The sequence below is a fragment of the Arachis stenosperma genome, chromosome 3 (assembly GCF_014773155.1).
Source record: "Arachis stenosperma cultivar V10309 chromosome 3, arast.V10309.gnm1.PFL2, whole genome shotgun sequence".
NCBI lineage: Eukaryota > Viridiplantae > Streptophyta > Magnoliopsida > Fabales > Fabaceae > Arachis > Arachis stenosperma.
In genome coordinates, this window is record NC_080379.1 from 1,017,055 (window position 1) to 1,160,884 (window position 143,830).

Here is a 143,830-nt window from a genome sequence, read left to right on the forward strand (position 1 = left end):
TCTTCTTGCATTTTTTCGAATTTATGCATGTGTCTTCATTAATCTTCAAGTTGATTCTTGATGATTTCCTTGTTTTGATCTTTGAATTCTATTGACTTGAGTGTTTTGTTAGTGTCAGTAGTATACAAACTGCTAAGTTTGGTGTCTTGCGTGCATTATCTATTTGATTTTAGTTGCATTTTGATTATTCCTCATTATTAAAAATCCAAAAATATTTTTAATTTGTGTCTTTTCAAGTCAATAATACAGAGAATTGAAGATACAGAACATACAGCAGAGGAATTACACAGAAAAAGCTGGGCGTTCAAAATGCCCAGTGAAGAAGGACAGACTGGCGTTTAAACGCCAGCCAGGGTACCTGGTTGGGCGTTTAACGCCCAAAAAGGTAGCATTTTGGGCGTTAAACGCCAGAATGGATACCATTCTGGGCGTTTAACGCCAGGATGGCACAAGGGGGAAGATTTTGTTTTTCAAATCAATTTTTTTCAAGTTTTCAAAGTTTTTCAAAATCAAATCTTTTTCAAATCATATCTTTTCAATCAAATGTTTTCAAAATCAATTTCTTTCCTTTTTCAAAGATACTTACTAACAATTAATGATTTGATTGAACATCTCAAGTTTGTTACCTTTTCTGTTGAGAAAGGTTTAATGTTTGAATCATATCTTTTCTTGTTAGGCAAGTCATTAATTTTTAAAATCAAATATTTTCAAAATTGTTTTTCAAATCATATCTTCTCAATCACATCTTTTTAAAACCAATCATATCTTTTTTTAATCACATCTTTTTCAAAATAGTTTTCAATCAAATCTTTTTGATTTCTAATTTCAAAATCTTTTTCAAAAATCACTTGATTTCTTCCCCACTTTTATTTTCGAAAATCAATTAGTGTTTTTCAAAATGTTTTTAAAATCTTTTACTTAATTTTCGAAAATTACTTCCCTTCTTCTCACATCCTTCTATTTATGGACTAACACTATCCCTTAATGCAGAATTCGAACTCCATCTTCTTTGATAAGTTCGAATTTTCTACCTCTGTCTTCCATTTTTCTTTTCTTCTGACACCTCAAGGAATCTCTATACTGTGACATAGAGGATTCCATATTTTCTTGTTCTCTTCTCTTTCATATGAGCAGGAACAAAGACAAAGGCATTCTTGTTGAAGCTGACCCTGAACCTGAGAGGACCTTGAAGCAAAAGCTAAGAGAAGCTAAGGCACAACTCTCTGTAGAGGACCTAACCGAATTCTTCAAAGGAGAAGAAGATATGGCAGCCGAAAACAACAACAATGCCAACAATGCAAGGAAGGTGCTGGGTGACTTTACTGCACCTACTCCCGACTTCTATGGGAGAAGCATCTCTATCCCTGCCATTGGAGCAAACAACTTTGAGCTTAAGCCTCAGTTAGTTTCTCTAATGCAACAGAATTGCAAGTTCCATGGACTTCCACTGGAAGATCCTCATCAGTTTTTAGCTGAGTTCTTGCAAATCTGTGACACAGTCAAGACTAATGGGGTTGACCCTGAGGTCTACAGACTGATGCTATTCCCTTTTGCTGTAAGAGACAGAGCTAGAATATGGTTGGACTCTCAACCTAAAGAAAGCCTGGACTCTTGGGAAAAGCTAGTCAATGCCTTCTTGGCAAAGTTCTTTCCACCTCAAAAATTGAGTAAGCTTAGAGTGGAAGTCCAAACCTTCAGACAGAAGGATGGTGAATCCCTCTATGAAGCTTGGGAAAGATACAAACAATTGATCAGAAAATGTCCTTCAGACATGCTTTCTAAATGGAGCATCATAGGTATTTTCTATGATGGTCTGTCTGAACTATCCAAGATGTCCTTGGATAGCTCTGCTGGAGGATCTCTTCATCTGAAGAAGACGCCTACAGAAGCTCAAGAGCTCATTGAAATGGTTGCAAATAACCAATTCATGTACACTTCTGAAAGGAATCCTGTGAACAATGGGACAAGTCAGAAGAAAGGAGTTCTTGAGATTGATACTCTGAATGCCATACTGGCTCAGAACAAGATATTGACTCAACAAGTCAATTTGATTTCTCAAAGTCTGTCTGGAATGCAAAATGCACCTGGCAGTACTAAGGAAGCTTCATCTGAAGAAGAAGCTTATGATCCTGAGAACCCTTCAATGGAAGAGGTGAATTACCTAGGAGAACCCTATGGAAACACCTATAATTCTTCATGGAGAAATCACCCAAATTTCTCATGGAAGAATCAAGAGAGACCTCAACAAGGTTTCAACAATAATGGTGGAAGAAACAGGTTTAGCAATGGCAAGCCTTTTCCATCATCTTCTCAGCAACAGACAGAGAATTCTAAGCAGAACCCCTCTGACTTAGCAACCATGGTCTCTGATCTAATCAAAACCACTCAAAGTTTCATGACTGAAACAAGGTCCTCCATAAGAAATTTGGAGGCACAAGTGGGACAGCTGAGTAAGAAAATTACTGAACTCCCTCCTAGTACTCTCCCAAGCAATACAGAAGAAAATCCAAAAGGAGAGTGCAAGGCCATCAACATGGCCGAATTTGGAGAGGAAGGAGAGGAAGTGAACGCCACTGAGGAAGACCTCAGTGGGCGTGCACTGACCTCCAACGAGTTCCCTAATGAGGAACCATGGGAATCTGAGGCTCAAAATGAGACCATAGAGATTCCATTGGACTTACTTCTGCCTTTCATGAGCTCTGATGAGTATTCTTCCTCTGAAGAGGATGAATATGTCACTGAAGAGCAAGTTGCTAAATACCTTGGAGCAATCATGAAGCTAAATGACAAGTTATTTGGAAATGAGACTTGGGAGGATGAACCTCCTTTGCTCACCAAAGAACTGGATGACTTGTCTAGGCAGAAATTACCTCAAAAGAGACAAGATCCTGGGAAGTTTTCCATACCTTGTACCATAGGCACCATGACCTTCAAGAAGGCTCTGTGTGACTTAGGGTCAAGTGTAAACCTCATGCCTCTCTCTGTAATGGAGAAGCTAGGGATCTTTGAGGTACAAGCTGCAAGAATCTCATTAGAGATGGCAGACAATTCAAGAAAACAAGTTCATGGACTTGTAGAGAATGTTCTGGTAAAGATTGAAGACCATTACATCCCTGCTGATTTCATAGCCCTAGAGACTGGGAAATGCATGGATGAATCTATCATCCTTGGCAGACCCTTCCTAGCCACAGCAAAGGCTGTGATTGATGTTGATGGAGGTGAACTGATCATTCAAGTGAATGAAAAATCCTATGTGTTTAAGGCTCAAGGATATCCCTCTGTCATCATGGAGAGGAAGCATGAAGAGCTTCTCTCAAATCAGAGACAAACAGAGCCCCCACAGTCAAACTCTAAGTTTGGTGTTGGGAGGCCACAACCAAACTCTAAGTTTGGTGTTGAACCCCCACATTCAAACTCTAAGTTTGGTGTTGGGAGGTTCCAACATTGCTCTGAGTATCTGTGAGGCTCCATGAGAGCCCTCTGTCAAGCTACTGACATTAAAGAAGCGCTTGTTGGGAGGCAACCCAATGTTATATTTAATCTATTTTCCTTTGTTATTTTATGTTTTTTGTAGGTTGATGATCATAAGAAGTCACAAAATCAATTGAAAAAGCAAAAACAGAATGAAAAACAGGAAGAAAAATAGCACACCCTGGAGGAAGAACTCACTGGCGTTTAAACGCCAGTGAGGCTAGCAGTTGGGCGTTTAACGCCCAGTCTGGCACCATTCTGGGCGTTTAACGCCAGAAAGGGGCACCAGACTGGCGTTAAACGCCAGGAAAGGGCAAGAACCTGGCGTTAAACGCCAGAAATGGGCACCAGCCCGGCGTTTAACGCCAGAATTGGCTCAAAACGTGTTTTTGAATGCCATTTGGTGCAGGAATGACTTTTCCTTGACACCTAAGGATCTGTGGACCCCACAGGATCCCCACCAACCCCACCACCCTCTCTCTTCTTCACCCATTCACCAATCACCCCAACACAATGCTTTGCTAGTTCAAACATAAAACTTGATTGGAAAAAATTAAAGAAACCATTAAGAGTTAGAATAGCTGACAAATCAATACATAAAATTGACCAAAAAACAGAGATGACTGAAATTTTTATTCAAAATTATCGGTTCATTGTTCCATCTATATATATGTTAGATTCTGGAATGGATTTTATCATAGGAAATAACTTTTTAAAACTATATCATCCATTCATTCAAGAATTAACATATATAGTTTTAAAAGCTCCACATGATTCTTCAATAAATCAAAAATCAAAACGTATAAAAATACCAACTACTACTATAGATAAGATCTTAAAATTTAAAATATTTTCTATATTAGAAACATGTTATTTAAATTTATACTTTCAGATAAACATTCCAAAAAATAATCTTGAAATAAAGATAGAGGAACTTTTGGATGAAATTTGTGCTGAAAATCCTTTAGATATTAAAAATACAAATAACGAATTAGTAAGCATTAAATTAAAAGATCCTACAAAAGAGATAAATGTTCCAAATAAAATTCCTTATTCCGCAAGAGATAGAGAAGAGTTCTCTTTAGAATGTAGAGATCTTTTGGAGAAAGGAATTATAAGATTAAGTAAAAGTCCTCATGCGGCTCCAGCCTTTTATGTCGAAAACAATAATGAAATTAAAAGGAGAAAACGAAGAATGGTTATTAACTATAAGAAAATGAATGAAGCAACTATTGGTGATGCTCATAAACTTCCAAGAAAAGATTCTATGTTAGAAAAAATAAAAGGAGCGACTTGGTTTTCATCTCTTGATGCAAAATCAGGATATTGGCAACTTCGTTTAGACGAAGAAACAAAGAAATTAACTGCTTTTACTTGCCCAACAAAAGAATCAACAAGTGTGTTACTCTATGAATGGAATGTATTACCATTTGGATTAAAACAAGCTCCAGGTATTTATCAAAGATTTATGGAAGAAAATCTAAAAGACTTAAATGAATTTGTTTTAGTGTACATTGATGATATACTAATTTTTACAAAACAGAATAAAGAAGATCATCTTCAAAAATTATTAATAGTTTTAGAAAGATGTAAAGAAAAAGGACTAATTCTTAGCAAAAAGAAAGTAAGAATAGCAAAACAAGAAATAGAGTTTCTTGGATTAATTCTATCCACTCAAGGAAAGCTAAAACTTCAGCCAAATGTCCTAGAAAAGGTAAATTTATTTCCTAATAAAATAGAAGATAGAAAATAATTACAAAGATTTTTAGGATGTATAAATTATATTTCTGATCAAGGATTTTTAAAGAATATAACAGAACACACTAAAAGCTTATTTCCAAAAATAAGTACTAAAAAAGAATGGAAATGGGATGAAAAAGACAGTATGCAAATTCAAATGATTAAACAATTATGTGAAAAATTTTCAGAACTTTATATTCCATAAGAAAATGACTACTTAATAGTAGAAACAGATGCTTCAGACATAACCTGGTCAGGATGTCTAAAAGCTAAGAAAGCTATAAAAAGTTTGGAACAAGAAAAAGAATCACTAGATTCTAAATATTCCCCAAAGGAATTACTTTGCAGGTATATTTCAGGGACTTTTACTCCAACAGAACGGAGATATACCACTCATGAAAAGGAAACTCTAGCAGCAATTAAATCTCTTAAGAAATGGAAAATTGATTTACTACCCAGAGAATTTACATTAAGGACAGACTCAAGTTATCTAACAGGTTTCATACGATATAATTTAAAAGTTGATTATAATCATGGACGATTGGTAAGATGGCAATTATTTTTGTTACAATATCCAATAAAAATTGAATATATTAAGGGTGACAAAAATGTTATTGCAGATACATTAACAAGAGAATGGAGTTCGTCTACAACGCATTAGATCAAGAAATTCAGAAATACGAACAAGAACTTGAAAAATGCAAGCATTGTCAGCAAATAAGAACACAGATCCAATCCCTCAAAAAGGCCATCGAAGCAATCAAATCAACACAACAACCAAAACCATCAGAGTTCAGCCAGCTAAGCGTGGTGGACAAATCAGGTGAAGAAAAAATTCCAGAAAATAAAACAATTGCTGAAATTATCAAAAAATCCACCCAAGATAAAAAATATTATGTAATTTATAATGGCCCCATGAAAGGAGTATATGATGCCTGGGAAAAAGCAGCACCATTTACACATCAATCAAGGATAATTCATAAAGGAGGGTTTTTAACACTGGAAGAAGCAAATGAATCTTTCAGGGAATATGAAGCTCTTCATCCAGAGCAAACCCTAAAAAGAGCAGATAAAGCTCCAATTCAAACCCAGAGAATAGGAATAATAAGAAACATTCCTACAAGGGCCGAAATCAAGGAAAAGAAAAGGGTCTGTAGATCAAATCTCAGAGAAACCCTTAACATAGTCCTAAATTGGACTGAAGAAAAAAGGGCAATCTTGGGATATTATCCTATTGCCAAAGAACAGCTAACAAAGCTGGTTATTGATGAGCGGATAATTTGTATGCTTTTTGGCACTGTTTTTAGTATGTTTTTAGTATCTTTTAGTTAGTTTTTAATATATTTTTATTAGTTTTTAATTAAAATTCACTTTTCTGGACTTTACTATGAGTTTGTGTGTTTTTCTGTGATTTCAGGTATTTTCTGACTGAAATTGAGGGTCCTGAGCAAAAATCTGATCCAGAGACTGAAAAGGACTGCAGATGCTGTTGGATTCTGACCTCCCTGCACTCAAAGTGGATTTTCTGGAGCTACAGAAGCCCAATTGGCGCGCTCTCAACGGCATTGGAAAGTAGACATCCAGGGCTTTCCAGCAATATATAATAGTCCATACTTTGTCCAAGATTTGATGGCCCAAACCCGCGTAGCAATCCGGCCTCAGAAATTCCAGCGTTAAACGCCGGAACTGGAATAAAAGTTGGAGTTAAACGCCCAAACTGGCACCAAAGCTGGCGTTTAACTCCAGAAAAGGTCTCTACACGAATTTCCTTGATTGCTCAGCCCAAGCACACACCAAGTGGGCCCAGAAGTGGATTTTTCTGTCATTTACTCATTTCTGTAAACCTTAGGATACTAGTTTTACTACATATAGGACCTTTTGACATTGTAATCAGTACCGGATGATCTCATAACATTTTGTACACGTTTCTTTCCACAGTATGAGTCTCTAAACCCCATGGTTGGGGTGAGGAGCTCTGCTGTATCTTGATGGATTAATGCAATTACTACTGTTTCTTATTCAATCATGCTTGCTTCCATTCTAAGATAACACTTGTTCTTAATCCGGATGAATGTGATGATCCGTGACAATCATCATCATTCTCAACCATGAACATGTGCCTGACAAGCACCTCTGTTCTATCTCAGATTGAGTAGTTATCTCTTGGATTCTTCGGAGTCTTCGTGGTATAGGCAGGACCTGATGGCAGCATTCAAGAGAATCCGGAAGGTCTAAACCTTGTCTGTGGTATTCTAAGTAGGATTCAATGATTGAATGACTGTGACGTGCTTCAAACCTGTAACCTACTGGGCGTTAGTGACAGACGCAAAAGAGTGATTCTATTCCGGTAGGGGAGGGAACCAAACCGGTGATTGGCGGCGCTGTGACAGAGTGCTTTGCATTAGCTTTCACTGCGCGGATGGGAGGTAGCTGCTGACAACAGTGAGACCTTACACGAGCTTGCCATGGAAGGAGACATGCGTGTTTGATGAAGAAGACAGTAGGAAAGCAGAGATTCGGAAGATGGAGCATCTCCAAACCTCAACCCATTCTCCATTACTGCAATACAAGTAACCATTACATGTTCTTTTGCTTTTCACAATCAATCCTGATAATTTCTGATATCCTGACTAAGATTTACAAGATAACCATAGCTTGCTTCAAGCCGACAACCTCCGTGGGATCGACCCTTGCTCACGCAAGGTATTACTTGGACGACCCAGTGCACTTGCTGGTTAGTTGTGCGGAGTTGCAAAAGTGTGATTGCAATTTCGTGCACCAAGTTTTTGGCGCCGTTGCCGGGGATTGTTCGAGTTTGGACAACTGACGGCTTGTCTTGTTGCTTAGATTAGGACTGTTTTATTTTTGTTGGTTTAGAGTCTTTTTAGTTGAGTCTAGTTCATATTCTAAGTTTGGTGTCAATTGCATGCTTTCTGTTTTTCTTCTTTTAATTTTCGAATTTTTCTTGCATGTTCTCAGTCCCTTTTTGATTCATAAAAGTTCTAAGTTTGGTGTCCTCTTTGTGTTTTTCCTCTAAAATTTTCGAAAAAAATTAGTGTTTGATTTTCTAAAATTTTAAGTTTGGTGTCTTTTTGTGTTTTTCTCTTTCCTCTTTTTAAAAAATCAAATCTTTTTCATAAAAATTTTTCAATCATATCTTCTTAATTGCTGTTTTCAAAATCTTTTTCTTTACTAATTGATTTAGTTCTCAATTTGCTTTGATCTTATTTTATTTTTAAATTTTCGAATTTTATTATATTTTTCCTTTATCTTGTTTTATTTTATTTTCAATTTTCTTTTTTTTCGGTTATTTCAAAAAATTTTTAAAAAAAAAAAAAAAAAAACAAACAACATTTATCTCCTTGCAATTATCATCATTTCCCTTTTGTCCATGATGGACTTAAGTGGAATTAACCAGTCCAGAAGGACTCTGGGGTCCTATGCCAACCCCAGTACAGCTGCATATGGGAGTAGCATCTGTGTACCCCCCATCAAAGCAAGCAGCTTTGAGCTAAACCCTCAACTCATTATCATAGTGCAGCAAAATTGCCAGTATTCCGGTCTTCCAGAGGAAGAACCTACTGAGTTTCTGGCACAATTTTTACAAATTGCTGACACAATACGTGATAAAGAGGTAGATCAGGATGTCTACAGACTGTTACTGTTTCCATTTGCTGTAAAAGATCAAGCAAAAAGGTGGTTGAATAACCAACCTACAGCAAGCATAAAGACATGGAAACAGTTATCAGAAAAATTCCTGAATCATTTTTACCCTCCAAAAAGGATGACCCAGCTAAGGCTGGACATCCAAGGCTTTAAACAAGAGGATAATGAATCCCTTTATGATGCCTGGGAGAGGTATAGAGGTATGCTAAGAAAATGTCCCTCTGAAATGTTCTCAGAGTGGGTACAGTTAGACATTTTCTACTATGGGCTCACAGAAAAAGCTCAGATGTCTTTAGACCACTCAGCTGGTGGATCTATACACATGAGAAAGACAATTGAAGAAGCTCAAGAGCTTATAGACACTGTTGCTAGAAACCAATACTTGTATTCTAGCAATGAGTGCTCTCCAAAAGAGGAAGTCATTGACCCTAGTCCTCAAGAACAGATAACAGAGCTTAATCAACAATTGCTCCTGATGACAGAACAGTTAGCAGAATTTAAAGAAATGCTCCATGATACTAAGGTTGCTAACAAGAGCATAGAACTACAGTTGAATCAAGCAAAACAGCAAATATCTAAACAAATAACAGAAGAATGTCAAGCAGTTCAACTGAGGAGTGGGAAAACACTGAATGCCACTGCTAGAAAGAGCAAGAAGTCAATTAAGGAACAGTTGACAGAGGATGACCAAGTCACTTTTCAAAATCCCTCTGAGGACAGTAAGAGCCCAGAGAGGAATATTATTGGCGTTCAAACGCCAGAAAGGGAAGGAAAGTTGGCGTTAAACGCCCATTCCTTGCCCAAAACTGGCGTTCAAACGCCAGAACAGGGAGGAAAGCTGGCGTTAAACGCCCAATCCCTGCCCAGTTCTGGCGTTCAAACGCCAGAAAAGGGGGAGAAGTTGGCGTTTAACGCCCAAACTTCATCCACTCCTGGCGTTCAAACGCCCAAGGAGAATCAGGAACCTGAGAGTTCTGATAATTATCCCCCTAACAAGGCTTCTTCAACCATTTCTGTAAGGAATAAACCTGCAGCATCTAAGGTCGAAGAATATCAAGCCAAGATGCCTTATCCTCAGAAACTCCGCAAAGCGGAACAGGATAAGCAATTTGCCCGCTTTGCAGACTATTTAAGGACTCTTGAAATAAAGATTCCTTTTGCAGAGGCACTTGAGCAAATACCTTCTTATGCTAAGTTCATGAAAGAGATCTTAAGTCATAAGAAGGATTGGAGAGAAACTGAAAAAGTGTTTCTCACTGAAGAATGCAGTGCAGTCATTCTAAAAAGCTTACCAGAAAAGCTTCAAGATCCTGGAAGCTTTCTGATACCATGCACACTGGAAGGCACTCACACCAGGGTGGCCTTATGTGATCTTGGAGCAAGTATCAATTTAATACCTGCATCCACTATCAGAAAGCTTGGGTTGATTGGAGAAGTCAAACCAACCAGGATATGCCTCCAACTTGCTGATGGCTCCATTAAACACCCATCAGGCATAATAGAGGACATGATTGTCAAGGTTGGGCCATTTGCCTTTCCAACAGACTTTGTGGTGCTGGAAATGGAGGAGCATAAAAATGCAACTCTCATTCTAGGAAGACCCTTCCTAGCAACTGGACGAACTCTCATTGATGTACAAAAGGGAGAAGTAACCTTGAGAGTCAATGAGGATGAGTTCAAGTTGAATGCTGTAAAAGCTATGCAGCATCCAGACACACCAGAGGACTGCATGGGCGCTGACATTATTGACTCTCTGGTAGAAGAGATCAATATGGCTGAAAGCCTAGAATCAGAACTTGAGAACATCCTCAAGGATGCTCAAACTGATCAGGAAGCGCCAGAGGAGGCAATGGAATTTTCGAAAATTCCTCAGGAGGAGGATAAGCCTCCTAAGCCTGAACTCAAACCATTACCACCATCCCTGAAATATGCATTTCTGGGAGAGGGTGACACTTTTCCAGTGATTATAAGCTCTGCCTTAAATTCACAGGAAGAGGAAGCACTGATTAAAGTGCTAAGGACACACAAGACAGCTCTTGGGTGGTCCATAAGTGATCTCAAGGGCATTAGCCCAGCCAGATGCATGCACAAGATCCTATTGGAGGATAATGCCAAACCAGTGGTTCAACCACAGAGGAGGCTAAATCCTGCCATGAAGGAGGTGGTGCAGAAAGAGGTCACTAAATTACTGGAGGCTGGGATTATTTATCCTATTTCTGATAGCCCCTGGGTGAGCCCTGTCCAAGTTGTTCCCAAAAAGGGAGGCATGACAGTGGTTCATAATGAAAAAAATGAACTGGTTCCTACAAGGACAGTCACAGGGTGGCGCATGTGTATTGACTACAGAAGACTCAATACAGCCACCAGAAAGGATCATTTTCCTTTACCATTCATAGACCAAATGCTAGAAAGACTAGCTGGCCATGATTACTACTGCTTTTTGGATGGCTATTCAGGCTACAACCAAATTGCAGTAGACCCTCAGGACCAAGAGAAAACAGCATTCACCTGCCCTTCAGGCGTGTTTGCCTATAGGAGAATGCCTTTTGGTCTGTGCAATGCACCTGCAACCTTTCAGAGGTGCATGCTCTCTATCTTCTCAGATATGGTAGAGAAATTTCTGGAAGTCTTCATGGATGACTTTTCAGTATATGGAGACTCATTTAGCTCCTGTCTTAACCACCTATCACTTGTCCTGAAAAGATGCCAAGAGACTAACCTGGTTTTAAACTGGGAGAAATGTCACTTTATGGTGACTGAAGGAATTGTCCTTGGGCACAAAATTTCAAGCAGGGGAATAGAGGTGGATAAGGCAAAGGTAGAGGTAATTGAAAAATTACCACCACCTGCCAATGTTAAGGCAATCAGAAGCTTTCTGGGGCATGCAGGATTCTACAGAAGGTTTATCAAGGATTTTTCGAAAATTGCTAAACCTCTGAGTAACCTGCTAGCTGCTGACACGCCATTTGTGTTTGACACACAGTGTCTGCAGGCATTTGAGACCCTGAAAGCTAAACTGGTCACAGCACCAGTCATCTCTGCACCAGATTGGGCATTACCATTTGAATTAATGTGTGATGCCAGTGATCATGCCATTGGTGCAGTGTTGGGACAGAGGCATAACAAACTTCTGCATGTCATTTATTATGCTAGCCGTGTTCTAAGTGATGCACAGAAGAATTACACAACCACAGAAAAAGAGTTACTTGCAGTGGTCTATGCCATTGACAAGTTTAGATCCTACTTAGTGGGATCAAAGGTGATTGTGTACACTGACCATGCTGCTCTTAAATACTTACTCACAAAGCAGGATTCAAAACCCAGGCTTATCAGATGGGTATTGCTTCTGCAAGAGTTTGATATAGAAATAAAAGACAGAAAAGGGACAGAGAACCAAGTAGCTGATCATCTGTCCAGAATAGAGCCAGTAGTTGGGGCGTCCCTCCCTTCTACTGAGATCTCTGAGACCTTCCCAGATGAGCAACTATTTGCCATTCAGGAAGCTCCGTGGTTTGCAGACATTGCAAATTATAAAGCTGTGAGGTTCATACCCAAGGAGTACAGTCATGTGCAGAGAAAGAAACTAATTTCAGATGCCAAGTACTACCTTTGGGATGAACCATATCTCTTTAAGAGATGTGCTGACGGAGTGATCCGCAGGTGTATACCCAGAGAAGAAGCACGAAGGATCCTATGGCACTGTCATGGATCACAGTATGGAGGACACTTTGGAAGTGAGCGAACAGCCACTAAAGTTCTCCAGTGCGGCTTCTACTGGCCTACTCTCTATAAAGATTCCCGAGAGTTTGTGCGTAACTGTGACAGTTGCCAAAGAGCTGGTAACCTGCCTCACGGATATGCCATGCCTCAACAAGGGATATTAGAGATAGAGCTGTTTGATGTATGGGGAATTGACTTCATGGGGCCATTCCCACAATCATACTCAAACACATACATTCTGGTGGCAGTGGACTATGTATCCAAGTGGGTAGAAGCAATTGCTACACCCAACAATGATACCAAGACTGTGCTGAAATTCCTCCAGAAAAACATTTTCAGCAGGTTTGGCGTCCCCAGAGTGCTAATCAGTGATGGGGGCACTCATTTCTGCAATAAACAGCTATACTCTGCTATGGTTAGATATGGAATCAGCCATAAAGTGGCAACTCCGTATCATCCACAGACAAATGGGCAAGCTGAAGTCTCTAACAGAGAGCTGAAAAGAATCCTAGAACGGACTGTAATGTCCCGAAGAAAGGATTGGGCAAAGAGCTTGGATGATGCTCTGTGGGCATACAGAACAGCATTCAAGACTCCTATAGGCACCTCTCCATACCAATTGGTGTATGGGAAGGCCTGCCATTTGCCTGTGGAACTGGAACATAAAGCCTACTGGGCAACCAGATTCCTAAACATGGATGCACAGTTAGCTGGTGAGAAAAGATTGCTCCAGCTAAATGAGCTAGAGGAGTTCAGACTCAATGCCTTTGAAAATGCTAAGATCTATAAGGAAAAGGCAAAGAAATGGCATGACAAGAGATTGTCAACCAGAGTCTTTGAGCCAGGACAAAAAGTTCTGCTCTTCAACTCTAGGCTCAGACTGTTTCCAGGAAAACTCAAATCCCGGTGGAGGGGTCCATATGTGATTACAAAAGTGTCACCATATGGGTATGTTGAGCTTCAGGATACTGATTCTGACAGTAAGTTCATTGTTAATGGACAGAGGATCAAACACTAATTTGAAGGAAATTTTGAGCAGGAATGCTCAGAACTGAGACTTGAGTGATTCTCAGTGAAAGTCCAGCTAAAGACAGTAAAGAAGCGCTTGCTGGGAGGCAACCCAGTCATTAGGAAGGTGTAAGATTAGTTCTTACAGAGGCAAGTATCAAAAATGAAGGAATTCACAGAGTTACAGAAGGATTCAGCTCAAAAAGCAGAGAAAATGAGCTTACTGGCGAAAAAACGCCAGTAAGGGGCATTTTGGGCGTTAAACGCCAGAATGGGCACCATTCTGGGCGTTTAACGCCAGTAATGGTACCATTCTGGGCGTTAAACGCCAGAATGGGCACCATTCTGGGTGTTTAACGCCAGGTGTGCAGCATCACTGGGCGTTCAGAAAAACGCCCAGTGAGGAAGGTTTTCTGGCGTTTAACGCCAGCCAGGGTACCTGGCTGGGCGTTAAACGCCCAAAAGGGGTGCCAAGTGGGCGTTAAACGCCAGAATGGGTACCATTCTGGGCGTTTAACGCCAGAAAGGTGGGGGGACCACAATTTTGTTTTCAAATCAGATTTTTTCAAACTTTCCTTTTCTCACCCATACTTTTCTACAAAATCACACTTCAATCATTCATCACTCACTTTCAAATCTTAAAAAATCAAAACCATTTTTTTTTTCTAAATATTTTTCAAAATAATCTTAAATCTCTTTCAAAAACTCACCCTTTTCTCAAATATTTTTCATATCTTTTCAAATTTCCTTTCAAATCTCCCTTTTGTTTTCGAAAATCTCCTTCCCCCCACTCTATAAATGAATGTTCCTCACCCCTCCTTCCTCACACCATTCGAATTTCCCCTCTTATCTTCTTTCTTTTCTTTTTGCTTGAGGACAAGCAAAACCTCTAAGTTTGGTGTGCTTTTCCGTGATCACTAAGCCAAGGTTCATCAATATCATGGCTCCCAAGGGAAAACAAACCAACTCAAGAGGAAAGAGAGAGACTAATCCAAAGAATCTTTGGAATGAAGAGAAGTTCTTAACCAAAGAACATGAAGACCATTATCACAAAATAATGGGTCTGAGGTCAGTGATCCCGGAAGTCAAATTTGATCTGAAAGAAGATGAATATCCGGAGATCCAAGAGCAAATTCGAAACAGAGGTTGGGAAGTTCTGACCAATCCTGAGACAAAGGTTGGAAGGAACATGGTTCAGGAATTCTATTCAAATCTGTGGCTCACAGATAAGCAAAGAATGACTGGAACTGCATACCATACCCACAGAACCATGGTCAGAGGGAAAGTTATATACTTCCATCTGGACCAAATAAGAGAAATCTTCCAGTTGCCTCAACTGAGAGATGATCCTGATTCCTTTAAAAGGAGGATGGTGAGAGAAGATAAGGGGTTGGATCAAGTTCTAGAGGACATATGCCTCCCTGGAACTAAGTGGATAACCAATTCTAAGGGTGTCCCAAACCAACTCAAGAGGGGAGACCTCAAACCAATTGCAAGAGGTTGGCTAGACTTTATTGGGCGTTCCATATTGCCCACTAGCAACCGTTCTGAGGTCACCATCAAGAGAGCAGTGATGATTCACTGCATTATGCTTGGAAAGGAGGTGGAGGTCCATCACTTGATTGCTTGTGAGATTTACACAATTGCAAACAAGAACTCCACTGAAGCCAAATTGGCTTATCCAAGTTTGATTTCCTTGCTCTGCAAAGAGGCTGGGGTGAAGATGGGAGTAGATGAGTTCATACCCATTGAACACCCAATCACCAAGAAGTCAATGGAAGGACAAGTGCAAGACAACTCTATCAAGAGGAGGGCGCATGAGTTCCTCCCTGAACTCCCTGAAGTTGGCTACTGGGCCAGCCTAGAAGCATCTATCAACAAGCTGCAAGAGACTATGGAACAACTGAAGGAAGAACAGCAGAATCAGAACTGCATGATCTGCAAATTGCTGAAGGAACAAGAGAAGCAGGGGCGTGAAATCAAAGAACTGAAGCGCCAAAAGCTCTCCTCTCAAGCTGGGGGAGCATCCACTTCTCAAAATCAAGGTTGTTGAGTCCTAACTCTGTGAAAACCTCTACCATTAGGAGCCTCTGTTTTTCGTTTTTTTTACTATTCTTTTCCCTTATTTTTAGTTTCATCTTATATCTATATTTGAGTCTTTTTCTTAATTAATAAAATTAATAAAGACCATGCCTTAAAGCTATGAATGTCCTATGAATCCATCACCTCTCTTAAAAGAAAAATGCTTTAATCACAAAAGAACAAGAAGTACAGGATTTCAAAATTTATCTCTGAAACTAGTTGAATTAGTTTGATGTGGTGACAATACTTTTTGTTTTCTGAATGAATGCTTGAACAGTGCATATGTCTTTTGAATTTGTTGTTTTAAGAATGTTAAAATTGTTGGCTCTTGAAAGAATGAGGAGAAAGAGAACTGTTATTGAGGATCTGAAAAATCATCAAATTGATTCTTGAAGCAAGAAAAGCAGTGAAAAAAAAAAAAGAGAAAAAAAAAATTTCGAAAAAAAAAAAAAAGAAAAAGAAAAAGAAAAGAAAAAAAAGAAGGAAATAAAGTTGTGATCCAAAGCAACAAGAGTGTGCTTAAGAACCCTGGACACCTCTAATTGGGGACTTTAGCAAAGCTGAGTCACAATCCAAAAGGGTTCACCCAATTATGTGTCTGTGGCATGTATGTATCCGGTGGTAATACTGGAAGACAGAGTGCTTTGGGCCACAGCCAAGACTCATACACTGGCTATGTTCAAGAATCAATGTACTTCACTAAGATAATCAATAACACTATCTGAGTTCTGAGTTCTTATAGATGCCAATCATTCTGAACTTCAAAGGATAGAGTGAGATGCCAAAACTGTTCGGAGGCAAAAAGCTACTAGTCCCGCTCATCTGATTGGAACTATGTTTCTTTGATATTTTGGAGTCTATAGTATATTCTCTTCTTTTTATCCTATTCTGATTTTCCGTTGCTTGGGGACAAGCAACAATTTAAGTTTGGTGTTGTGATGAGCGGATAATTTGTATGCTTTTTGGCACTGTTTTTAGTATGTTTTTAGTATCTTTTAGTTAGTTTTTAATATATTTTTATTAGTTTTTAATTAAAATTCACTTTTCTGGACTTTACTATGAGTTTGTGTGTTTTTCTGTGATTTCAGGTATTTTCTGACTGAAATTGAGGGTCCTGAGCAAAAATCTGATCCAGAGACTGAAAAGGACTGCAGATGCTGTTGGATTCTGACCTCCCTGCACTCAAAGTGGATTTTCTGGAGCTACAGAAGCCCAATTGGCGCGCTCTCAACGGCATTGGAAAGTAGACATCCAGGGCTTTCTAGCAATATATAATAGTCCATACTTTGTCCAAGATTTGATGGCCCAAACCCGCGTAGCAATCCGGCCTCAGAAATTCCAGCGTTAAACGCCGGAACTGGAATAAAAGTTGGAGTTAAACGCCCAAACTGGCACCAAAGTTGGCGTTTAACTCCAGAAAAGGTCTCTACACGAATTTCCTTGATTGCTCAGCCCAAGCACACACCAAGTGGGCCCAGAAGTGGATTTTTCTGTCATTTACTCATTTCTGTAAACCTTAGGATACTAGTTTTACTACATATAGGACCTTTTGACATTGTAATCAGTACCGGATGATCTCATAACATTTTGTACACGTTTCTTTCCACAGTATGAGTCTCTAAACCCCATGGTTGGGGGTGAGGAGCTCTGCTGTGTCTTGATGGATTAATGCAATTACTACTGTTTCTTATTCAATCATGCTTGCTTCCATTCTAAGATAACACTTGTTCTTAATCCGGATGAATGTGATGATCCGTGACAATCATCATCATTCTCAACCATGAACATGTGCCTGACAAGCACCTCTGTTCTATCTCAGATTGAGTAGTTATCTCTTGGATTCTTCGGAGTCTTCGTGGTATAGGCAGGACCTGATGGCAGCATTCAAGAGAATCCGGAAGGTCTAAACCTTGTCTGTGGTATTCTAAGTAGGATTCAATGATTGAATGACTGTGACGTGCTTCAAACCTGTAACCTACTGGGCGTTAGTGACAGACGCAAAAGAGTGATTCTATTCCGGTAGGGGAGGGAACCAAACCGGTGATTGGCGGCGCTGTGACAGAGTGCTTTGCATTAGCTTTCACTGCGCGGATGGGAGGTAGCTGCTGACAACAGTGAGACCTTACACGAGCTTGCCATGGAAGGAGACATGCGTGTTTGATGAAGAAGACAGTAGGAAAGCAGAGATTCGGAAGATGGAGCATCTCCAAACCTCAACCCATTCTCCATTACTGCAATACAAGTAACCATTACATGTTCTTTTGCTTTTCACAATCAATCCTGATAATTTCTGATATCCTGACTAAGATTTACAAGATAACCATAGCTTGCTTCAAGCCGACAACCTCCGTGGGATCGACCCTTGCTCACGCAAGGTATTACTTGGACGACCCAGTGCACTTGCTGGTTAGTTGTGCGGAGTTGCAAAAGTGTGATTGCAATTTCGTGCACCAGTTATATTTCCAGAGGCTTCCCCATCTGACACCTATTAGTTTTTCCAGTATGGATTAATTGATACAATTTTAATTTTTAATGATTTGAAAATTATTAGTGAGTTTCCTGCAGGATTTATTGATGCAGTAAAGAGATTTAAAAATATAATTGACAACGTAAATCCAAAGGATATATCCCTAAAATTTACGAATAGTCAACCTATTTTTAATGAAGAAGAAGAATGCTTGGTTCCAGCACATCAAGTAATCTTCATGTCCGTCTTCCCAGGAAATTTTCAACCAATTGATCAAGTTCAAGATTTAACAATCTACAGTCATGAAGGAAGACTAGCCAGCACACTAGCAAGGGTCTTCGAAAGAACTCAAAAGATAACAAGGGAATCTCACACAAGAATCAATTATAAAAGCAGAAATACTTTGCTTGTGTCCAGTAAAAGGAATGAAATTGAAGAAAGAGAGATGAGACTCTTAGTGGAATTTGAATCAGCATTCTACAACTTATCTGGACTCTTAGAAAAGCTCCCCGAAGGGATAAATAGGAATCTCTGCTATTTGATAAAAGACAGAGAAGACCACAAGTGCCAGCTATGTGTCTCAGAGTTATCTGAAGAAAGCAATAATAAAACAGAATCAACCCACATGATAAAGGAAGAAGACAACGCATCTGAAGGTCACATGATGAAAAAGGAGGACAGCACATCTGAAGCATCTCTCAACATTATTGCATAGTGACGTAAGCGCTTAGGTCATAGAGCACCAACAATGTAGCTGGTGCAAGATAATAAACAATGACGTAAGCAATGACGTCATAAGAAGGGTAAGGATGGGAATTGTCCATCAGACCCAACCATTATAAATAGGTTGCTTAGGCAATTGTAGAAGGCATCAAACAATAGAAAGCAGAGGCTAAGAGTACTCATATGCTAGGAGAGCAAGGAGGAAGCGGCCGAGGCGATTCTATAGTTTGAAGAAGAATTCCCTTAGGAAAAACCAATTCTAAACTCCCCTCTGGAGTTAGTATCTACAATCTCCCCTCTAGAGATAAAAACATCTTATGTAAAATATTCTAAATAAAGGAAGTTTTTCTCCAGAAAGGTACGCCTTTATCTTAATCTCATAATTATGAATTATTTAGAAAGTTTAGAATTAATGGAAGAATCTGATTATTATAGATTATCTGCCTTATTAGATAATGAAAAACAGGCTGTTCTAAAAACAGAATTAAACCTTAAATCAAATGAAAATTTTAATAAACAAAATCTTTTAAAAGAAGTTTTTAATAGAAAAAATATAATATACTATGGAAAAATTCAACTTGAAGCCCCTATAAAGATAAAATATGCTAATGGAGAACTTGAAATAGCCTTGATAAATGATGAAGAATTGAGTAAACAGATTGAGAAAATTAAGGATCAACAAAAAAGATCTAAAATTGGATGGATTCATATTAGTACTATACAAGTCTTAATCAAATCTACATATATGAAAGGAATTAATTCACCAATAAGCTTAGCAATCTGTGACAAAAGAATTACTGATGACCCAATTGATCAAATAATTGGAATTATTCATGGAAACTTGGCAAACGTAAATGTTAAATTCAATGCCCATCTTGGATATGCTATACCTTTATCAACTGAAAATCTTGGAAGATCTATAAGTTTGGCTTATAAATTTCACAGAAAGAATCTAATGGAACAAGACGATGAACCATTTTCAATTACATATGCAATAAATTATGCTTTAACAAATAGCCATCATAGTATAATATTTAAAAACAGAGAAAGAATTTATGTCGATGAATTATTTCAGAAAATTGTAAAAACAGAAATACCAAAATATAAAGATATTGAAAACTCAGTTCTTTTACTAAAAGAACCATTAGGAAAATTAGTTTCATCGAATTTTCAAATAAGAGAATCCAAAATTAATAGCCCTTTAAGTTTATCTAAGTTAAAGATTAAAGAAGAAAATTCTGAAATAAAAGAATTAACAAAAAAGGTCGAAAAATTAAATGAAACCCTAAACACTAAGTTATGACAATAAATAAAGAGAAAATATATGTAACCTATCAAGACAAGAAACAAGAGCTCTTTGAAAGAGAAAATCGGTTGAATTATTTACAATTTTCTGAAATAAATCAAAGAGCATTTGAAGCTCTAAAAATAATCTATGACAAATTGAAAGAAGAAGTTGAAGAGTTAGAAAAATTAATAGAATCTCTAGAAAATAGTGATGAATCGATGATAGAATTTGCAGAAATTCTAAGATAAATAATGAAGTATACAAAGATTGAAAGACCGGAAAACAAAATAAAAAGAAAAAGGGCGAAAAAATTAAAAAGTAAAATAAAGGAGTATAAAAGGGAATTAAATAATCTTCGTTTCGAAATTAATGACCTTATAATAAAAAGGATAGAAATAAGAACAAATATAAACAAGTTGGAGCTAAACTTAAAAAATTTATAAATGCCTAGAACACCATATTATGACTTAAAAGAATTAAAGCTGTTGAAAGAAAAAATGGAGAATGAAGTTGAAAAATTAAAAAGATATTTAGAAACAACAGAAAGTGTAGAAATAAAAGAAGTTTTGGAAGATTTGAAAAATTATATTAAAGAAAAAGACAAACAAATAAAAGATTTTATATACAATAATCAATATTATAAACTAAAACAAGATTGAAAAACTATAAAAATGAAATTAGAATTAGTAATAGTAGAAATGCTCAATACTTTTGATTATGAAATTACAAATTATAAAGTACCACCAACCAAATCTATAAAGCAAAATATGAAGAGTTAATAATTTTGAAAAAGAAATTACATTTTAAAAATTGGTATCAGAGCCAAGTTAACGATTAAGGGTAACACTTTCTCTTTAAATAACACTTTTAATGATACGCTTTTTCAGCCACAAAAAGACAAAAATCTGTACAGGCACATCTGTACACTAGATGGCCCTTTCATGAAATATATTGTGTATCTCTCGATGATGAACTATATATTATTATTGAATTTTGAATAAATATTAATTATTCATGGTGAAAGAAAAAAAAAAGTTATCAAACAAATTACGTAAGAGACAAGTAGCTAAAATAATACGCCGGTATGTACGGACAATAAAGTCAAAATTTAGAATCGTTCTTTATTTAGATGAAGTGGTACGTTTAGATTAATATTAATTACTAATTAGTAATTACTAATAAAACCAATTAGATTTTTCTAAAGTTTTGGGTAATGGGATGAAAGCCTTGCACGTTTAATTTCATTGTTCAAACAATTGATTTATTTAAAAGAAATATTATTTGTACTATTTTTTGTGAATATTTAATTCACTTGTACACTTATTTTTTTACTTTTAATAAGTTATTTTAAATATTAACAATAAAAATATATAAAAAGTGTACACAAAAATAACACATATAATATTCTTCTTCTCATATATTTAATTCTTATCTCACACTATGCTTTTTGGGTAACACCATCAAACGGACTAGTCCGATCTATTTAGGTCCGACTCATTAAATTTGTGGATTAAATGAGTTGACCTGTTTAAACTCGTTTTATTTGTGGGCTAAAATCTTTTAGTCTAGACCATTTATGGTCAACTTGATGAGTTAAACAGGCAAGTTCGTTTATCATTTTATTTTATTTTTTAAAAAATATTTTGACAAAAAATATTACTTTTAGATAAAAAATAAATTTTTTTTTAGTTGATTAGTTGAATTTTTGGATTAGATCGGGAGAAATATCAACTAAAAATGTTAATTTTTCAAAAAAAAATGTAAAAAAATAAACGGACCAGCCGTTTAGCCTGCGGGCTAACCTATTTAACCCGTCATTTTTTTCCGAGTTAATCGGGTTCAACCCATTTAACCTGCAATTTAAACGGACTTAATTTTAGAGACAAAATCCGCCCATTTAAAGGAATGACTGGCCAATAGATTTAACCAATTTTGACGGCCTACAAAGGCTTTGATAATATCTTGAAGGATCCCGCTAGGGAGACTGGACTATTGAGTTACAAAATGAACATTTTTCATACTATATAGAATAACCATTCGAGTACTAGGGATAATAAACATCTTCCAAAAAGATTAAATTGATTTTGTGATTCACTAAATATCGAACTCTTGACCTTTTAAATCTAACACTCTAATACCATGTCATGATACCACTCATCCCAAAAAATTCAACCGATGAAAAAAAGTAACACTAATGGTTATATCTCTAATACTTTATAAACTTCCATTGTACACATTGTATAAATATTCTATTGGCTCTTCATACTTTTCCTATCTTGATGTTCTTCTAAGAAATTAAAATTCACATTTGGTTGGATAATTCAAAGGTTAGTTACCTTGTATTTCAACTAATAATGAAAAACACCATTGTCAAGTTGGTTTAGAATTTTGAGTACCGCTGGATTTCTTCGTGATTTTTAGACATTAGAGAAAATGTAACAAAAAAAGACGAAAAATATTCTGTTTTTATTTGGACAAAAAAGTAAAAAAAAAAATACAAATTGAAAAATGTTTTTGTAAATTTCGTTGATTTCCAATTTAAATTTTTTTCTACTGTAATTGTCTTGAAAAACGTGGAATAGGAATAGGATTACGATGAATTAAATTAATATATCTTATTTTATTTCAGTTTCTTCGCTGGTCAAATAATTAAATTAAGAAGTTATATGTCGTAGTTATTAATAATTATTTGAAATTCAAAGGTTTACTACATATGGTGCGTATTAATTATCAAACCTTTATTTGATTTTCTTTGAGTTATTTTTTAATAGTGATCAGAGTGTATGTCTCAATTTTGTTCTAAACGGGAATCATATATAAATTAAATAATTATCCTAATTAAATCAAACATATTAACAAATAAAATGTAACAAGTATTATATTGGTTCATAAACAATTCTAGAAAATTGAAAATTGTGATGAACAAAAGTTTCTTCCATTTAGCCAAAACAAACGCTTATCTCATGTTTGAAAAATGAGAGCCTCCTTATTATTAATTAATTAATCCAACTTTCTTACTTAATTTTCACAACTTGTAGCACCCTATAAATATGAGATAGCTATCTTGATCATTGCCACATAACAACATCATCAAAAGGAGAAAAAAAAAATTGTTGTTCAAATGGAAAAGTTTTCAGCGAAGGTTTTCATTTGCAGTTTATTTGCAGCATATGTTTTGCTATCTTCCCCAGCAAGGTCCCAAGAAGTTGGTAAGTACTTAATTATTATATTAATTAACATGCATGCATATATTAATTGATTAATTGTGAGTTAAAGATTTATATATACATATATATGTTCAGTTTTTTTAATGATTTTTTCTTCTCTTAATTAAAGTGTGTTTGGTTTACGATTTTATCCTTTCTATTATTTTCAATATTTTTGTTTTCATAATTTTATAAAAAAAACAAAAATAATCTTTTTTTACAATGTTTTCCTTTATACAAAATATTAAAAAATAAAAATATAAACCAAACGTATGCTTATTTTTCATGACTTATAGGACTAGGATATGATATATATTTGATATTTTGATGTGTTTAAATAGTGCTAATTTGTTTTTATTTATTTAACTAATTAATTACAGAGGATGAGAGCGAGTTTAATTACGATGAAGATAGTGATAAAGGACCATCTCATTGGGGAGACATAAAATCAGAATGGAGGATGTGCAAAACTGGAAAAATGCAATCACCAATTGATTTGAATTATAGGAGCCTTCAACTGGCTAGAATAGGACCCCTTAATTTGAATTACAATTCCTCCAATGCTATCCTTAAGAATAGGGGTCATGATATTGAGGTAAGCTAATTAATTATGTTAATTAATTATCTTTTTTCTTAATATTTGGTTCTGAAGATACATCTTGAAATAAACAACTTTAGTCCAGTTTATTTACTTATCCATTTAAATAAGTATTAAAATTTTAAATAATATATTTTATATTTGTAATAATTTATTGACTAATAATAAATTTTTAATAGAATTTAAATTTAAACAAATTAGTAGTCATTGATTTTTTGATAGTTAAACTAAAAAATATCGTAAAAAATATAAAAAAAAATTAAGTTTGAACAGAACTAAATAACCAAATATTTAAGTATGATAAATAATCTAATTAACAATATATAAAAATGGACTCTCTTAATAAATTTTTGTTTTTTCAACTAATTGGTTGTTTTATTTGTTTGACTAGTTGGAGATTGTTGATCCAACAAGCTCTCTACAAATCAATGGAAGTCGTTATATCCTTAAACAATTACATTGGCACAGTCCATCTGAACACACTATTGATGGACGAAGGTACATACATACATACATACATACATACATACATACATGAGTTCATCAATCGTCTGAATTGCAATATATATATATATATTATTTCAGACAGGATCTAGAGGTACACCTGGTGCATCAAACTCCCACAACTAATCAAATAGCAGTGATTGGAATGCTTTACAGGATTGGATTAAGATCAGACCCATTACTCTCATTGGTACAAAAATTTATTAATCTTTCCATTCATTAAATTTATCTATCTATTTTTCGTATTACATAGAATTTAATTTTAATGCACATAACACGGTCAAATTAATTAAATTTATTTAATTAGTTATTTTTATTAATATAACATTACACGATTTATTGTCTTGGGTAAAACCCTTTTAATTAATCAAGTTCTTTTTATATATTATACCTTGAAATTCTAATAAATTATTGTAATTAATAATTTTGTAGCTAGAGGGGGATTTGAAGGCACTTTCTGGGTCAAGTGTTGGAGCCAATAGATCAGTGGGTGTATTTGATCCAAAAGAGGTTGACATGGACACAAACTTGTATTACAGATACATGGGTTCGTTGACTACTCCTCCTTGTACCGAGAATGTTACTTGGACCGTCCTTACCCAGGTAATTCCAATTTCCAACTTATTATTACAAGTTTGTTTTATGGTGAAAATTCAAGTGTAGTCGATTTTAAGTAAAATTGATAATCGATAACTGTTAAATGATTTGATTGATTTGACTAAATTTTCATCTTATAATTTTTAACTATCAACTTCACGTGAAGTTGACTGCACTTGAATTTTCACATTGTTTTATATGGGATCATTTCATGCGAGGATATTCTAAAATTATTTTAATTTTAATGGACCTTGTTTAAATAGTGTTCATAATTATTCATCTGAAAATATCTTTTATGTTAAGATATATAATAGTATGTTAAGTAATTTAGTAAAATATATATATCAAGTTTTCGAACAATTTTTAAATCTGATTTTTATATAAATATTTTTACGTCACTAGTCACTTTTGTGTATATAATAGAAAATTAACTAATGAATGTCTAATATTGTTCAGATTAAAAGCGTTAGAAGAGAACAAATCAATTTGTTTCGAGATGCTGTTCATGATGTAAGTTTTCAGCTCTTAAAATAATAATATAATAATTAATATTAAAAATATTATATATATATATATATATATATATATATATATATATATATATATAACTACGCTATGTTACCAACAGTATTGTTGTCAACTTTTGCCAACTTTTATTTATAACTGTATTTAATGGAAATGTCTTTGTGAATGTGTCTAATAAAAATGTCTTTTTCATGACTGTGTTTAATAGAAATGTCTTTATAGATATATTTTTTAAATGTGTCTTTTTATATATGTGTTTAAAATATAATAATTAATCATTGTTGACAAGAAGTTGGCAGATAATATGTTGGTAGCCTATATTTTTCCATATATATATATATATATATATATATATATATATATATATATTACAACTAAATCAATATATGCTCATCATAAATTCAATCCAAAAATTCTTTTAAGAAATAGAATAATAATTGGAATAATGTTTGAAATTTGGACATATATGATGCAGGATTCAGATGGCAATGCGAGACCAGTACAACCAAGCTCAATGGCAGTGCAGTTCAATGTAGACTTTAGTGATTAATTAAACTCGGATTAATTAAATATCGTGACAGTCTTTTCCATTTTTTTAAAGTATTATTATTATTGTTATCAGTGTATTCTATATTCTAAATTTGACAGGAAATTAAGTTTGTATGTATGTCAAACTTCATCAGATATTTATAAGTGTTTTATAAGGATTGCTTAGAGATGAAGAAATCCACAAATTGCAAAAACTGCCAGAGTTAGTTAAGAGCTTCTAACTACTTTTTAACAGAATCTTGATTTGCCAAGTTATCATCTGCCTTAATAATATCAATATTACAGTTAATCTATAAATTACTATTATAACTATAGCTAGGAAATTAAATGTGATTAAATAATTGTTCAACTTTTGGATCACCTACCACAATGCAATTTAACAATATATATGATTGCGACATGTTTGCTATATATGTATATATTTATATAATTATTTTGTTCACGTAACTATCTTAAAAAAAATCCAATATAATTTGAGAGGATTTACGTATACATTATGAATTCAATTATGTGCAATGTAAAAAAAAAAAAAAAAAACCGTACATTATCACATTAATATAAATAAATATTTTTAAATTATTATAAAAAATTTAAATATATAAAATTGATTAAATAATCATAAAAAAATATTTATTATTTATAGATAATATATGACCACATAAAAATAATTTTGCATATTTTGGAATAGATTGACGCGACGACAGATTAGGACAAAAGCAATTTAGGAGCTTAACGCCGTCCTCATAAAGACAAAATGAAATTAAAGAAATATTTAACTTTTCCATGAGTTCGCTAATTAATAACTTTGGAACTAAGGCATGGAGTTGAAGGTTTCATCACAACAAGAAGAGATTCAACATCATGAGGAGGAACATCACGTGCCAAGCGCGTGACAATTGGAAAACCTTTATATTCTCGCACTGGACAATGATTTGCTTAATTGATAAAGAAATTAAAGGGTAATGTAGATACTAATTTTTTTGATGTTATTGTAAGATATAATTAGTGATGTGTTTTTTTTATTAATTTAAGTTTTTAAAATAAATAATTTATGTATTCTGAGGGTTACCTAAAACGCTGATTTGGGTCTGAATGTGAGGTTTAGACTCTTTTAGTGGCAGCGACCGATTTGTTGGTGCCGAAATGCTGCATGTCCGAGTTTTTCGTGAGGAGGTGGGGGTGGTACCTGCAAAAGACTCCGATACTTAAGTTAACAAGGATTTTAAGAAGGTTTTTAGTGGAACAGAACATGAGTTATACCTGAGGGTGCCAGTATATTTATAGTAAAGTTTGATGACCTCCCTGGTGGTGATAATTCTATCTTATCTTATATTTTAGGAGTTTGTTGAGATCTTATCTTCTAAATGAGATAGAAATAGTAGGAGAGATTTGGAGAGGTAGTTACTTATTTAGATAACTACAAGCTAGTCCCTTTCGTCGTATCCAACCTCTCAAAGAGGTCAGGTATCCGGTAGAGGCCATCTATCCTTTGAGGTGGGTCTTGTGTCTTTATTGGACATGACTTTATAATTTGGGTCAATGTATGAATAGTTCTCCTACTTAAGTCCTGATCTTTATATAGGTTGGGTTCGAGCATTCTATGGCTTCTGCTTAAACGTCGGGTGCTTCTTTTTATGGAGTTCGAGTTTTTGACCCATTTGAAAATTTAAACGTTTGTTCTTTACAACTCTTATAAATAGTGCTCGAATCGCTCTTTTGTTTTTTCGAAAAACCTTTTTGTCTTTAAAATAGAGCTAGGTCTTTTGAGATGTTGAGTTTCCTTTCATAGATCCGACTTTGAGTAATCGGCTTTTGTCAAGTTATTTTTACGACTCGTTTTTTATCCGATCTCATTGAGATCACTTCATACGAGTTGTTTATATAACTTCTTACATTAACTTGTACCTCGACGCTCATTTTGCCGACCGAGTTTAGGTTGGGCAATGATTTTTTATGCTTTGTTGAGCTTAAGTTAATGCGTCTTAAGTAGGAAACTTTTGGAAAAATATGAATGAAAGAAATAGAAATTTTTATTAGTAAAATAAAAAACTCCTTTACAAAAATCTACCTGCAAGAGGATTGAGTGTCCCTAATTTTCGTGCTGGTGCCTCATTAAAAACCTTGAGATCAGGGAAAAAGAGTACACCTCTGCATGAGGTTCGCTGCTTAGCTGTAGTACCTTCTTAGGTTACATGTGTGCCAGGACCTCGGGAGCTCTCGTTCTTGGAGGTCGGACACTTTGTAGTAACTTTTGTCTAAGACCTCTACTATTTTGTAGGGTCCTTTCCAATTAGCAACCAGCTTCCTTTCTCCTTTTTTTTTGACGATGGTGATGAATATGCGGCTCTCCATCTACCATGGTTGGTGTCTACGAGTGCATTATCCTCGTCTCTGCCGTTTCGTATATTTAATCCAATTTAACTATAGAAGCAGAATCATCATTCCTATTTGATATCCTCTATCTATTGGGAGAAGTTTTTACGGAGTTTCTGGTATCCATAGAAACTGTATTCCAGCCTCTTTTTAATATGTTTGCATCCTATTCATGTCGGGTGGTTGTCTGACCATTTTGTTGATCATCTGTCATTATCAAGAGTTGAGCTCCAGGTCCCCGGCAACGGTGCCAATGTTCCGAGGGTTACCTGAAACGCTGATTTGGACCTGAACGTGAGGTCCAGACTCCTTTAATGGTAGCAACCGACTTGTTGGTGCCGAGGTGCCGTCTGTCCGTGTTTCTCAAGAGGAGGTGGGGGGTGGTACTTGCAAGAGACTCCGATGTTTAAGTTAGCAAGGGTTTTAAGTAGGTTTTTAGTGGAATAGAACGTGAGTTATACTTGGGGGGTGCCAGTGTATTTATAGTAGAGTTTGATTACCTCTTTGGTGGCGGTAGTTCTATCTTATCTTATATCTTAGAAGTTTGTTGAGATCTTATCTTCTAGATGAGATAGAGATAGTAGGATAGATTTGGAGAGATAGTTACCTTCCTCGCGCTTTCCAGGATTATTATGGGTGGACAGTTTGGCTATCCTTCAAACTTCTGCCTAGAGTTCGGCGATTTGAGATAGAAGCTCGGCTTGAGTGGGCTGATGAGCTCCGTTGTCGGTCATGCTGGAAGTTCGGAGATCCTACAAAGGAAATGAACAAAAAGCTAGGTAGAAGAAATATACGGAATGAGAACCTCCGACTCATGGGTTTTCAGTACGGTTAAAAATGCCAAATAGATATTGCATAAGGTAATAGGAACTCACTAAGCAATCTTATACTCCATGCATCATCATATCCATCCTAAGATCTCTCTAATCCATAATTTGGAAACTATCACAAGGGAATTCTAAATCTGATTCAACATTTCCCGTTTTTTAACAACTCTCCAAACAGAATAGAACCAGAATCAGTCCTTAGCGTCAACCAACACCAGCACGAGGAACTTTTCAGGTGAGCAAACACAAATAATGCAAACAAGTAATACACAAGTTGATTCAAGTAAAGCAATTAGCATATAATCATATGGCCTATACAATTAGGCAAACCAGTTACAATTAATCAAACCCAAACAAATCAAACATATGCAAATGATGTATGCCTGCCCTATGACTGATGAGTCTCATTTGTCGGTTATATAGCCAAACCTGACATGTCTGGTAGCGAACCCTGGATAGTTCCTAAGCGTGCATTCCCAAGAGTATATGCATATATTCATAATCATTCATCAATCAATTTTCATCTCATTGGGAGAATCTGGGGAGTTAAAGTGTCCGGTCACAACTTGCGACAAAGGGTCAACAGAATCTATATCTCAACCTGGAGCAAGTGGAGCTGACCCACTGCATCTACCTAGAGAAATTCGTGACTCAGATAAATTTTTATATCACATATCATTCTCAACTAGGAGCAAGTGGGGGCGAACCACTGCATTACCTCAAGAGACTCAAACCAAAACTCGGAACAAGTAGAACAACACTACTGCATCTACCCAGACAGATATATCTCAATCAGAATCAATTTCTATATCAATCTCATTATCCATTTCATTATCAATCTCATTAACAATCTCTCTTCCAATCTCATTTCAATTCATATTCAATAGTAATTAACTCATTCAACATCATCATTCGTCATCATAATCAATTATCACTCATCATCACATTCGTCCTCATCATGCATGCATCAGTTCACATCTTGTTTATTTCCCCCAATTCACTAACTCAACTCTTTATATCTCGTCTCTAACTCCTCTATCTTTAATTACAGTGACTCTAGACTCTTATCGGGGTTTATAGAAGTTTAGAAGGCTAATAGAATAGTTAAAAACTAAAAAATTCAAGTTTTTGCAAAACTGGGTGGACATGCATACGCATGAGGGTAAAAATTGGCATAATCGCGTACGTGGACCACCATTGCGTACGCGAGAAATTTGGACAGTGGAGCTCGCTCACGTACGTATGAGCGTAAACGTGACAAAGTCGCGTACGCAGACCATGTTAGCATATGCATGGGTGTGAGTAGTGACCAACTCTCGCATACGCACAATAGGTTCCGCGTACGCATGACATATCAAAACTTCAAAAATGCTGATATGCTGCAGAAATCAGTTTTTCAACCCAAATTTCAAATATTCATAACTTTTTTCACAAAATTCATTTTTCAATCACTCTTGAACCGTTGGAAATAAGATCGATAAATAAATTTTCATAAAACTCCAATTTTATAAAATTTCCAACTTCAAGGACTGAATTATAACCCACCGAAGTTGGCCAAAAATCAATTTTAACCAAAAACAGAATTTATCAACTTTCCCAAAAATTCACAAGCCAAAATAGTTTTTAACTCAACAAAATGACCCCAAACCACTCCAATTCACACATTAACAATCAACCAAATTCAAACTTATTCAATTTATACATTTCAACTCAAAATCATCTACTTCACATCTCAAATTCTTAAATTCCACTATTCTAAGAAATTCCTAGCGAATTCCACATATTCTACCAAAATTTCCATTCAAACTCATGCATCAACACATAATACATTCGCCAACTCATAGCAATTTAGAAATGTTCAGAAAGTGATAAGTCAATGTCACATTCCCTTCTCAAAGTCTAACTTACCTTATTAAGTTTGTGAATTTTGCAGTGCGACAACAATGCATCAATTATCCTTTAGAATTTGTTTACATAGATATTTGCAGGTTAGCCCCATTTACATCAAAATCTAATTTCAAATACTATATATGCTTTCTAGTTACATTCATAAAAACAAATTAAGGTATGAACATTATAATATAATAATATTAGATATTTTATTATTATGAGATTTATAGTTCAATTTTTGTTGATTTTTTAAGAGAAATAAATAATAAAATTTAAAATTTATTCAAATTTATAAAAATATAATTATTTAAATGTATTTTTTATTAATTTAAATTCTTATATTAAGTGATTTCACGATGCTCATTTATAATCTTACAAGATCATTATTGATCATGTGAAAATTTTAAGAATAAAAAATTGTGCGGTTAACACTTGAAGGCAAATAAGTAGTTCGAATGTGGGTAAGGTTAACTACTTTGGATGAAAGCAAGAGGGTAATGCTTAACTTAACTTTTGGATTTAGCCGTGTTTTTCTGTAATCACTTTTATCTTAACCTAATGTGATCACTAGCTGTGGGGAAAAACCATAGAAAAGGAGAAAAAATTTATCATGTTAACTTAGAAGAAATTATGATGAAACATTTTCTTTTTTTCTATATCTTCAAAAAGGAAATTCAAAGGCAGATTCTACGTCACTTATTAGGGTGGTCGAAATGAGCAAAATTTATCTAGTTAGTCTATTTATTTATTTAATAGATAAAACTTTATCTTTAAAATTATATCGGTTAAAATTTTGAGTTAAACGAATCTGTTTATGAGTTAAACGGGTAGTCTTTTTTTTTGTATTTCTCAAAATAAATAATCATTTTTTTAAAAATATTATTTTTGATCCGATTTAAAAATCCGACTCACCAATTTATAAAAATTCAGTTTGTTAAAGATTTTTAACCGAAAAATGATTTTTTTATGAAAATATTTTTTAAGAAAAATAAAAAGTTAATAGGTTAACCTGTTTAATTTGTCGAATTGATCTAAATAGTTCAAACTAAAAAATTATAGTCTATAAATAAAATAAATTTAAATGAACTAATTCGTATAAATTACGAGTTTAAGCTGGTCGAGTCTAAACAGTCGAACTGACTTGTTTAACAATCCAACTATTTGCTGATGAGTTTTAATGTCACGTGTCACAGATTAATATGAGATTACTTATGAGTTTTAGCATTTCTAATGATTCAAGTACAAAATTAATGGTTTACTCAAGCTAAAATATACCATGAGATTACGAAGTACCATCTACCTACCATAAATAGTATTAGAAGGCTAGAAGTAAACAACGGTGTTGTTGATGGAGTTGGTTGCTTTTAAATTTTAATTGAGAACGACACAACAGAGTACAGAGACGATGGTATGGTCGATGGATGAAAATGTTATAACTATCTCAAATTGCAACTAAAAATGTTATAACTATCTCAAATTGCAACTAAAAGAAGCACGACAATTGGGTGCAAATAGTAAATTTTCAGCTATGCATGGAGGCGCGTCAAAAAGTAAATGATGGTATTTTTTAGCTCGTTAGAATAAAAAATATTAAAAAAAATAGACTAATCGATGAGGTGAAAAAATATAAAAAATAATAGATAAAAAATGTATAAATAAAAAATAATTTTTTAAAAAATACAATAATTTTAGTTATAAGAAAAATCTAATCTGTCCTTTAAAAAAAATAACATGAGTCTAATATTATGTTAAAATTTAAGAAAAACACTAAAAAAATAATTATAATGCATTGAATTGTATAATGATAAATACAATATACGAAATTTTTTTTTTGTTTCTCTAGCATTACCCTATAATATATATATATATATATATATATATATATATATATATATATATATATATATTACCATCATAAATGTTATTATAACATAATGGACTAAATCAATAATAGCGGTGAATTAGGAGTGATGTTGCCAAACTCAACTAACATTGATAATGAATTAAGTTGGTTGATCAAGTAGACAGTTTATTAGTTCGTTTAATTAAGTGTTAGGAATTTGAATCTCATTTTATATATGGAAAAGTATATGGAACTAACTCCAAATAAATCAGTCAAGAATAGAACAATTTGATTAATTATAAATATAGTAATTAGTTTTATTTATTTATGATTTAAAATATTGGTTATTAAATATTTCACCACATTCAAATTAGGAGGAGATACGTTCAGTATCATTGTAACGTAAATCACGAAAATTGATTCAATTAGTTTTTGTCTCTTCATCCTCTTTCTCTCTCCAAATGCCTAAAATATGATAATTCAGAAAATAGATTCATAACCATTCAATTTATAAAGAAAAGAAACATCCTAATGCCTAGCATAAGCACCATTTACATAGATATTTTGGATTCATCCAGATTTATTTGACTGATTTTTGGCTGAAACCATCTTAGTTTTTTAGCATTATTATTTATATATAAAGTAATTTATTGATCAATAACAAATAAATTTTTAAATAAAACTTCGACTTATGATAAATTAATCTTTAGTCTACTATGTTGGACGATACTGTAAAAAAAAAACATTGATAATGATTTTACATTTTTGCGAAGTTAACTGCAGCTTGATGATTCATTGATTTGTGCGATCAAAATAAGCAAGATAATGATGATATATCATATTCATATTTATTGGCTTATTTTAAAGCGTTCTTTCTTATGTGAGAAGTACTTTAATTAAATTAATTTTAATTCTGGTTATTTAGTCATATTCATATTTTAATTGCCACCATCAATAATAATAATAGTAGTGTTGCAATCACCGCAGGCCTCATTATTATTCTAGTTATTTAGACACAAAATCAAAGCTTATAAGATAAAATAAAATTTAATAACATAATTATAATTATAATTATAATTTAATTTCTATATATTATCGGTATAAAAATTTTTTATACAAATATTTAATTATTATATTAATAAAAATAATTAATTTATTCTTAAATTTATTATTTAAAAAGTTATATAAATATGAGTTTAATTAGGTGATCATGTATGTAAAAATCTTTATATTAAACTCTTATAACTAAACAAAAATAATTATATGTTAAAATTATACTATTATATATAGATTTTATCTATTTTTAGGTATATGTTAGTATCATATTTGGATACAATATACACAGTGCAAAAATAACCCTGAAAACATGGATGACATAAATATTATTGAAAGGCAAATGAAGCAAATTAAACGACAAAACACATTTCTAAATTATTGTAGACACAAAAAAAAGAAGTGAGGAGTATAAGGAAGAACGAAGACAATGACAAAACAAATAGTGTAGGGAATCAATTTTAATTTTTTATTTAATATATATATATATATATATATATATTATATTAATAATTTAAATTCAAGATTTATAATTAAAATTTAACATTTTATTTTTTATTTTTAATAATAAATTAGTTTTCAAGAAATAATGTTATATATATTCTTTATTTTATCTCAAACATATTTATATTCGTTCATATTTTTAGGTAATTTTAAAACAAGTTCAATTAGCTAGAGAGTCAATATCTTTTCACTAATATTATATTTTTCAATTATTTTTTATTTTAAATTCCAAATTTTAAAATTTTAAATTTTAAATTATTTCAAAAATAAAATTAACAATATAATTTTATAATATAACGTAACTCATATTAATTAATTAAAATAATTTTTTTATACTTCTTCTTTCATAATTAAATAGGCCATTGACATGTGTGGAAGCCACCAAGCAAATACTGAAATGGTATACATGCACCTTTCTCTTCGTATCATAGTTATTTGACAGGCAAAATATTAAAAATATTTTTTCATAAAAATATTTATTTAATCATATTTTAAAAGTATATAATCTATGAAAGAAAATAACGATTTTAAAAAAATAATAATATTTTTTGTAACACATAAAATTAAGCCAATCAACTATTCAATAATAAAAAAAAGAACATTTTCACATAAAAAATGCTTAATAGAGTTTTTATTAGAGTATTTAGTTTCTCACCATGCCTTAATATTTAGGTAGAGACTACTACAAAGTACTTAGATTTTACTATTTTAGTGATTATTAGGGTTACAAATTATTAATTAGCAGCCGCTATTTTATAGGGAGGGGAAATATGATTATAAGTCATTAATGCAAGGCAAATATCAATGTACAGTCTTCAATATTGATAAGAGAATATTCTATGGAACTTGTTTTTTTTTCTTCCTTCATTTTTATTGTGCTTGTTAATGTTTTTTTAATTAATCAATAATATTTTAGCTAGGAATACCAAAGTTATTAAAATTGAGATCGAGTGAGTTTAAATTAATCTAAAAAATTATTAGTTCATGGAATAAAAAATATCTCATTTTATAAATTTTTTATAAATTTTATTTTCGAAAGATGTGAGACTTATATATAATACACCTCGTTCATGTTCAAAAATAATCAATTAGAACATAAATATTTGTACGTGAGTGGTTCAACAATATTAAATTAAAGAATTATATTATGATATTATATTATAATTGATACTAAGTGATTGGATCTAATTTAATTTTAAAAACTAACCTATTGGATAATAAAAAGAAAAATATTTTTTTATTTGGACAAAAAAAAAATACTCATCATACTTAAAGAAAAATAATACAAACTGAAAAAGTTTATGTAAATTTTGTTAAATTAATTAATTAGGTAATAATAGATTTGAGATTTTTAATTAAAAAAACTGAGCTTTAATTTAATTATGAATGGTGATCGGAGTGTCTCAATTTTGTTCTAAAAGGGATTCATACATAAATTAAATGCTTATCCTAATTAAACCAAACATATTAACAAAATGTATTGGTTGATATAATTTTAGAGTCTAGGGTTTAGAAAATTATGATGAACAAAAGTATCTTCATTTTAGTCAAAACAAAGGCTTATTATCTCCTGTTTGAAAACTTAGCATGCACCTCCTTAATTAATTAATAATCCAATTTTCTTACTTAATTTTCACAACTTGTAGCAGCCTATAAATATGAGAAAGTTACATCTTTATCATTGCCACATACAACTTTTCAACAGAGGAGGAAAAAGAAATTAAATTGTACTTCAAATGGAAAAGTTTTCATCCAAGTTTTTCATTTGCATTTTATTTGCAGCACTTCTTTTGCTATATTCCCCAGCTAGATCCCAAGAATTATTTGGTAAGTACTAATAACTATATATACTTTATTTTTTTATATGATTATTAATTTCTTTTATTAATTAGGGTGTGTTTGTTTTGTGTTTTTTTTTCGATATTTTGATAAAAAAAAAAGAAAAAGTTGAAAATAAAAAAAAAACTGAATTTTATTGTTTTTACCATTTTTATTTTTTTCACAAAATTTTAAAAGTAAAAACTAAAATATAAAATAAAAATTGAAAATAAAAATACAAATCAAATGTACCTTTATCTAGAATACAATATATATTCGATGAGATGAATTTATTATTTTTTATTTATTTAATTTTGTTTTTGTCTTTGTGTAAAACAAATTGTTTCATAGACTTTTTATTTCATTTACAACATCACATACACTATTTAAATTTTATAATTTTATACATATATATGTTTAGTTTATTTTTTATGATTTTTAATTTCCTCCTTTAATTAAGATGTGTGTGTTTAGTTTACAGTTTTATTTTTTGTATTATTTTTATTGTTTTTTATTTTTATTATTTTTTTATAAAATTCTAAAAAAATGGATATGTAAACCAAATGTAGGCTTATTTTTCATGAACTAGTGTTAGGAGGATATGATATACATTTGATGTGTATAATTATTGCTAATATGTTTTTTTCTATTTAACTAATTAATTACAGAGGATGAGGACGAGTATAATTATGATGAAAATAGTAACAGAGGACCATCTCATTGGGGAAACATAAAACCAGAATGGAGAACATGCAAAACTGGAAGAATGCAATCACCAATTGATTTGAATAAGAAGAGGCTTCAACTGGCTAGACTAGGACCCCTTAAATTGAACTACAACCCCTCCAATGCTACCCTTAAGAAAAATATTTATGAAATTGAGGTAAATATGATTTTGATATGAGTATTTAATTTTCTTAATAATTAACAATATAATACACACATGTCACTGAAGATTATGGCGGTAATTTAGTGACGGTTATATCAACAGTTGTTAAAAACTATCGTAAATCTTAATTTCTGCGTTTTAAAAGACGATGATGGTTCTTAAATTGTTGATAGTCTATTTTGTAATGATTTTAAACCGTCGCAAAACTAAAAAAAAATATTCGTCACTAATTTTCGCTTCTTTTATAGTGCAACAAATAATTTTCTATTAATTAAAAATAATTTAAATATAAATAATTAATAATAGTTGTATTTTTATATGAAGAAAAAATATTTGGTGTACAAATAGTATTATTTATTATTTTTTAGGCAAGTTATTCAATTAAATCACTTGACAACATATATTACATATATACCCCAATATAATGCCTTAATATTTAGTTTCTAAAGGTGCATCTTGGAATTTGAATTCAAAACTATAAAAAATAAAATAAATTTATTTATTATTTGACTAATTCAAATTTTTAGTAGTTCAATAATCAAATAGCGACGGTTATATCAACGGTTTTTAAAAATTGGTGCAATAATTAACTCCCGTGTGCTAAAGGATGCCAGCTGGAAAACCATTGAAAATCGATTTTGTGACAGTTTATAATTGTCGTAAAATACAAAAAAAAAAAACTGTCGTTATTATTCATGTCTGTTATAGCGAGTTAAGTATGATAAATAATTTAGTTACCAATGTATACATACATCGTTAAGCAAATAAAAATTGACTCCCTTAAATTTTTGTTTTTCGACTAATTGGTTGTTTTATTTGTTTGACTAGTTGCTGTTTCTTGATCCAACAAGCTCTCTAACAATCAATGGAACTCGTTATATACTTCAAAATTTACATTGGCACATTCCATCTGAGCACACCATTAATGGACGAAGGTACGTATATACATACATGCCATACATACATACATACATGTATGCATGCATATATAGGTTGCCAATACTCTTATATTTAATTATTACTTTCTAACTTCCATGCTTGATAAATTAGTTATATGTTCATATACTTCGATTATTATTTCATATACTTAATTATCTCTTATTTAGTTCATAAATCATCTGAAAAAAAATTATCCCATATGTTTCGTTAAAGTAAACATTACCCATAAATTACTTATTAATTATTAGTAACATATATATATATATATATATATATATATATATATATATATATATATATATATATATATATATATATATTATTGCAGACTGGATCTAGAGGTGCACCTGGTGCATGTGCATCAAACTCCAACAACTAATCTAACAGCAGTGATTGGAATATTTTTCAAGATTGGATCAAGAACAGACCCACTATTGGTATTGGTACAATAATTTTTTGATTGATTAAATTTAGGATAACTATCAAAATGATATCTGAAAGCTTATATCACTAACAAAAATAATTTTTAAAAATACGAACAATAAATAAATCTTTAAATAATTCAAAACGTAACAAAAATAATTAATAATACTATATTTTTTATAAATGATAAGAAAAACTCTTACATTAAGTAAATAATTTATTCATTTTATCCAAATTTTTGCGTGACATTTGAATAATATTTAAAAGATGCACACAAAAATCTATAGCAAATTTGATCTCTAAATTTTTTTTCCCAAACCAAGTTGGTAGTTCACATTATTTTTTTTAATTTATTTGATATAAAATTATTAAATTTTAAGAATAAAAATATTTTATTTTTCTAAGAATTTGCAAAAATTGCATCGAAATTTGATCGCTATTTTTTATAATATATATTTAATATTTAGTTATTTTTGTCGTATTTTTTAATTTTTCGTAAATTTATTTGTCATTTATATCTGTTGACATTATTTTTGTCACTAATGTGAATTTTTGGATATTATAATATTGTATTGTTATATAGCGTTTAATTTCGATCCATATATATAACGTGGCCATTCAATTTATGTTTAGATAATTTTTTAAATTAGTTATTTTTATTGATGTTATAGTACACAATTTATTCTTGGTATATATTATATTTTGAAATTCTAATAAATGATTTTGTAGCTAGAGGAAGATTTGAAGGCACTTTCTGGGTTAAGTGTTGGAGCGAATAGATCAGTGGGTGTATTTGATCCAAGTGTGATTAACATAGAAAGAGACTTATACTACAGATACATGGGTTCCTTGACTACTCCTCCTTGTACCGAGAATGTTACTTGGACCATCCTTAAACGGGTAATTCAATTTTCCAACTTATTATTAACAAAAATATTATTCGTGTACTAAAATTAACTACTAAAATCAATCACTAATATATTTGTATATAAATATACATATAATTTAATTTATTTTCAATGTGTATTTATATTCCAGTATACATATAATTTATACTAATAACTAATTTTAGTGACTAAATTTAGTATACACATAACATAATTGTGTTATTAATTACTATAAATTCTTTTATATAGGATAATTTCAGGTGAGGACATTTTAAAATCATATTAATTTTAATGGGATCTTATATATATGACATCAGTAATTACTCATCTTAAAATATTTTTATGTAAAAATAATAGTATGTTTAATAATTTAATAGAATATATCAAATTATTTAATAATATCTATTATTTTCAATTGATGAGAATATTTTAATTTTATGTAATCAGTCACTTATATATGTATACATAATAGAAAAAGTTAACTAATAGAGATCTAAAATTGTTCAGGTTAGAATCGTTAAAAAGGATCAAATCAAGCTGCTTCAGAATGCTGTTGCTGATGTAAGTTTTCGGCTCTTAATTAAAACGATGACATAATATATATATTTTACACAAATAGTTGATTTAATATACATCTAATTTTTGGTATATACATAATACAATTTAATTCAATCCAAAATTTGTTGAAAAAGATAGAATAATAATTGGAATAATGTGTGAAATTGGGACATATGTTGCAGGATTCGAATGGCAATGCGAGACCAATACAACCAACAAACAATCGCAAAGTGCAGCTCAATAAAGAGTATAATTAATTAATTAGACTCCAATAGAGGCACTCGCAATTCATCATCATTATATGCTTATATTATATAAGACTACATGGAAAAATATAGGAAAATAAATGTCTCCATTAACTATATACAAAATATGTACACTCCAATAAAGAATTGCGAAACTCTTCTTCAAATTATTATTATTATTATTATTATTATTCATGGATTAAGGAATCAGAAGCCCTTATACCACAAAAAGTTCTATAGGGTTGCTCAGAGATGAAGAAAGTCAGCAAAAATGAACATAGATGAACTTAAAAAATCAGAAAGAGAATAAAGTATAATCTCCCACTTTTAATTCTACAAGTGGGACTAGAAATAAATGAGAGAGAAAATGCAATGAAGAGTGAGATTTTCCACTAGATACCATCCAGTTTTTTTTCCACTGGAGAGGATCCACTCCCATGACAGAGAGAACAAAAAATCCTAATCAATTAACACTAGAATACAGAAGAGAACTTAATCACAATACACACTATACTAAGACGCATTATATACGCAACTAGAGAAAGTAACCACAATACTACATAAGTTGCCAGAATTAGTTAAGAACTTCTAACTACTTTTTGACACAATTTTGATTTGCACAGTTATCATCTGCCATTATAATTTCAATACTACCGTTAATCTGAATTATATTGTTATAACTATAGCTAGGAATTATAATAGACAACTAACACCTTCAATAATGTGCAGATATTCTTTCATTTTTTAAAAAGAAAATCTGGTAAATTGAAATAAATATTACCTATATTGTTGTACTAGTTCAAAATTGAAACTGAACAGGGAAACTAGTTGTATGAATCATTGATCTCATACTACTAGTAGTTGTGGTAACATCATGTACTTGTGCCATGTGGCTCAAGTTTGAAAATTGAGTGCATTTATTATTAGTTACTGTCTTTCATCCTCATGCATCTGCTTCTTAAGAAATGCAAACTCCACATAGCCACTTTTGGTTGGACTTTGATCATCTTAAACCGTGATCAACAAGGCATCTAGATCAGAAACTTTCTCAAGACTTGACCTAAAATTCCAAAACCATATTGGTCAATGGAAATATTTGACTCCTTAATTACGAATACAAATATATGATATATGATGAACATAATATTATTCCAAAGCTTTTTTTGTTTTAAAATAACACATCGGTTAAATGAATTGATGGTTCAAGGCCAAAAGAAAAAAGAAAGAACGAACTTACAGTCAATTTAATATGCTAAATTGTAGTGGGCGAAAGTTGTCAAAAGTAGAAAGACTTAAGCTTATGCATAGTTCTATGTGAGTGCTCTAGAAACGGTAGCATTAGTTTCACTGCCATTGATGCTGAGACAGTTTTCTTCATCCACTCCCTGCTCTTATTTCAAGGTGCCAACATGAATCCCAGTGTTATGAGCATCCTGACCCTGCTGTAAATTAAAAAATTAGACCGATCATTTAATTACCAACCAATCAGAATAAATTTTAAAGATATTAGTTACTTAATTGGAGATAGATGTGAGTAATTTCTGTCATTAGTTACCACAATGTGTTAGTTTCTTGATAGTTAGTATCCTTTACATAGTGTGTATCTCTAATGTAAATCTAAATCTCACCGTTAGTAAAATTCAATTCTATCTTTCTGTCAATTTTTCTCTCGTTTATCTGTTACCGTGGTCCATGGATTATAACAGTAAATGAATAGCATAATATTTTTTAAGTTGAAAATCAAAATCAGCTTATATACTAATGCTTACATTCGTGAGGAAAAAACACTTTGAAGGGAGCATGCAATAGAAAAACAAAGTTTATATGGCAGAAAATTTTTTAAGGCAACACATTATGTGAGAAGGGACAAAAAGAAAAAAAAAATAGAATGAAAAGATTCACCATATGAGCTGATGCATCGTAAGAAGTCTCGGAACAAATATGAGCAAATGAACTACTCTTGATTCATGGATCAAAGAGAAAAGTACAACCAATAAGTAGTTTCAATTGAAGGAGATACGTAACTCTTGTAATGCAAAGCCAAAAGTTTCAATATAAATCAGACATACCGTTCCTGATCATATACATGCATATTTGTGCCATTATAAAATTTTAAGCATCAATAATATTTTTAAAACAAACAAATAGAAAAACAAAAATAACGAACAGAAAAAGGAAACATATTAATTAGATGGCATCCTAAACAAAATGATGTAACTATAGCAGCATTTCTCAAGAAAAAAAAAATCATATATAAACTCCATATGTCCACAGCAAGGAATGATTTAAAATTGAAGCCATGATAATACAATCACTTCCATTTAGAGATGGAAACAAATAGCATATTTCTCATGGATATTAAAAAATTACATTAATTTCTACATAATATAGTACATGCATCTGGCATTATAAATACTCTCAAGACAATTTATATGCAAGTTCAGATTATCTCGGGCTTGGAGTAGAACTGAAAACTTCAAAAAAATTCCAGACAACATAGACCAATATCCAAGTGAACCTCTCTAGACTTGATTATATTGAAGGTTCACAATTTAATTTAGTAGAGAAAGAAAGATATTTAGTTCTAGTTGAGAAAGAATGAGGTTTATCTACTAAAGCAGCAAAATGAAGATCATTATGGTCACCCCCAAAATCTTCGAGGGCACTAGCAAATGCCACGTCCCTTTCATATGCCTCTCCTAATCTTTACTGAACAAGTTTAAAAAATATCGATATTTATTTACAGAATAAACTTAAAAAATATCAATAAATTTTCAGGACCATACTAGTGTTCTTAAATTTCATATTAATTAAGATGTGATATCACCCCTTCTACATGCAACCATGGCAAGATAAATTATAAATGATGACAAAATGCAATGTGATTTAGAGTGTTACTGCACAATCAACCAATATATCATGCAAACATGCACCAGTAGCAATTATTGTTTATTAATTGGATTTAAAAGTAAAAAAAGAAAGATATAAACAACGACCAAATTATAAGATAATTTTCATTTAACAAATACCAACAGGAAAAACTATTCTCACTAAGAGGGAAATAGAAGCTTACTAGATCTATCACATAGCCACTTAGGAGAGAAAGAGGCTGATGCAAAACTATTCTGACTCTTTACAGTTTACACTCAATGAAGTCCTGAAGAGCAATCATTTTGATAGAATTGGACTTCAAACTCTTTATTGCTTCAGCAGTTGCTATAGCTCCGTTAACCGTTGTGACAATAGGAACCTTGTAATCCAAAGCCATTCTTCTCAGAGCTAAACCATCTATCCGATCAAGTGCATCACCAGAACTTGTTATCACCATTAGCTGAATGTCTCCATTGGCAATCATGTCACCAGCATGAGGCCTACCTTCATGCATCTTCAGCACTCTCTCAGCTTGGATATTAGCTGATTTGAGAGCATGAGCCGTTCCAGAAGTAGCAACAATCTTAAAACCAGCCTCGACGAAGGTCTTTGCAATCTTCTCAAGGTGACGCTTCGTTAGATCATTTAAGCTAAGAAACACAATTCCAGAAGTTGGTAACTTCTGGCCGGCAGCAATTTGAGCTTTAGCAAATGCAGTATTATACAGAGAGTCAATACCCATGACCTCACCAGTACTTCGCATCTCAGGACTTAGAAGCACATCACAGCCTGCAAATTTCGAAAAGGGAAGAACAGCTTCCTTAACGGACACATACTTAGGAATGACCTCTTTTGTAAACTGTATATCATAGAGAGACTTTCCAGACATGACAAGGGAAGCATATTTAGCCAACGGATGGCCTATTGCTTTTGATACAAATGGAACAGTGCGAGAAGCTCGAGGGTTGGCCTCAAGCAAAAATACCTCCTCTGAATTATTAATTGCATACTGACAATTCATGAGCCCACAGACCTCCAATCGTTTCGCCAATTTTTCAGTCCATGACCTGATTGTCTCCAAGCAAGAAGACGGAACAGTTCTTGTGGGAATAGAGCAGGCAGAGTCACCAGAATGTACCCCAGCCTGTTCAATGTGCTCCATTATCCCACCAATGACCACATTGCCATGTGAGTCAGCCAGTGCATCAACGTCAATCTCAATGGCATCAGATAAATACTTGTCAATTAATACAGGGCGCTCTGGATCCACCTCAACAGCAGTTTCAAGATAAGTCACAAGTTTATCATCACTATAAACAATCTCCATTGCTCGACCTCCCAGAACATAGGAAGGGCGAACAACAACTGGGTATCCAATCTCTGCCGCAATGGCGAGTGCATCTTTTTCACTCCTGGCAATTCCTCCTTTTGGCTGTTCAATCTTTAATTCATTGAGCATCACATTAAACCTTTCTCTGTCCTCAGCAGCATCTATGGAATCAGGGGATGTTCCCCATATACGTACATGACCAAGTCCACTAGCACATGCTGGCTTGTGTTCATCCAGGTACTGTTGTATGGGGAGAGACAATTTCAATGGTGTTTGACCTCCAAATTGCACAATGATACCATCAGGTCTTTCCAAATCAATAATGTTCAAAACATCTTCAACAGTCAAGGGTTCAAAATATAGACGATCACTAGTGTCATAATCTGTAGAGACTGTCTCAGGATTTGAATTCACCATGATTGTCTCATATCCTGCATCCTGCAAATATAGAGAGAGACAGCATACGGGAAGATTAATCATTTTAAAAGCATATGCCAAACCGAAAGTCAGGACACATACCAAGACAAGACAAGACAAGTCATGTAATGTAACATTTGAATTCAATGTGCCATCAAGATCAAAGGCTTAACTCGTGCAATTCATCAATTTTACTCTCACCTTAAGTTTACAGTTTCACTTTTAGAGAGAAAAAATAAAGCAAGCAGAGAGATAAAAAGTTATGTATTTTCTCTTTACTTGGTTTCTGAGACGCAAATTTGCAACCACCAGTAAAGTAAGAATATTCAAATGTGGAATCTAATCAACATAAAATAGAAGAAAACACACCTGAAGAGCAAAGGATGCATGACAGCAACAATAGTCAAACTCAATCCCTTGGCCAATTCTATTTGGTCCGCCACCCAAAATTAAAACCTTCTTTCTTTTAGTGGGAGCTGACTCACACTCAAAATCATAAGAGGAATACATATAAGGAGTATTAGCTTCAAATTCTGCAGCACAGGTATCAACTCGCTTATATGCTGGAGTAACACCCAGGGACAGTCGCCTGCACCGAACTTCCTTTTCGGCAGATTTAGTTGCAAATGCTATCTGTTTATCACTAAACCCTCTTTTCTTAACCTCATATAAATCGACATTCGTCAAATCAAACAAATAGCAGGACATCAAGAAATTTTCCACATCAACTAGCTCCTTGAGCTGAGTAAGAAACCATTTGTCAATATAACTCAACTCGAAAATTTCATCAATGCTCATGCCTTTTTTCATTGCAGCATATATGGCATGGATGCGCTCAGGGTTAGGAACTCGAAGACTATACTTCAATTGTTCCCAGTCGTAGTCTAACTCTTTCACTTTCGAACAACCCCATCCAGGGTATCCGTGTTCCAGTGAGCGGACAGCTTTTTGAAAGGACTCTTGGAAGGTTCTCCCGGTAGCCATTGCCTCACCAACAGACTTCATCTGTGTTGTCAATATTGGCTTTGAACCAGGGAACTTGTCAAAAGCAAACCGAGGAATCTAAAATATAAATAGCCATGGGAGAAAAGTACATATGGGATTAAAAAACAAGTTTGAATAAAAATTATCAAACATATAACAAAATAGATATTCTCAATGATTCATCAAGATAATACTAATATTTGATAACCTAGCATAAATGTTGGTTTATCAGATTTCAGTGCTGATGCAAACAAAACTTTAAGATAAACTACAAGGCAAGAAGATTCAAAACTTCAAATATAATATCAACAACCAAGACTTTTCTACAAGCATATAAGGGGTGTAATAATGCTGCTAAAGAAACTAATAAAATAGAAGTCCTCAACAACAATATAATTTAATTAGTTCTGCTGTAAATGTTCAACAACCAAACTACATTCAAAAGTGAAAATGCACGATGAAATTATCGAGTCACTAACCTTTGTAACCACATAATCTATCGAGGGCTCAAAACTAGCCGGTGTCTTTTTTGTTATATCATTTGGAATTTGATCCAGTGAATAGCCTATAGACAACTTCGCTGCCATTTTTGCTATTGGAAATCCGGTAGCCTTCGACGCCAGGGCCGAGGACCTTGAGACTCTCGGATTCATCTCGATCACCATCACCTCACCATTCACAGGGTTGACAGCAAACTGCACATTGGATCCCCCACATTCCACTCCAATCTCTCTAATTATAGCAATGGAGTAATCTCGAAGGCGCTGATACTCCTTATCGGTAAGAGTCTGTGCAGGTGCAACAGTAATTGAGTCACCGGTATGAACTCCCATGGGATCAATATTCTCAATGGAACATATAATAACCACATTGTCAGCCAAATCCCTCATAACCTCAAGCTCATACTCCTTCCACCCCAACAAGGACTTCTCAATCAAAACCTGACTGGTCAAACTAGCAGCAACCCCAGCCTTGCAAATCTCCTCAAACTCTTCCCTATTGTAAGCAATCCCACCACCCGTTCCACCTAACGTAAAAGCAGGCCTAACGATCAGCGGAAACTCGCCAATCTCATCGGCAATTTCCATGCACTCCCTAATGGTGGTTCCTATCCCGGAAGGCGGGGTCTTAATCCCTATCTTCTTCATAGCCTGCTTAAACAAATCCCTATCCTCGGCCTTCTTAATAGCCTCCAGCTTCGCCCCAATCAATTCCACACCGTATTTCTCCAAGGCGCCGCTCTCAGAGAGAGCCACAGCCAGGTTGAGGGCGGTTTGGCCGCCCATGGTGGGAAGCAGAGCGTCGGGGCGCTCCGCTTCGAGAACCTGCTCAACTAATTCAGGGGTCATAGGGGTAATATAGGTCCTATCAGCCATATCAGGATCAGTCATTATAGTAGCAGGATTTGAGTTTATTAGAATAACTTCATACCCTTCTTCTTTGAGAGCCTTGCATGCTTGCGTTCCACTGTAATCGAACTCGCATGCTTGACCAATGACGATTGGTCCAGCTCCAAGGATCAGAATCTTTTTTATGTCCGTCCGTTTCCCGACCTTGGTCGCAGTGTCAGCCGCGAGAACAGGAGCAGCAACAGCCGCTGCAGCGGCGGTGGAAGACACGTGGCGGTGTTCGTTGGAACAGAAAATTGATTTTCTTTTGCCATAGGTTGTGGGAAGGGGGAAGAAGCTGGTCCGGAATGTTGCTTTTGGTGCGAAAGGTTTAAAGCGAGAAGGGGAGGAGTAGAAGGAAGGGGAACGGGAGAGGAAGGGGAGAGGGAGTTTGTCGAGGTGAGTAATGCAACGTCCGATTCCCATTAGGTTCCGAGTGACAGAGGAAGGAGGCGCACTTTAGCAGAGAGTAAGAGGGTTTAGGTTTAAGTTAGGCGTGTGCATGGGTAGGGTGAAACCGGGTTTGGTGTGATTTAGACCCGATCCGAAATATATATCGGACTTATTTATTAGACCCGAACTCAACCTAGATCCAATGAAATTTATACACTTTCGGGCTGGGTAAAAATTGGGTGAAAACCGGACCGTTAATATTACATTACTTTAATACCTTCTTATAAGTTAGCATGTGAAAATATCTAAATTTCTAAAACTCCAACCATTATTTGACTTGGTAAAATTTACTTAAAAAAATATAACAAGAACCAACTCTTCTCTAAAATTAAAGCATAACCATAATCAATACTAATATTGTCTAATATCACCAAATATTTAAATCAATACAAATAACACAATATTATGCATTAACTAGTCTAAAATCTTATGCATTTTAAACAGAAAACATTAATTTATTGTCGTGTAATAACTAATAACACAAAATATTAAGGTTTATAATACTTAAAATTTACATAAGAATAGCCATCATCCATCACTAATACACAAAATATTAATTGTGTATAATGACCGGGCCGATTTCGGGTGACCCGAGTCATAGCCCGAACCCAACCCGAAATAATGACCGGATCTATTTTTAAGACCCTTACTCGATCCTAGACCCGGTGAAATCGTACCAAATTAGCCTCTAAAGTATCCGGGACCAGACCGAATCTTCGGACCGGGCCATGCACACTCCTAGTTTAAGTTATTTAAATATATAAATTAAATTGAATTACCGTATAACACTCTTTCTTATTTATTCATAATATATAATCATATTTTTTTTTTGGTGACTATAATATATAATCATATAAAAATAATTTTCCATATTTCGGAAAAGATTGACATACGATGACAAAAGCAATTTAGGAGCTTAATGCCGTCTCAGTGAAGACAAAATTAAGTTAAAGGAATATTTAACTTATCCATGATGAGTTCACTAATAAATACAAGACAGACATATGGCCACAAAAAGAAAAAATAAATTAATAAGTTAAAATTAAAAAAAAAAGATTAATCAACAAGAGAGAGTAACTCATCATCAAAGTTAATGTGTGTGACAGAGAATAATTCAAAAACTAACGAGGTTAATGTCTTGTTGTGATACAAATACAATTGGAGATTGCACTTCTCTACTACCTCCAATGACTAAGTGTTAAACATGAGTCATTTGTGTTTCAAAGACAAAGATTGGTGACAAAACTGAAGGCCAGTTGTTGTATAAGAAATAGAAAAACTTTTCTTTAATTGTTTGGTTTATGCTTAATCTTGCATTGAGATGCTCTTCTACAGAATTAAGTAATGATTATTAGCTGATAAAGCTGTATCAATGTTAATAATGAAGAAGAATAGAAAAAAGCCTAAGAAGATGTGAAAACTTATACTCATTATGAACAATATATTTTACATTTTACAATAAAGTTTCATCATTATTACAAAGCTTAACCGCGGATTTTTCTTGTTATGCTCTAGCTCCTTGATTAAACCATTTTTGAAAGGACTTTCATGATATCATCCATGGTTGGTCTATACATTGGATCATCTGCAACACAATCCTTTGCCAAGAAAGACAAACACAAAGCTTCTGGGAGATCATAATCCTTCAGATTAGGATCCATGAAACTCCTCAACCCTTCAAAACACCCACCTTCACTTGCTTCCCCCAACAAAAATCCAAGTGAATCTTTCGCTGTTTTCTCATCAAAATTGTCCCTTCCTGAGATCAACTCAAGCAACACAACCCCAAATGCAAAAATGTCAACTTTCTCAGAAACTGTCCTATTCAAGAGGTATTCTGGTGCCACCCATCCTTTAACAAGTTCTATACTATCATTATTTCTCTTTTGGGGTGTGGATTTTATAGCCAATGCTCTACCAACATCTGCTAGTTTCCCCCTCCATTTTGAAGTTATGAATATGTTTCTACTATTGACATTCATGTGAGCATATGAAGGGAAAGCACAGCAATGTAAATAGTAAAGACATGTTGCAATATCAAAAGCAATTTGTATCCTTTTGTACCAATTTAGATTATTGCATGGATCAGATAAACACTCCCTTAAGGAACCATTTTTCGGCAATTCAAAAACCAGATAAGACCATGATGGTGATGATGAAACTTTGGTCTCACTACCATAACAAACACCAAGCAATTCCACAATGTTAAAGTGGTTGATCTTAGAATGCAAATCAATTACCTGTCCTGTGTCTTCAAACCTCATCCTCTTTACCATCACCTCCTCAAGATTATTGAGTAATCCCTTATAGGCCAAATCACCAATCTTGTTTTCTTCACTGAAATTCTTGGTGGCCTTCTCAATCTCCTCTATGGTGTAGTTAACCAAGCAGTACTTAATTTCTGCAAGAAGATCCGGCGTCAGCCATGAAGCTGTGGAGCATCTTCTGCTGTATTCCATATACATAGGAGAGCTTCCGGTTGTTGAGCATATGAAGTTGGTGGAGTTTGAATCACTGGAGGGGACAACAGCATCATTTTTCCATTTCTTCAAGCTCTTAACATATAATCCACTTGCAAGTAATGCTATGAGCAAACCAAATCCTATAAGAGGCCCTGCAATATATAAATCTGAACCTTGTGTGGTTTCTCCTGCCTCCACTGGTGTTGTTGGAAGAAAACCAGGAGGTGGAGAAGGAGAATCTTGAACATCAACGATTTTGATTGGAACGTCCCTTATTGGAATCAAAACAGATGTTTTGGGGAAAATGGTTGCCCAATCTTTCAAGCCATTAGCTGCATAGAAATCATCACCTGAGACACCAAATTTCTTGGTCAATTTTCCCGGATCATCACCTAAAACTACAGGGTATGTGACAAGGTACTTAACTTTCATCATGCTACTGATGACATCATCAACACATGCACATCTGAGAGGGATCTTAATTTCAAAACCAGAATCTGGTTTATTCCCAAGTGGAACATTTTCCTCAGAAAGTGTTACTGGACTCAGCAATCCTTCAAACACTTGGCATGCAACATCATAGAATGTGGTGTTATGAGTGACTCTATAGGTGAAACTATTAAATTGGTAAAATTGACCAATGCATGAGCAGTTAATAGGAACAAGAACCTCTTTACCTTCTTCTAATACATCAGAAGAAGATGTGAGGTTGTTTAGTTCAAGAACATCACGAGTTCGCATGTGGAACAATGCTGAGATATTTGAAATAGTTTGAAAGTTTTTGTTGGCTTTGTAAACCAAGAATGTTTTGCATGAATGGTTTGTTGAATTGCAAGTGTATCTTGATCCTGAGATTGTTTCATTTAAATTACAACTATTAGGATCATAATATTGTTGAGCATAACATACACTAATGCTAATTAAGGAAACAAAACAAAGGTGAATCATGATTATTTTGGTGTCAACTAATGCAAATTAAAGGGAGGAATGAAAAGGAGGCAAGAACAAAAGAAAGAGAATTATGAGTCCAACATCAAAGTGATTATTTTGCTATGTCTTGTGCATAACAATGCATATAAACTAAGTAGGAGTAGATTCTATAGCAAAATTCCAAAAAAGGTGACATTATTAGAGATCAGCATTTTTAATTATACACCTTTGACATTCTAAATTTTGTTCAATGTAAATTATATTTTCAAATAAAAAATGCTAAATATATCCTAAAAATTAGTTACTAAATCAGTTATTATATATTTATATATTTTAAATATATATTCTATATATTTAATTAATTTTGTAATTAGTTTTTCAGTATACATATTACATGACTATTTTTTAACAGTCAATAAAAAAATAATTTATAAATAAGATTAATTTGTAAATTTATTTTAAGTGTTAAAAAAATAATTTATATATCACTAAGGAGAAAAAGGACAAATAACCATAAAAAAAATGTATTCTAAGTTTGTCAACATGGATTCATATATAGTCAAATGCACTATTTGGTTACTCTTAAGAAGCCGGCAGAAAACCAGAGACACATCAGAAGACAGAGATTGATGCACGTATTACATATATTAAATAAATAATAAATAGAGTAATGTACTAATGTTGGTTAGTACTTTATTCCTTTCTATTTGTTTCATACCAATGAGATACAATAAGCTCCAAAGAATGGACACGTTGAGGATTGTGATCAAGCCAATCAATAATGAATGATCAATGATTTGATTAAAATATGGGAAAGCAAAAACACCCAAATTTTACTACTTTGTTTAAGGTTTTCTATGATATTGTATTGCATCTGTTACATTTATATTATATTTTATAATATTCTATACAAATCAAGGTTCTGAAAACCGGACCGGTCATTGAACTATTCTAGTTACTGGTTTATTGGTTCAACCAAAAAAATCGTTTTATAATACACTTAGATTCTATACAAATTCAATGAATAAAGTAACTGGTTCTAAACACTCTTCTACTGCATTTTTTTACTTCAAAAGGGGATCATAAACAACTAGTTCTATGAATAAACAAACTACAATGATATGCAATGCCAAAAATAGGCCAATGATGAAATAAGAAAGGGTTTCTCTCTTCAATTCTACGTTCAAGCTTGTAGCAGACCAGAATCAACAGAGTAATACCGTTGAAATAGTCTTCCTTCTTAATTCTTATATACCTCAAAGAATTTCCTATAAAATGAAAATTGAACACAACACACAGCCTTAAAACAAAAACAAAACAACACTCAGAAATCAATCACCTCTTCCAAACATAGCCTTAAAACAAAACAGAACAACATTCAGAGTACGAGCATTGATCATAAAAATTGATTTCTGAAACAAAACAAAAACAGCAGAACAACATTCAAAGTTTGAGCATTTGATCACAAATTTTTTTTCTGAAACAAAACAAACACAGCAAAACCAGCAGAACAGCATTCAGAGTTTGAGCATTAAAAAGGGCAACCCGGTGCACAAGCGTCCCGCGTTTAACGCAGGGTCCGGGAAAGGGCCGCAACCAAGGTTGTACTTGTAATGTACGCAGCCTAACCTGATAATTATATCAGTGGCTGTTTCCACGGCTTGAACCCGTGACCTTGAGGTCACGTGGAGACAACTCATCCGCTGCTCCGAGGCTCCCCTTCAGAGTTTGAGCATTGATCACAAAAAAATGATTTCTGAAACAAAACAAACAATCAACAGAACAATGAAAACAGAATTTTTTCCCCTTCAGAAGAAGAAAACAATGAAAACATGAAGCATATAATAAATCAATGATCACCAATATCCAGCAATAATCTCAAAGACAACAATAAATACACAACAACAATTTAGCAAATAAACAAGAACAAGACCTAAATAGAAAATCCAACAAATTAAATCGCAGCAACCTAACAATTTAGCAAATTAAAACAACAGCAGCCCAACAATTTAGCAAATTATCAACTTAACAAATTCAAGAACAGAAAATCACAACAAAAACAAAAAAAAATTAAAAATAACAGAAGAACAACAGAACAACAACACAAGAGCAATTAGCAAATTAACAAGTTCACAATAACAGTTAAAACTTACCAGAAGAACACTAATGAAAGTGGAATCATCATGCTAATATGTTTTCTGCAAAGATGCTATTTGTGCAGCTAAAATTTCCTAATTACTAAGATCCAATTATTCTAATTTCACATGCAATCGACTTACTAAGTTTCTAAAAGCTAGAAAAATTATAAAACCAACCAGAAATATGGTTAAAGCATTTCATCAAACATGTTGAGTGCAGTAAAATTAAAACGAAATAAGACAATTCAAAGCTTAATATCAATGTGACAGAGAAGAGAACATAACTATTGTATACTCTTTAATTCAGTCTATGAAAAAAAAAAATCCAAACCACTACCAAATCAAATAGTTACTTATTGTAATAGAAATCAGAAGTTGCAGAGTTTGAAGCAGAGTATTGGTGTTGTATTGAGTGTATTGTCTGGTGGCGGGTTTAGGGAACTCACGACGGCGACAAAAGAGAGCAGTTCGACGGCTAGGTGGAGCGCGCGGGTTGGTCGCAGAGCTTGGCGAACTCGAACGGAGAACGGCGAGCGAACGGGAACGGTGAACGCCGAGAGAACGGAAGGGCGAAATATAAAATATTAAATACCACCTTTTGAATGAGAATAAAATTGTTAAAAATAAATTATATATCTTTGTGGATCTTTTTTAAAATACAATAAAATTAAAAAAATATATATTTTTTACTTTAAAATTTTATTTTTAACAATATTAAAAATTATTAGATAATTTAATATATTTAGTTAAATTATTTGATATAATATATACCAATATTTTAAGCATCATTTTGAGATAAAAATAAATAAATTTGTTCATGTGATTTATGTGAGCAACCACCCTTTGTCCATCTTTGAAGAGAAAGTGAATGACCATTGACGATGTAAGACTTTTACACCTATCAAAAATTCAAAATTAATCTAAACTCTCAAAAAGTCAAAAAGTCAAAAAGTAAAATTACAAGTAATCGTTTTTCGGCGAATTTTCTTCTTAGCGTTGTCTCCGGCACCAACACCCCTTAACACCGCCATTTCCGTCAGAAGCGAAAAAAGAGAGAAAAGCTAGAAAATTTGAAGAACTAGTACTACTCTTTCTACTTTTTCCTCTTTGATTCTCTATCTTCTGCAAAATTCAACAACTATTACTCTTTTTTTTTGCCCACAGAATTATTTTCTGCATTCCCTAATTTTGTTCCTAAAAACAATATTAGGTTTAAGTTTTTGTTGCTCAATGTGGAGGTCGTGGTGATCGTGGTTCCATTTCCGAGGTCAACTAGGGATACATTGTCCATGAAAACCGTTCCGACAACTCCAATCGCCAGGAACCGGAGGTCCGAGCGTCTCGAGAAGAAGACGCCGCCGCCGTCTTCAGCTGCTCCGGCGCCAGCGAGAGGGAGTTCCGATCTGAAGAAGGTCGAGAAGTCTGCCTCGGTAGTGCCGACTCCTTTGAGGAGATCTGGGAGGCTTTCCTCTTCTGGTTCTCCTTCCAAAGGCTCCAATTCGAAGAGCTTCGGGTCTTGTTCTACAGAGGAGAAACGGAAGTGTGTGAAGCGGTTGAGAGCTCAAGAAGAAGAAGAAGAAGAGATGGAGGAAGGTAGTGAGAAAGAGGAACGTGCAGGAAGCGATTCTAAGGTTAACAGGAAGAGATTGCATGCGCGTGTATATCGGGCTTCGTTAAAATCTAAAGGAGGTAAATGCAACGTAACTTCCTGTGTAGTGTTAATTCTTAATTAATCATCTAATTTTGAGCTATTAATTAAGGAAATTTTGCTATAATTTCTGGAATGGGTTATGAGTGTCACATTTAATAACGTTTTGGATGATTTAGGGAATAAATTGATGCTAATTTGCATATGTTAGACGAGTGAAATTGTTGCCAGAAAATCATTATAGGATTAAAGTGATGAGTGATGGTTGCTTTCTGTTACTAAAAGAATAAATTTATCACAGGACTCTTTGTAGCGCAATGCCATGACGGTTGTAACTTAGTAGCCCTTTGCTTAGATTTGGGTTTGTTTTTGTCTTCCTTCCTGAGTTTACAAAAGCAATGTTATTTTGTAAATGTAGTAGTTATGAATTATTTCAGATCAGTTCCTCCTTTATGCAAGCCATCGGAATTCTGTTGTGCATCATCACGGCCTTATATGGTATGATTGAAATAAGCCATCTATGTTATTACAGTGATTTAGGGATACCTTAACGGATAAATAATGGCCTCTCTTGTACTGTATTGTATTGTATTTTATTTACTGTTTAAGTGCTTCAATTTTTTGTTTGCTTATCATTTTCTTAATCAAAATTCAGATGATTAAGAATGCTGCTGACTGCTAAGTGAGCATGCCTGTTTTTAATATATTGTTATAGCATATATATTCAATTAATTTTTTATCTTGATGTCAGATTTTTGTGGGGAATCAAATAAGATGGATAAGTCAACTCAGGAAGGTGATAAGGATAGTGGTAACAAGATGGAAAATGATAGTGTAGTGCCATCTGGAGATGACAAAGCAAAAGAGATGATAGCCGAGTCTAGGTTTAGTGATCCTGTGGGAGACTTATTATTGGAAAATAATGTGGCTCCATCTGGTGCTACAACTGATGAGGCTAGGTTGGCATCTGAATCGAATCAGTCTGGTTGCCGTGGAGAGGAGACATCAGAGACAGTAGTGTCAAGGAATACGAAGAGATCCCAATCTAGGTTGAGTGGGCCTCCAGAAGGACTATCAGAAAAAAATGCATCTAGTGCAGCGCCTCAAAGTGCGCCTCAAAGTGATCACTCTGATTGCGATGGGAACGGGACATCACCAATAAGGAATTCTGTTTTCAATGAAAGTTTGATTCAGAAACGTGTTAGCCATGATAGGGGTGAAAATTTGATACCCTCAAAGAGAAAGGGGACCATGGTGGACATGCATTCAGATGTTTCTGCTACATCGGTTGATGATGAAAACTGCAACTTGGCTGTGGCTGCTGACCCTTCAAAGCTGTGTGGTAGTACTGGAGGGACCAATGGGCCATGCTCTAAAAGGATAAGGTAATTTTCTACTGCTATTCCTGAATTATTCTCACATTAGAATTTTGATTCTTTATTTGGGACTTTTGATAAACTTTGTGGTGCTGTTGTTATTAGCTTCGAGTCTCCTTCTTTCTTGTAGAAAAGCTTTGCTTGTATATTATCAGAAGGCTTTGGCTAGCTTTTGTTATTCCCCTACTCCGAAATGCCTTTTCTATCTCAGTTCGAAATTCATGATTACGTGATGGAATTATATCAACAGCTCAGTTTTGTTCCTCCTAGTGTGGCCAGCCACATGGATCATGGATGTATGCTGTAAGACATTTGACATAATTCATAAATCGGGGAACCAAATTGAACCCGTTAAAAATCTGACACACTAAAATGTACACATTGAAAATGTGATAGGCTAAAATGAATATAGGGAAATATAGGAACCAAAGACCTTATTAAGCCATAATTGTAGAATTATGATGAATGTTAGTTCAGAGAAAGATATGACTGGGAATGAATGCATTAGAGAGAAAGTTGGAGTTCCATTTATTTCAGAAATATGGTAGAATTAAATGGTTAGATTGTATGAGAAGATTTGTAGAATCTTTAAGAGGAACAGTAGATCAGATGAAGGGCATCCAGACAGGTAATCGTAGGAAAATAAAAATTATAGATAAAACCATAAAGAAAGTCTAGATTAAGTGGTTGTCTTTAGACATTGTTCATGCGTAGCTGACTCAATTTTTAGCAAAAGGTTTTGTTCTTGCTATTGTACATGTTGGTTTTGGGCGGTGTGAATGTTAGTTACCAAAATGAAGAAATTAGAAACAAAAATGATGGAGCTTAAAGTTTTTCATTATCTAATAAATGATTGATCTTAAAGTTTAGCTGCATTTATTTAATATTGTGTCACATGGTATGGAGATATGACTACAATGTAGCTGAATATTTATTTACTTTGTATGATTTTGATAAGAAACAACCTAAGCTTGAGTTATATGTATAGATTGTATTGCTTGTAGGGGATGACCCACCCTCCACAACACATTTGATATCATACATAAGATAATTTGCAAATAAAATTAATCTTTTGGGTGAACTAAAATTATGTTGATAAAGTGGTATGTGAAAAGAAAATGTGTAGCCTGTGTACATAGTTCTTGGGTAGTTGAATTTTTCTTGTGTCTGAGTGCCATTGAGCTGGATTTTTAGGCGGATCTCTTTATCAGATGTGCAAAGCGATCAAAGGAAATTGATCAGTAACGTTGACCAGCTTTCTCCAGGAGTTGATGGTGTAAGGCTATCTTCTCGAGACAAGGAAGGTTAGTTCACTCCATTTTTAGTGAGTATTTTACGACCTTCATAGTTTAATGAGGGTGACAAAATAGCATCAGTATTGTAGCTTGAGGTTTCTATGATAGCTTTTGATTCTATTCTAGTTCAACTGGTTGTGTTAAGTTGCTTGAATTCCCTCTCCCTTTCCTTCTCTCCACCCCCTTTCTCTCATTTTCGTTAAATCTGGCCACCTATGTTTCAAGAGGCACCCACCTTGCCTTACTGTTTCGAGGTGAAGAGCTTTTCATTTTGTTTTTTTTTTTTTTTTAAAGAAAAAATTTAAGGGAGTTTTAGGACAACAGTTGAGTTGTTTCCACGTGAACTCAAGCTTTAGAATCAGCCAACCACTGATCTTTGTATCAGATTAGGCTGCCTGCATTACACCCTTTGGGGTGCAGTCCTTCCCCAGACCTTGTGTAATGCAGGATGCTTTGCAGCGGGATGCCTTTTTTTTTTTTGTTGGGGGAAGGGGGGTATCATTCTCAATGTGAATTGTGACTTTTGCCTATACTGTAATTATTCCTCATTAATGCATTTCTGACCCTATCTATTTGCTTTATCAAATGGCAGGCAAATCTCAAGGTAATGATGCTGAATATATAAGGAAACAACAGAGGTGCTTAATACTTCTACTGAAGCCGGAGATAGCAAAGCTTTGTGAACTTCTTCTTTTACCAGTATGCAGCTCATTTTCTATCTGTTAATTTTTGCTTGCTGTGTGTTTGTGCAGCTCTCCTTTATCGCCGATAAGATCACAGTTTGTTTACCACACTGTTTTGCTGTTGGTGTAATGTGATTTCTGAGATATTTTATAGAAACGTTGATAGTTAAAGTAATATTATAATGTAGAAGTATTCTATGAAAACAGTTTATAACGTAGAATTTTTTCTTATGTTGAGACATATTACTAAACAAACCATACTTTGTAAAATATTCTGAAATATGTGATTTGACGCCTAGTTATGTAGAAATAAATTCTATTCATTGAACTGGAATATTGAAGTCTAAGGTTGAAGGGCAGGATCCCTGCTATGTTGAAGAAAGCTCTTGAAGGAATCTATTATTTTGGCTGTTATTCAACTTGCAGCGCTTTGCATAGTGTTAATAATGATGAAGAAGAAATAACTATTAAGGGTTTTAATATTAGCAGGAAGGAAATTCCGTATTACTGTAACTGGACAGAAGATAGTAGTAAATGACTTCTGTGTGCAAGAAATGAAAGAAAAAAGGTGGTGAGATAGTCAAGTTTTCGATCTAATTGTAGATTGTTTTCTTAGACCCATTTATTTGTCCTTAGAAATTAATTATCTCATCAATTTTATTATATTTTATTTTTAAATTAAACTTTGGAAGTGATCTTTCAAAGTTGTACACTATCACTCACTAGCTTCATGATATTCTACTGGAAAAAAGGCTGATCTTGTATATGTCTATTTCAGTCGATTATTAGTTTGGAATTAACTGTATCTTTGACATATTTTTTTTAATTCAGGATGATGTCAAGAAAATGGCTGATTCTTGTCTTCAATATGTTCTGAACAATCGTCAAATCTGTACAAAACCAGTCTCAATATTGCAGGCCTTTCAATTATCTTTGGTCAGTATATTATCTTGAGTTTCCTTCTGTTGCATTCTTAATTTACGGTTTTCGGTTTAGGGTGATGTTATTTTGCAGATTTTATTTCTCTTTCCTTCGTCTCCTGCTTCCCATTTGTTTTCTGTGATAACTCATTGTCCTTTATAAGAAAGAGAACTAGTGTGTCTAATGTATTCTGTTTTTGCAATATATCAAATAATCCCATTTAGTTTTCAGGGTTTCCAAATCTTTCAATTATAAGCGTGTTACTCTGTTGGTTGCAGTTAGTACATATAACAAATTTTTTGTATAGTAATTGATACATATAACTTTTTTTTATACTGAAAATTTCAGTGTTGGACTGCTGCTTCTTTGCTAAAGCATAAACTTGATTTTGAAGCTTCCATCAAGCTTGCAAAGCAGCATTTGAATTTCACCTGTAAGAAAGAAATGGTGGATGAAATTTATTCAATGCTGTTGGGACTGAGAGAAGAGATTTTATCCCACATTTGTGGCATCATTGATTCTTCAAAAGCTCCTGAATCATCAAACCGGGTTTATTCCTATAGTGAAGTGACACCGGTAGTTGATTCAGCCAACAAAGATACTCCGGAAAGTACTAAAGAAATTCCAGTGTGTGAAAACCAGGAGGGGAACATACATCTGATGCTACAGGAAGAAAAACAAAACCTTAAAGCAGCTATGGAGAAAGAGAAGACTGAATTTGAGAGAAGGGTTAAACTCCAGTGGGCAGCTATTCGATGTTGTTCTCCTAATGATGTGACGAGGAGCGAAAAACTCAAGCTTTTCACTAGTGAGTATGAAAAAAGAGTACGAGAATTAAACCGGCAGCATGAAATTCGTCTCAAGGATCTTGAGGCCAAACAATTAAAATCATTGCAGAAACCCAATATAGTTGAAGCCATATCAAGGCCAGGATCCGAGGTTGGATTATCTAAGTCTCCTGACAATTCTGTTGCATTCCCAGCAGATACTCTCTCTAAGCCTTGGAATTCTAGAGAACAATGTTCTGGTGGAGCCACAAGCGCAGAAGATGAAGCACAAGGGAGTGAAAAAGTTAGTTGTGAATCTCGTAATGGAGAGATATGTGATCAGGAAACATCAGATGTTCCCAATGGAGAGGCAGCTCTTTCTATGTGTAAATTCAGCAATCTGAATGATGATCAAGATGAAGTTCCTCCTTCCTTGAATTCACAATCATCTTCAGAGCATGTCCCATGTTTACCTACCACTAGCATGGTAAGTTGTAAGGAAGCTACAGTAGCTGATGAGAGCAATGTTTCAATAAATGTGGAGACTCCAAATTTGCCTTCATCTGATGAAGGAATTGCTTCTTTGAATTTAAGATCACCTCAAAACCATGCCTATAGTCTAAATGAATTGTGTTTGCAAAGTTCTGAGAAATCTGCACAAACTTGCAAGGCTGTTGAAGGCAATGGTTCAAACAATGCTGTGTCTCAGAATTCACGTTTAACTGACGAGAGAATTGCTGCTGGCACCACAGTAGGTGTCCCAGATAGAGAAGCACATGTGGACATGCTCGGGACTGTCAGTGACAGTCATTGTCCAGAAAATATTACTGCTGTGAATCCCTCTTCATCCATGCAGCAAATACCCGATGGTGTTGTCAATGTCTTGGATTTAGAAGAGTTGTATAGACCATGTGTAACTGATGGTAATGCTATTACTATCTTAAATCAACCTTCGTCAGAGAAACAAAATCATGATGGACTCTCATCATCAACTATACCTGCTGGAGACATCACAATTGAAGTACCCGAAACTGCTTTAGAGGCCTCAATAGTTGTATCAGATAGGGAATTGTCTGTGGAAATTCTTTCGTCACCCCTGAATCAAACATCTGTTGGAGCTTTCGGTCAAAGCAATACAACTCCCCTTCCAACCACACCCTCTTTACCACAACAAATTCCTGATGCAATATTGCCCTGCATGCCTGATGGACAAATTTCAGCAGAAGTGTCGGAAACTAACCATGAGGTGGCTGAATGTCAGTTGACAGAAACAGTCAATACAAGTACCACATCAGACCAGCAGGAAGGAGTGGTAACCATGACAGAGAACACTTCGGTCCAGGAGACTGCAATATCTAGACCTGTTGATATCACGGAGCCTCTGGAACAATCGCAGCCAACATCATCTGTACAGTCCCTACCAGACACTGATAGAGCGAGAGAAGTGCAGAACTCTTTGGTGTCTGGTCCAGTTGATATTGTACTAGATAATCAATCCGATAATTCTTCACAGGTTGTTGAGCCTCAAGAGCAGGTGCAGCAGTTACCTGCTGTTGAGCTACTTCCTTCCAACCAGGATCTGTCTCACTTGCCTTTGGCAGCGGGAGTCGAACATCAGCAAACTAATGGAGATACTGTCCACAGCCATCATCTTGAGTCATCAAGTGAAGTTTCAAATGAAGCTGTAGGGCAGCAATCCTCTACTTCAGAACTTGTTTCACACTCACATCAAGATGTGCAAACAGCCTCGAATCTGGGCCTTGTTTCATCTATTCCTGGTGGAGTGAGAGCACAATCTTCAGACTCAAGAAACTTATCCACATCCTCAGGGGTCAATACTCTTCACATTCAAACTGCGGGCACATCAGCTTCTGGGATTGTTCCACCTATAAGCCGTGATCCACTTAAAAATGAATTGGACAGAATACGTAGACTTGGAGAGAAAAATATGAAGAATCATGAAGATGCGGTTAGCTTCTGGTTTACATATTGATTTGATTATGTTATTATACCTTAATTTACATTTTTCATTCCCCCCAACCAAAAAAAAAAACACCAACGAAAACAAAACAAAATAAATAACTGTTTTTATTATAATGTTGGAACAGAAATTGCAGTTGAATTCTGATTATGAGAAGGAATTAGCAGAACTTCGCAGGAAGTATGAAGTTAAATTTCGTGACGCCGAGGTTGTGTTTCAGCAACAAAAGATGGAGCTGGATACATACTATAAAACAGTTCTTCTAAATCAAGCCTTGGCTGAGGCTTTTAGGATTAAAAATCATAGCGCATCTGGTAAATCAGGAATGCAGAAAGGTATATTTGTTTTCTTTATATCCAAAAAAATATGTTCCATACTACTGACTGAGCATATGATTAGAAAACCCATCTTCTTTTCCTTCCAATTATCCTGACCCTAGTGATGGTGGTAATTTCCAAGCCGTCTATATACTCTTTATACACTGAAGTAGTTTATAGCAGAATAATATATTTGCTGTGGAAAAGCAGAGGCATGACTGATTGCATTTAGATTTATATGGAGAGTAATAACAGGGATAAAACATTGTGCTCCTTTTTTTTCCATGTTTCTTCAAACTTCGGTAACATCAAGGGAAATGATAGCTTTTTTCATATTCTAGTTATCTACAGTATCAAGGGAAACGATAGCTTTTTTCATATGTAATTATTTGCTTCAGTATCTGATCGTGTTTATGATACATTTATCTAATCTTTTTTTATATTCTAGTTATCTACAGCTATCCGAGCCACTCTTTGTATTTGTTTTTTTCTAACAACTGTCTTAATGTCAGATGCAAGTTTTACGCAGCAGTTACTTCAGTTTATAACACAGCGATCTGCTTCTCGGCTCCCTCAGGTTGGTTCGCCTTCCCGTGGTCCTATCGGCAGATCTCACGCTGTGGCCCCCCCGCCTCCACGGCTTGCATACAATACAACTGGAGTTTTCTCCAGCGTTCCTGCAAGATCACCTCATCCCCACCCCATGCCTTCACCCTCAGTAAATTTTGAAGCTAGTGGAGAAATCCGTGCTCCCGCACCACATCTGCAGCCTTATCGACCTTCAACACCTGTGCCTGCTTCTGGTACTGGTACAGGTACAGTTCCACCTGGGATGCCAACTCACCCTGCATTGGGTAACATTTCTTTAAATCATGTGTCACTTTCTTCCCAGCCACCATTGCAGTTGCCGAGGCACCATCAGCCTGATCCTCATAGGGGTCTTTCGCCGGTGACTTCAGGTGGGTTACCCCCTCCTAACTTATCTGCTAACAATCAATCTGATAAGAATGCGCTGAATATTTTGCCTCGTCTGTCACAATTGGCTTCGCTGGACCTAATGACGAGGTTAGGCAGCGGCAGTAACAGACGACCACCCAATGCATCCGTTCAAGCTACATCTGATGATGTAGTGTGTCTATCGGATGATGATGAATGATGATCAGTTCCATCGTTGATTCCTTTTTTAATTTTTTTCCCCAACACTAGGGCCTAGGACATTAAATTGCAACCTTTCTTCCCCTACTAGAGGGGGCTTTCTGAGGTCTGACATGATATGAGTTTAGAAGGGCAGATATTATTATGTTGTTGGAGCCACGGTAGTGTGTTTCTGGATATTCTTGTAATGTAAAATGTAAATATATGTAATGCAGTTAATTGTTTGTCTTCTCTGTATTGACTATTGGAGCTAACTGTTTTATTATTTTGGCGATCATGATTCGTTAGTTGGGTTCATAAGCTAAACTTCTCTAAATTGATTAAGAACATGATATATTATTATCCACACAGTCAGAGAAAAATAGTGGCAGAATGGTGCTACAATATGGCGGTTTTTAACTCAAATAGTGGCTTTTTAGAAGGGGGTTCAGGTCAAGTGGGGGCCATTAGGGATAGTGGCATTTTTAAACCAAATAGATGAAACAAGTAGATGGAGACACACTTAGGTGTGATTTGTAATCGTGTTTTTTTATACTTCCCTTTTTAATATTTTCTTTCGACATCTCTATGAGAAATTATGTGTGGTGATGCAAATGTTGAAGTCAAATATAACAAAATTGTCCATTATAACTAACACACTAGCTAGTTGTTTCACTATTATGGCATCCACCAGATCAAATTAAAGCAAGACAAAATCATGATAACAATATACATGTAACAGCTGTATGGTCAAAGGTTATGATCACATGATTTTGGTTGGTTGGTTTAGTCTACAGTCTACACTTATACTTTTAAACTGTATTTTTAAATGCTTGTTTTCTAGTAGATATTTAGTCTCCACACACCACCAAACTCAACTATGGAACAACAAAGGAATTAAAGAAATTAAGTACTAAAATAAATTACAAGACCTCATTTTTTGATCGGTAGTTTCTGTAGTTATGTTAATACAAAAGTTTGTCTGGTCATGTATAATGAACTATGAATTAGTTAATTAATCTCTCTTAAATCATAAAATTATGTTATTGCTCTAGTTTCCACTTGTGTATTTCCCCCAAAGAAGGGGCCCTTTGTAAAGAGATAGTTGAATGGCTATATTCTCTTTAATAGAAGCAAAAGTGAACATGAACACTGAGAACCTCAGATACATATATAGTGGCAATCCCTTTTGCATTTTAAGTACTAAAACAACCTCATCATGATTCCTTTTGGTGTTGAATCCCTTTTTTTTTTGTAGCTCTAAATTAAATTTGCCATACTTTTGGTGGAAAGTCAACAGACAAGCCATGAAAATAAATGTCTTTTCTTTTTCTTCTTTTTATGTTTTTGTTTTTCTCAAATCTATTGAAGGAATATTCGCTCATATTAACTAGAATCATCCTTGATTTCTTTTTTTTTTTCAATTATAAAACTTGTATGGATTCAACCTTTTTCATATTTCTTCAAACAAACGAATAGAGATAGAATCAAATCGATTCTTTAAATGCCTGTCTAGATATTTTTCAATGTGTTGATTATTTATAGAAGTTGATATTCATCTGTTTCTGGAAGAAATCGAAAAATTTTTTAAAAATTCTACAAGAATTAATTGTTTTTTTCTCTAATAGATGATCAAATTTACATTTGGGTTCAAATTCTACTAAGAGATCTACTAAAGATTAAAAATTGCTAAAGAAAGAAATCATTTTTTTATTAATAGGCTGGCAGAAAAAAAGAATAACTAAAAGAAAAAAAATCGAATTGGTATTCATCAAATATAATTTATTCAATGACGGCCGTTAAATGAGGATATATGACTCAGAAACGTAGGATAAAAATTCATTTATTTAATTTGAGAAACGACAAGAATTGAGATAAAAAAGAGATATCTTCGAAAAATAATACTTCTTATCTTTTTGCAAAAAAGGATAAGAATAAAAAAATCAACGAAACCGACTCGAAGAATTTTTTGAAAATTCTATAAGAGTCAATTGTTCTTTTTTCTCTAATAGATTATCAAAATTGCATCTGAGTTCAAATTTTACTAAGAGATCTACTAAAGATTAAAAATTGCTAAAAAAAGAAATCATTTTTGTTATTAATAGGCTGATAGAAAAAAAGAATAACTAAAAGAAAAAAATCGAATTGGTATTCATCAAATATATTTTATTCAATGACGGCCGTTAAATGAGAATATATGACTCAGAAACGTAAGATAAAAATTCATTTATTTAATTTGAGAAACGACACAAATTAGAATAAAAAAGAGATATTTTCGAAAAATAATACTTCTTATCTTTTTACAAAGAAAGATAAGAATAAAAAAAAAATCAACGAAACCGACCTAGAATTTTCATTAATAAAAGAAATAGAGCTTCCGTCATTATATAAAATAAACTTTGTATAAGTTTTATATGGAATTTCTTTTTATTTTTGCAATAAAATTGCTAAGTATTCTCAGATATTCACGGAAAAATACATTAGAGCACTTATATTCTTTTAGCCGAAATCTTTTTAAAAATGAGCCTGTATAAATTGGTTCTAATTTATATGAAATTGTTACCTCATGCTCATTTTATATTTTTTAGTCAACATAATTTTAAAAAAAAATTATATTTTTCGATATCTCATATAGATGTTATAATTATTGAAATTGGTTTTATAAATAACATAGGACTCAATAGGCCATTTTTACGATTTTATTAGATAAATAATTTTTGTAAATAATGTTAATAATGGGCTTTAAAATTGGCCGAATAAAATAAAAAAACACTCCATCTCAAATAACTTCCTAAATCCTAACATTAAAATATCCATTCGCACACCTAGTAAATTGAACATCCAGCCATTGTTAACTGTGCATGAGTAAATCGAATCAAAATGAATAATCATCCAATTAAGAATAATCAACACAATCATTTGCATACCTATTTCCAGCATATTTATTGTTCATATTATTTAATATTCTCATTGTCTCTCTATATTTTTTTATCTTTTTATTATGTATTTTTTTTAGTATGGTGAAATGGATAAATTTTATACATTTAAAGGGTAACTCACTTATAATGATTGAATTTAAAACTGAATTATGAATGGGATTTGATTTTATGAACGAAATTCATAATTTTTCCTATTCAGTAATGATGGTGCTCCACACGATGATGACATGTCACTAATGACTTACTAATTTTAGAACAGATCACATTTGAATGTGAATAGTTAATTTGGTCAAATCCTTTGATTATTGCATAAGCATAACTCAACCTATATATTATTCGAAGAAGAATTCAATATTGTAACGAAATCTATACGCAATTTGAGCCCGCAAAATAATGAGTAAAATTGATAAGAAATAAACAAAAGCTTAAAAACAAAAATTCATCACATATAATATATACTACTATTACTATCTGATGATGATGTTGCTTTGTTATTGTTTTTATTATGATTAAGTAGAACAGTTCCATATGATTAAAAAAGAGATATATGATGTAACAACATTTATAATTATAATTATATATTGAGGATAATGAGCTCACAAAGAGGAAGATTTGTCCTCTCTTTCATTCCTGACATGACTACTCTATCAATGTAGTTAGTATTCCAAATCCTATCTATCTATTAATTAGTTGTTACTTCAATATGATTCTATATATATATATATATATATGGAACAGGCTAACTTTTTTAGATATGGACTAAAATTTATTGTAATACTCGGTTATTAAAGTTTATGATATTTTTTTAAAATTTTAGAAGTAGGACAATTCGCAAAAAATATATTATATTTTTAATATTTAAATATACAAAATGAAAGAAATATATTGTCTTACTTCCAAACTTTTAAATAATATCATTAAATCTAATAACGGAGTGTTATACCAAAATTTAGTTAATATCTAAAAAAATTAATGGAGCATATAACTTGTTTTTCTGAAAACAAATTTGTCATTCACTATTTAACAATATTCCTTATATATATATATATATATATATATATATATTAAATTAGGGTTTTACTTTTTTTTTTCAAAAAAAAAAGAAAGAAAGGAATGTACACAAACATATATAGCTTTAATAATATATATGTTTCATTGCATTATATTGTGATGGTTGCATTGATATGGGAAGCTGGTTTTATACAAATTCACAATAATTAAATTTTGTTGGGATTCTACTTTCTACAACTAACTAAATATTAGAATGGTTAGTATTACAAGTATGAGGAGTGTCGAAATTAGTTCCACATGAAATAAAGTAAGGAAGAGTGAGGAGTTTATAAGATAATAGATCCATTAACTTGACGCCTTAAAGTTTTGAATTAGATGTGGTGTCTTCTCATCTTATATTCTCTCGCTTGATTTCTCTTCAAAATCTCCCCAGTGATCGAGAGTTTTCCACGGTTGGCCCAACAAGAGTTTGGGTCCATTTATATTTCATTATCATGAAATTCAAGTGGCTATAAGCTTTGCCAGTGGCACAGGTAGATTTAAATGGATGGGAGGAATAGTGATTGGTGATGAATGAGCCTTGATTATTTTGGTATAATAATATAGGCTATGGTCCATGGACCATGAGTGCCCATTATGCTTTATAAAGCACTCATCTTTGTTCCCCAACATAACTTTATTCATTTGACCAAATACGGTGTAATAAATAATTTTTTGAATCTATATTTTAATAATAATTAAAATTATGTAAAATATAAAAAAGAATTAATTTTGATATACTTATAATATAAAAAACTTTATACAATCATTTAATTAGATTTATACGTTTAGAGATGATTTTTTAAAAATAAATTTAAAAAATAATCATTTATATGATTAGTTATCAAGAAAATATTTTTATATTAGCAATACATTAAAATTATATATTTATATAAAGATTAAGTAATTTTTAATATTTTGAATGTACATAATCACATATTAATTAAATGTATTCTCATATTTCAGAGTCCTTTTAGTTTTGTGGAGTCTAGGTGGATGCGCATATATAACTGTCTGCCTTTGCCTCAACGGCAAGTTAATTAGTTGACCAAATATTTCAAATACGTATATAAATACATACCCTCGTAGAGTACTAAATAAGGTATATAAATGTATATAAAAATATTTATATGCTTCTTCACACGAAACTTATTAGGAGTGTACTTAGCAACATATTTGACATGAAAAGTTGAATTAAAAAATTAACAGAAGAATAAAACATGCACTTCATATATAAAGTTCTTAATCATAGATCCATTGACACATGTCTTATAGGTTATTAACGACATGTATGTAATTTACAAAAACCTATCCTATAAAGTACACCATTAGTTACTCTCATTTAACGAGAAAAAGATAATGCATAGTAGGTATTATTATATACTAAAATCAGAGCGATAAATTAAACCGTCACATTATTATGCCTCTTTTATTTCGTATCTTCTATATATAATAAGTCTAAAAAGATTAGTAAATACTATACCTAAGTCAACTTCATCACCTTAATTGTGCAGATAGGTATAGAAGATCCCAGGCTAATATTTAATAATATTGAAAAGCCAGCTTAATGCTTTAATAATATTAAAAAAATTAAGTATATCAGATATATCGATATTCTAATAATTTTAATTGTTAATTTTAATTTAAAATATATTAATTAAAATCAACTATTAAATTATTAAAATATCAGTGTTTTAGATACATTTAAAAAATTTTCAATAATATACGTTACGTACGGTAGTGGGAATTCTTCAAATCATATATAAGTATGCATATACGTATGTATGTGTATATATGTATTTAACTATTTATATAGCACTTCATAATAAGAAATAGACTGGGTTGTTGGATGAATACTCATTATTGTTAGATTAAAATTGTTAGTCCCTAGTAATAAGAGAACAATAATATATGAATTTATTATAGTTTGTTGAATCAAGAACTTATTATCCAATTGCACCGTACCTTTGTGGGGTATGTGCGATTTTAAATTAATAGTTAAAATTTGTAGATAAAAATTTAGTTAAATCAATTAAATTATCTAACAGTTCTTAATTATCAACTTCACATGAAGTTAATTGTATTTGAGTTTCTACCTTCTAAATATTATAACCTTTGCAATAGCGTTATATACTTAAACTTTTTTTCTTATAAATTATATATAAATTCTAATTACACGATATAAACTTTGAGGACTTGAACCTGTTTAAATTACATGTATATATGTTATATGTTAAAATGTTATAAATAAATTAAAGTTTAAATTCTAAATTTTTAAGTTAAAAGTTTTATTATTTATTATTTATCTACTACATTTTTTATTATGAACAGACTCATTAAAAAATTTTAGATTAGGTCAGAGTTTTAAATAAGTCAGACTTAAATATTTAAATAAATTTTTAATAAATTATGAGCTAAGTTCATATTAAAAATAAAAACTATAATATACATATGATCTTCTAATGATAAAGTTTGACTTTTTTTTCCACTTAGTTTTCAGTCATAAGTTCTTAATTACCACCTAAACCAATAGTGCGCATATATATAAAGTTGTGTTTGAGAATGAGATTGAGATTGAAAAATAAAAATTAAATTAAATTTTAGTATTATATTTAATTTAAAATATATTTGATTAAATTATGTCTTAATATTATATTTAGTTTACAATGAATATAAAAATTAAAAGATAAAATTAAAATTAAAAAAATTAAATAAAAATATTTTTTTAAATATTACTAAAATTTTTATTTTTATTCTAAAAAATTTTAATTATTTATATCTATTTTTTAAAAATATTAAAAAAACTAAAATTATATATTTTATATATAACTAAAATTTTAGCTTATTTGAGTATCTAATTACTAAACACATACATTACTAGTCAACAAAAAAAAAAAAAACACATTACTGAATCTCTCTCAAAATAAACGCTACTTAGGATAATTAAAAAGCTAAGCTTTGCTTGGGACCTTTTTTTTTTTTTCACTCTCCCTTAGCTAAGCTTTGCTTTTTGCTACATTAATAAAAGTGCTTTCCCTTTGCATCTCACCAAAAGCCGAAAGCCACTTAAGCCATGCTTATTGTTGGCTTTGTGACTAATTATATTGTTCTAATAGTAATTAACTATTAATTCATGTCAACTTGGCATAACTACGGTAGCAGCGACTTAATAATAATTAGTATAAGATTTGTTGAACTTCTCTTGTAACATCCATTTTCATTTTAATTTTTCACAAATATACAATATCGGATTGTAATAGTATACTTTAACTATATATATAATTAATAACAAAAACATTTAATAAAAAAATTAACTAAAATAATTAAAATTTATTTTATTTAATATTTATTAATTATTATAATAATTAATAAATCAATATTAAATAATATAAATCCTGACTATTTTTTTAAAATCTTCTTAACATTATCTGTGAATAAAAAGCATGCATATAGTTGAGTCCAATACGCTTCCTTCTAATTAAAGAAAGCTATAATAATAATTAAGTACTTAAAGGAATATTATCTCCTCCCTCATCACCATTGATGAGATGTGTTTGTTTTGGAACTAAATTCCCATACTAGCTAATCTTGATATCCACAACTATTAAAATGACATCATTTTATTATTATCCGGGGTGGCAAAAAAAGTTTAGTTTATTATTCTATTTGTTAAGATATTATAAAAAAAATTGAAAAAATATTATAATATTTAAAATTTAATTTCGAATACAATAATAATATAATTTAAATTTTGTCTGAAAACTAAATTTAGTATATGATAAATTTTAAAGACCATTCTAAAAAATTTAATCATTTGTTTTGTCAAAGAGAGAATTAAAAAAATTACTATAATGCTCAAATTTCATTTCAAATACAACAACATTGTAGTTTATTGTCCGAAAACTAAATTCAGTACACAACAAAATTTTAAACATCATTTTAAAAATTTAATAATTTTTTTGATCAAAAAGAGAATTGAAGAATCACTATAATAATGTTCAAAATTCAATTTCGAATACAACAAAAGTATAGTTTAAATTTTGTCCAAAAACTAAATTCAGTATACGACAAATTTTAAAGACTATTCTAAAAATTTAATCATTTATTTTGTGAAAAAGAGAATTGAAGAATCACTACCATGTTCAAAATTTAATTTCGAATAAAACAATAGTGCAATCACTACAATGCTCAAAATTCAATTTCGAATATAATAATAGTGCAATTTAAATTTTATTTGAAAACTAAATTTGGTATATGACATAAATTTTAAAGACCATTCTAAAAATTTAATCATTTGTTTTATCAAAAAGAGAATTGAAAATTCACTACAATGCTCAAAACTCAATTTTGAATACAACAATAATGCAATTTAAATCTTGTCTAAAAACTAAATTCGGTATATGATATAAATTTTAAAGACTATTCTAAAAATTTAATCATTTACTTTGTCAAAAAGAGAATTAAAAAATCACTACAATGCTTAAAACTCAATTTTAAACACGATACTAGTGCAATTTAAATTTTGTCTGAAAATTAAATTCGGTATACGACATAAATTTTAAAGACCATTCTAAAAATATAATAATTTCTTTTGTCAAAAAAAATGAAAAATCATTACAATACTCAAAACTCAATTTCGAATACAATAATAGTGTAATTTAAATCTTGTTCGGAAACTAAATTTAATATATGACATAAATTTTAAAGATTATTCTAAAAATTTAATAATTTATTTTGTATATTTGTAACATTTTTAAAATACATATTAAATTATTAATTACATTTTTTTATAAAAAATATAAGTTAAAACTTATACTAAAAATAACTTCAATTCTTGCGGTCAGGTGTGCATCTCTCAAGGGCGTGTTACCTCATATGCATCGATTAAAAAATTTTGCTTAGCTTGTCGATAATATAAGTAAAAGAAAAATGCTAAAAAGTTATTAAAATTTATTATTTTTAATTATTAGTTAGTTATTAATATTTAAAAATATAAGATCAAATATGTTATTAGATTATTAATTAAATTAAAAAAATTAAACTAAAAAAATTGAATTGATAATTTTAAAATAATAAATTTTGATGGCTTTCTATCATTTTTCATAAGTAAAATAAAGAGTGAACTACCAATTTAATTTTTGACTATTTTTTCAAATGACAATTAGATTTTTTACAGAAAAAAAAGTTCATTTTAATCTTTATTCTCTATTTTTGTGATATAATACGATTTTTTTATGTGATTTTCTATCCAAGTCCAATAAAAAATATTGATATATCATGTTATATAATTGAGATGTCATGTCCACTTGTTGAAATGATTATTATGTGTTAACATGGAAAATTAAAAATAGATAGAATTTTATTATTTTTAAATTTAAATTGATTAAAAGTACGTATGTGTGATTATTTAATATTTTTTGTTCAAATTTGACAGAAAAATATATAAAATACTGTATTATATCACGAAAATAGTAGACAAAGAACAAAATAAAAAAATTCCTTAAAAAATTATATCATCATTCCAAAAAAAAAAGTAAAAAATTTAATTAATAATTCTTTCTAAAATAAATAAATAATTACTCTTTTATTCTTTTCTTCTTCCTTATGGTACACCGGTTAGCAAACGGGGTGCTCAAGTTTGCTTTTGGAACTGCATTTCTACATATATATTTTAATATTTGAAATACAACAGAACAAGTAGCTAATAATAATAACAATAAAATAAATTATTAAAACAAAAAAAAAGTGAAACAATTCTCCTTTTCTTCGTGAAATGCAAATGATTACGTTTTTAGTATACTTGAATGTATACAAATTTCGAAACCCCCAATATATAATTAATTATTAATTAGATTATGATCTATAAATTCTTTATTCCTTTTATTTTTTCTTTCACCTTTAAATTTAATAAATATTTTAAGAAAATATGAAGCTGAATAATGATAGAAACTCAGATGCAGTGGATTTTATGTGAAGTTGATAATTGATAACCGTTAAATGATTTTACTAATTTGACTAAATTTTTATCTAATAGCTCTCGTCTATTAACTTCACATAAAGTTGACTACACCTGAATTTTCACCCCAAATAATAAGTGTACAAATAGAATTAATTATTCATGCCCGGTGAGAGGAAAATGACAATGCAGCCTTCAAAAATAAAATAAGAAATTAAAAATAATCAAATTGGTAGGTTGATCGATGTTGGATATTGGGATAATGATAAGATGAAAGCACTTTAGTCCACAGAAACACGTTGATTTGTTCCAATACAGAAAATGACTTGCGCTTATTATTACTAGGCTCTAGGGTTACATGGGAAATGAATTTTTTTAATTGTTAAAAAAAATTAAGAATATAAAATATAATTTTTTATTTTTTATTATTTTTTTATATTTATTTTTAATTTTACTTATAAAATTAACAATAAAAGATTACATTTTATTCTCACAATTATTAAAAAAAATTGAGACGATCCATTTCTAAACCATACACTTATAATAATGCTTGGTCTTCCTCACTTTCTTCCTCTATTTTCCTTACTGATCGGGATGGATTATTCAAAAATTTTATCAAGGATAAAAAAACCGTTAGAAGCTAATTAATTTGTTAAATTATCATTGGTTTGTTTTGAAAATTAAATTGTCAATATATATTAATTATTTATATTATTAGATGTATAATATAATATGAATCTTCTTTTATTAGTTTAAATTTTTTTTAAAAATAAGAGTCTAGTTTCACAAACAAAAAGTCTTGTTGTCCAGAAAAAATCCAGAAATTTGATGGAGGAAGAGTCGAAAATAAAAATATTATATATTTATTAATATATATATTCATAATTAATATTTTTTGATTAAAAAATATTAAAAAATATTAAAAAATATTTATTATATAAAAAATTTATCTTAGTTTTTATAATTTTTTTATTTTGGATTTGATAAAATATAAAAATTATTTATTTTTTATTAATTTATTTTGTTGAGTATTATTATTGTGATAATAAGTTATATTTTTATATTTTATATTATAAAAAATATATTATAAAATAATATAAATAAGTTGTTCTAATAATTTTGTTATATACATTTAAAATATATTCATGAGTAAAATATATAAAATATAATTATTTTAATAAAATTACTTAATATGTTATTAATTTAATGTTATGAGAAAAATAAATAAATTTTAAAATAATTTACTTTCATGTATATATTATAATATATAAAGATTTTTTTAGTAAAAAAATATTTAAAAAAATAAATCTTTAAAAATTTAAAAATATATTTAATTAAAATAAAAAATGATTGACAATAATATTTTCTCAATTTAAGAATTGTTACTTGTTTTTTAATTTAATAATTTAATTATTTATCTAAAATAATTACGTTTTCTTGGTAGTGGTAATTAGTTAGTGTTCCTACCCTGCCCCAATAATAAAGGCCCAGGTCCAAATAAAAGGCCTAATCCAGAGGATTGAGCCTTACTAAGCACCAACCTTCACGCTTAGAGGTCGGTGTCAAACCCGACTTACTCCCAAGAAGTCGGGACGGAGAATAGTTGGCAGATAAGCACTCATTCAAACGAGTAACTGCCCCTAAAATCTCTCTAACTACTTTATCGAGTCATATCTTAACCTCCCTAAGATAATGGGACGGTTAACACCCTAAAAATATGGCACTACTCCAACGGTGGTTATTGGCTCACCACTATAAATACACTGACATCCCTCAGGTATCTCCAAGCCCAATACTCTCTAGACCTGCTCACACCCTTGCTAACTTAGGCATCGGAGTGTCTTTGCAGGTACCACCCCCCATTCATTCACGAGCACAAGTCGGAAGGAGGCTCCAACGTGCAAACTAGCTCAGAAGCCACCATCCGCGGACGATTTGGGCCATCCAATTCCATCCAGTCCATCAATCTCCGGTTACCCACCGTAACATTGGCGCCGTTGCCGGGGACCGAACAGATCATCCAACGATGACAGATAGATCCCACGTAGAAGGCCATGTGGAGACATATTCTGAACAAGAGAATCTGGACACAGGCAACAACGATGTGGACCTCACCCTCCACCAAGAAATCGATAATCAACACAGGGAAGGCACTTCCGGAATAAAGAACCCGAAGGTAAACTCCTCATAAGGGCGCGAGTCAGAAAAAGAAGGACCACCCCATGTAACTGAACTCATGGGATTAGTCCACAGCCGCCTGGAACAATTAGAGCAGGAGCGAGAGCGACAAAAGAAAACTGAAAAGAGCCTAAAAGAGGAGATGGAACGACGAAAAGAGTTAGAAAGAAAGCTCTTACAGTTGGAATCCTCCCTCAAAAGTCGCAACTCCCGCGACGAACAAGAAGAACCACCCTTAGGGGGGGAGGATCCCTTCAGCGAGGACATCATGAGGGCTAAAGTTCCGAGAAACTTCAAAAGCCCTGATATGGACCTCTATGACAGGACCACGGACCCAAAGCATCACCTGAGCAACTTCAAAAGTCGGATGTACCTAGCTGATGCTTCCGACGCTACACGATGCAAAGCCTTCCCGACCACTCTATCGAAAGCAGCGATGAAGTGGTTCGATAGCCTCCCCCCGAGGTCGGTTACTAGTTTTGAAGACCTCTCAAGGAAGTTTTTGATGAGGTTCTCAATCCAGAAAGACAAAGTGAAACATGCACCGAGCCTCCTGGAATAAAATAGGAGATCGGAGAATCTTTGCGAGCCTATATGGAAAGATTCAACAAAGCATGTTTGGAGATTCAAGACCTGCCCACAGAGGCAGTCATAATGGGATTAGTCAATGGACTCAGAGAAGGTCCCTTCTCGCAGTCCATATCTAAAAGACATCCCGTTTCTCTAAGTGATGTACAGGAAAGAGCTGAAAAGTACATCAATATGGAGGAAAACGCCAAACTAAGAGACCTGAGTTGGCGACCTGGGCCCCCTCTCTCAACAAAAGAGAGGGAAAGGGAAACCAAGAAAAAGAAAGAACTCGGTCTCGAAAGGCCAAGAAAATATCACTCTTATACTCCTCTGAAAGTCTCTATAGTGGACGTATACAGAGAGATTTGTAACACTGAGAGATTGCCACCCCCTAGACCCATTAAAAATAAAAAAGGGGGAAGCCGCAACGATTACTGCGAGTACTATAAGATATATGGTCACTCCACAAACGACTGTTACGACCTTAAAAATATGATAGAAAAGCTGGCTAGAGAAGGTCGGCTTGATAGATATCTCATAGAAAGGTCGGACGGTCACGGAAAGAGAAAGCGAGACGACATGGATAGAAGAGACCCACCACCGCAGACACCAGAGAGACATATCCACATGATCTCAGGAGGGTTCGCGGGAGGAGGACTCACCAAATCCTCTCGCAAAAGACATCTCAAAAGAGTCTATCAGGTCGGGGAAGAGTCATCCGACCTCCCTACCATTTCATTCACAAAAGAAGATGGGCAAGGAATAATCCCTGAACATGATGATCCAGTAGTGATAACCATGATCCTAGCAAATGCCCATCTCCACAGAACCCTAGTAGACCAAGGAAGCTCGGCGGACATCCTTTTTAAGCCCGCTTTCGACAAGCTAGGGTTAGATGAGAAAGAATTAAGAGCCTACCCCGACACCCTATACGGATTAGGGGACACACCAATAAAACCACTAGGATTTTTGCCCCTTCACACTACTTTTGGAAAAGGGGAAAAATCAAAGACTCTGAGTATAGACTTCATAGTCATTGATGTGGGGTCAGCATATAATGCTTTAATCGGCAGAGCTACCCTCAATCGACTCGGAGCAATGGTATCTACTCCTCACCTCTGCATGAAATTCCCGACCTCAGCAGGAATAGCAACGGTAAGGGGAGATCAAAAATTGGCAAGGAAGTGCTACAATGAAAGCCTAAACCTAAGAGGAAAGGGCAGAGAAGTTAATACAATAGAGCTCGGTGGCGCAAGGGCCAGAGAAGAGCTGCGATCACAACCGGGAGAAAAAACCGAGGAGATACAGGTTGGTAAAGAGGAAGGGAAGAACACTCATATATGAGCCAACCTAGGGAAAACTCTAAAACAAGGGTTGACTAGGCTCCTAAGAGATAATTCCGACCTCTTCGCCTGGAAGGCCTCTGACATGCCTGGGATTGACCCCGAGCTCATGTCCCACAAGCTCTCGGTTTATCCAGGATCCCGAACTGTACAACAAAGAAGACGCAAGCTCGGCCCAGAACGAGCCCTAATAGTAGAAGAACAGGTACAGGCACTCCTGGAAGCTGGCTTCATCAGAGAAGTCAAGTACCCAACATGGCTAGCCAATGTAGTGCTAGTCAAAAAACAAAATGGCAAATGGAGAATGTGTGTCGACTACACCGACTTAAATAAGGCATGTCCCAAGGACCCTTATCCCCTGCCAAGTATTGATACCCTAGTAGACTCTAGCTCGGGGTACCAATACTTATCATTTATGGACGCCTACTCGGGATATAATCAAATCCCAATGTATAAGCCAAACCAAGAGAAAACATCATTCATCACACCCAGAGCTAATTTCTGCTACGTGGTCATGCCATTCGGATTAAAGAATGCGGGGGCCACATATCAAAGGTTGATGAATAAAGTGTTTTCCCCTCATCTGAGGAGCCTAATGGAAGTATACGTCGACGACATGCTGGTAAAAACAAAGAAAGAAGACGACCTCTTGGTAGACCTCTCGCATGTCTTCGACACCATAAGGCTGCACGGGATGAGATTAAATCCCGCAAAGTGCGCCTTCGCAGTGGAAGCAGGGAAATTTCTAGGGTTTATGCTAACACAAAGAGGGATCGAAGCCAATCCCGACAAGTGCAGAGCCATCCTAGAAATGAAAAGTCCGACTTGTTTGAGAGAAATCCAGCAGCTAAATGGCCGACTTGCAGCCCTCTCCTGATTTTTGGCAGGATCGGCACTGAAATCCCTTCCACTATTTTCCTTATTAAGAAAGGGATGCCAGTTCGAATGGACTCCTGAATGCGAGGAGGCATTTCCGGAGTTCAAAAAGTTTTTAAGCCAACCTCCTATTCTAACCCGACCCGTACCTGGGAAAGAACTCGTCATGTACTTATCCGTAGCAAACAAGGCTGTCTCGTCAGCCCTGATAAAAGAAGACGATGTCGGACAACATCCAGTCTACTTCATCAGCAAAGTTCTACAAGGCCCCGAACTAAGGTACCACAAACTAGAAAAATTTGCTTACTCCTTAGTAGTAGCCTCACGAAGGTTACGGCCTTACTTTCAAGCTCACACCATAAAAGTCCGTACGAACCAACCCATGAAGCAAATCCTCCAAAAGACGGATGTTGCAGGGAGAATGGTTCAATGGGCAATAGAGCTCTCCGAGTTCGACTTAAGATATGAAACTCGGACAGCGATCAAAGCTCAATGCCTCACCGACTTCGTTGCAGAATACGCAGGGGATCAAGAGAAAAAACCAACTACATGGGAACTCTATGTAGATGGATCCTCCAACAAAACGGGAAGCGGCGCAGGCATAATATTGGCGGATGAAAGAGGAACCCAGATAGAGGTTTCCTTAAAATTTGAATTTCCGGCTTCAAATAATCAGGCAGAATATGAAGCCTTGATTGCTGGACTAAAACTAGCAGAAGAAGTCGGTGCTACAAAGGTGATGATATACAGCGACTCACAAGTGGTGACCTCCCAGATAAGTGGAGAATACCAGGCAAAAGACCCAAATATGAAGAGGTACTTGGAAAAAACTTTGGAGTACCTTGGGCGTTTTGAGGAAACCGAGGTCAAACACATAACTCGGGATCTAAACAGCAGAGCAGACGCCCTATCCAAGTTAGCAAGTACCAAACCAGGTGGGAACAACAGAAGCCTGATCCAAGAAACCCTTCAGGAACCCTCAGTAATAAAAGATAAACAAGAAGTACTTGAGGTAGTCGGTTTAAACCTCGGATGGATGAACCCCTTAGTTGAATACATGAAATTCGACATCCTCCCTAAAGAGGAGAAAGAAGCTAAAAAGATCCGAAGGGAAGCACAACACTACACCTTGGTGAGAAATATCCTCTACAGAAGGGGGATATCAACACCATTGTTAAAGTGTGTACCGACCTCAAGAACCACCGAGGTATTGGAGGAAGTACATAGTGGAATCTGCGGAAACCATCTCGGAGCAAGGTCACTAGCCAGGAAAGTAATCCAAGCTGGATTCTATTGGCCGACCTTGCAGAAAGATGCCACAGAATTTGTGAAAAAATGTCAACCATGTCAGATGCATGCAAGTTTCCACGTGGCTCCACCAGAAGAGCTTATCAGTATCACTTCTCCATGGCCTTTTGCAAAATGGGGAATGGATTTGTTAGGTCCTTTTCCCCAAGCGCCTGGACAAGTCAAATACCTGATCGTGGGAATAGATTATTTCACAAAGTGGATAGAAGCAGAAACCATTGGCTACCATCACCGCTCAAAGAAGTCGGAGGTTCCTCCACAAAAATATCATCACAAGATATGGGATACCTTATTCCATCACTACGGATAATGGAACCCAATTCACCGATGCTACCTTCAGAAGCTTAGTAGCCAGTATGAAAATCAAACATCAGTTCACCTCGGTGGAACACCCACAAGCCAATGGCAAGCCGAGGCAGCCAACAAAGTCATACTGGCAGGACTAAAGAAAAGATTGCAAGAAACAAAAGGAGCTTGGGCCGAAGAACTCCCCCAAGTATTATGGGCTTACAGGACAATGCCTCAATCCGCCACTGGAGAAACACCCTTCCGACTAGTCTATGGTGTGGAGGCAATGATACCAATAGAGATCAATGAGCAAAGCCCAAGGGTAATTCTCCATGACGAGATCGGAAACATACAGGGGCACAAAGAGGAGCTCGACCTGCTCCCCGAAGTCCGAGAAGATGCCCAGATAAGAGAAGCAGCGTTAAAGCAAAGGATGACTACAAGGTACAACAAAAAAGTCATTCGAAGAACATTTGCTCCAGATGATTTGGTCTTAATCAGAAACAACATTGGAGTCAACAAATCAGGAGAAGGAAAGCTCGTCGCAAATTGGAAGGGACCATACAAAGTCAATGAAGTTTTAGGAAAAGGTTATTATAAAATAATCGACCTGAACGGCACTGAGCTCCCGAGGTCGTGGCATGCTTGTAACATGAAAAGGTACTACAGCTAAAAGCGAACTCTACTCCCTGATGTACTCTTTTCCCAACTTCATGATTTTTTCCCAAAAGGGTTTTTTCTGGAGAAGGGTTTTTAACGAGGCATCATAGTAGAGGCTAAGGGAAATAGACTATTAAAACCCTTAGTAGCGAAAAGGTACCTCCCCGATTAATAAAGATCTTTTTCATCTACGGTATCTCTTATAAAATCCTTTTTATTTTTTATTTTCTAAGTCTTTCTACGAAACGCGCCGACTTAAGCTCGACAAAACGTGAAAATCCCATGAACCGACCTAAATGGTCGTCAGGATAAAACGACGAGGTACAAGTCGGTGTAAAGAGGTTATAAGAAGTCGATCGTAAAAACTCGGGAACAAATCCGACTCATAAGTTGAAACGAGATCCCGAGTAGAAAAGCTCGGGAATACTTCGATCCATAAATCGGAGTGAAGGACCGAGTAGAAGAAAAACGCATCGCAAAAATAACCTAAGTCATAAGAATTCACTAAACTAAGTTGAGTATGAGGGATAACGAAAAGAGATAGGAAAATCTAGGAAGAAGTTTAAAGGCTGTCCCAAAAGTCCTTAAACAAAAAAGCTCAGAAAAACAAACAAGCCAAAAAGAAAGGTTTTCAAGAAAAGGTCAAGGGGAATTCAGAGAATCAAAAAGACATACACGCATAAGGTAACTTAAACCCTTATCCAAAAAAGGGTATTTATTTTGTTAAGTTAAAACCCTTATTAAAAAGAATACGCATAAAATATTTTGTTTACGGCCTTAAAAGGCCAAAAAAAAATTGTTCAACGCCACAACCTAGAAATAAATAAAGAGTTTAAAAACGGGGGCCCACAGGTCGGACCCCAAATAGCCACAAGTCATTTTTTAGAAAGATCACCACCACCGGAATCAGGAGGAGCACCACCAGAGGTATCCATGGGAGATGAAGAGATAGGAGGAACTGCTGAAGAACTCGGAGCGTCTTTAGAATGAGGAGGGGACTCAATAATCCTCTGCCCCCGAGTCTTCAATTCTGACTCGGAAACGATTACGGGGGCAGGAGGATCCACGATGGCACCATTAATAACAACTTTGTCAGGATGTAAAGGAGAAAGATCCAAGTCGGGAGCAATCACCCTGACTTGCTCCAAGAAAATCCTCCAAGACTCCTCGGCACCATCAGCAATTGAGTCATCTAACTCATCATATGCCTTCCGAGAATTCAGCAGATCATTCTTCACAGACACAAGATCTTTGAATAAACTTTGATAGCTGGCCTGCGCCGTTTTCCTCAACTCCATCTCCATGTTGTACTGGGCCTGCAAAGCCTTCTCTTTCTCCCGGAAGGTATCTCTCTCCTCCCTCAGCTTGACGATCTCCTTCTTCAACTCTCCCTCATGCTCCTGATATGAGCGAAGCCTTCCCTCCAGCTCCTCGACCTTCGAGGTCGTCCCTAAAGAGCTGAGGGGAGCCTTCTCAAAGATATCCAAGAGCTTGCCACAAACCCCTGCCGCCTTGAGACTCTCCTCGACCATAGTGGTAAGGTGGCCCCGAACAGACATATCATCCATGCCTATACGAACATGGGGATAGATATTCTTTCGGACAAACTCAATAGCATCCGCCTTAACCTCACCAGAAGCACCAGACTCTAAAGTCTTGCGCTTCTTTGGGTCAGGGGAAGGTCGGACGACGGGGAGCGACTGAGGGGGAACTGAAGAAGAAATTACGACAGGCTTGGAAAGAGTCCCAACATTCCGAGGAGGAGGAGGAGGAGAGATAACCCTGGCACCACCGGCCCGGGCGCGAGACTTGGCCTTGGCCTCCTGGACTCTCTGGAAAGATTCTTGAGCATTTGTCTTAGCCATTTCTAAAAAAGAAAAACAATAGCTAAAGAATCAAACAAGTCGGAATGATCAGTTGATAAGTCGGAAATTTAAAACAAGAAAAAGCTACCTAGCTGCGCCTGGACAAAGGTCGGAGACCCTTGGAGAAACTTCTTAGTATCCAAATATGGGGCCCTCCCCCACACTTCTCGGAGGAACCCCATAATGGCAGCCTCTACTTCATCCAGGTCATCCAGACCATATTTCTCACAAGGGGAGGCCTCCAGCCAGTATAAGGGAAAGCGAGGAGAAGAGTTATCATCCAGGAAAAAGGGGTGGTGACCCTCTACAGCTTGCACTTTGAAAAAATAATTTTTGAAGTCATGGAAGGATTCGTCAAAAAGGGTGAAAATCCTCCGACCTTGTATGGCTCGGAAGGACACCCATTGCTGTTTGTTGTTTAGCCCACTAAAGGGCTTAGTCATGTGAAAAAGAAAAAAGAAAATCCTCAAAGAAGTCGGGAAGTCCAAAGCCTGACTAATAAATTGATAAATTTTCAGAAAACCCCAAGAGTTGGGGTGAAGTTGGGTAGGGGCAACTCGATAGTGGTGCAAAACAGACATTTCAAAATTCGAAAAAGGCAGAAAGACACCCAGACGGGTGATCATACATTCATACATAAAGAAGAAATGAGAAGACGCCTCATTGGCCCTCCCAAAGCAAACCCAGTCTTCTGGACCTGGGACTACCAACTCATACTTCGGCTCGTCATCCTCAGAAACACAAATCCTGTGGTGAGTACGAAGATGAGTAATAAACTCCGCATCAACCAAAGGTTCCTCTCCTAGGACTGTGACATCAACCCATTGAGAAAGAGCCTCTACAGAAGACATTTTTCTAAAAATACGACGAAAAACCTACAAAGGAAAACGGAAAAAGAATAAAAAACGAGAGTCCCTAAGGGGATACGAAAGCCTACAACGTCACTTCTCCCTCTCCAAAGAAAATAAAAGCATGCAATCACAAAGCATGTCATAAAAGTAAAATGCTAACCTTTATCCAAAAATGAAGGTTGAAAGAAGCAGCGGTTTCCGAATGCAAGAATGAAGCACGAACAAAGCAAGAAGAAATTCGAGAAATTGCAGAAACGAAAAAATGAAAGAGAGGAGAAGTATTTATAAACATACTAAGGGGCATAATGGTAAAAGCGGGGCAGTCATTAATGAGAATGCACCGTTACCAAAGTCTACGCACATCCCTAACGGACACGACGCTTGATTAGACGTAACTGTCAGAACCGAAGAGACACGGAAAGTCACGTCGATTTTAGAAAATCACGTCGGTCCTCCAACAAGTCGACTACGACCCCGAGTAAAATACTCGAACCCAAGTCTTATAAAGATCTTGGGCTCAAGTAGGGGCACTGTTCCTACCCTGTCCCAATAATAAAGGCTCAGGTCCAAATAAAAGGCCTAGTCCAGAGGATTGAGCCTTACTAAGCACCAACCTTCACGCTTAGAGGTCGGTGTCAAACCCGACTTACTCCCAAGAAGTCGGGACGGAGAATAGTTGGCAGATAAGCACTCATTCAAACGAGTAACTGCCCCTAAAATCTCTCTAACTACTTTATCGAGCCATATCTTAACCTCCCTAAGATAATGGGACGGTTAACACCCTAAAAATATGGCACTACTTCAACGGTGGTTATTGGCTCACCACTATAAATACACTGACATCCCTCAGGTATCTCCAAGCCCAATACTCTCTAGACCTGCTCACACCCTTGCTAACTTAGGCATCGGAGTGTCTTTGCAGGTACCACCCCCCATTCATTCACGAGCACAAGTCGGAAGGAGGCTCCAACGTGCAAACTAGCTCAGAAGCCACCATCCGCGGACGATTTGGGCCATCCAATTCCATCCAGTCCATCAATCTCCGGTTACCCACCGTAACAGTTAGATTTTTTGCCACACTTCTCACGTTACACTAGTAAATCATGGCCATAGATAGAAATCGAATCCGATCTTTGTTAACCATAAAGATCTAAAAGATTCTTATATAAAAAATGTGTTAAGAATATAATTATTTATGTCTCTTTTTTATTTAGAAGTTGAAATTTATCAATTAAAAAATAATCTTAATTTTAAAACTTGACGGTGTCTTAACAAAAGGAGGAAAAATTAATTTTTTATTTTTTATATTACAATTAATTATTAAAAATATTTTGACACTATTATAATTATTTAAAAATTATTTTGGGAGGAGAGGAATTTTTTATGCGTCGCCCTAAATGATCCATCCATGCATCTAGATGGCAGCTAAATATAGATGAGCTTTTTGACTCAGGCGGAGACCAAAAAATTTGCATGCAATAATTTATTTGAGAAAAAAGAAAGAAAAAATCCTGTAATTACCCATTGACCCTTATATTAAATATTTATTTATTTATTTTGTTTATCTTTGAAATTTGAACACATCATGAAGAGTGCCTTCCCCACTCTAACATGCATAATGGCGAAAATGATGTTGTTGATGATATTCAATAATTACTCCTAAAGCATGAATTAATATTAGGCATTAGCTGCTAAGAAATAATTGCTAATTAGTATTTAGCAATATTTGATGCTTCCCAGTTCCCATGAGATGATAATCTTGTAAAAGCCTGAGATAATTCTCATTATTATTATTATTATATTTAATATTATTTAAGTTTGCTCTTAAGATTTTCGATTGTATCATCAAAATTATCTTCTAATATTTTTTATTTATTTTAAAATTATTATTTGATGTTTTTAATTTTGTCCTTAATTAATATTTTAGATGAAATTAATGTCCAATAATAATTTTAAAATAAAATAAAATTCGTTAAAAATAAAATTGAATAAAATAAAATGTTAAAAATATTTTTTAAAAAATTGTAAATATTAGAAAAAATATACTTTTATTATTATTATTATTATTATTATTATTATTATTATTATTATTATTATTATTATTATTTGGCTAAAGTAAAATAAATAAATATTCGGTAGGAAAAGATATACATTATTCAAGACACAAATGACAAGTGAGACTTTTTCATATAAATTTTATAAAATTATTTAAATTTTTTATTAGAAAAATATTAATGCCACAATTATATATATATATATATATATATATATATATATATATATATATATGCATATGTATTGGGAGATGAATCCTAAAATATACAGATCACTACTACTTATGACTTATTATTTATCAATAATATATATATTTTTTTGAGTAATATTCAAATAGGTTTTTAAAAATTTGACAGTCTAGTAGATTTATTTTCTAGACAAATTATATAAAATCTTTAAGATTATTAGATATATATATGTTATATAGGTCTCTAAAATAGGTTGAATTGGTTAACATAATATTCTCTCTTTTATGTAGATATTATAGATATAACGTGTCAGGTAAAGTAATACATGTTGTACTTAAGATACATTAGTTTCTAGATACGTGACTAAAATAACATCATTTTGGGACAACTTCAAAAGATGTTATTTTGAGAGGACAGATATGCCTCTACTTTTGTTTTCTAATTCTCAAAACTTCGATGTTTTAAAGTTAAAAAGGTCCCCTAAAATTTTTGTTATAAGTCAAAAAAATTCTTAAATTTAAGTAGATACCTTGTGTAAAAAAATCCTTGTAAAATTACAAGTATTCCAAATCCTCACCTAGGTTTTACGACCTAACCCTTCATATTTTTCACCCCATTAACGTTTATCTAAATTTGTAATAGTACTTTGACGGTGTGTACATGAACTGCTTGGTGCTGATGTGTTGTGCATATCGCCATTGTTCGAGGTAAGTTAAATTAGCTTTTGTTGCAGTAAATTGTCAATAAAAAATGAAGCATGATGAACGTGCATGTAATGTTAGGATAGATCAAAGACAGTATGTTGTAGGTGTAGCTTAAGTGAGAGTTGTGAAATGGTTACGAATAGGTATTTGATAATAACAAAAACAATGCAAGTATTTAAAATTTTTAATTCTATTGTGATGTTGTATTGTGTTGGTTATTTGGTTAACTTGTGACATACTTTTATGTTTTGGTATTTAGATGAGTGAAGATATAATACCTGAATTTTACTGTGTTGAAAGTTTTGTTATTAGAGAGACAACAAATGAATTCTTGTGTACATCAATAGAGAAAGTCAAAAAATTTCTCTCAATGGACATTAACTTGGTCTATTTCTTTAACTTATAGAAATTTTTCTTGGACTTGAGTTACCATGACTAGTTGACCACAAGGCAATGTATTAGTATGATCCCACTTCTACTAATAACTTAGAATCTGGTATTCACCTAATTCACAAAGATAAAGAGATCAAAATTCTGCAAAAGAATAAGATGCTAAATGAGAATACTGACGAATTTTAATTGTACTTGAAATTTGTCTTTTTATGTGCTTGGAATTTCATACTTTAACATATTTTGAGTAATTTCATCATGATTTTATTCTAATTCTCGTTTTAGTTGCTTAATTTGAAGGGATCAATTTAACATATATACTATAAATTGAGGGATCTTTTTTATTTATAACAAAAATTTTAAGGGACCTATTTAACTTTAGAACATCGAAGTTTTGAACATCAGAGAACAAAGATAGAGACGAATCTGTCCCCTTAAAATGGTGTCGTTTGGTGTTGTCCCAAAACGATGTCATTTTAGCCACGTATCCAAGGACTAATGTGTCTTAAGTGCAATGCGTGTTGCTTTACCTAACATGTCATATATAACTACATCCTTTACACAGGAGAGAGAGTATCGTGTTAACTGGTTCAACTTGACTTTAAGACCTATATGATATATATCCAATAATTTTAAAAATTCAAAACCTAATTAATTTTTCTGAGGAATAAATTTGTCGAATCGCTAAATCATTGAAAACTTATTTGAGGTATTATTCTTTTATTTTATTTTATTTTTTTTTTCAAAAAAAGTTATCATGTACAAGAACGTCCTTCACGCTTATATTAGTGAACAAGGGTTCATGATTTTAGTAACTCTGGGACCTGAAAACGTTGATGGTAATGTGACATTATTCATGATTGATGCATGCCCCTCTAAATTGGAGAAAAGGAAAAGAAGAAGTTATATATTAGGGTTGAAAGAGAAATTTCAAAGAAAATGGAAAGCCAAATGCATGCATTTATCCTTCTTAGGATGGGCAAATTATCACGGAATAACATAAGATTATTTATATATTCAGAATTAAATATAATATTGATTTTGATTATATTAAAAAATAATGTCTTTGAACTGTATGTTAATAAATTTATCAATAAATTAAAATTAATTGAAATTGATATTATTCTCAAGTAAAGTATTTTGTTTTTCATATACAGGTAATAGGAGATGCTGTAGTTACATTTTTTATTTTATTTTTTTATAATACACACTCCTTTTAATTATTGTCATGTTAAAATTCTTATCGCTCTTCAAAATACTTTTTTACCATTCCATTCCTACTAATTTTAATATTATTATTATTATTATGATTTTAATATTGTTATATATTAAATTAAAAGAATTTATTTCGTACATTTTTCTAAAAAAATCAAAAGCAAAAAACGTTAAATGGACAAAGATGAGTAGGAATCATAATATTATCCAGAGTAATGTTACGTGAATATTAAAATTCGTCACTAAAATTAGTTACTAATATAAAATATATATTAAAATATAAATACACATTAAAAATAAATTAAACTATATCTATATTTATATATAAATAACTAATAATTTTAATGACTTATTTTAATGTATAAATAATATTTTTGTATTATCAAATAATAGTGACAAAATTATGTATCTAAATAAGATATTCTTATAGTTGTGATTAAATAACATTATTGATTGAGATAATGATTAGTTGAGCTGAAACGTAAACGGGAAAGGTCATAAAGTTGCGGCGGTTACACTTTGGGGGTGCAATTTCTAAAGACTAAAATGAACATAATGACCATAATTACTAATTAGTCTCATGAATAGAAGGCAATAATGCAGAACACCAGGGGTAGTTTTGACCTAACATGATGGAGTATAAAAAATCTATTTAAAACATAATATTCTAGACAATTTTGGTTTTCAACCCTAGGTATCCCTTATTCTATCATGCCAATGACTAATCCCACAAAATTAACCGTGCATTATATTTAGTCATTAAATTTAGTTATTAAATTAAAATATATATTAAAACATAAAATATATATTAAAATAATTTAAATTATATATATTTATATATAATATATAATATTAATTTTTTATACAAATAATATTTTTGATATAAAAAATATAATTCATGGCATATTTTATCTGTGAATCAATGATAAAAAATAAAATTAATTTAAATTAATTAAATAATTAGTTTATTTTCTAGTTTAAATAAATATTAATTATTTAAATTTTATTTATATATACAATAATTAATTAAATAATAATAAATTTTTAAATAAAATTTAAATTTACGATAAATTAATCCTTCACTTAATGGGTTTGAAATATATATTAAAAAACAAACTTCAAAGAAATCAAATTAAGTCACAGAAAAATCAATAAATAATAGCTCAAATGATATTGTTTTTTTATATTCATCTAAAAAATTGTAGGTTTGAATCTCCTATCTTTTGATAAAAAAAATAAAAAAATTAAGTGACAGAAACGAATTTTAACATTAAACCGTGTTTAAGCTGATAAATTTTTGGTTAAATAGAGAGTTTCAGAAGAACACAACAATATTGAATTCCATTTCCATCATCAAAGAGCAAAGCCAAAGCTGCTGCAAGCAACTTGCTTCTTATCTGTGACCTCAACGCCCCCTCATCTCTCTCTCTCTCTCTCTCTCTCTCTCTCTCCCAAAACAGTAGAAAAACCCAAACTTCTCTTTTCTTCCTCTCTCTCTCTCTCTTGTTCATCTTCATTCTGACCCATGTCAAATCCTATCATGTTCCTTCACGGGCACACCAAAGTTGGAATCTTTCCCTCACACACATTCATCTCTCAGTTTTTCAGCTTTTTGTGTCACTCTTTCATCATCTAATTGTCAACCCTTTTTGTTCCAAAAAAAAAAGAAAAAGAAAAATGGGAAGCAAATGGAGAAAAATGAAGCTTGCTCTTGGCTTCAACACTTGTGTTCACATTCCTAGAGATTTAGATGACTCCCCTTCAGCTGCAGCCGCCAGATTTTCCGACGTTACCTCGCCGTCGGTTGTGTCGCCGGCCTCCGCCGGATACTACTCTTCAAGCACCCCAACCACGCCGTCTTCTTCCTCTGCTCTCCGGTTACCAAAATCTCCAAAGGTTTTCAATTTACATTACCCTTTTAGAATTTATACATGTTCAGCTAAGAAAGTTTCATAATTTATCTCCCTTTTCTGCTTTGTTGAAAATTGTTCTTTTCCTTTGACTTCACTACTGAATCTCCATGGTAGATTCTGGTTAAAAGCTTTTCACTGTTTTCATTCATTTGTTCCTTTTAATTTCTTTTAGTTATATAAACACTAAGTATTTTAGAGATCAATTTGGTCTAGCAGTGTTTAAAATGTTATAATTCAATATATATTCCATAAATTGATAGGTATCTTATTATACTATGAGTACAAAGAACAAAATTGACGTTGTAAAAAAATAAAATGAAAAAAAAAAACTGTATATAAGAAGAGAATTAGCAAGAGCTCAAGTTTAATTAGTGATATGAGTATCAGTTAAAACATGACTAAGGATAAGTAATACACACTAATTTTAGGTCTATGATTTTTTTTGGTTGGAGTATTTTTTTGACTTTTTGTATTTGAATAGGGGTATTGTGGGGTGTGACGCATTCTGAGTATTGTGGGAACGTTTTTATTCTTTGTTTTGTTGTTTTCAAGCTCTGTTATGGAGTAGGGGATAGAGCATAAAGTGAAATACCCTTCTTACCCTTTTAAGGAGCAGTTATTTACTTATGTTACTTACTTGCCTCATTACATTTTCATAGACAAATATTTACAATAATTTGTTTTCTTTTATAATACTAAATATTAATATTATATCGAAAATTTAAAAGAGAATGATTGTAGAAGTTTCAAAAGAATGGAAATATTTCTCCATTTCAGTGGACCTTCTTTCTTTCTCTCTCCTTCATATCACATGTTGTTATCCCCACCACAATAGACCCCCCATAACCGATGATTGTGAAAATTTCCATTTTCAAACAAAAAATAAAAAGAAAACTTAAAAGGTTGGGATTTCTAAGATAATCAATCAATGTCAATATACAAGTACTAAAAATGATAAGCGGTTTTCGATTAACCCGGTTGAATTGGTCAGTTCAATTCGATTTTCAGAATCATGTATGTGAGACATGGTGTCTACATATTTTAAATTTGGTAACCATTCACATTAAGATGTAATGTCTTTATGTAAAAATTGATAATTAAAAAACTATTAGATTTAATATATTTGGTTAAATTACTTAACATTATACGTATCAGCATTTTAACTATCATCTTCACGTGAAAATATTTTCGACTAAGATAGACATGTGAGAAAGTCTTGAATTCCCCGTCTATCTTAGGGATATGTAGACCTAGTGTCACAAATATTATGCTCAAAATCATATTAAAGAAAAGAAATCATGAAACAGTGAATGAGTCATGTTTGATATCTCTATTAGTATATGGATGACATTTCTTTCTATATTTTTAATAACCCCTCGGAATAATCAAATGTTATAGTTGCAAATTTGTCTTAACACTACGTTTTTTTAAAGCCATTTGGTGATAGCTGTTGTTCTATACTACATATCTTAATATTTTATTCAATATTTTAACTCTTGATGTGTTCAAAGTCTTTGACCACAGAAAAGGTTGACCTTATTTTTGTCTTGTCTTTGTTACTATTAAGATTGTGGGATTTGTCTTGGAATACTCAAGCTTTAGGTAAACTAAGCATCTTAATTGGTATCCTCTAAAAGATGGACTATTATTATGCATTCAAATTTCATCTTTTTATGCAGTGGCCTTAGTAGTAGTGAGTAGTGAGTGGACCTGCATAGGGACAGAAGAAAACAGAAGAATGGCCAGTGTTTTATACACTACTCTCTAACTCTAATAGTGACCTTTGCTAATGCTGTGTATTTATCTATGACTACTTTTTTGTAGCATTATTAAGATTCCCAGATTCCATGAACTTATCATTTTTTTTTCTTTTTTTTATTGTTTTTATCTTTTTTTTTTTCATTGACTAGCTAATGGGTGGCTGAATTGGGGTCCCCATACATGAAGGCATATTTTGCCACCTTTTCTATCACTAAATTTATATTAAATTACTTAATAATATTATTACTAGGTTGTGTTTTGATTTTTGTCCTTATATTTTTGAAAACATTTGATTTTAAGTTCCTGAATTGTTTCTTTTCTTTCTTTCTTTTTTCTTGGTCCTATTTAAAATAATGTTTCTTTTGAGTTCCTAAAAATTATGATAATTTTTTTGTTTAAGTTCTCTAAGATAATATTTTGAGAGTCTTGACTAAAACCAATTTTTTTTGAAATTTTATGAACCTATATCATAACAGAATTTTCACAAAATTTACAACCACCAAAACCTTATTTAGATGTTGATACCAGTTTGGTTTCCTTTTCACAAGGTTCTAATTTCAAGTATACTTGGATTTGAACTTGAGATTAATTCAAAACCACAATCAAATTATAAAATATCCATGGGGAGGATGAAGATTCTTTTCATTCCTGACAAAGATTAGTTTAGATAATTGGAAAAGATCCTAGAGTTCTTCAAAAGCTGAAAGATTCAGAATTTAAAGCCTTAGCTCTTAATGCTCTGATGCACATTTTTGGGATGTTGATGTCTGAATCTATTTCTTTCTCAGCAGAGCACCAAAGACATGTTTCTGTTTTCACATAGCATGGATTTTGTTTGACCGAAAAAGCGAAATCCATGGTTTCCTTCTCTGTTGAAATTCCAGGTCCCCAAGTAACCAAAACTTGGAAATAACATCTTTTAGTTATAACAGTATTATTTGTTTCATAGTTCTGCAGATTTTATGTATAATAACACATGTGGTTCACATTTTTATTTGGTCTTGAATATGAGTGCTTTTAATAGTAGCATCCTATGTGACTATGTGTGGTGAAAAAGGTAACCACTCACATGAAATTGTGTTCGTGTGAAGACGACAGGTGAGAACTGTTAGATGATTTGACATATTTGACCAAATTGTTCTCTAATGATTCTCAACTATGAGCTTCGCATGAAAACAACTTCATATGAATAGTCACCGGTCATCAAATAGGCCTTCGTTTCGTGACGTTTTTATCTATGTATCTGCAGGGAACTTGTGCAATATGCTTGAACACGATGAAGCCGGGGCAGGGCCATGCCATTTTTACTGCCGAATGTTCTCACTCGTTTCATTTCCATTGCATCACTTCAAATGTAAAACATGGCAACCAGATATGTCCTGTCTGCCGAGCAAAATGGAAAGAAATTCCTTTCCATAGTCCTGCTTTTAACGGCTACCATGACATGGTTCGAATCAACCCGGTAACTGCAAGGGATGATGCTTGGACAACTGTCATGAGGAGGATCCCTTCGCCACAAGGGGACTCGGTTCGGCCGATTCCATCGCTCTATCATGTTCCTGAACCAGCTATCTTTGATGATGATGAAGCCTTGGATCAACAAAATTCAGTTACCTGCCATAAGAATGAGGCTGATCATGATGAGATTATGAACAGAATTGAGATCAAAACATATCCTGAAGTTTCATCTGTTCCAATGTCATCCTCCCATGATAATTTCGCCATACTAATTCATCTCAAGGCTCCTCAGGCAGCTACAAAACAAAGTAATGTTGGAAACAACGGCGAAACAACTACGAATTCTCGTGCCTCTGTTGATCTTGTCACAGTTCTTGATGTAAGTGGTAGCATGGGAGGCACTAAAATTGCATTGCTAAAACGAGCTATGGGTTTTGTCATACAGAATCTCGGTCCATCGGACCGTCTTTCTGTCATTGCCTTCTCCTCCACGGCAAGGCGGATCTTTCCTCTACGGCTGATGACTGATACTGGACGGCAACAGGCATTACAGGCTGTGAATTCTCTGGCTGCTAATGGTGGGACAAACATTGCTGAAGGCTTAAGGAAAGGTGCCAAGGTATTCACAGAATGCCGGTCGAAGAATCCGGTTTGCAGCATTATACTACTCTCTGATGGACAGGATACTTACACAGTGAATAGCAGGCCTAGTGTTGGAGCAGATTACCAGTCCCTTGTCCCGAATTCGATTCATCGAAACAACGGAGCAGGATTGCAGATACCAGTGCATGCTTTTGGCTTTGGTTCTGATCATGATTCTACTTCGATGCATTCGATTTCTGAGATATCCGGCGGGACATTTTCGTTCATTGAAGCCGAGGATGTGATTCAGGATGCATTTGCACAATGTATTGGAGGTCTCTTGAGTGTTGTGGTGCAGGAATTACAAGTTGAAGTTGCTTGCATTCACCCTAGTCTTCAACTGAATTCGGTTAAAGCCGGAAGTTATCAAACAACCTTGTCAGGCAATGCTAGAATGGCTTCCATTAGTGTCGGAGATCTGTATGCCGACGAAGAAAGAGACTTTCTGGTGACAGTTAATGTTCCGGCCGACATGTCAAGCCATGAGATGTCATTGTTGCTTGTTAAGGGCCTTTATAGAGATCCCATCACAAAAGAAATGGTGTTTTTGGAAGAAAACTCTGAAGTGAAGATTCAAAGAGCTGATTCTGGTGGAGTACAAGAAGTATCAATACAAGTGGACAGACAGCGAAATAGGCTTCGAGTAGCTGAGGCAATAGCCGAGGCTAGAATCGCAGCCGAACGTGGCAATCTGTCCACTGCAGTTTCTGTCCTTGATAGCTGCCACAAGGCATTGTCTGAGACTGTTTCTGCCAAAGCAGGGGACCGGCTATGCGCCGCGCTTTCGGCCGAGCTAAAGGAGATGCAAGAAAGGATGTCAACTCAACGTGTTTATGAGCAGTCTGGAAGGGCTTATGTTCTTTCAGGATTGAGTTCACATTCATGGCAAAGGGCAACCGCGCGAGGCGATTCCACAGATAGTACTAGCCTTGTTCAAGCATACCAGACTCCGTCCATGGTCGACATGGTGACACGTTCACAGACCATGATCTTGGGCGCGCCAACCCAACATCGGCGCGTCCTAAGGCCGGCAAAATCATTTCCTGAGAGGCAGAGCCAAAGAGGCCATTAATAAACATACCACCACTTCTGGAGGGAGATTATATGAGTTTTTCTTCCTGTTTTCTTCACTTCACATATCCCTTTTTATTATATATAACGATTCTCAACTATCAACTTTACATGAAGATAACTACACCCGAGTCTTCACCTTATATATAACGTTATTTATACTTATATAAGTTTTGGCTTATGGTTTTGTTCAAGGTGGGGAGTATAATTGGAAAGAAAGGAAGGAGTTTTTTGGTGGAGAAAACTCCTGATTTTGCCAGTTACAAAGAAAGAAGTGTAAATTTCAAAGGGAGGGATAAAAAAAGGGAATCTTGGTAATATTTTCAAGTGTGATTCTGAGTGATGTACATAAACTTAATTGTTTTTCAAATTCAAGTTTCATATTTATGCATATGTTATATGATCATCTTAATATATAATATGCTTCTCATACTTTTGATAAGTTGAGATCTTTCTTTTACTTTTTTCCCTTTTTTGACTCTCCTGTTTGGATTTTCAAACTCTATAAAAAAGAATTCAGATTTATGTCAAAAAAATAATAATAATAATTCAGATCTATCATCTTCCTTGTACTAGATTCGATAATGGCAGAGTCATGCAACGTGCATGCCTCGTTATAAGGGCCTTTTCTGTAACGTCATCTTCACCAATCACCATCATCCACATACTTCTACCCTTACTTCTACTCTGAGTGCATAAAAAATTATTCTTTATCTAATTTTAAAGGTTAAAATAAAATGGTAATTAAATTGGCCGAAAATTTTGTACATGAATATAATTATGGTGTAATGTCTAAAATATATATTTTTTTGCAGAATGTGAATTTATTTTATAATATGCGAAAAACATTTTTTGCACATTGAAGTGACAGATTCAACTTCTACATCCACGTATTTTAGCTCTAAATTTTATTTTGGTGAATTACATTAAATTCAATTTTATTTTAAAATTAATTTGTGTAGTTATATTTTGTGCATTATATTATTAATAAAGAGAATTAAGTTGAAAGTAAATAGTATCATATAATTAAAAATGGGTAAAGTATATTGTTTATTCCTGAAATTTGGCAAAAATTTTAAAAATATTTTTAAGTTTTATTTTGTTTTGATTTTATCTCAAAAATTTTCAATTTGCATCAAATATACTATTGACAGCTAAATCTTTAAAAAATTTAAGATCAATATAATAATAATGGATGAAAATTATGTTTGATTTACTTGTATTGAGGATTGTTCTTATGAAATTGTTATTGAATTAGTCTTGGATTTTTTTAAAAATTAACCATCAGTGATATATTAGATACAAATTAAAATTTTTTAGAATAAAATTAAAATAAAATAAAATTTAAAAATATTTTTAAAGGTAAAAAATATACTTTATCCATTAAAAATGTATGGTCCATGACTCTATAGTCTATAGTCTAGGGTAGGAGTAGGAGCACGTGTGTAACGAAGTCCGAATAATGTGCCACCTTAGCACTCTGCTTACTACTTCAATTCATTCACTCTAAAATCTACCCTCTTCAATAACCCTCTCTCCATTCTCAGAAATTTCATCTTCAACCTCTTACTCACTCTTATATATATATATATACCCTTTTCAATAATTTAGCTAGTTTCAGTTTGAATGGCATCATCTAATGTACACACATTACACATGCATGAGTTTGAGTTAGTAGATCTTATAACAAGAAAGCCTTAGGTTGTTCTTCAACGCATACAACAAAAACCCAGGTTTGATGAGGTATGCAAAGAGGTTTCATTATTTTTATTATTGTGTAGCATTGTTTTACCCATGGTTGTACCAAAACAAGGTGACATTTTTCTTGTTTGGTGTCCCACTTCCCATTCCCACAAAGGTTATTAATAATAATTAATTGTTAAGTGGGTATGTGTTTTCATGATTAACAACAAACCATGGTGATTCATTGTGATTAACAAGTACTACTACCATTAATTATTGTTATATATTCCACTATTCAATAATGTTCAATGCCTTTAATTCTTAGTTTAGCTGAAATAATACATGGAATTCATTCTAATACGTGTAAAGATATGTATTAGTCAAAGAAGGGAACAAAGAAAAGTTATAACGTGTAAAGATATGTATTATTTAATAAATTTTTTTAAAATAAAATACCACTTATAATTAAAAAATTTTTGTTAAATATGACTTAGACTCAGTTTGGGTAACTAATTTAATTAAGCTTCTTTTGATAAAATAACTTAAACAATAAATGACTCCGTTAAAAGTAACTTATAAATAAGTTATTTTGTGTTTGGATTTTTATTTTATAGAAATGTGATGAAAAGTAGAAGTACTAAGAGAGAAGTCATTTTTTTTAACTTCTCTATAAGTTCCTAAATAGCTTTTTAGAAAGTTGTAATTTGATTTTGAAAATTGTACCAGATATTAATACTACTACTTTTCATAAGTCAAAAGTTAAAAAAAAGTTACTTCTAAAATTTCCAAACGGACCTTATTCTTCTGTGTATTTCTAGAGATGACAATAATGGTTATTATTGTTAAATATGATTTATTTTTTTAATTTATAATTAAAAAAATTCTTGAAAAAGTCATATTTGTTGTCTGTGTATTTTTGTGTACTCTTATGTAATGTTTGTAGATCTATATACTATTTGGAGACGATGATAATGAATTAAAAACGTGGGATTAAAAAAATTAAAGGGAGTTTGCCGGGGTTAGGCGAACTCTATCAATTTATAGAGTTCGTCCGATGCGGCGAACTTCCTCTAAACAAAAAAAATCGTATTTGGGGAATTAAAATCGTATTTGGGGAATTAAAGTTTAAAAATAGTTTTTGAAAAAATATGAATTTTTTTATTTCTAAAAAAACCCAAGCTTGGAATTGTGTGGCGACGCTCTGAATCACGAGTGGGGTCCAAAAGGAATAACAAATTGGAGAAAGGGTGGCAGGTCACTGATGGACCCTACAAATTAAATGAAGACAACTCGCTGCATTGAAAATTTTCTTCTTTACATATGCATACTTCTGAATCACACTTTAATGTCTTTAAAGCTAAGTAAAATCATATCTTCTATATAGCCGTTATTATTATTTATATAGAAATAAAATCTGCCACAACTACTTGTGTAATTTGTTTCTTTTCCCATTGAATACAAGACAAATCACAACTTTGCCTTATTCTAAATCATTATATTCTTTTCAAGTAAGTAAAATAAACATGGTACTAATTTGGATTACTTCAAATTTGAACTCACTACTACTTTGTTATTTTCTGAGTTAAAGTTGTTTATCACTTTGACAAAGATTCATTACTATAGCTTTTCTTAATGAAAAGAAGTATAATTGTCCCAAGGTTTTTTTTCAACTTTTAAAAAAGAAGAGAAAGAGTTTTTGTCATGACTCAATGATTTCACTAACTCTTGTATATATAAAAATGGACCCTGAAATTGAGTAGAAAAGAAAACCAGCTAAGGTATGAGCTGGTTTGTTTTTGTATTAGGAATGAAGGTTGATGAAGGGTTGTTTTCAATTTAGCAAAGGGTTACTTTCAAAGAGGTGCTGTATAAAATATTGGTCTCTTTAGTAATAAGCTTCATTTATTATGTGTTTTTTGTGTGGCTTTTATAGAATATACTCATTTGAAGAGGTCACTATCCTCATTTATCTATTGCCATGGCTTGTTTCTAAATTATCCATAATATAATCTTTAGGTTGGTGAACGTGACCCAATAATGCACATTACCTGTTTGTTCTTTTGCTTGTTTCAGTTCAATGATCTATAGTTCTTTCCTAAACAAGGAATGGCATATATGATTTGAAGGAAAAGAAATTTTCTGTCCTACCAAGCCATATTAATTATTCTTTGCTTTATGATGTGCTCATCATAGCTGTTTTATGCTGCTTTGACTTTGCTGTTTCACACTCTCAAACTATTCTGGTTCAACTCAAATACAAGAGCTTCAAGCCACTACTTACTCTAGCTCCTCATTCTCAAGATTGTTGCAAGAATTATTGTAGGTTGGAAACTATGTAACTATATTGTCGGTGCTAGTTTTCTCTATCAATTGAATATTTATGCAAAAGAAATCAGTTGTGGACTTATTGATTTGAGTGTCTTTGCCACTTTCCACTCTTAGTGCTTCTTTTTTCAAATTCCAACCCCTCTATGGCTACTAACTAGTCTAACTCTACTAAAAGCTTTCAATGCCAATATTGTCAATCTTTCATGTCAGTATACTTTCTTCTACTATTCCTTGCCTTATCTTTGTTTCTATACTTAGTAATGAGGGTGGATATAGCGTTGACTATGATGTTTTCTTTTGTTGGCCAACCATGTATTTGTTCTCCTACCCATTTTACCTTTTTTGCATACACTGGCTACAGAATTCAATTCAGAGAAGAAGACTTCCTATCCCCTAATTAATTATGAAATTGTTGGCATTCATTTCCTTGCTGCAACATGAGGGTAGAAAATGAAAAAATGGGATTGCAGTTTCAGCTTTTATTGTTGATATTAGTTCATCTTGTGGCTAACTTTACAATTTTGTTTCCATAGATGATGATTGGAGCTTGGATAACTCAAAACCTTCTAGCCTCTTCTTAATGCAGGTTAGCTAATTGATGCTACTTTCATTCTTTTTCATTTAGTTTAGAAATGCAACTCATGATTAAGTTTTATTAGTTGCTTCAAGTTTCATGTTTTAGGCCTCTTATATATATGCTTCTGATGATGGTTTTGCAATTAAAATTTTATGGATTGGTACAATCTTCAGATTCACTTTGATGTATCAACTGTATATACATGCTTTAAGTTCACTTTAGCCCTTTATGGGGAAAAGTGTAGCAGCATATTTCTGCTTGTCATTTGCTGTTTTTTATTTTATTTTTTGGTGTTGGAAAATCTTGTAAGATATGTGGCTTGTTTCATAACCATGACGAATATTCTTGCCCAATGATTTATATAGCACTAAATGGTTTTTCCTTTCTTGTAGTGTATGGTTGGAATAAATGAAGCTCAAGCTCAGAGTTGCTCTTGCTATCGTCTTCGTCTTGCTCTCGATTGAGCACTCATTTTCTGGTTGGCTTCACAACTTAACTAAAATAATTGTCTCTTCCATCTTTTACATGTTTAACATCTGTTATTTGTAAATCCAATATAATTCTCCTTCTTACTATCTTATTGCTTACCTTTTTTTTTTTGGGCAGATGAGCCTTCTGATACCTATGGCCTAAACAAGTGGAAATGTACATGTGCTTTCCAAGGGAACCAGAGCTACTCTATTGCAAATTGTTCTAAGTCATGTGATTGCCGTTCGGGTATGGTGGTGGTTTTTAAATATTTTTCCCCCTCAGTTTTTTCTCTGCTTTTTCTTTCAATGGACTACTGAGCTTGAGCTTGTCATAGTCTATGTTTGGTGGATGTAGTTTTGTAAGATTTTCTTGGAAACCGGAGTTCATATGCAGTCATAAAAGAGCTTTTATTGTAAATTTCAACTCATATTTATTGTAACTCAGAAAGAATACATGAAAAGTGACAAAAACTAATTAGATATAAGTAGTTGGTCTAGTTGGATCCTCCAAACATTTTTATGTATAATTCATGTTTAGAGTTTAGACGTTGACACAGAACCAAATTGAAAACTTTTTAATCAAAATTGTAGATGATTCCAGTGAGAACAGCAATCAAAGTTTCTGTATTATATGGTAACTTCTTTGCCTTCCATGTAGATGCTGAAGAGACTTCATCTATATGGACATGCTTATGTAATCCCAATGGATTCCCCCAAATGGGAGTGGCATCAGCAAATGGCCACAACCATAATTGCTTCAGTGCCTGCAACTGTACCTGGGGTAACTTTTCCTTAAGCTGATTCATATGGACTAATGCTAAACAGCTACTATTTTACACAGAAATGAGAAATCTAAGGATACATTTGGTTTGCGTTTTCGTTTTCAGTGTTTTCTATTTTCTTGATTTTGTGAAGGAAAAAGTGAAAACAGGATGTGAAAACAGAAAACAAGATTTTATTGTTTTCACTGTTTTCATTTATTCCTTCACAAAATCTAGAAAACAGAAAACACTGAAAATGAAAACAGAAAATGAAAACGCAAACTAAACGCACCGTAAGATTTGCTTTTAGAATATTACTCTATTGGAAATCTGAAACAAAGTTTTTCTTATAGAAATTTTATCTCCTTTCAATGTAATTATTATATTGATAACATAATCTAGTACCTCCTGATACAAAAATCATTGGCTTTTTACTCTGCAGGAACTAACAGCTTGCCACTAGGTTCAAAGAAACACATCTCCAGCAAGACTGTTGTAGTTATTCTACTAATATCTGTTGTCTGTACGACCATTGCGTTTCTTACCTCAGTCCTATGCTATGTCTACCGAAGGGACAGATGTCCTATTCAATCACCGATATTTTCACCGGATAAGGAAACAAGTAGCGGTAGCACTGCCAACTTAATTAGTCACAGGACAGTGACTTCTTCAGTGGCAGAAACAAAATTTGCTATTGATTCTCCTGTTAGTAATATGACAGGTAAGTTTGTTTTTAACTTACTGTTTATATGTGAACTCAAAAGTGCTTATGTTAATTTTCCTTTACTTACGATTCGTAATTAGTTTTTTATTTTATGTTTTATTCTAATGTAGGATGCTTTCAGAAAGCCTCTTTCTTGTTTGGGATCCAGAGGGAAACTTTTCATGGAAATATTATTCAATTTTCCTTTGCCGAACTAGAAAATGCCACTGAAAACTTTCTAAGCTCCAACCTAATTGGACTAGGTGGAAGTAGTTATGTATACCGCGGTCGTCTGAAAGATGGTAGTATCGTAGCAGTTAAGCGACTAAAAGATCCAGGAGGGCCAGAAGCAGACTCTGCATTTTTCAAAGAGGTTATACCTCATTTTTTCATAGTGTTTATGAGTTTAGACTTCAAACTTTCTTATTTCTGTAATTATAATCACTTGGTTTCCTTAGTGCAGATTGAACTATTATCTAGACTTCATCATTGCCATTTGGTGCCTTTGCTTGGATACTGCTCAGAATTAAAAGGGAGACATTTTCAAAGGCTACTAGTATTCGAGTACATGTCTAATGGGAATTTGAGGGACTGGTTAGATGGAGTGTCTGCAAAAAATCTCGATTGGACCACACGCATTACAATCGCAATCGGAGCTGCAAGGGGCTTGGAATATCTCCATGAAGCGGCTGCTCCAAGAATTCTTCATAGAGATGTCAAATCAACAAACATTCTTCTGGATGAAAATTGGCAAGCAAAGGTATGATTGGATAGCAAACTAGGAATTACTCAAAGTTGGCTTATGATATGCATGCTGGTGATTTTAACTAGAATTATCAACACTGTAACCGCACTAAATTTTACTTTTTAGTTGATAATATAACTAGACATGCATAAGAATCTAAATGAGCTTGGCTTGTGACATGTATGGCGATGGTTCGGACTAGAACGAAATCTACTGAAGTTAGCTGTTATACTATAGGTTGTTCACTTCAATCATAAGCATACTTTATAATCTGTCAAATAAACAACATGCAGATAACTGACCTTGGTATGGCTAAGAACGTGCGAGCGGATGATCACCCCAGCTGTTCGAATTCTCCAGCTAGAATGCAGGGAACATTTGGATATTTTGCACCCGAGTATGCTATTGTCGGGCGAGCCTCTCTTGAATCGGATGTTTTCAGTTTCGGGGTGGTTCTCCTTGAGCTTATCAGTGGTCGGCAACCAATCTATAAAACTACAGGCAAAGAAGAAAGCCTTGTTATATGGGTATGCCAAGATAATCCTTACAACATTATCCTGAGTTCAGAGTGTTTTTTATGAGGAAGATCTTATTGACTTTTAGCTACTCCACCATGAATTTGTTTCTATTTTGGTCATTAGATTTAACTAAGTAAAATGGCCTAATTACTAATACAGCTTGATATAATCTTCTGTTTTAGGCTGCGCCTCGCTTACAGGATAGTAGGCGAGTAATATCGGAGTTGGTCGATCCACGACTGAAAGGAGACTTCCCGGAAGAAGAGGTACAGATTATGGCATACTTAGCAAAGGAATGTTTGTTGCTGGATCCTGAAATTCGTCCATCCATGAGTGAGGTTGTTCAAATTCTCTCGAGTATTTCGCCCGACAAATCGAGACGAAGAAGAAACATTCCAGCCAGCCTGTTCCTGGTGAACACACTCATTATGATGCCTTCAGTTATTATTAGTTGCAATGTTTCCATTATAATAGGTTTCTAATTTTGTAAGTCTTAACATTTTTTGCTTTCGTGACATGTAAAGGAACCAGTAGAAGCAGAAAGATCTCCAATTCATAATTCATTGCAACAAGACACTGATCATAGATTCTGGGTTGGGAACAAAAACAAAGAAGCTAATGTAGATTCAGCTGAGCATACAGAGAATTTGACCCTCTTGACATCAAAATCCGAGAGTTGCCACGTGTCAGAAGAGGAAATAGTAGACCTAACTGAGCCGCGATACGAATCATTTTGCATGGCAAATGTCAATTTCTCATGAAGACAACTACTTGATACAACTTTTGTTGCTTGTACTACAAGTTATTGTGCATGTCTTGCTTCTGAATATGTTGTTCTCCATTTTTTATTTCACTTAAATTATAAAGGAAGAACACATAGGTGTTGCTAGATGAGCACAGAAATTTCTTTTGCATCTTTGTACAGGAAAAAACATAGGGTGATATAGGATATTCTGGTTCTACTTTGAAAAAAAAAAGAATCAGATTAGATACACATTAAAGGGTTTTGATCATAGAAATAAATTATTTGCAATTATATTTTGGTACCCAGTTTGATCTCCTAACCTATGATGTAGTTGAATTGAAATTTTCTAACATAAACGAAAGGATAAGAGTCTCATTAATTATTAAATCAAACTATTAATTGAGGTTTGTTCACTTTGAATGAAATTCCTAAATGAAGGAGTTCCAGCCATTGTGGATTCTAATCCAAGTGGTATGCCCGTCTTTTTCTTCCTAACATTTTGATTTGATTTGATTTAAGAGAGAAATAGACATAAAAGACTGCTTATTAAGTAAGACACATTGGAAGGAATGATTTATTTCTTTCTTTTCTTTTCTTTTTTTTTTTCTAAATAGAAATTTATTGATTAAAATTGAAGTCAGTCCTATACATGCACATATAACATACAAAGCATAATTAAATTTCATTCATGTATACATATATTTTATCAAAGATAGGGAGACTCGAACTCGCAACCTCTAAGTGAGTATGGGGAGACTATGCCATTTGAGTAGGGCTGAAAGTGAGTCAAGCCAGCTCATGAGCCAGCTCGAGTTCGGCTCGTTAATAGCTCGATAAGCTAAGTTCGTGAACTGGTGAGCCAAGGTTGACCCTAGAATTGAGCTCATAAATTAAATGAGTCGAGCTTGAGCTTGGATAAGCTTAGCTCATTAGCTCGTGAGCTGGCTCGATTATATAATATATATATAATTATTAATACACATATCCTATATGTATTTAGTCTATACTTTTAATATTATATATATACATATGAAATAGTAATATATAATTATATATATTAATGATCTTAATTATTTAAAATTTTATATTTATTTATTACATATAATTTTGATGTAGGACATAAATAAAAAATTTATATTTATTGATAGATAAACAATATATAAAATTGTTCTTTTCAAATATTTTTTAAAATATATAAATTATAATTTATTGATATAAAATTATAGATTTTGTATTTATGTTTCTATTATTTGAGCCAGCTCGTGAGCTTTCGGTGAGCCGAGCTTGAGCTTAAGAAATAGGCTCGATTGTTAATGAGTCGAGTCGTGAGCCAAGCTTAATTTTGGTGAGCCGAGCTTGAGCTTGGTCTAGCTCGGCTCAGCTCGGCTCACTTCCAGCCTTACATTTGAGTTATAACTCGTTGGCCATTTATGTATATACTTATGCATATTAGAAGTGTCATCATCTGACAATATGAGCACAATAATTATAATGAATAATAGATAGAACTGAATTAAAGAGTTTAATTTTAATGTACTGATAGTATATAACGTTTTACATAGTCGTTCAATTATATCTATTTTTCTCTGGATGACTATTCACGCGATTAATATAATAAATAGTTATTTTTTCTATGTACTATTACGTAATTCTATACACGGGTAAAACTGTTTTGCACTGACAATACATTAAAATTAAATTCTAAATTATATTATAATATGTATCTTTATCATATTACGTTTATTAAGATATAAGTGTGAGAGATAAAATTTCATATCAATTATTGAAAACATATATATAACAATATAATATGAAGAAACATATAAAAAATTAAACCTAGCATATTAATATATTTTTTTTATCAAAGAGTGACATCCAACTTATTATTATATTTAATTTGTTTAGTTAATCTATTGATAGAAATATCTTCATGTGTTGTCTACTTGCATGTATGAGAAACCTAGCTACGTGCCTTTTCTATTGAGAGTTAGATTGTTCTTTTGTTCACATGTTGTTCTCTTCGTCCACGTTACTTAGCCATGACAATGATCCTCATTTTGTCTCAACAAGAGAATATTAATTAAGATTAGCTCATATATTACCTCCATCTTATCCTATCAGCATGTAATTTAAAATAATAAATAATGAATAATCATTAAAAATTGTCGTCTTGAACAAATAATTAAACATTAAGATAGGACATGAGATAGGAATAGAACACAGAGACATAAAATTGTATTGATAGAGAAGGCATGAACAGAAATTTTCTATTTAGAGACACTGAATTAGTGTATTTTGTATCTATCCTGATAGAAAGGAGACGAAGACACTAATAAATAACATAACTTATTTTTCATTTTTTTATTATTTTTGTTAATTTTTTATAATTATATTTTTTATTATTATATTTTTCGTTTCAAATTTTTTGAATGAAAAAAAATGAGAATAAATTGAATTTTTATAATTTGTTCTAGTTTATCACCAAATAAAATATAAAAATATAAAATTTTATGTCTCTGTATTTTATGTCTTGTTCTTAATATATTGTCTTACTTTCTCATAAACAAATGCAGTCTAATATATGTAATAATTTACACCAAGGTAAACAAAAATTGAACATACATATATATATATATATATATATATATTATATATATATATATATATATATATATATATATATATATATATATATATATATATGGCTATAAGAGTAGTTAACTATATGTTGAAATAAATTGCCTCAGCATTTTGAGTAAGATTATTAATTATTAATGCATACCTCTCCTAGAATTAACAATGTTAGATTCCTATACGCAGGTTCAACTTTGAAAACTACTAATTTCTTATTTTTATATAATAACAACAATAATAATATAATTAAAGTCTATACTATATACGTTACGGTATTATTCACCAGGAAATCCTCTAAGGTACGTTACGTTGATAATAATATTGCATGAACATGAAATAATGATTGATATAAATACCTCATTGGTTCTTGGGAACCAACACATCAATTTACTTCTTCAATTCACATTGTTTAATTTCCATATTCAATTATGGCTTATTCCAAAAAAATATTATTCCAATGCATTTCATTGGCTTTGGTTGTTCTTTTTGGAATCTTGTCTTTAGAGGCCAATGCTAGGATTCTTGAAGATTCCATAATGCATGAGAGACATGAAAAATGGATGGTTCAACATGGAAAATACTATAAGGACTCTAATGAAAAGGAATTAAGGTTCAAAATTTTCAAAGAAAATGTTGAACGCATTGAGGCCTTTAATAGTGATGGGAACAAGTCTTACAAGCTTGGTATTAATCAATTTGCTGATCTAACAAATGATGAGTTTAAGGGCAGGAATAAGTTCAAGGGTCACATGTGTTCCACAATCACAAAGACACCAACATTTAGGTATGAAAATGTGAGTGCTGTTCCACCTTCAATTGATTGGAGACAGAAAGGTGCTGTCACACCTATTAAGGACCAAGGCCAATGTGGTATGTCTTTCATTTTTCTTCTTTGAAACTCACTAATTAAACTCATTATAGTAACTAATTTATATATTAGGGTTGATCCATTTTATTATATATATATAAGTAGAAATATCATATATTTAATTGTTATATAATTATATGATAATGCGCATATTTATGAGTATTAATAATATTATGCTTAATCAATTTGAGAGTTTGAATCCAATTTGTGTATACAGTAAGTCCAATAATCTATTTTTTAATAATAAATTCTTAAATGGAACTTAGATTAATAATAAATCAATGCTTTGCTTGTTGAATCGAAGAATATTGAGACAAAAAAAATACTACGTTTAAAGTAAAGTTAACCACTGATTTACTAAAAAATATAGTTTTTTTTAAAGGGTGTGATACTACTTAATTCTTTTATTATTCTCTTTAGATCCCCCTAAAGTCATTATATATAGTTCACTTTTTTACTATATTTTGAGTTTAGAAAAATACTAAAAGCATCAAAATTTATTATTTTCGCTATCACTTTTAGCTATTAGTTCCATTCTTTTAATTTAATAATTTAATAATATATTTTTAATTCATATTTTTAAACATTAATAACTATTTACTAATTAAAAATAAGAAATACTACAAACCCTTTAATATTTCTCTTAAATTTATGCATATTATCCTTCAAGAATTTAATTTCTATGTAAGTGTATAAAAGTTTTACAGAAATAAATAAATGCATATTGTTATACTAACAAAAAATAACTAATTTTTAAACTGACTAATTAAAAAATCATTCCAACGCATAAATGTAATTGAATGATTGTGTAAAACTCTTTACAGTTAAACTCAAATAAATTTTGAATCTTTATTATCTAATTAACATTGATTTATATATATAAATGTAGGATGTTGTTGGGCATTTTCTGCTGTGGCAGCAACAGAAGGAATCACAAAACTAACAACAGGGAAACTAATCTCCCTATCAGAACAAGAGCTTGTTGATTGTGACACAAAAGGTGTGGACCAAGGTTGTGAAGGTGGTCTAATGGACAATGCATTCAAATTCATAATCCAAAACAAAGGCCTCACAACAGAATCCAATTATCCATACACAGCATCTGATGGAACATGCAACACAAAAGCAGAATCAAACCATGCAGCCAGCATTAAAGGGTTTGAAGATGTACCTGCCAACAGTGAAAGTGCACTTCTAAAAAGTGTTGCCAATCAACCAGTTTCCGTTGCCATTGATGCCAGTGACTTTGGTTTCCAGTTTTACTCAGGTGGTGTTTTCACTGGATCTTGTGGTACTAGTTTGGATCATGGTGTCACTGCAGTTGGTTATGGAGTTAGTGATGATGGAACTAAGTATTGGTTGGTTAAGAATTCATGGGGTAAGACATGGGGTGAACAAGGTTACATTAGAATGCAAAGAGATATTGATGCTAAACAAGGTTTGTGTGGCATTGCAATGCAAGCTTCTTATCCTACTGCATAATTCTTATTACTTGTTTTATGTAATACTGAAATTTAAGCCACTATATATACAAAAATGATATATGTGTATACTTGTAATTAAACTACCTAAGTGTATGTTTAATTTGTTACATACTTATATATGTAAATGAAAATTGTGCAGTTTATATATTTCCTTTAATTTAAAAATCAATTGAGTACATGCATCAAATGATGGTAGTTTATGTTAGTGTTGCAAGTGTGAGAAGTGTTGAAGTTAGTCTCACATCAAAGAAAGCAAAGAAAAGTGAGGAGTTTATAAGATGAGAGAGCCATTAACTTGTTATCTTAAAATTTTGAGTTGGATGTAGAATTTTTTCTTCTTTATGTTGGTCAAGTATTTTTTATGATTTTTTGGGTAGATCAACTTTAATTTTATGGGTATAATTGTGTGTAATATCCAACATAAAATTGGTCAAGGTAATAACTACTTTAATTACTTAACATAATATTTTAAGTTCAACTAGAGATAAAAAAAATTTAAATAAAATTTTTAAATTTATAAAATATTTATTTTTTGTTTTGGTTTCTTGTAAAATTTAAAAGTTGTCTATTTTAATTTCATTTATTAGTTTATTCTGTTAAGTGTTGACATGACATGTCAAATAATGAAATAATACTTATATGAGAAGTCTTACCATTCACGTTAATATTTTAGCTTATCACGTAGACCAATTAAAAATAAACGAAAATTATTTTTTCTTCTTTGGACCGAATAGCTGAATTTAATTTTTTTTGTTGCCCAAAATATTTTTTGGGTTCATAAGTCAAGGATTAATTCACTACAAATACCTTTATTTTTTCTTGGTATAAATCCCGAATATCTCGTAGCTTCATCTAAGGGTCTAATTGAAACTGAGCATTCGACAAATCCAAAGAGTTGGTTCAAACCGAATTTAATTACATTCTTAAAAATCAACAGCTGACTATTTGGGCCTACAATAAAATTGAATGGAGGAAAGCCCAGCTATAATATTTAGACTGACACACACTCAAAAGTCAAAACGCAGCGTTTCAGAAGGCAGATATAAGGGAGGTGGAAGTGAGAGAAACCTTGACAAGTGTGAGTGAGAGAAGAAAAGTTAACATCAAAGAAACAAAACAACAAACAGTTTGTGTGCGTGTTCGTGTTTTTGTGTTCTCGCTTTTCACTGCACTGGTCACCGCCGTTCGGCGGAAACGGACAATGGCCGGCAAAGGCGGAAGCGCTCCGGCGACGTACTCGCCGTCTCCGACCGTTCAGAAAAAGAAAACTTCCCTTTTCCAAGAAGACTGGGTCCGACCTGATGGCCGTGGCTTCCACCAGTGCAGGCCTGCTTGTAATCCCTCCCACCTTCCATTTCCGTTTATTCTTTTTAATTATTATTGTTTCAATTGAAATATTAGTCTATGAAATCATGTTTCTGTAATAATCTTTTGTTTTTCTTCATGAGGTATAATTGAAAATGTTTAATGAATTGTAAGGTGTATTTACTGTATTGTATTGTGTGTTATGTTGAATCATTGGAATGCTGATCATGGTTTGGTTAAAGTGAACATTATATCATCATAAAGAATAAAGAATGGTGTGTGCTGGTAGTGGAGCAGAAACAATTTGTAAATAAATATATGAGATGCACTCACTTGAGCTTATGGTAAACTACTTAACTGCCAATGTAGACTTCTTAGTTTGTGGAAATTTGAAAGTTGATAATGTATGTCGTCTTCGGAATCTTTTGCTTGCTTTGTGATATCTCATTTGAGGCATTGTTTATGATTGGATGCAAGGGCATCAAAAGATTAATGTAGCTGATACACCTAATGGGAAATGCTTGCATGTTGCAGTTTTCAGGACTGGTGCTGTGAATGCTGCATCAGGATCAGCCTATGCGGAGTTTGGAAACACCAAGATCATTGTATCTGTGTGAGTAATTCTCTTAACTCGATTATGTTAGCTTGCTGTGGTGTGTTTTTCCGCAGCTCTTGTTTTTTTTTCCCTCCGCCTAACATGGATTTATTATTTGCATTTTGCTCTTCAGATTCGGGCCTAGGGAGAGCAAGAAGGCAATGATGTACAGTGATATAGGGCGTTTAAATTGCAATGTTAGCTATACAACGTTTGCAAGTCCAGTTCGTGGACAGGTATTTAAAAAAAATGATAAGAATTTCTTATATTTGTTTTTCCCTTTATTTCGTATATTGCTCTATTAAGCATTTAATATCTCAAATCTCACAAAGTTAGGGTTCAGACCACAAAGAATACACTGCAATGCTTCATAAAGCTTTGGAGGGTGCAATAATATTGGAATCTTTCCCCAAGACAACTGTGGATGTTTTTGCATTGGTGCTGGAATCTGGCGGCAGTAAGCTTTCATTTCATAATGTATTTCTGTTTACTTGATAAGAGATGCTGTATTCAATGGTTAGAAATTAAGGATGATGATTTTCTAAATATAAGTTACCTAAAAGCAATATAAAAATGAAGTTATGTTAATTGTTCTTTCAGAACCAAGGTTTGAATTTCACTACCAGAGTCCAAAATATGTCAGATGCCTCGGAAGGATTAGCTTAGCCCCACACTTTTGAGTGTGGAGACACCTTGTGACTTGTGTGGGGAAAAATGTCATTTCTTAAGTTGAACCACATTTTTCAATCAGAAGCTCTTCTGTGTGAGGCCTTAATTACTCAAGTAGATATGGGAATTGATGGCATATGACTACTATACTGTCTTCCATAGTGATTAATATAGTGCAAGTTTTCTTCAATTAAGACTGCTGTGTGCATATCGTTACCATGTCTTGTGTTTTATACAGTTACCATTTAACTCGTGGACGCATAAAACATTAGTATTTAGTTATTTACTGGCTCAATCTGTTATTGTACACAGGTTCTTGGTCTCTTGGGATGCAGCTTTCATAAGCATAAATCCTTTGATTTGTATGTATAAGAAATTGTGATGAATGATCCTATTTTAAACTTTGAAGGCGTCAGAGATGTAATTTAATTGAGATGATTGGACAAAATATGTTCTGTTTGCCGGTTTTGAATGATCAAATTATTTTATTTATGAAGGTGATCTCCCAGTTGTCATATCATGTGCTAGCCTTGCCCTGGCTGATGCTGGAATAATGATGTATGACCTTGTTGCATCAGTTTCTGTGGTATGAATCTTTCTCACATTTGCAGTCTTCTGAATGCGTTTATACCTGCTTCATTGGTGCTTAAGCTGTGCCTATTATAAACTTTGTCTTGAAATTTTGATTTACTATCAAACTTGATCTTCTGCAATCTTCTACTTAGTTTTGATTATCCCCAAAAATTACACGTTTCTTTATTTTTTTTAATGATTGCAGTCTTGTCTCAGTAAGAAGCTTGTCATCGATCCTATTTTTGAGGAGGAAAACTCCCAAGATGGAAGCTTGATGATTACGTGCATGCCTTCTCGCTATGAAATTACTCAACTTACATTTACTGGGGAATGGTCCACCCCAAAGATTGACGAGGTATGCCTATTTATATTATTGTTCTCAAGAAAAATACTTAGCAAATGCCAAGGTTTCCTGTTCTGAGGATTGATGCATTGCTGTTCTGTTTAGGCTCTAGTGAGAGAAACTCTTATATTAACATAATTATTAAATGCAAGGAACAAACTATCAGTGACATTCTAGTTTCTTGCATGCAGGGAATGCAGCTTTGCCTTGACGCTTGTGCAAAGCTTGCAAAGATTATGAGGTCATGTTTGAAAGAAGCTGCTTCTGATTCTCAGGAATAGAATGTGAGTTCCAATTTTAGCACAAAAGTCACAAGATGTGCTGTTAAATTGTTTTGTTTTTTCTTTCTTTTTTTATCCGCTCCCCCCCCCCCCCCCCTTTTTTATGTGATTCCCTTCCAATCTTAAAGTTGTATGAGAATTATTATTATTTTTTGGCTGAAGGGGGAAAGTAGGATTAGATGCCTTGCATGTCCTCCAGTTTTGTGCTTATGAGCTTGTCAAATATAAAAGATTATTCCTACAATTCATAGCTATCATTATATTCGAGGATGACATATCATTTAATGACAGATGGATGGTATGTTGATACGAAGTACGATGATGATTATGTTCTACTCCTATTTTTAAAGGAACAAAGCTTGCAATAGCCATTTTACCTTGATGTGCAAATTAATGTAGCACATAGCCACGAATGACATCTTGTGGAGCAAAATGATTTTGGCTAGGTTTATGTAAATATAACTTGAAGTTGGTGTTATTTTTTCTGGAGCATGCGTGCAGCCTTTGGATTTTCAACTGAACTCTGAAATAGTAATGAACTCTAATATTTAAGTTTTGGAGTTGTGGTTTTTTTAGTTTGTTTTGACGAGGAGAATATTATATCCATTATTTTTGTGTATATTTATTTTGTACATGTTTCACTTTTGATATTAGAAGTGATTAATAAAAGGTAAAAGAAGATAATATTTTTTAAATTATAAAAAAAAGCATATGTGAAATGATGGAAATATCATTTCTTCTTTGAAAATGCATATTTTTTTTTTTGGTAAATTGAAAATGCATATTTTACTAGTGCATTGGATCACATCGCAAAATATTGGGTTTGCCCTACTAACTAAAATTTTCTCCAAGAATCAACTCGAGAAATAAACAAACAAACAAATAAAGATAATCTCATATAGTTTCATATTTAGGCTTAAAATGTCATCAAATGCACTTTGATCTTCCCAGCTAGTTCTTTTTCGAAGATTACTTGCGGAGTATTGATTTTGAGGTACTAACTAACTTGATATTAATCAACTTAGGTCGCTTAAGTAATATTGGGGTTTATACTGTGAACAACCCAAAAAAAAAAAAAAACCTAACTTGGTACTAACTGAAATGAACATGTCTAATATTTGATGCAATCGTGTGGGTCACAAAACACGTGCATCAGAACTCATTTTCTCCCTATTCTGAAATGCATTGCATGAAAGCATGGATTGGAATTGGATACAGTCTGTACAAGTTCCATGACTTCTTGTCCGTACAACAACCACTCACGCATCAAATTGCACTAGTGATAAATATATTATTCAATAAATAAAAAATAATAATGCTAGAAACCAAGATGATTTCAACAAAAAACTAGCCAAATGTTTTTAGGTGAATCCAAAATTTCTATGTGGATAGTGTTTATGCTAGGCATTAAGATGTTCTTTTCTTTGTAAATTGGATGGTTTTGAATCTATTTTTTTTTTTATCATGTTTTAGGCATTTAGAGAGAGAAGGAGAGTGAAGAGACAGAAGCTAATTGAATCAGTTTCCGTAATTCACGTTGCAATGATACTAAATATATCTCCTCCTAATTTGAATGTGGTAAAACACTTAATAACCAATATTTTAAATCATAAATAAATAAAACAAATTATTATATTTATAATTAATTAAGTTGTTTTATTCTTGGCTAATTTAGAGTTGGTTCCATATACTTTTTCAATAAAAAATAATTTCGCATTGATTCAATCATTGAATCTCGATTCTTTATCATGGAAATTATTTATTTACAATTTCATAATTAAACAATAATAGTAATAATGTATTTATATCTCACGTATAACGTATGTTTGTCAGTTTGTGTATCACGTTAATAAATTCAAATTATATGAGGTACAAATACAATAATTCAGATATAACATAAGCTTCTACAATCAATACAACTTAATCTTCAACATATCTATTCTCATATACTGCTGCATCTTCCTTAATTACCTTTGTTTTTGCAAAACGACAACAACATGATGTTAATTTCCATCGTAGTTTGCTTAAATCATTATTAAATATTAACCAAAGAGAATGTGGAAATTCCGGTATTTATAAGAAGATACGTATGTATGAAATTTTTTAATAATAATAACGAAAAGAAGAACTGTCTTAATGAATGAGCATAATGGATTCACATATAGAATAGCAAAACCAAATAAGAGAAAGATAATATTCTACTCCAATTCTGACTTGTATCCTATCCAATAGTTTATCCATCATTCAGCATTATTTCGTCTAAGCTTTCTTTTTTATTCTAAATTTTTATACGGCTCTCGAGAAAAACATGCTTATTTTAATATGAATAATAAGATTGTGTTTAGTTTGAATTTTTATTTTCTGTTTTTTCATATTATATTGAAAATAGAACTATCTACACTTGTTTAAACAGATAACTAACTGAACTAACTATTCCACTAACTCAAATTAATGAGTGATATTTTATAATTAAAATCCAAATAATAAATGTAGAATGCTGTGTACTTTTTTCTCATACAGAATGTGGAAGGAGTTCATGCAGTGTTTTTTGATGATGTATTATAATACAACCTTTGAGCTTTCATTCTGTTCAGATAATTTAAGTCAAAAACGTCGGAAAAGAGCTTGCTATCAAAACTATCCCCACAACAACATTGTTCATGAATCATGATGCATTCTATTTTTATTACTTATTATTACTACTACTATTTTTAAGTGTTGAATTTATAGCTTTTATGCTTTTAAAAGAGTTAGGAACATCTCAAGTCTAATAGCTTTTGACTTTAAACTACTAAACTTTATTGGGTGAAAGACATTGCTTTTAGGATTGTTGACCTTTTTTAATATGTTTATGCCCACATGGTTTTTTATTTTTTAAACAATTGCTAAATAATGATCCCAACAATGAATAATTGTAACTTCTAAGTGCTTCAAAACTGGCAGTCAGACACATGAAAAGGACACGTGTTAAGGTTCCATTAGCAACTTATCTAACCTACTAGTCAAATCATTTCAGCATCATTCACACTTATTAATATATGATATGAAAAAATTTTCAAGTGTGTCGTTATACCGGTGTTTCAGTAATTTTTAGCCGTTGATAATTATATGCTATTAGGATAACCATGATGATATCCTTGTTCCTTAGGTTAAGGACCATACTATATGATTCTATGGTCCAGCCAGCTTATAATATAGTTGGAATTAGGACACACCCTATGATGGCCCTTACTATGGCCAGCTTTTCTGGCTCTCATTATTTGACACGCTTCTCACACGTACCAAAGTCAAACTCACAATTATTTTTTATTTTATTTATTATTACTCCTTTTAATCATCACTCATTTGTCTTGTTATTTATGTACTTGCATTTGCATTTCATTTTGTGCTGCCGTCTATAGTTTATGACACACTCCTGAATCAATAACTTTTTAGAATTGTATATGATCACTTTTGTTTTTTGTTATAGGATTTTCATGATTCCAAGATGATAGTAACATTGTAACAACTATCAACTTTTTATAAAGAACAAAGGGTCTGGTTTGCATGCATTGCTTTTGAGGGTGGAACTTGGAACAAGTTTTGGTGAAATGCTTGGGATTATTATATCTTTCTTCAATTGGTGCTCCTTTAATGCTTGATTGAATGCCTCTAAGAAACTAAACTTTCTTTTGTTTGGCTTTACTATTTGTGTGGCCTAAACTTGGTACTTATTCAATTTTGATTTGAAAAAATCTGAATATTTAAGTGATTCAGATGTTGATATCTACTTTTGTTTAATCCCTTTGCTTCATTGCTCTTCAGGATTGAACCTTTGATTGAGAGAAGTTGTCACTTGAAAATGAGAATGGTGTTTGGGAATACAAGATGTGTGAGGTGTGTATCTTCTTCTTCTTCTTCTTTCATAATGAAAAATGTTCATATGCTCTTGAATTTTTTGTATAATAACTTCAAATGTTATAAATGAAAATAAGTTGATGTGAATGTTTCTGGAGGACGCATTAAATATGCTCGAGAAATTTGATGCTATGGAACTTCTATGATAATTTTCAACTCCAATGTCATGCTTCCATGAACTGAAACATAGTGATTTTAAACTCCAAATTTCTCACATTTTAGATTTCAAGATGATGCTGAACTGGCCAAAATCCCAACAACTAATGGTGACAATGGAATTAAGGTACTTAGTTCCAATAAAGATCACAACAATAGAGAAGCAAGAAAAGCAAAGAAGTTCTTGAAAGCCAGAGTATTATCAAGAGTTTTCTCAGAAGACTATGAGAGAGTAAGAAGAAGGATTCTAGACCCAAGAGGACAAACCATTCACAGATGGAACAAGATTTTCTTGGTAGCATGTTTAGTTTCTTTGTTTGTGGACCCTCTATTCTTTTACTTGCCACTAGTTCAACATCAAGTGTGCATTGGTATTGGAACAACACTAGAAGTGATCCTCACTATTATCAGATCAATAGCAGATTTATTCTACATGATTCAGATCATCATGAGGTATCGAACGGCTTATGTTGCGCCTTCTTCGCGTGTTTTCGGTAGAGGAGAGCTTGTTATAGACCCTGCAAAGATAGCAGCTAGGTACTTCTTCAAAGGTTTCTGGCTAGACTTTGTTGCCGCATTACCCCTTCCTCAAGTAAGTCACTGGTTCATTTTGTGTTCTCTCACTTAATCTATTAATTTGAATCTCTATAAATAGCTGAGTATACCCTTTCAGGTGCTGATCTGGATTGTGATCCCCAATCTTGGAGGCTCGACCATGGCGAACACGAAAAACGTCCTTCGATTCATCATCATTTTTCAATATATACCAAGGCTGTTTCTGATTTTTCCACTTTCATCCCAAATTGTAAAGGCTACTGGGGTTGTGACAGAGACAGCATGGGCTGGTGCTGCTTATAACCTCATGCTTTACATGCTGGCTAGCCATGTAAGTATATGAGAAATAAAATTGCTACATGCACACAAAATATCAGCCACGAAATCAGTTGTGTATAAATACATGTGTTGTTTCACCTTAATGTATTTTGTGTTTTAGCATGTATTCTATGCAAGTAGCTGATTTGATAGCTAACTTTTTTGTGTACACATAGCATAACAGAATAACAGATAAAACAGAACAAAAAGAGTATAATGTATGCATTTTTGGAGTTAACATTCAAACTTTACTAATGTTTTCCTATTTTTGGTTGAAGTTTTTTGGAGCTTGCTGGTACCTTCTATCAATTGAAAGACAAGAAGCATGCTGGAGGAGAGTCTGTGATATGAAAAATTCATCTTGTAAATATGGTTTCTTCGACTGCAACATGGTTAAAAATCCACTCAGGGACTCATGGTTTAAGGGAAGTAATGTCACAAAGTTATGTTCACCAGAAGCTAAGTTTTATCCCTTTGGCATATATGGTGATGCAGTCACATCAAGAGTTACAACCTCACCATTCTTTAAGAAGTACTTCTATTGTCTTTGGTGGGGTCTCAGGAATTTGAGGTAAGGTGTCATCAAATTTCCACCTTTAGCATTATGATTTTCTTCATGCTTATTATATCCTTAGATCAATGTGTCTGTATTATATCATATTCAGTTACATTGATCCAAGAATGTATCAACAAAATTGATAAAATGAGGGAAATGTTTTACTCTTCTAAGTGTTTATGAGTGACTAATTGCATTTCTGATTGTTGGGAACAGTTCTTTAGGACAAAATCTACTCACTAGCACTTTTGTCGGAGAAATAATGTTTGCCATTCTGGTTGCAACCCTTGGATTGGTTCTTTTTGCATTACTCATTGGTAATATGCAGGTAATTAATATGGTGATTGCTACTACGAAGATGTTTTTACGTGAAAATGGTAGTTAAAAATCGTTAAATAGTTTCACATATTGGCCTAAAGTGCTTAATATAACACATATCCACCAATTCATATAACAGTAAAGAATTTTTTTTCTCAGTAAAAAAAAATATAATTCTTTAAATTACTACAAGAAACATATTTCTTAATGTGTACTTGTTGCATTTTCCTTCATTCAACACTCAATTATGTAATTTTAGTTTTCAACACTGAATTGTAAGATAATATTTCACCAATCACCACTCTATAAGTTAACTCTGTTCTATTGATATGTACTAACAAAATATAACTGAAATTCTGGTAGACATACCTTCAATCAACAACTGTGAGGCTAGAAGAGTGGAGGGTCAAAAGAACTGATACAGAACAATGGATGCATCACAGACAGCTTCCTCAAGAACTAAGACAATCCGTGCGCAAATACGATCAGTATAAATGGCTGGCAACTCGAGGAGTGGACGAAGAAGCCCTTCTCAAAGATCTTCCATTAGATCTTCGAAGAGACATCAAGCGCCACCTTTGTATCGAGCTGGTTCGACGAGTAAGTTAGTTACACTTTTAAATTTAATTGTTTGAAAGATAGTCCTCAATCCATGGAAAAGTTTTACACAGATATCCAATCATATATTGTTACATTAGCAAAAACAATTGTACTATTCATATTCAAAGAGTTTGTCTAGAGAACAAAGTTTTAAGCACAATCAAATTATGTTGGACATATGAATGTTATGTTTTTTCATGCAAGAATCTCCTCTGTTCCTCTAAGAACAATGAAAGCACTAAACTAAACACTTAACCATTGAATCATGATGAAAACAGGTTCCATTGTTTGAACAAATGGATGAGAGGATGCTAGATGCAATATGTGAAAGGCTAAGGCCTTCATTGTGCACAGAAAGCACATATCTTGTCCGAGAAGGCGATCCGGTCAACGAAATGCTCTTCATAATCAGAGGAAATCTTGATTCCTACACAACCAATGGCGGCCGGACCGGATTCTTCAACTCGTGCCGGATCGGCCCTGGCGATTTCTGCGGCGAGGAACTCCTAACATGGGCCTTAGATCCAAAACCAAGTGTAATAATACTTCCTTGTTCCACAAGAACAGTTAAGGCCATATCAGAAGTTGAAGCATTTGCACTCATGGCAGAAGATTTGAAATTTGTTGCATCACAGTTTAGAAGATTGCATAGCAAGCAACTTAGGCACAAGTTCAGGATTCACTCACACCAATGGAGAACTTGGGCTGCATGTTTCATTCAAGCTGCATGGAGAAGGTTCAAGAAGAGAAAAGAAGCTGCTGAATTGAGGGCAAGAGAGGAAAATGAGGCTGAAACACATGCAACAAGGTGCAATAGGAAGGGTATGGATGTAAATTCAGGTGCAGATTCTGAAGTAGTAAGCTCTTTGCAGAAGCCAGCTGAACCAGACTTTTCTGTTGATGAGTGATGATGAATCTTTCTTACAAGTCTCTTCATCATTGTGTAATTATTTTAATTAATTATTTATTCATAATTTTTTTCTTTTTTTTTTGGTTGCTTTTATTGGTCCTTGTTGGGCTGGTTGTGTAGCCCGTTTAGTATATAAAAAAAATTGGTCTCAAATATAAGTGCATAACAAAAATTATATGGTCCCTCCAAAATAGAATAAAAAAAATTGTAGGCAAGTATTAATTCTTTAATAAAAAAAATCTAGCACAATGTAAATGAGCATTTCAAAAAGATCGACAATTTTAGAGACAAGGAAACAAATTTGGACCCCAAATTAAAGGTTGAATGAAGTCATCAGATGATTCCCACAATAATTTACAGCTCTCATTAACCTCCCCTAGATATGCACGTAACTTTCCCATGCAATTAATGTGATTAATTAATTAGCTTTGGACCTTTTTAACTTTCAATCAACCCTTTATGTAAAAAATAAATAAAATAAAAAGAAGAAAAGAATTAACCTTTTCATGATTGTAACTTTTAGTCTTTTGCATGTTATTGCCATTATTAATCACCTTGTATAATCATATGGAGTAGTATGAAGAAAATTTCCTTGGTAATATACTATATGTAGTAATAGAGATCATGTATATATATATATATATGATCATTATTTTGTCCATGCAATATCTCACAATCTAATGATACTTTTGTTTACTTTTTAATTAGTATTTTAAAAAGACTCAATCTATCAAATTATCTTAACTAAATTCATTATATATGTGTTTAAGATGTATGTACAATGAGCATTTCTCATATTAATTATATCAAAAATTTATTATCCATTATGTATTTATGTATAAATATATGCATTATTTAATTTATTTTTAATATATATTTATATTTTAATATATCTTTTATATTAATGGCTGATTTTATGTAATTATATAAAAAATCCTTATAGTGGCTTGATTAACCTTAATTGTTGAAGAAAGAATTGACCAAGATACTATTGGTAAGTTTGTATTAAGATTGCATATTAGTCATGTTGGACCAAATTATTTATGCCATTTTGTTTTAATAATTTTGGTTTTATTTTGCATAATTTGTCAAATAAGTTTCTAAGAAATTTTGCATTGAATATATTTTTTTTGAAAATTTTTTATTACGTTAAAATTTTTTATTTTATAAAAGTAAGATATATAAATTTATTAGACTTGTTATTTTTATTTGAACAACTAGTCTTTAAAAGCGTGACAGAAAAATTTATATATCTTACTATTTCAAAGTTTAAAAATATCAACGTAATAAATTTTTTTTGAGAACAAAAAAGTTTGATGCAAAATTTTTTAAGAACTGATTTGAATATATATTTTTTGAAGAAAATATTGCATAAAAAATATATAATTATTTATATATTTCTATGTAGTTATTAACTTAAGTTTTTGGTCAAGTAATTTTATGACAAATATCTATCTCGTCCTCTCATTACATTTACATGAGAACCTTTTTCTGAAGTATGATTGCATATAAGTTTTTTTTTCTTTAATTTATTTTTGTTTTGCTCATGATGATGAAATATAATTCTTTCTTTTGAGAATAGCAAGGATTCTTTATTCTTTTTTTTGGTAGATGGATAGCAAGGATTCTACTCTGTCAAAAAATCATTTATCCAAAAATTTAAACAATTAGACAAAAACACACAAATTATTATATCTAACCGTGTAGAATGGATATATATTATATATATATATATATATATATATATATATATAATAAAAATCTATTTACATAAACTATTGTGAGAAGCTGCATTACGTACTCTATATATTCTTACAACTCAAATGATGTAAACCTAATAAAAAAGACATCCCATGATATAAAGAGAAAACACAAAAGAAAAATATATAAATCAAACATCTCATATTTTAGTATCTAATTAAAATGCAATGCTATCGTCATCATGACACTAAAAATTAAAACTTTCAAGAAGTTGAAGATTTTTTGGGCTATGATAACTTCTTTGCATGCATCATTTTCAACTTTCGGGCATTAATAATCCACACAAAACTAGGTTCATACGTCCAAAAACTACATCCGAAAAAAGAAAATTCATGTTAATAATTATGATAATCATATATAATATCCGCACATATAACAGCATGTGAAAGTGTACATCAAAGTCCTTTATATGGCGACTACATGCAATAATAATCATCCAATTAAGGACGGTGCAGTGATTTGTCACATTTCATCATATTAATTAGAAAGTTTAATTATTCCATCACTTGTTATAGTTTTATCAATTTTTTTATTAAATTTTTATATTTTTTATTTTTTTAATTGAGTCTTTATAGTATATTAGATTTTGTAATTAAGTTTTTATCGTGATAAAAATATTAAAATTAATAAAATTATAAACAGTTAAATGTTAGGTATATTTATTTTGTTTAATAGAATATTTTGTTAATTTTAATATTTTTGTTACGATAAAAATTTAATTACAAAATTCAATATAATATAAAGACTTAATAAAAAAAATAAATATATATATATATAAACCTAATTAAAAATTAAATAAAATTATAAAAATTAACAAAATAATTAAACTTAATTAAAACATGTACATATATTCAATTCTAACTATGGTTTATATAAAGAGAAATTAAAGCTTTATTTATTTTAACCGACATCGCTTATTATTAGTTATTGGAACAAAGTTTGGACTTAATAATGATGCATATCAATAGAGTAATGTTGCTTTATGATTTAATTAGTGCATTCATTATGCAGGGTTATGATTAGTCATGGGGGTTTAGTTTGAATGAAATTAACAATAGTCAAATCATAAAGTGTATTTATTAATTTGCTTTTGATTTGACAAAGCAAAATTAAAGGAAGGATAATGTGGCACGCATATCATCATGCATGTATTTTTTTTTCTTTAGTAAAAACCTGCCGATATTTTATAAAATATAAAATATTTTTAGATAAATCATAATAATATTTTGATAATTTATTAATATTAAAATATAAATTAATTTTTTAATATTTTATTTTAATTATATAAATTTTTTAAATATTTTTTATTTTAATATATATTAAGAATAATTTTGGACATATTAATATATAATGATCCTATAATATTTTGAATCATGGCCACGATTTTTTTGGTCACAGTAAAAAAATATGGACTAAAATATCAGATTTTGAAAATTGAAACCGTGACCATAAAAATTGTGACCATAGACCAAAAAACCGTGACCATAGACCTATGGCTACGAGAGAATAGGCTACAATAAAAAATCGTGACCATAGGTCCAAAATCGTAACTATAGATCTATGGTTATTCTTTTTATTAGCTATGGTATAGGCCTTTTTTTGTAATAGACATTTAGGTATGTTTAAATATGTTCGAAAAAAATTATTTTTTATTAAGATACAATTAGATACAATAAATATATGTATCAGATAAATATCGACGAATATCGTATTTAAAATGTGTCTGACACAAATATCGTAATTCAACAAAAAATTCGTATTTTATAGATAATAATAAATCTTTAAATTAAATTCGCAAGTCCTTAATCTAATGGTACGAGTATGTTTGATTTACATGGGTTTATGGAGAGAAAGAATAATGAGTGGAATCGAAGGGGAATATTTTGGTGAAGTTGGAAAGAATATGCAAATATTGGAGACAAGAAAGCAGAAGGAAAAGGAAGTTTTGTTGATAGAAAGAAACCCCCATGAATTGCGTGTTCATCTTTGCTTCTCCTTTCTCAAAAATTAAACTCCATGTTTTGGACCATGGAATCTTTGCTTTTATGTTGAAATTGCAGAAAGGGACTTGAGCCAAGCAAAATTAAACATCAAATTATTATATATAAATATATTATTATGTGACAATACACATTTACATTCCTTAATAAGAGGACAAATGGAAAGTCGGTGGTTCAGTTACTATTATAATTATTTTTAATTAAGATTATAACTAATTTATTTATATGCTAACGAATTATAAGTCTTTCCATACTCATTTAAGAAATCACGGATTTAAATCTCTTTATCTTCGGTAAAAAAAAATATATTAATGTAATAAGTTTTAGTATGATTTATATATAGAAATATTATATTTACACTTAAAATAAGTCTCACACACATATATATATAATATATATATATATATATATATATATATTAACTATACAATAATTACTATAATATATAATTAAATATGGCATAATAAAATAATTAAATCTACAATAAAATAACTCAGTTGGCGAGAAGTACGTACGATGATAATTAGAGATAAGAAAATATCTATATACACTAAAATTTAAGTCAGAAAAGAAGTGATTATATATTTATACCTAAACACTCAATCATCTGCATAAATAAATCTATCATAATAAAATAATTAAATCTATAATAATAGACCTGGCTTAGTCAAATAATCAGTTTATTACTCGTATGTTAAAATAAGTATTATAAACTTAAATTTTATTTTATGTATATAATAATACATTAATTAGCAATAGACTTATAAATAAAATTCAGACACAACAAATAATAATCAGTCAAATTAAAAAATATCACAGACAATTAAATATCTATGTAATAGGTGAATAATCAAACTTATTAATTACTATAATAAAAAAATTTATGATATATCAAATATATATATTTTTATACATAATAGTTAATTTTTAAGTAATAAACACATAATTAATTAAAATTTTATATGTTTGTATTTATATTAAAAATAAATAATTTTTCTATTCAAATAGATTTATTCACGTTTGAGCAAAATTACTTAAATATTTTTTTTTAATAAAAACAAAAGTTTTGGCTTAATTATTCATTTGTACAAGGTAATATGGAGTAATTGGATTTTACAAATTAAAAGGTGTGCACTAATGGATGGATGGATGGAAATGATGATGTGTATAGTACTATAGAAGTAAGGAAAAGTATACGTAGATAATGAGAATACTAAACAATATGAATAATAAATATGTCAGGTATTCAATTCAACAAGTATATAGATGATTATGTTTATTATTCTTAATTAGATGGTTATTTCTTTTAATTTAATTTACTCATACATATTTAATAATGACTGAATGTTTAATTTACTAGGTGTGTAAATGGTTATCCTCGTCTTAAAATTTAGAAGGTAATTTAGAGATGGAGTATTTTTTTATTTTATTAGATCAATTCTAAAACTCATTATTCACATTATTTACAAAAATTATTATTTATCTAATAAAACCGTAAAAATAAACACACTCTCAAAACAAGACCCAAAAGAAAAACCTCCCAAAAAAAATAACAAAAAAACCTACTCTCATCAAAAGGACATATCTTAGAACTTATTGGATGTGTAGGCAAATAGTAAAGAAAGCAATAACATATATACTTTTGTGATTGTAATAGGAAAAGGAAATAGTGGAAGCTTTTTAATTTTTATACGTAAAAATTAATGAAAAAAGCATAAACAAATAAATAAAGATGAGTGGTAACAATCAGTATATGAAAGGAAGCTGCTAGGAATGTAGTCATATTGGTGTTCAATTCATTGCATGCTAATTATTATTACTGTTATTTAATTATTTTGCACAATGTATTTATTTGTATGGCTTCCTCTTGCTCTTTGATGGCAATAATTTAGAAGTTGTCATTATTTTAGTATTAAAATTAATAAATGATCTATTTTACTACAACAGTAGCGACAGTTTCTAGTGGTTTATTCTTGATTTTGTGACTTATTTGAACTGTTATACTTTTATTAATACAATATATATGTATGATATTTATAAGATTTTTTTATATGATGATCTTATATGTATAGAACTAAATATTTATGTAAAAAATTTTAGGGTCAGATATGCCAACTAAATCCAAAAGTATTTAATAAGTTCATAAATTTTTTATAAGTGGATGATTATTATCTAAGCTAAGTAGGATTCCCACTATTTAGTTGTGCAACTCAATTATTTATGAGAAAGTATAAGAGAATAAACTTTTTTTTAAATAACCTAGACAATAGGTTTAGAAAAATAATTAATTTTAATTTTAAAAATTAAAATTTGAATTAATTAGGTTTAATAACTTTGAATGATTTTTTTTGCCGCAACCGCTCTCTCGTAATATGTGCTACCGCTGCTGCTGTATCGCAACTCCAGTTTCTGGCTTCTTACAGCTGCTGTCTTGTTACCTGTTTCTTGTCAACTAAGTTGAATATTTATTTTATTATGTGTGTAGATGATTCTTTTCATTCTAAAGTGGATATCTATTTAGGTATACCATTGGTATTTTACTTGATCTTGTATGCACATATTCCACAGAATGTTCATTTTATTATGTATGTGGATAGTTCTTTTCACTAAGATGTAGATGTTTATTTAGGTCATACCATTTAAGTGAACAAAGCAAAGCGCCACGCAATGAAAGTGGCAAAGACATGACACAACAGCGTGAAAACAAGGGCAGAAGTGCAGCGTTGGAGCAACGGCAAAATAAGGCCTCTGACTCAGTGACGGTGCGACATCACTTTGTGAGCTTCAAAATGGGCAGAGCAGCACTGTATGAAGGATGGGGAAAAGACACAACTACGCAGCGGTAATAAAGCGGCAGTGGTGCAACGTTTGAGTAACGGGAGAATTACAATTCTCCTCGGCCGGTTAGTGAGAAGAGTAGTGACGCGTAGTGATTGAGGATGAAATGCGACAGCACATTATTGACAAGGGGACAGTGATGTAACATCAGGATGACGACGGAATAACAATTCTCCTCACGGGATTAGTGATGGCGAGTGAGGACGGTGATGGAGAGCTTCATTGCCGATGATGGTGACTACGTGCTAAGATAAGGTCGATGGAATAGCTGCAGTGAAAAAAGATTTAAATTAAAAAGAAATAAAATTAGACAAAAATATAAAAAATAAAAATAAAATTAAAGATTTAATAGGTTCAAAATACAATCCATTATTCACGTTCTTCGTTATCTACCTAACCAAACTCATTATTTAATTATAATTGCAAGTAGATGATGAAACTCCAACAAACATGGCAAAGAATAACGAAGTGGTAATAATACTCCTTCCCCCCCCCCTCCACCAAAGAAACTTTAGGTGTATATATAGATAAACATAAAAATATATATTATTATTTATGCAATCCATCATATTTGACTAATGATTTCTGTACCAACATCAAGCTTGGGTAGTTTTTGTTGCTTTAGTCAATTAATAATTAATTTTAGTTTGATGATGATGATGATGAGAAGTATATTTAAGAAACCTAGAACATTAAACTACGACCACTTTTCATTCAATGGACATGTTTATTTAATAAAAAAATGTTGTGATGCTTTCCCCCAACAAAGGATAAAGGTGAGATTTGATAGCTATTTGTCTACCCAACATATATATAATAATGCCAAACATCTTATCTCATGAGAGATGGGCACCATTATTAATCTCATCATTTGAGTCATTTCTAATTGATTTAATATAGTTTGACTGGTTTCTTACAAAGATAAGAAATTACGTACCTTCTAATAGTAAGAAGCTTCTTTTGTTTTATTTCCATCAAGAGCACATGCCATATATCAGTATGGTGTTTTTTTTTTTAAAATAAAGTATATATTTTTTTAATTTGACAAAAATTTTAAAAATATTTTTAAATTTTATTTTGTTTTAATTTTGTCTTAAAAATTTTCGATTTATATCAAACATACCACTGACAGCTAATTTTTCAAAAAATTTAAGACCGATTCAACAACAATTTTATAAGAACAACTCTCAACACAAGCAAATCAAGCATAATTTTCATACATTATTATTAGATTGGTCTTAAATTTTTTGAAAATTTAACCGTCGAGGGTATATTTGATACAAATAAAAAACTTTTAGGACAAATTGAAACAAAATAAAAATTTAAGGGTATTTTTAAAATTTTTGTCAAACTTTAAGGACAAAAAGTATACTTTACCCTTAAAAAAAATTATATATCTATAAATATATAATTAAATTGATGAGATAAAAAAAAAAGAAATTTATTTATCCAAATAAAAATATTGTCTTCTCACAATAAATTCTTAATTCATTTTAAGAAAAAAGCTAATTAAGAGGTCAATATTTGTTATCAATGTTAGCTAATATTTTGGATCAACTTTAATTTTTATATTATTATAATTTAAAAATTAAAATTTAAAATTTAAAATTTAATAATAAAAAATTATTTTTTATTTAAGTATTAATAAAAAATAATAAATTTTATTGGTCATATATATAACATTGCTCTATTTTAGACTTAAAAATAACTATTCAGATATAGTTTACTACATTATTTTTTAGAATATAGTTTATTTTTATATATGGGAAAATTCTCTTAAAAGATACATATATGAAGGGACATTATAATTAATTAATAATCTAAAAAATTTTACAAGAATATTATATTAAAATTGTTTAAATTAATTATTATATTCTTGTGTGATTGCTGGACCAAACATTATTCAATTATAGATATGAGAAATGCTATCTTATATAAAAAATTATTAATATATGCGGTAAATATTCAAGAAATAAAGATAAATAAATTAAAGAACACTAGGATAATGAGGCCATCACCCTTTTTCCTTTCAACACCCATAACATTTTTGTTTCTCTCAATTAATTTTGAAACAAACCAATTTTAGGCCAAGGTCTAATACTTTTATTGATGTTAGGGATGGTCCCATACGTGCAATAAAGACTATAGGAATGTGACCACAACCCATAATTTTCTCACAAAAATGATTGCTGTGTGAGAGAAGTTAACTAATTCTTCTCATAAAATAGCTTTTTTATAAAAAAAATTTTTAAGTGTTTTGGTACATTGATGTTTCAGTCATTTTTAATCGTGGATCTTAATTATAAAAAATATATATAATATATATAATTAAGATTAACGGATAAAAATTATTGAAATATCGATATATCAGTATACTTAAAAACTTTTCTCTTTTATAATTAAAGTACGATTGTAATTAATAGGTTTTTTATTTGTTCTTTTTAATTTGTTTTATATATATTAATTTTTTTTACAATAATAAATATTAAATTCTAAATTTTTAAGAGTAAAAATTCTGATATTATATTATAAAATTTTGTTATCCAAAAAAATTAAATTTATAAAACAAGACACATAATGGATTATATATATTCCCTGCATCTAATAAAAAACATCACTCTTCATTGATCAATATACTAACACATGTATTTAATTTTACCCAAGTTTTTCATATTTGTATATATTATTATTACTATTAATTTAGAGTAGCTAGCTAGGGATCTTGATTCATTTTCAGCTAAACATATAAGCCAAGAGGAAATTAGGGTTCTTTCATATCGAAATGAACAACAAATAAAGATATCAATGGTAGGAATGCATGATGAATAAATTAAAAAAATGATCAGGGTAGATTTTATAGGCTTTGAAAAAGAAAATTTTTAATCAAGGTACTCTTTTTAAATTTTTAAATTTATCTAAAAAAATTTAAATTAATAAATAAAAATACACGAATCTAACCCTTTTTATTTATGAGGTCTGCTATACATACAAGCATTTTTGACTTACAAGCTATATAAGTTGGTCCAAGTCTAAGAAAAAACACGCGCACCACTCCTTTAAAATCGAGCGTCCAACGCACGTGTTCATTATGCCGCATTCTTCATCTTCTTCCTCAATCAAAACGCAAACTATCAAGATTCGCACCCTTCCTCTTCTTCCTCAATCAAAACGCAAATCGTCAAGATTCAAGCGACATTCGAAACAAAGACACGTTCTAACTCCTCGCGAATAGTAGAAGAAATCAAGAAGAAAATATACAAATCTCCATAAAAAATCACTAGAAAAAACGAAGAAACATTATTCAAGGTATTGTTTTACTGTTCTTCTAGATTTTTTTCTATATTGTCTTTGCCATGTGCCTCATCCTTAACCAACAAAACATTAAAAGATTTCAAGAAGAAATATACTGTCTCTCCCATGTTTTGGGTATATTTCTTAAATCCTTTTGGTGTATTTCTGTAACCGTTTGGGTGTATTTCTGTAACCGTTTGGGTGTATTTCTGTAATTCTTTCTGTAACCGTTTGAGTGTATTTTTATAATCGTTTGGGTGTATTTCTGTAATCATTTGGGTGTATTTCTGAAGTTCCATTATCTTCAAAACAATTTCAAAGCTTGATTTCAGAAACCATGAAAATCGGAAAAAAAAAAACGAAACAAGAAGAAGATCCAACAAATTTGGCAAGAAATTCAAAAAAAAAAAATAAAATCTTTTGAAAAATAGAAGTTATATATTTGCGCGTTAATTAATTTAAATTGATTTAAAAGTTTGTTAAAGAGGTATGTAACATAAATAGCGCGTTTAGTGAATTTTGTTTTCTTCAGATTTGTAAAGCCTGTAAACATAAAACACTTGTATGTAGATATTAATTATTTATTTATTTATTGTTTTTTATGCAGGGGCCTTTAAGAGAGTCGGAGAGGAAGAATGATTGGATTTGGTGAGTGGACATGTTTTGTTGGATATCAAAAATGAATCCAATGTGATAAAGTTGGACATGTTTTGTTTGAAAGTCAACCCATATGATATGAAGATTCCAACACTACTCACACACAATAATAGAAATGGCAGAGTCAAAGCAAGAACCATGTGCTTTCATTTGCTAAAGGGTTTCCTTCATGAGATTCTTAATTGCTAATATTGGTCCATTATTACTTTTTAATTACAGTGATGCATAATCAAAATTAATTATATTTATGAACAGTTCTGTAAATATATATTTGATAAATTAAAAAATATGTTTTTACTTTGCATAATAGAATAATTTTGTTCATATACATTTTTTCTCTCAACCTGAATTTAGATTTCAACAAAAAGAAAAAAAATGGGTTCCACCAAAAATTCTTTATATTATTATACCCTATGTTAAAAAATTTTAGGTTTAATTATTCTTTTCGTCTCTATAATTTTATTAAATTTGTAATAAAATTTTTATATTTTTTAATTAAAATTTTATACTATTTTTAATTTTATAATTAACGAAATATTTTTTTCAAAAAATATGTGATCAAATATTTAATTAGATTTTTAATTGTGGATATATTCAATTTGTAAAAAATTATTTAGTCAATTATAATATTTTTTATATTAAAAAAAATTTAATTATAAAATTAAAAATAATATAAAAATTTAATTATAAATTTGATAAAATTATAGTAATTAATGTAATAATTAAACTCAAATTCTAGTAGGTCCAAATTTGTAAGACTTTCAACTAGTTTTTGGATGTGGTCTTAATTACTAGTATTGAAAACCATATTAACAGTTTAAAATAACTGCAATAAGAGAAAAAAGAATAATTTTAAATAAGAAAGCAGGTCCCAACTCTATGATCAATGTATATTATGTCTGAATTCCCATGTGGGTCAAAAAGGACTATATAGTATATATTACTACACCTAAAATCTCAGATTTTACGTTTACCGTTTTAGTGTGTTCTAGTTACTTCTTTACCTTCTAAAAAGATATTCATAATTTAATTCATAGAACAACAATAAAAGGACAAAGTGTTTGGGTGCGTGTATATGTTACTATGTTCTCACTTGATTGAGATTATTAGCTTAGATAAGAAATTTGCTTTTGGATAATCTCAAATCTATTCTTGTTGAATTCATTTATAATTAACGTATTGATTTAAGTATCTAAATAATAATAATCAATAATACAATTGAAGTTTTACACTAGTATTAGAGATATGACTATATTCAATATTTTTTATTAATTTAAATTTTTTAAAAAATAATATTATAATATAATATTAAAATTCTTATGACTTCATAAGATAAATAAAAAGAAAAAAATTATACAAAAAATTTACACAAATACAGAAAAAACTTGAATTCATTATAATCTTTCAAATTTTTTTTTTGTTTTTTACAGTATCCTCTCAATCCAACAAGTCAAAAACTAATTTGTCGCGGATCTGAGCTCTATTTAAGGGTCTGTCAGTCTGTCACTAGTCAATGAGTTGCTGCATACACAAGGTGGGATTCAAATCCCTGACACCTCCTACTTAAACGAACGAGTGAGTTGACTACTCGACCAACCAAAGTTAGTTATAATCTTTCAATTTATTAAACATATAATCTTAACTAACATCACATTTATTATTATTATTATTATTATGTATATAAATTTAACTAATAAAAAATAAACTAATAAATATGTTGAGAGAGAGAGAGAGATCACAGGACAGCATTCATCTTTGTGTTCCCAATTCAACAAAAACGCATAATAATGATGTTATTGTCATCTTGAAATACATAGGACCACGGAAACTAGTGCCTTTTTTATCATTCAATTTTTTAAGAAAAAATACAGGTAGATAATAAAAATATTAAATAATGTGAATAATAGATATAGATATATCAGATATGTTCATTTTATTATATGTATAGATGATTATTTTAATATTAAAATTTAGATAGTTAATTAATTTAGAAATATAGTGTATGTGTTGTTCAAAATAATAATTGTTTACCTGTCACTTTTTTTTTAATTGTATTAATTTCTTTTTATGGTATAGCCGTATAGGGGACCATAGTCCATAGGTAAAGTAAAAAACAAACACACGTTTATGTATGGATCAAATGCTTCTTCTCTTTCTCTTCTCTCTACACACAACCCTATTCTGCTGATGACTCATCATCATCGTTTCATGATGATGTGATTAACACATAATTAATATGGTTTATGTTATGTTATGTTCCACAATAGGATACACCCCTTATATTACATACCCTTCTTACATATATGTATATATATATATGAAATGAAACACTAGTACTACTACTACTATTACTTCAACATATAGTATATATATTATAATATATGCAAAGTAAGAAGGCAAAAGGATCAAGTGTGAGATGATGGAGAGAGAAGAAAAAGAAGAACAAGAACAACAACTACAAGAAGAAGAAGAAGAAGAATCATCAAGGTTCAAGAGGGTATGTGTGTTTTGTGGTAGTAGCCCTGGGAACAAGAGTAGCTATAAGGATGCTGCTATTGACCTTGGCAAAGAACTGGTAATTAATTAAATTAATTAAATAAATAATTATATTGTATTATATTATAACTCACCATCTTTAATTTAATTTCTTTCTGCTTACCACACTACTATAGCAGTGTTTCAAACTAAACGTGTTTCTCATTATTCTTTAATTTGAAAATATAATATACTCTTTTCTTTTGATGTCTTCTTTTCTTGGGAATTGAGTATTTACATGCAATATTTCACAAGTAGTGTTAAATTGAATTCCCTTTTAATTATGTTTATATATATATATATATATATATATATATATGTCATCCACATTTCATCTGCATAATATTTTATGTTAGTGTTATGAATCTATGTATTTTAAAAAATTTTAAGTTGATAAAAAAAGTATTATATATATAGTTATATTTGTAACGTATCAAATTTTGTTCGATTTAAAATATAATTGTGTATAGTTTTTTTTTAGTTTATTTTATATGAATATTATATCACGAAATTACTCATCTTAATTAAGAGTTTAATTTAATAAAAATAAAAAATATATAAATAATTATATCTGTAATAATTTGAAGCATTACAAACTTCAAATTCCTGTATTGCATATCCTTTAGTACTGCATGCTCTGTACAAACTCATCATGTGTTTCACACCTTCATAAAATTATAGTCAGGGGCGGAGCTAGGTACAAGCAAAGGGGGGTAATGGCCCCCCCTAATTTTAATTTTTTACATGTAAATTATATGTAAATTTCAGTTTAGCCTCCCCTTAAAATTTTATTTTAGTCTTATTTTATTGTGTAAATATTTTTTGCCCCCCTCCAATATTTTATCTAGCTCCGCCCCTGATTATAGTATAGAGTAGTTGATAGAGGAGAATATATAAAGTGTGAAAGGCTATTATAATATAGTTACGGACTTTATTAGGTAGACAATAATTTTTGTGAACAATATGAATATTGAATTCTAAAATTAGTTTAATAAAGTAAAAATACACTACATTTTTAAATTATTCATCTAAATTTTAATATTAAGATAATTATTTGCATATCTGATATATCTATTATTCACATTGTTTAATATTTTTATTGTCTATCTATATTTTTTCTATATAGTTAATATATTCTTATAATATACATATATAAATATTAATTAATTCACCAGCTTTCTGGGTTCTGTTTGGTTATCTTAAAAAAGGTGTCAAGAAATATTGATTTGGTTTATGGAGGAGGCAGCATTGGCTTGATGGGATTGGTTTCTCAGGCTGTTTATGATGGAGGTCGCCATGTTATTGGGTAAGAATTATTTCTTTTTTTTTTTTAATTTATTATAAATTTGCATTAGGATTATGTATATATATGTTGAATATATGTTGTTATAATAATATGAATTAATTTTTTTTGTCATGATATTGTCTTCTGCAGAGTTATTCCCAAGACACTCATGCCAAGAGAGGTAATGTTAAAGATTGTTTTGGATTCATATTTCATCAAATCATCATTGCAAGTAAAATAAAAAAAAAAATATACTTTTCATTCCTGAAATTTGACAAAAATTTTAAAAATATCTCTAAGTTTTATTTTGTTTTAATTTTGTCCTAAAAGTTTTCGATTTGCATAAAATATATCTTTGACGGCTAAATTTTCAAAAAATTTAAGACCAATCTAATAATAATGTATAAAAATTATGCTTGATTTGCTTGTATTGAAGGTTGTTTTTATGAAATTATTATTGAATTAGTCTTAAATTTTTTGAAAAATTAACTGTCAAGAGTATATTTGATACAAGTAAAAAAATTTTAAGATAAAATTAAAACAAAATAAAACTTAAAAATATTTTTAAAATTTTTGCCAAATTTTAAAAACAAAAAATATAATTTCCCTTTAAAAAAACAAATAAACCAAGAGACAGAGAGAACTATCTCACTTATTTCACTTTTCCTTTCTCTACCACAATATTAATTTTTTATTATCATTTTCCCAACCATGTTGGTTCCTCTTTTCAATTCCAACCTCACTTTTGTTATCCCCCTTTGTCTATGGATTTTGCACTTTGTCCCTTTTATCTAGTTTATTATTTTTTTATTTATTTTCCCATGTATTTTCAAGTAGGATTTTGGTGTAAAATTGTAAAATAGGTTAAATTTGTCGAACTAATTCGTATAATACATCGGATTAATCATAAATGAACTAAACCTAAATATTAAAACCTACATAAAAAATAAATAAATTAACCCGTATAATCTATAAATTTAGACAAATCAGACTGGCTTATTTGATAACCCTAAATTAGTATTTAATTTATAGCATTTTATTTTCACATTTTAAAGGACCTCTTTATGCTTTATAGACTTAACAATCAATACACCTGGCAATCTGGGGTCATTTCCCTTCTGAACAATTTTGTCCCTTCTTCCCATCTTCCATATACCCTTCTTTTGATTCTCTTTTATGCCTATGCCTTGTTTTATTTGATCCACCATATCCTTATCATCATCCATATAATATTTATTGATAAATGTTTTTTTTTAATATAGATAAAATAAAAATGTTATATATTTCAATTATAATTTAGTGTTTATGCACCTCTATTGTAATAAAAACAATTACCAATTGGGGTCCTGTTGTTCTTTTATTTCTTTTCCCAAGAAAAAACAATGATTTTGTTGTTATGTATATGATTTCCAATTGAACCCACTTTCTGGACCACTCATCATTACTCATCCACCATTCCTATCCATGCATTTCATTCTCACACATGCCACAAATTCTTGGTACAATCATCCAAAAAAAGAAAAAAATACAAAAGAAAAGTTGTGTTGTAGGTTGCATTCATAATATGACATCTCATCCATTAAATTTAGGGTAAATTTCATCATATATTTACATTAGTTTTCTAAATTTTATGTTACATGATGATATTTGTTATGTATAAGTTTGAATAAATAATTAAATTAGTGAACATAATTTTGTATAATGTAGCCTTTTATTTCTCCAACATGCTAAAAATCTCTTTCCAAGAATTTCAGTAATAATTTGGGTTCACTTAGTTGATTTTTTTTTTCTCCCTCAAGATTACTGGAGAGACAGTGGGGGAAGTAAAAGCAGTGGCAGGCATGCATCAAAGAAAGGCAGAGATGGCTAAGCATTCTGATGCCTTCATTGCTTTACCAGGTTGGTATGAATTCGGCTATCGAACAATCAATTCACTCGTTTGTTTAAATAAATATTGATGATAGTTAAAATTTTATTTTATATTTGTAAAATTTATTGATTAATAACAAAATTTTAAATAGAGTTCATAGATATATATGTTAAGAAAAAATATGACACTCAAGATTATATATTATTTATTTATTTATTTATTCATTTATTGGGCAAAAATTGAAATATTATCCAATTATACGACGTAAATAAAATAAAAGGAAAATGGGCCATGTCCCTCTTATACAGGCCCAAGTTAAGAAAAAAACTAGGGCCCAAGACCAAAAAAAGTTTTGACTTTGAAAAATAATTCATACATTTTTGTTGTATTAAATAAACCACCGAAAAAAAAACACCAACTTCAAACTCGGAATTTCATGACCAAAAAAAAAACTCAGAATTTAATATTTGTTTTTATGTGAATGAAGGTGGCTATGGAACTCTTGAGGAGCTTCTTGAGGTCATAACCTGGGCTCAGCTTGGAATCCATGACAAACCAGTAAGAACTAAATTGAAATTTTTAAATTAAAGAATTATTGTACTTGTTTAATGTATCCCTAGCTTATTATTCTTATTTATATATTACTTGTTTTATTGAGGAAAAATATAATAAATTTTGTCACATTATTTTATTATTGCAAGGTGGGGTTACTGAATGTAGATGGATACTACAATTCGTTATTGTCTTTCATTGACAAAGCTGTGGAAGAAGGCTTCATTAGCCCCAAAGCTCGCCACATAATTGTATCTGCCCCTTCACCAAAAGAGCTTGTCAAAAAGATGGAGGTTAGTTATATAGTAATATATAATATAAATTGTCTTCGAGCAAATTATTTGTCATAAAAACTTAAATTAATATAAAAAAACATATAAATAATTATATTTTTAATATATTTTTTTATAGAATATTTTTTTTTGCTTTACGTATATTTTGTATAGAATTTTTTCTTTTGTTATTTATCTTATACTGAAATTTCTTTCTTTTGAAAATATATATAACTACGTCAAATTCTAAATCTTTAAGTCATAAAAATTTTGATATCATTTCATAAAATTTATTAAATTACTAATTCCAAAAGTTTTAAGTCAATAAAAAAAATACACAAATAATTATATTTTTAATATATATATAAAATTAAAAAATCTTTTTTTTTGAAAAACAGAATCTTCTATATTTCTACATAATACGTGCATGATTAGCCTCAATTAACTAGTAATTAATATATAAGATTTGGTGACATGATGATCATAATTGTAGGAATATTCCCCACAACATGAAAGAGTTGCATCTAAACTAAGCTGGGAAGCTGAGCAAGTAGGATCATACACCTCAAATTGTGACATCTCAAGGTGATTAATTAGATGATGATGATGCAAGAAGCTGTAGACAGTGTTGTTAGTGTAATTAATCAATGGCTTAATTGTTGTTGTTGTTATGACAAATTTCCCTTCAAGCCTGGATTCTATCCTTGAATTTGCATTTTTTCTTGGTGATCAGTGTAAGTGTTACAAAACTGACTGCAATCTTAATTAGTTGTCAACTCATAAGTCATAACTCTTAATACTCTGTTCAAATTGAATTCTGGTTCTTTTCTCAATTTCTATATTGGACCCTCCATTTTAGTTTGCAATCCATTATTATTATTGCTATCTATCCATTTGAAAACTCAACCTAAATTATAAACACAAATGTTTATCTATCCATGTAGATTCCAAATTCCATCTACATAATGCAGTTTATTATATGGTATATAATATTTGAATCCAGACAGCAGCAATATAATAAGCATGTATTGTTATCTTGACGAAGTTCTTCTTCGGGCTTCCTCATCAAATAGGCCGAGGCGAATCAGTTCTGATCGTAGTTTCTTCACATTTAATGCAAGGTCTGCTTCTCGACCAGGAGGGTAGAGAGTTTCATCTTTCCCTTTCTCAGAAATCTCAGACTCCACCGATGCCGTAAAGTAAGATTAGGTTATATGTTAGGGCTATTCAATTGACAGCACCTTAATCAAATTGAAAGAAAAACTATTCATCGTATAAGCTTACCTTATTTGGTTCAAAGACTCCTCGTTGTTTCTGCGCTGGTTTTCGCCGACGGGGAAAGTAGCTGATGGCGGGCCCCCTTCTTTCTGCTCTCTCATAAAGTAGCCGAATCTCCTCTTTCTCTTTCTCAGAAATCTCAGACTCCACCGTTGCCATCTTCAATTCACACAGCACCATAATCAAATTGAAACAAAAAAAAAAAATTATTCATCGTAGAAGCTTACCTTATTAATCATGCGGGAGTCCGAGTCGTCATCAGTATTCACGAGACGCAGCGCATTGTCTTCCTCCGATGCCATTTTGATGAGAGTAAAGCTAGCTTTCTTTTTTTTTTTTTAAATTATAGTAGAGCTAGGTTAACAAATGCCACCGGCAATATAAAGAATGGATTTTTGGGCTTTTGGGCTCGTATCCTGTGCTCATCTTTCTATTCTTTGTTACTCTCTTAATAGTCATAAATTTTTCTTGACCAAAAAAAAAAAAAATAGTCATAAATTTTTTGATAAGATGTTATTTTTATCTTTAAAAAAAATATTTTCTATAATATAAAAAATAAACAAATATTTCACAATCAAAAAAGATTATTTAAAATTGCTCACCCAGCCTAAAACATGAAAACATAGTTGTTAGAACTGTAATCGAACCTGATTTATTGGTTCATTAGTTCAATCTAGATCATTAATTAAATTTATTGACTTAATTTTATCGTAAATAAAAAATATAAAATAATAAAAAATTTACAAATAATCAAATTTTAACAAATTAAAATCAACAAGTTATAATTTGATTATTAAATAATGATATAAAATTTTAACTTTGTTTTATAATACAAATTTTTTAATTTTGTTTTTATATTAAAATAATTATTTTTAATTTTAATAACAAACTAATTAGTTTATATTTATTATATTATTATATACTATACTTATTTATTAAGAAAATAATATTAATAAATATCATATAATTATAAAAAAAATAATTATATTGTACTTAATAAAAATATTTGATATTTTCTATTTATACATGTTTAATAATATTTATATTTACATTAATAAATATAAATAATAAAAAATATAATTAATTTAAATATAAATGTGTCTAAAATTAAAATAATATCTAACAAAATTATTGCACATTTTTTATTATATAATTAATAATTAGTATATAAATTAATCAAAAATAACATATAAATCAACAAAAAAATTTGATTTTAAACAGCATCTTTATCAATTTTAGAATTTTTACTAAAATTTTAAAATTTTGTTGATATTAAAAAATTCATATCTTGCAGGACAAAAAAATAGTTCTCTTTCTAATGCCCAACCAAAAAGTAGCCAAATTTTCACATCAAAACTCAAACATAAATAAATTATAGCCAACAATAGGTAACAAAATAACACCAACACACACCCTCAATGGTTCTTAGTTAAAAGTAGTAACATATGCAAAGTGATCATTCAATGAGATTGAAGAAAAACAATTAGTAACGAAAAAGATAAAAATAGTAGCTACAGCAAGAGGAGAGAAGAGTAATTAAGAGTCACAGAATAAGAGATACTACATAAGTCCGTATTTATTTTTAGTATATATGTCCATTAAAACATAGATACGAGAGTACATGAAAGTACATGTATAGTGTTTCTCACTTTAAAATACTGAGACACAAATTTTTATAAAGACACTAATTTTTTTACAACTTTTTATCATGTTTAACTTATTAAATACAATATAAAATTAGTGTCTTCTTTTATTTATGTATTCTTGTATATTTATGTTTATGTCTCATTTATATTAAGACTAAGACAACAACTAAACATAATCTAAGTAAGTTTTCCTTCTTCTAATATAATCCAAAAAAAAAGTGCTCAACAATTTATCATAAAAAAAATAAAGTTATTCACAAAATACTAAAATAAAAAAAGTGCTTAAACACACATCTTGACCCTTCGGATGAATCACTCAACAAGTCAATATTTCATCGTTGCATCACTTCTAATCACTCATTCCCTCCTTTCTTTCATCTTTTTCTATGAAATCTTCTCCTCCCAGAAAAATGCTCTTTCTTTAAATTTTATATTATTTATAGCGTCTTTTTTGATTGCCTCAGTTATCATTTTCATTTATTTTATAATCACCATTACCACCACCATCATCACGACCACTAAAAATGACTTCTCAATGTCTATCACTAGAATTTGTGATACGTGCTTGAACAATCGTTCGCCGTTAATATCACTAGAATTTGTGATATCATTGCAATATTCACCATAGAAGATGCTGTTCAACTTTTTAAAGTACAAGTTATGGTTGACACTACAAATGAAATTTTGTGTAGTCTAACTAAATCCCTAAAAGGACGGTACAAACACTCAAGAACCTTTTACTGTCCTAAACTACGGTATAACAGCCTAGGAACTTGCCGCAAATTTTGCACTTCTACAAGCGAGTACCGCAGGTTTCGAGAAGAATATGAAAAAAGCTGAATTATCGAAAGTTTTCTTATCATTTTGGCTAGAATACTAGGCGGTACTCTTCTGAATTTTGAAAAACTAATCATTGGTTGCAACTATTAGACTGTAGACAATTATAACACCAAAAGCATAATTAGTTTGATACGATGTCTCCTCTCTTTCATCCAACAACTTAATATAATGAACACTGTATTTTTCAATCTGAGAAAAAGGGTGCCTTAAAATTTGGTTCCATACTATTATAGAGGAGAAATCCATGACACATTCTACCAAGGTCTCACAATGATATCCATTTTATTACATTGGTGTGAGGAGTATTACTAATTAGTTAGTATTTGACCTTCTTAATTAAATATTTTTTAGGTACTCGTTAAGTACTCTAATGTATATAGCTGATTAGAATCAATTTATTAGAATTTGGATATTTGGTACTTTATGTAATGAGTAAAAGTATATATATATATATATAGATAATAGTGATAATAAAAATGTGATTTTATCTCTCAAATTTTTTAATTTTATTTTTATATTAAAGTAATTATTTTTAATTTTAATAACTAACTAATTAGTTTATATTTATTATATTATTATATACTATATGTATTTATTGACAAATAATATTAATAAATATTATATAATCATAAAAAAATAATTATATTGTATTTAATAAAAATATTTAATATTTTTTATACATGTTTAATAATATTTATATTTATATTAATAATTATGTATTATAAAAAATATAATTAATTTAAATATAAGTAAATATAAAATTAAAATAATATCTAACAAAATTATTATATGTGTTTATTATATAATTAATAATTAGTCTATAAATTAGTAAAAAATAGCATATAAATTAACAAGAATGACTTGATTTTAAACTGTATTTTCCTCAATTTTAAAGTTTTCACTAAAATTATTATTCTAAAATTTTAAATCTAATATTAAAAAATTCATACCTTGCACAACAAAAAAAAGTAGTTCTCTTTCTAATGCCCAATCAAAAAGTAACAAAATTTTCACACCAAAGTTTAAATATAAACAAATTATAGCTAACAATTGGCAGCAAAAAAACATCAACACACACTCTCAACAGTTGTTAGTTAAAAGTAGTAATATTTACACGGTGATGATTCAGATCGAAGAAAAAGAGAGAAGTAGTAGGTTGCATATGCGGGAAAAGAAAAATGATGCCAAGTTTCATCACCTTTCACCATCATATTTGGATCAACATCAACCCCTGCATTCTCCTTATCCAATATACCAACTGTACCAGCATTGTAAAAGAGTATTTTTGAAGAAGAAGAAGAATTGGAGAAGATAATAGCATTTTTGTCTAAAAATTAAAGAAATGATTTTAAAATAAAATTTAAAGATAATTTTAAATACAAAAAAAAAAATTTAGGAACCATTTTGATTTTCGAATAATATTATAGAGACTAAATTTTACTTAACCCTAATAAAAAAAACACTATTCAAATTTCATAAAAGTACACTTTATTGTAGCAATCATAAGATAAAATAAGACAAAATTGACCCAAAAAAACCACAAACATAAGACAAAGAAACATAGTCAAACTACCCATTCAGATTGCTATTAATTATTTTTTATTAGCTAAAAAAAACACAAATTCCCATCAATATTTGTTTCTTTCACAAAGTGCAGGCTACTATCAATTATCATTTGCGCAAATTATTTCAGCTACCCTACAATTTTAAGCAACAATCTCAGACCCTTATAGTGAAAATTTTTTTTATCCAAACTACCATACCCTCGAATCCATCCCCATCTATTAAACTACTCTTCTATATTAGCTCATGACAACAATAAAAAAGTCTTGTGACTCACAAATTCAGCCCAATAGAATACATAAATTCAATTCTAATTTTAGTCTTTATTATTTTATCTTTATCTTATCTTTATGTTATCTTCTCTTGTTATCTTATCTTTACTTTTATCTTTCATAAGACAATACTCTATATATATTTAGTTTTACCCTCGTAGTTTACAACACACTTCAATTCAATTCAATCAATCAAAAAATACAAAGTATAATATTCTTCCTCTCTTCTTTTCTTATTCTTTCACAATTTTATCACCTAACAAAAAAAAAATCCTAAAACGGCAATGTATAAATGCTACTAAATACTAATACTTCATAATCCTAAACACTTATGCAAAGTCTCTGAACTTGATGTGGTGAAGGAATGGTAGCGGGCCTTTAAATGTGTCTCTGCATGAATTACATTATTGTTAAACATATATTGAAAGGACGAATTTGATATTCAAGATATCAAATTAGTGTCCAACAATAATTATAACACATACTTTTTTTAGTGTCCAACAATAATTAATTGAGCAACAGAAATCAGAACCAATCATAAAACTGTGTATATGGCTAATCATAAATAGTCACATATGAAATAAAATCAACTGATTGACTATTTGTAATTAACCATTAAAAAGCAATTGGTATAACCATATAATTACATAAAGGAACTTCTACAGAATTACATAATCATAGACAAAAAAAAGAAGATAGATTATATATGCAAGGACATGATCATGTCAGTATAGAATGATATAATTGAAAAACTTAAGCAAACTAATAAATAATGTAAATAATAAGCTCCTTATCCAATGTACCAACTGAACCAGCATTATTGGAAAAGAGTATTTTTGAAGAAGATGAAGAATTGAGGAAGTTGATGGTATTTTTTTTTCAAGAATTAAGGAAACAATTTTAAAACAATTCAAAGATGATTTTGAACGCCAAAAAAAAAAAAAACTTTAGGAACGATTTTGAATTTGGGCAAATATCATAAGGACCAAATTTTACTTTAATCCTAATAAAAAAGACACTATTCATATTACATAAAAGTACAATTCATTGTAGCAATTTATGTAACACCATTTCATTTCATCGACTATATACAATAATAATCAATTTATACGAAGCTTGATGTAACAAGAGACAGAAATCTCATTCTAATTAAGGCATAACCGTGGTTCATGGAATCATGGCGTATATTTCATTCGTTTTCCACTTTTTGACTATGAAAAATAATTCATATATGGAACTCTTGAGGAGCTTTTTGACCACCAAAGAGATCGGGGAGGAATCAAGCGAGAGAATATAAGATGAGAAGACACCACATCCAACTCAAAACTTTAAGGTGTCAAATTAATGGGTCTCTCATCTTATAAACTCTTCACTCTTCTTTACTTTCTTTGATGTGGAACTAACTTCAACGCTTCTCACACTCACAACACTAACACAATGTGTATAATATTGAGAATAACCATCCGAGTACTAGGATAATAAACATCTCATGTCATAAAATCACTCATCCCAAAAACTTAAACTGATTTTGGGTTCACCAAAGATCAAACTCTTAACCTTTTGGATCTAGAACTCTAATACCATATCATGATACCACTTATAACAGAAGCTTACACTGATAAAAAAAATAACACTAATGGTTATATCTCTAATACTTTCTAAACCTCTATTATACGCATTATACAAATATTTCATTGGCTCCCCATACTTTTCCTTATATATTACTTGGTTTATTGAGGAAAAATATAATAATTTTTGTAACATTATTTTATTATTGCAAGGTGGGGTTGCTGAATCTAGATGGATACT

General features: G+C 31.9%; 12 protein-coding genes and 1 non-coding gene across 27 annotated transcripts; 9 read left to right on the forward strand and 4 right to left on the reverse strand.

Annotated features, from left to right (window-relative positions):
• Nucleotides 1-1,669: 1,669 nt before the first annotated feature.
• Nucleotides 1,670-1,777, reverse strand: LOC130972744 (small nucleolar RNA R71). The gene has a single exon (XR_009083907.1). It is a non-coding gene; the product is annotated as a small nucleolar RNA R71 (small nucleolar RNA).
• Nucleotides 1,778-23,251: 21,474 nt separating this feature from the next.
• Nucleotides 23,252-26,365, forward strand: LOC130970075 (alpha carbonic anhydrase 7-like). The gene is made up of 7 exons (XM_057896041.1): nt 23,252-23,374; nt 23,752-23,966; nt 24,361-24,467; nt 24,555-24,663; nt 24,906-25,076; nt 25,527-25,580; nt 26,071-26,365. Exons 1-7 carry the CDS (start codon nt 23,287-23,289, stop codon nt 26,143-26,145), a joined length of 819 nt encoding a protein of 272 aa, XP_057752024.1. The 5' UTR covers nt 23,252-23,286; the 3' UTR covers nt 26,146-26,365.
• Nucleotides 26,366-36,325: 9,960 nt separating this feature from the next.
• LOC130970560 (alpha carbonic anhydrase 7-like) lies at nt 36,326-40,584 on the forward strand. 2 transcript variants are annotated; one of them, XM_057896676.1, is made up of 7 exons: nt 36,326-36,461; nt 37,121-37,335; nt 38,170-38,276; nt 38,609-38,723; nt 39,433-39,603; nt 40,098-40,151; nt 40,331-40,584. In XM_057896676.1, exons 1-7 carry the CDS (start codon nt 36,371-36,373, stop codon nt 40,403-40,405), a joined length of 828 nt encoding a protein of 275 aa, XP_057752659.1. In that variant the 5' UTR covers nt 36,326-36,370; the 3' UTR covers nt 40,406-40,584. The 2 variants fall into 2 exon arrangements, with proteins under 2 accessions (XP_057752659.1, XP_057752660.1); XM_057896677.1 differs by having other exon boundaries at nt 38,609-38,717; nt 40,331-40,582.
• A 91-nt stretch (nt 40,585-40,675) lies between these two features.
• LOC130969171 (carbamoyl-phosphate synthase large chain, chloroplastic-like) lies at nt 40,676-47,822 on the reverse strand. Of its 3 annotated transcripts, none has more exons than XM_057894792.1 (5): nt 46,475-47,822; nt 45,381-46,073; nt 43,467-45,032; nt 41,631-41,832; nt 40,676-41,453 (listed from the first exon to the last, which is right to left on the reverse strand). In XM_057894792.1, exons 1-3 carry the CDS (start codon nt 47,807-47,809, stop codon nt 43,527-43,529), a joined length of 3,534 nt encoding a protein of 1,177 aa, XP_057750775.1. In that variant the 5' UTR covers nt 47,810-47,822; the 3' UTR covers nt 40,676-41,453; nt 41,631-41,832; nt 43,467-43,526. The 3 variants fall into 3 exon arrangements, with proteins under 3 accessions (XP_057750775.1, XP_057750776.1, XP_057750774.1); XM_057894793.1 differs by having other exon boundaries at nt 40,677-41,453; nt 41,631-41,835; nt 45,381-46,034; XM_057894791.1 differs by having other exon boundaries at nt 40,677-41,453; nt 41,631-41,835.
• Nucleotides 47,823-49,223: 1,401 nt separating this feature from the next.
• LOC130970117 (protein LYK5-like) lies at nt 49,224-54,020 on the reverse strand. Of its 7 annotated transcripts, none has more exons than XM_057896106.1 (3): nt 53,813-54,020; nt 52,858-52,984; nt 49,224-51,146 (listed from the first exon to the last, which is right to left on the reverse strand). In XM_057896106.1, the coding sequence occupies exon 3, from the start codon at nt 51,037-51,039 to the stop codon at nt 49,360-49,362; it is 1,680 nt and encodes a 559-aa protein (XP_057752089.1). In that variant the 5' UTR covers nt 51,040-51,146; nt 52,858-52,984; nt 53,813-54,020; the 3' UTR covers nt 49,224-49,359. The 7 variants fall into 7 exon arrangements, with proteins under 7 accessions (XP_057752089.1, XP_057752090.1, XP_057752088.1 ...); XM_057896107.1 differs by having other exon boundaries at nt 53,720-53,977; XM_057896110.1 differs by having other exon boundaries at nt 49,225-50,852.
• Nucleotides 54,021-54,307: 287 nt separating this feature from the next.
• On the forward strand, nt 54,308-63,740 carry LOC130968501 (helicase protein MOM1-like). Its single transcript, XM_057893799.1, has 9 exons — nt 54,308-54,447; nt 54,577-55,055; nt 55,766-56,399; nt 57,585-57,694; nt 58,278-58,384; nt 59,200-59,304; nt 59,638-62,025; nt 62,165-62,372; nt 62,867-63,740. The coding sequence occupies exons 2-9, from the start codon at nt 54,656-54,658 to the stop codon at nt 63,508-63,510; spliced, it is 4,596 nt and encodes a 1,531-aa protein (XP_057749782.1). The 5' UTR covers nt 54,308-54,447; nt 54,577-54,655; the 3' UTR covers nt 63,511-63,740.
• A 25,524-nt stretch (nt 63,741-89,264) lies between these two features.
• On the forward strand, nt 89,265-95,229 carry LOC130967340 (E3 ubiquitin-protein ligase WAV3). The gene is made up of 2 exons (XM_057892151.1): nt 89,265-89,820; nt 92,848-95,229. The coding sequence occupies exons 1-2, from the start codon at nt 89,602-89,604 to the stop codon at nt 94,768-94,770; spliced, it is 2,142 nt and encodes a 713-aa protein (XP_057748134.1). The 5' UTR covers nt 89,265-89,601; the 3' UTR covers nt 94,771-95,229.
• A 2,978-nt stretch (nt 95,230-98,207) lies between these two features.
• LOC130967396 (receptor-like serine/threonine-protein kinase NCRK) lies at nt 98,208-103,583 on the forward strand. 5 transcript variants are annotated; one of them, XM_057892229.1, is made up of 11 exons: nt 98,208-98,313; nt 99,314-99,366; nt 99,750-99,835; nt 99,964-100,074; nt 100,486-100,608; nt 101,031-101,309; nt 101,423-101,664; nt 101,755-102,051; nt 102,330-102,563; nt 102,737-102,967; nt 103,079-103,583. In XM_057892229.1, the coding sequence occupies exons 3-11, from the start codon at nt 99,766-99,768 to the stop codon at nt 103,313-103,315; spliced, it is 1,824 nt and encodes a 607-aa protein (XP_057748212.1). In that variant the 5' UTR covers nt 98,208-98,313; nt 99,314-99,366; nt 99,750-99,765; the 3' UTR covers nt 103,316-103,583. The 5 variants fall into 5 exon arrangements, with proteins under 5 accessions (XP_057748212.1, XP_057748215.1, XP_057748211.1 ...); XM_057892232.1 differs by lacking the exon at nt 98,208-98,313 and adding an exon at nt 98,484-98,775 and having other exon boundaries at nt 103,086-103,303; XM_057892228.1 differs by lacking the exon at nt 98,208-98,313 and adding an exon at nt 98,485-98,775.
• Nucleotides 103,584-106,325: 2,742 nt separating this feature from the next.
• Nucleotides 106,326-108,418, forward strand: LOC130967418 (senescence-specific cysteine protease SAG39-like). Its single transcript, XM_057892267.1, has 2 exons — nt 106,326-106,803; nt 107,691-108,418. The coding sequence occupies exons 1-2, from the start codon at nt 106,362-106,364 to the stop codon at nt 108,281-108,283; spliced, it is 1,035 nt and encodes a 344-aa protein (XP_057748250.1). The 5' UTR covers nt 106,326-106,361; the 3' UTR covers nt 108,284-108,418.
• Nucleotides 108,419-109,373: 955 nt separating this feature from the next.
• LOC130967419 (exosome complex component RRP41-like) lies at nt 109,374-112,607 on the forward strand. The gene is made up of 8 exons (XM_057892268.1): nt 109,374-109,619; nt 110,125-110,203; nt 110,319-110,421; nt 110,522-110,642; nt 111,352-111,440; nt 111,633-111,782; nt 111,962-112,054; nt 112,343-112,607. Exons 1-7 carry the CDS (start codon nt 109,487-109,489, stop codon nt 112,049-112,051), a joined length of 765 nt encoding a protein of 254 aa, XP_057748251.1. The 5' UTR covers nt 109,374-109,486; the 3' UTR covers nt 112,052-112,054; nt 112,343-112,607.
• Nucleotides 112,608-115,490: 2,883 nt separating this feature from the next.
• On the forward strand, nt 115,491-119,539 carry LOC130969615 (protein CNGC15b-like). 2 transcript variants are annotated; one of them, XM_057895420.1, is made up of 8 exons: nt 115,491-115,757; nt 115,856-115,927; nt 116,171-116,696; nt 116,778-116,990; nt 117,256-117,548; nt 117,750-117,861; nt 118,215-118,451; nt 118,730-119,539. In XM_057895420.1, the coding sequence occupies exons 2-8, from the start codon at nt 115,893-115,895 to the stop codon at nt 119,357-119,359; spliced, it is 2,046 nt and encodes a 681-aa protein (XP_057751403.1). In that variant the 5' UTR covers nt 115,491-115,757; nt 115,856-115,892; the 3' UTR covers nt 119,360-119,539. The 2 variants fall into 2 exon arrangements, with proteins under 2 accessions (XP_057751403.1, XP_057751402.1); XM_057895419.1 differs by lacking the exon at nt 115,491-115,757 and having other exon boundaries at nt 115,827-115,927.
• Nucleotides 119,540-132,025: 12,486 nt separating this feature from the next.
• Nucleotides 132,026-137,154, forward strand: LOC130970617 (cytokinin riboside 5'-monophosphate phosphoribohydrolase LOG1). Its single transcript, XM_057896750.1, has 7 exons — nt 132,026-132,483; nt 133,652-133,749; nt 133,879-133,909; nt 135,528-135,627; nt 136,086-136,156; nt 136,300-136,443; nt 136,916-137,154. The coding sequence occupies exons 1-7, from the start codon at nt 132,325-132,327 to the stop codon at nt 137,009-137,011; spliced, it is 699 nt and encodes a 232-aa protein (XP_057752733.1). The 5' UTR covers nt 132,026-132,324; the 3' UTR covers nt 137,012-137,154.
• A 51-nt stretch (nt 137,155-137,205) lies between these two features.
• LOC130970618 (uncharacterized) lies at nt 137,206-138,089 on the reverse strand. The gene is made up of 3 exons (XM_057896751.1): nt 137,928-138,089; nt 137,707-137,859; nt 137,206-137,603 (listed from the first exon to the last, which is right to left on the reverse strand). Exons 1-3 carry the CDS (start codon nt 138,000-138,002, stop codon nt 137,454-137,456), a joined length of 378 nt encoding a protein of 125 aa, XP_057752734.1. The 5' UTR covers nt 138,003-138,089; the 3' UTR covers nt 137,206-137,453.
• Between the last annotated feature and the right edge of the window lie 5,741 nt (nt 138,090-143,830).

What these genes read in the sequence shown, in the direction of transcription:
- LOC130970075 (XM_057896041.1), top strand. Translation starts at nt 23,287, where the DNA reads ATGGAAAAGTTTTCAGCGAAGGTTTTCATTTGCAGTTTATTTGCAGCA. An exon ending in CACACTATTGATGGACGAAG is followed by an intron (nt 24,468 to 24,554) that starts GTACATACATAC and finishes ATATTATTTCAG; the next exon opens with ACAGGATCTAGAGGTACACC. An exon ending in CAGACCCATTACTCTCATTG is followed by an intron (nt 24,664 to 24,905) that starts GTACAAAAATTT and finishes ATAATTTTGTAG; the next exon opens with CTAGAGGGGGATTTGAAGGC.
- LOC130970560 (XM_057896676.1), top strand. Translation starts at nt 36,371, where the DNA reads ATGGAAAAGTTTTCATCCAAGTTTTTCATTTGCATTTTATTTGCAGCA. An exon ending in AAAATATTTATGAAATTGAG is followed by an intron (nt 37,336 to 38,169) that starts GTAAATATGATT and finishes TTGTTTGACTAG; the next exon opens with TTGCTGTTTCTTGATCCAAC. An exon ending in CACACCATTAATGGACGAAG is followed by an intron (nt 38,277 to 38,608) that starts GTACGTATATAC and finishes ATATTATTGCAG; the next exon opens with ACTGGATCTAGAGGTGCACC.
- LOC130969171 (XM_057894792.1), bottom strand. Translation starts at nt 47,809, where the DNA reads ATGGGAATCGGACGTTGCATTACTCACCTCGACAAACTCCCTCTCCCC. An exon ending in TAGATTATGTGGTTACAAAG is followed by an intron (nt 46,074 to 46,474) that starts GTTAGTGACTCG and finishes TTTATATTTTAG; the next exon opens with ATTCCTCGGTTTGCTTTTGA. An exon ending in ATGCATCCTTTGCTCTTCAG is followed by an intron (nt 45,033 to 45,380) that starts GTGTGTTTTCTT and finishes CTATATTTGCAG; the next exon opens with GATGCAGGATATGAGACAAT.
- LOC130970117 (XM_057896104.1), bottom strand. Translation starts at nt 51,246, where the DNA reads ATGATTCACCTTTGTTTTGTTTCCTTAATTAGCATTAGTGTATGTTAT. An exon ending in TTCTGATGTATTAGAAGAAG is followed by an intron (nt 50,862 to 50,975) that starts GTAAAGAGGTTC and finishes TTGCATGCCAAG; the next exon opens with TGTTTGAAGGATTGCTGAGT.
- LOC130968501 (XM_057893799.1), top strand. Translation starts at nt 54,656, where the DNA reads ATGAAAACCGTTCCGACAACTCCAATCGCCAGGAACCGGAGGTCCGAG. An exon ending in AGGCCTTTCAATTATCTTTG is followed by an intron (nt 59,305 to 59,637) that starts GTCAGTATATTA and finishes TGAAAATTTCAG; the next exon opens with TGTTGGACTGCTGCTTCTTT. An exon ending in TAAATCAGGAATGCAGAAAG is followed by an intron (nt 62,373 to 62,866) that starts GTATATTTGTTT and finishes TCTTAATGTCAG; the next exon opens with ATGCAAGTTTTACGCAGCAG.
- LOC130967340 (XM_057892151.1), top strand. Translation starts at nt 89,602, where the DNA reads ATGGGAAGCAAATGGAGAAAAATGAAGCTTGCTCTTGGCTTCAACACT. An exon ending in GGTTACCAAAATCTCCAAAG is followed by an intron (nt 89,821 to 92,847) that starts GTTTTCAATTTA and finishes ATGTATCTGCAG; the next exon opens with GGAACTTGTGCAATATGCTT.
- LOC130967396 (XM_057892229.1), top strand. Translation starts at nt 99,766, where the DNA reads ATGAAGCTCAAGCTCAGAGTTGCTCTTGCTATCGTCTTCGTCTTGCTC. An exon ending in GATTGAGCACTCATTTTCTG is followed by an intron (nt 99,836 to 99,963) that starts GTTGGCTTCACA and finishes TTTTTTGGGCAG; the next exon opens with ATGAGCCTTCTGATACCTAT. An exon ending in AAGAAAGCCTTGTTATATGG is followed by an intron (nt 102,564 to 102,736) that starts GTATGCCAAGAT and finishes CTTCTGTTTTAG; the next exon opens with GCTGCGCCTCGCTTACAGGA.
- LOC130967418 (XM_057892267.1), top strand. Translation starts at nt 106,362, where the DNA reads ATGGCTTATTCCAAAAAAATATTATTCCAATGCATTTCATTGGCTTTG. An exon ending in TAAGGACCAAGGCCAATGTG is followed by an intron (nt 106,804 to 107,690) that starts GTATGTCTTTCA and finishes ATATAAATGTAG; the next exon opens with GATGTTGTTGGGCATTTTCT.
- LOC130967419 (XM_057892268.1), top strand. Translation starts at nt 109,487, where the DNA reads ATGGCCGGCAAAGGCGGAAGCGCTCCGGCGACGTACTCGCCGTCTCCG. An exon ending in CAAGTCCAGTTCGTGGACAG is followed by an intron (nt 110,422 to 110,521) that starts GTATTTAAAAAA and finishes TCACAAAGTTAG; the next exon opens with GGTTCAGACCACAAAGAATA. An exon ending in TTGTTGCATCAGTTTCTGTG is followed by an intron (nt 111,441 to 111,632) that starts GTATGAATCTTT and finishes TAATGATTGCAG; the next exon opens with TCTTGTCTCAGTAAGAAGCT.
- LOC130969615 (XM_057895420.1), top strand. Translation starts at nt 115,893, where the DNA reads ATGAGAATGGTGTTTGGGAATACAAGATGTGTGAG. An exon ending in TTTACATGCTGGCTAGCCAT is followed by an intron (nt 116,991 to 117,255) that starts GTAAGTATATGA and finishes TTTTGGTTGAAG; the next exon opens with TTTTTTGGAGCTTGCTGGTA. An exon ending in TACTCATTGGTAATATGCAG is followed by an intron (nt 117,862 to 118,214) that starts GTAATTAATATG and finishes AAATTCTGGTAG; the next exon opens with ACATACCTTCAATCAACAAC.
- LOC130970617 (XM_057896750.1), top strand. Translation starts at nt 132,325, where the DNA reads ATGATGGAGAGAGAAGAAAAAGAAGAACAAGAACAACAACTACAAGAA. An exon ending in TGCCTTCATTGCTTTACCAG is followed by an intron (nt 135,628 to 136,085) that starts GTTGGTATGAAT and finishes ATGTGAATGAAG; the next exon opens with GTGGCTATGGAACTCTTGAG. An exon ending in TTGGAATCCATGACAAACCA is followed by an intron (nt 136,157 to 136,299) that starts GTAAGAACTAAA and finishes TATTATTGCAAG; the next exon opens with GTGGGGTTACTGAATGTAGA.
- LOC130970618 (XM_057896751.1), bottom strand. Translation starts at nt 138,002, where the DNA reads ATGGCATCGGAGGAAGACAATGCGCTGCGTCTCGTGAATACTGATGAC. An exon ending in ACTCCCGCATGATTAATAAG is followed by an intron (nt 137,860 to 137,927) that starts GTAAGCTTCTAC and finishes TGTGAATTGAAG; the next exon opens with ATGGCAACGGTGGAGTCTGA. An exon ending in GAGTCTTTGAACCAAATAAG is followed by an intron (nt 137,604 to 137,706) that starts GTAAGCTTATAC and finishes GCATCGGTGGAG; the next exon opens with TCTGAGATTTCTGAGAAAGG.